The sequence below is a fragment of the Fulvia fulva genome, chromosome 5 (assembly GCF_020509005.1).
Source record: "Fulvia fulva chromosome 5, complete sequence".
Taxonomy (NCBI): Eukaryota; Fungi; Ascomycota; class Dothideomycetes; order Mycosphaerellales; family Mycosphaerellaceae; genus Fulvia; species Fulvia fulva.
This window is the reverse complement of record NC_063016.1, coordinates 2,627,131-2,763,601: the sequence shown is the minus strand read 5'-3', so window position 1 is coordinate 2,763,601 and position 136,471 is coordinate 2,627,131. Positions and strand designations below refer to the sequence as shown.

Here is a 136,471-nt window from a genome sequence, read left to right as displayed (position 1 = left end):
TAGCCGTAGGAGACCCCGAATAGGGACATATATAGAGAGAGGCAATCGAGAACGAACTTATTGCCTTAGTAAGCAATAACACCTAGGAAGCAGTTGTACCGCTAAAGGGTACGAATCTAATTACTTCTAGGTAGGTCTTTAATGTGAAAAGAATAATTAGTAGAGCTATTAAGAAGTTCAAGGTAAGACTAGTTATAAGAGGGTTTCTATAGAAATATAGCGTTGACTTCGAAGAGACCTTTGTACCTACTATTAGACATAATACTCTCCGAGTATTCATAGCAATAGTGTATAAGAGAGATCTCGAGATGTACCTAGTAGATATAAATAATGCTTTTACCTAAAGTAGCCTTCTTAAAGACATCTATATAATCCTACCCCTAGGAGTTAAAGCACCTCTAAACATAGTGTTTAAGGTCCTACGAAGCCTTTATAGGCTTAAGCAAGTAGCTAGAGACTGGAATTAGCTCTATGTTACGAAGCTAGAGAAGATTAGATTTACCTAGTCCTAGGTAGATCTATACCTACTTATCTATATAGATAGAGACCTTATAGTCCTTACCTATATGACATACCTATTAACTATTAGAGGTTTAGTGGTTTAAGGCTAAGCTTAGAAAAGTATTTAAGATTAAAGATCTTAGTAAACCTACGAAGATCCTTAGAATAAGGATTATAAGAGACAGGTCCTAAGGCACTTTAAAGCTTAATCAAAGACACTATGTCTACGCTAACTTAGCCAAGATGAACATAGCTAGAGAGAAGGCTACGCTAACCTACTTACCTATAGAGAGCTACGAGCATTTAGTACCTACGGTACCTATAGATAAGAGGTACAACAAACAGGATTACTAGAGCTATAATAGTACCTAGATATAGCTAATAATAATGACAAGGCTAGACTTAGCATTCCCCCTTAGAAGAATTAGCTTATATATTGCTAATCCCTCGTAGTAGTATATAAAGGCTTTAAAGAAGCTCTCCCGATACCTACGGTCGTACCTAGACCTAGGTCTTATATATAGAAAGGGAGGGGGCAATCTCTAGGGATACTCGGACTCTAACTACGCTATAGACAAAGTGGATAGAGTCTTAATTCTAGGATACGTATAGTTCCTTTATAGATCACCTATGTCCTAGATAAGTAGGAAGTAGAAGTCTATTATAACATTAATAATAGAATCTGAGATTATAGCTATAAACGTAGCCGTAAAGTAGTCACAATTTCTTGCTACTGTCCTTAGGGAAATAGGGTGCCTAGAACTAGTAGGAAAGAGCTCTTTCTAGCCGAGTATAAGGGTAAGCAAGGGCACTATTAACGAGCTAAGGCTAGTCAAGCTTATAGGTGACAACTAAGCCCCTTTAATACTTGTTAAAGATGCCTATATACATAAAAGGTCAAAGTATATTAATGTTGTATATAACTATATTAGACATCTCTAGTAGTAGAAGAAGATTGTAGTAGACTACTGCTATATAAAGGACATAGCTAATAATAGGTTAATAAAGCCCCTTAATAGCTAGTAGTTCTAAAACTTTATAAGGTAGCTCTAGCTTACGTAAAGGGATTGTAGGAGACTATATGGCCTAAGTAGGAGTGTTAAGAACATATAGGCCGTAGGACAAGTATATAGGTATAGGTATGTTATATAACTAGATTACGTGACTATAGTTTACTAGCCTATAGGCTAGTAAACATCCGGATACCTAGTATCTACCTATACTAACACTAGTAATACTGTATATAGATTTACGCTATCCTATTAGGTCCTTCTTCGTCTTTCGTGTAATCCGCCGTCTTCTACTACTACGTAACTCGTACCTATTTAATAAAGGCTAGTATATAAGCAATAGCCAATTTATTACTATAAGAGAAGGGTCTTAAGCCCGCTAGTCTCAATTAGACAGATAGGTTTATTAGGCGGCATCGTGAGCTAAAGGTTCGTATAACACGTAGATACGATCGTTAGCGAGCCCTAATAGAAGATCTAGACGTTATCGAGAAGTAGTTCTTACTTATACGTAATATAAAGAAGAAGTATAGCATCCTTAACTAGGACACCTATAACTTCGACGAGATAGGGTTTATAATAGGTGTCATTACGTCTTAGAGCGTTATTACGGGTTTAGAAAGGCGTAGTAGAAAGAGGAAGGTCGTTTAACAGGGCAATAGAGAGGGAGTAGAGAGATAGCGTATTAGATAGCTCTTATACGAAGCGAGATTAGTAAGCTACGTAAGTCTAACGAGGCCCTTATATAGCGGAAAGTACGAAAGCGTAAGTACATTTAGTCTAGAGGGTCTATAACCTTCGATAAGGCGTCGTAATCGATACCTCTAGAGGATACTATAAGGTAGGAAGTGAGTAGAGAGTCGCTAGATAGTGTTCGGCTAGTACTAAGGCTACGACGCTATAAGCGATATAGCGAGTTAGGGTATAACGTACGTACCTATTAGGTAGACTCGCTAGATAGCGAAGAATCTAAAGAGGAATTGTCCTCCTAGTAACAATTCTATAGGATGTCGTCGTGTTAAGATACCGTCGTAATTAAAGTAGAAGTAGTATAGTTCTTAGTAAAAGTGGCCCGCTCGGTAGTATAGCCCGCTCGGTAGTAAAGCACGTTATACGTATATAAATAAGTAGGCCTACTCGAACTATATAAGAGACTATATATCTAGGGACTATATATCGGCTACGGTTTTGTATAGCAATTATACTATACCCTTTATATCTATACTTCGTACCTATATTCTCGCCTTACTAAAGGCAAAGGCGATACGAGCCTATACCTTACGAGAAAGCGATAAGAAAGCGATACCGAGGAAATATACGACGACGAATTCGCCTATTCTACTACCGAAGGTACCTATCTTCGAGGCTATATCCTACTATTAGGGTAGATAGCTTGAAGTTTTCTTCACCCTATTTCTTTAGCTCTAAACGCCGCGGAGGTGCCTAGCTATATCAGGTAACTCCTAGGTAATAGTAGCCTAGGCTACGGTACTAACGGCGCCTACGGCTCTATAGGCGAAGCTCCCCTAAGACAACTAGTAGCAACTTATAGAGGACGTAAAAAGTATATAAACTAACGATTAGCTCCTATACCGGTCTCTATAGGTAATGATCACTTAGCTACGTACGGCGCTTATACTATCGTATTACCGAGGGTAATAAGAAATGAGGACGACGTCCTAGGCGATTAGTAAGGCCACCCGGAATCAACACCCCTATAGCTAGGCATCGGTCGCGGTATCGGTACGAGGCCCCCGCCTAACGTACGATATAGTCACGATCCGTATTGTAGTAAAGGAAGACTAGGCCGAAGTTACGAAGCTATCGAACAAGGAGCTCGCCTAACGAATTAACTAACTAGGGGTAGTCGTAGTGAACTAATAGTCTAACGGTACTCTATAGATCTATACTAGCTCTACTACTACTAGGAGGCACCTAGAGGCATAGCTATAGTAGGTATCTAAGGTTACGGTATTAGCGAAGGTCTTAACAAAGTAATTTACGATCCTAGTCTACGACATACCTAAAGAGTTCGACCTAACTAACTAAGGTCACCTACGTGCTCTCTAGGAGGACAACCCGGTCACTCTTAACTCTCTAATCTAGAAGTCGACTTGGCTCTATAGGAAATGGCCAGAAGGCAAGAAGGCCTCGGCGCTAATAGTATAGCTATAAGACGCGAAAGCGGCGGATCTAGCGATAGAACAAGGCCTAGTCTAGCAATATAGCCTTAAGATAGTAGAAAAGCACTCCTTATCCTTTCGTGTCCTCTAATGCTTTAAATGCTAACAGTATAGACACTAAACCTACACGTATATAAACAAGTAGGCCTACTCGAACTGTATAGGAGACTATATGTCTAGGGACTATACATCGACTACGAGACGGTACGCGAACTATCCGGGGCACTACCTATCGTATAGTACGGAATACCTATAGCGGAAACTAGCGAAAAACAAGGCAATTACAAATAGAACCGTCGCCCTAAGATTCTACGGCGACCGTAAGGCTAGCCTATACCGGAACTAACTAGCGGCGGTCGGGTATAAGCGCCCTAGGGCCGAGAACGATATAAAGGATACGTAACCTAGGGCGTACGGGAGGCCACGTACTCTGCTAGCTACGGCGAGGGAATCTAACTAGGCCCGGCTCCCCTTTAGTATATAGCCGATAGGCGTAGACTAGGACGTATAGGGTAGTAGGATATAGGACAATATAGAGGAAATGATTATCGATACCGATAACTAGCCTCGACACGCTTAGTATTATCTAGTATAACGTTAACTATAGCAAGGATATAGTCTAGAACCATTTCCTATACGAGGCGGACCCGTACGTCTACTACGTCCTTATAATCTAGGAGCTATAGATTAACCCGTACTATAAGAGACTAACGACCTATAAGTTACTAGGCTATACGATATACCTACGAGGCGACGGTAGACCCCGTACGTGCTTCTATATTAGTAAGGATATACTAGAATCCGACTAGGAGGTAGTATACTACGTAGACAAAGAAGGCGGGGGCGATATTACCTCCCTCTACGTAGGTAGCACCTAGATACACAACCTATATATACAACCGCTAGCCTCGAGGTCTAGCCGCGACCTAGGGGTCTATAGACACCTAGACAGTACGCTTAAGAGACAAGGGTGCCACATCGTAGTAGGAGACTTCAACATATACCACCCTTCCTAGGAAAGCCTTATATAGCCGCACCCTATAGCCGACGAAGTACTCGACTTAATAGCGAGCAACGTAATTGCCCTTAATACCCCGAAGGACCTAGGCACCTAGAAGAGAGGGGGACTCTAAGGCACGATCGACCTCTCCTAGATCTTAGATAGCTACTACTATACGGTAACCTACTATAGGATCGAACATAAACTCGAGGCGTCGTTAGACTATATACTAGTCAGGACCTCTATTACGACATAGATATAACGTACACTAGCGAGAACCCCTAAGCCAAACTAGGGAAAGGCCCACTAGGCTAACATCTAGGCGTACCTTAATAACTCTAAGAGGCTAGTCTAGATCGCGTAGTAGCAATATAATAGTAAAGACGAGATAGACGAAGTAGTCTAGGGGTTAATAGACGAAATAAGAAAAGCGACCTCACTTTACGTTCCGCTTACCTAACTAACGATATAGTCCAAACTATACTAGACGCCGGAGTGCACTACGGTAGTAAGAGAAGTAAGGAGAGCCCGCCGGGTGTGGACGAGCAGCTATAGCGAGGAGGCCTAGAACGTATATATAGAGGTATACTAACAGAAGAAAGCTATAATACGAAGGGAGAAAGTAGTCGGCTAGAGGGCTATAGTAGAAGAAATCGCCGGCAAGCTAGAGAGGATGTAGAAGCTAGCAAAATAGGCCCGATAGGACCCTATATAGGGCCCCTCCTTCTCTATCCTAGCGCTACAATCGCCTAGTAGCCCGGTTAGCGACCTAGAGGCTAAGGCGCGTCTACTAGCTAGCAAGTTCTTCCCGCCCTTAGTCGAGGCTGATCTAAGCGATATAAACAGCTCTACTCCCCTAGCCCCTAGTATCGCGGTCTAATAGGAGGTGTCCGAGGGAGAAGTTACTACTATACTAAGGAAGTTACCGGCGAAGAAAGCCCTAGGGCCGGATAGGATCCCAAACGAGCTACTAAAGAAGTGTAGAGATTAACTAGCCCTAGTAGTTATAGCGATCTTTAACGCCTGCCTACAGACCGGATACTACCCGATAGCTTTTAAACAATCGACGACAGTGGTCCTACGTAAGCCGTAGAAGGAAGACTATACGTAGGTGAAGTCGTACCGCCTAATTGCGCTCCTTAACACTCTTAGGAAGGCGCTTAAGAAGCTAGTTATAACGAGACTCTCCGAGGCGGTAGAGGAACACTCCCTACTCCCGGACACCTAGATAGGTACGCGCCTATAGCGATCGACGCTATCCGCGATAGAACTTATCACCTCTTAGGTAAAGGCTATCTAGTATAAGAATAGGGACAAGGTAGCATCCTTACTTAGTCTAGACATATCGGGAGCCTTCGACTACGTATTATACCCGCGGCTACTCTATATCCTAAGGTCGAAAGGACTCCCTAAGTAGCTTATTAACTTCGTACGGTCCTACCTCTAAAACCGTAGTACGTCGATCCTAGTCGGTTAGTATAAAAGCCTAATTTAAGTAGTCTATACTAGAATCCTATAAGGCTTAACGCTAGTACCTATCCTATTCCTCTTCTTTATAGCGACGCTACTCCTAGCCCTAGAATCCTAGAACACCGCTACGAGCGGCTTCGTAGACGATACGAACATCCTAGCGTAGTCTTCCTCGACTAAGGAGAACTATAGGCTACTAGAAGAGAAGCACAAGATCTATAAAGACTAGGCTAGGAGGTATAGGGCTCGGTTTACCCTAGAAAAGTACAATCTAATACACTTTACGCGCCGGCCACGGTTCTATAATATATATGCTTCTATCTAGATATAGGGGTATACGACTAACCCGGTAAATTAGCTTAGGATCCTCGGACTATAGGTAGACCCGGCGCTACGGTAGAGGAAGTACGTATAGGTAGTATTACGGAAAGCTAAACAGAATATAGTATTATACTAGAGGCTTACTACGTCTATATAGAGGGCGGACTTTCGGTAGTTACGACTTCTATATACGGCTATTATACGGCTAGTCCTTACCTATAGTAGCTAAGTGTAGTCCTTAGGCGAGAGGGCCTATCTATTAAAGGGACTCGTCGCGTCGTTAGCGAAGATCTAAAACTAATGCCTAAGGAAGGTTACCGGGGTATATAAGTCGATACTAATAAGGATACTTAAGTACGAGACCGCTATACCGCCGATCGACCTATATATCTAGGGACTACGGACCTCCTACTTAGGTAAGTCGGCATAGTACCTAGTATAGAAGGTTATCGCTAGTATAGTCGTAAGGGCCCGCGAGTCAGTACTAGCGTATAAGGGCATTCGACCCGGAAACGAGCCGAACTACCGGGTAAGGGACGAATAGCTAGTAATATAATAGGAGGGTAAGAAATTGTTTATAGAGCAACTATAGAAGGAAAGGTAGAACAACTAGGTTATAGGATATAGTAGACGCCCTTAGCTAGCGGGACAACCTAAGGAATTGTTAGCTACGAAATCCGCGGTCAAGTACCCCCCGAAGCTTATCTACTACCGCCTTACGAGGGTATAGAGTAGTATAGTAACCTAACTACGAAGCGAACACATCGGCCTCTAGGGGTACCTATTATAGAGGAAGGTTCTAGAATACACGAACACTAGCTACCCCTACGGCTATTACTCCTAGAATATACGGTACGTACTCCTCGTCTACCCGAGGTAGTCGCTAGGAAGGGGGGAGTAGATAGTAAAGGCGAGGAACCGGACGATTAGGGCACTTCTTAATAACGTTAAGGACCTACGGCGTATTACGAACTAGATACTAGAGAAGGGCTAGCTAGAATAGTACCGGCTAGTAGGAGCAGTATAGGAAGAGAGGACACGGCGTAGCGCGACGAGACTAGCTAGGAGCGGGGGCTGACGGGGTAGTGATATAGACTACGTACGTTCAGAGGGAAAGCTAATCTAGATAAGGAGAAGTCGGGGGCGGGAAGGGTTTTCACCTATTCGGGTTTCCCTTTATATATAATAATAGATATATACCTATATAGGCCGAGTAGGGTCCTAGAATAGGGGAATAACAAATCTATCTATCTATTAGTATCGACTTGTATACCCCGGTGACCTTCCTTAGGCATTAGTTTTAGATCTTCGCTAACGGCGCGACGAGTCCCTTTAATAGGTAAGCCCTCTTACCTAAGGACTATACTTAGCTACTATAGGTAAGGACTAGCCGTATAATAGCCGTATATAGAAGTCGTAACTACCGAAAGTCCGCTCCCTATATAGACGTAGTGAGCCTCTAGTATAATACTATATTCTGTTTAGCTTTCCGTAATATTGCCTATACGTACTTCCTCTACCGTAGCGCCGGGTCTACCTACAGTCCGAGGATCCTAAGCTAATTTGCCGGGTTAGTCGTATACCCTTTATCTAGATAGAAGCTTATATATTATTAAGAATATATAGGCCGTAGGTCAAGTATAAGGGTATAGGTGTGTTATATAACTAGATTACGTAACTAGGATTTACTAGCCTAGAGGCTAGTAAATATCCGGACACCTAGTATCTACCTATACTAATACTAGCGATACTATATATAGATATACGCTATCCTATTAGGTCCTTCTTCGTCTTTTATATAATCTACCGTCTTCTACTACTACGTAACTCGTACCTATTTAATAGGTTATAAGCCCGGGTTAGTAACTCGGTGTTTCACCCTCGATAAAGTCGTATTAGAGGTTTTCCTCTTTAGAATAAAAGGAAGGTAGACTAGAGGCCGCACCCGCCTTATATAGGAAGCTATAGCCGTGCTATAGGTATATATAAGACGTAAAAGAGCCTAGTAAGGCACTGTTAGACTCCGAGTTAGGGAGCCTATACTAATACCTTAGACAAGTAGGCGAGCTTACTAAGAAGAGTCGCTCTCCGGACATCGCGTTCGTATCGACTAACTGTTTATTCTAAGAGAGCCGTAGTGTCTTAGAAACCCCCTCTACTAAGAGAGTTACGCTATAGTGTCTTAGTACTAATACGATCCTTACCGACCGACTTTCCTCCTCTTCCCGGCGGATAGCCATCCTCTCCGCTATTAACCTCGCGTTCGGTTTATCCCATTTCGATCCGATCGCGTACGACCGAATATATCCTTTTACCTAAGGGTAGCTAACCTGTCCCTTAACTTACAAAAAATAGAGAACGAGACTAGGTTTATAAGAAAGAGAGTAGCACCTCTTCTAATAAGAGAGAACCACGAAACATAGTTCAAGCTAATAAGAATATACCTAGTATTAAAGCAGGTTGACTAGGTCCTCGAAGACATTATTACGGACATTCTCGCTATAACCCTAGCGACACCCTCTATATTATCGGAGTTATCCCTTCCTTTAGGTTAAGCGATAAGGAAGGCATCGTATAGACGGCATAATATAACGGCCCTATATAAGATGTATATCTATCTGTCGACAGATAACTAAGAGATGATATACGAGATCCGGTATATAAAGGAGTTATAGGAATAGGCTGAAGCTAAATATAAGAGAAGACTTCTCGCTACTAGAAGAAGTTTGCTTTAGTAATACACCAATTTCGTAATAATAGAGGACTAGTCAATAGATAACGCCTAGTAGGAGCTTAGCTCAATTATAAGGAGGGCTGTTTCAATCTCGCCTTAGTTCTAAGACATCAAGACTAAGGACAGAAAGATCTAGTAACTCTTAGTAGCTCTACTAGACTCATTTAGCTCAATTTGCGATGCAATTAATGCCTAGGTGAATCTCTTACTACAAGACATTCTTACAATTCTTAGGGAGAAGTAAGAATCAATAACTTATTAAGGGATAGCTATGTTCGCTAAGAAGGGTTTCTAGGGCAAGCTTACGTACTATCTCTACGGTAGTGACCATTTTATAAGTAAGTGCCTACACATTTCTGTAGCTTAGTAGGCTATTAGGAACAAGGACAAACTAGCTAGGGTTATCTACCCTACTAAGAGACAACCGTTACCACCTCGTAGGAGGCTATTATTACTAAATCTTCGTAATGTCCTTAAGGTAATAACGGACCTTATAAAGTAGATAAAGGAGAGCCGCAAGCCAAAGGCCTCCTCTAGTAAGCCTATAAGGGCCTATACGACCTAGGAAGACGTATAAGACTCTAAGATACTATTAGAAGATGATCATGTTGATAAGGTTACCTATTCTACTATAGAAGCTAAAGGTAAGTACCCCTCGTCCGAGTAGTTACTTAACTCTTATACTTCATTATATATAACTGACTAAGAATTACTATTTAGGACACTAAAGCCTCTTTAAAAGAGGAAGTAGATCAAGGTTAGGGGTGGCTATCTATAAGCTATATATATAGGAAGTGTAGTAATAGGTAGTCCTTCTAGAAAGCAAATTGTCTTAGAAAATGTCTTGTTTGTTCCTAGCCTTAGAGTTAGTCTTGTTTCGTAGAATCAGTTTAGCTAATAGTTTGCTATCTGACTACCTAGTTTCACCCTGAAATCCTTGTCTAGTAAACCCGTTGTCTAGACTAAACTTCGAGGAGGAGTACCGTTTATCTACTCGATCTCGGAAATTCTTAAGCTATAGTATACTAGTATACTCTCTTAAGAACGTAGTTTTAACACTATCGAAGGCCGATAACGGTAGATCTATACAGAACCTACCCGAGTCATTAACACTATAGCAACCGCTGTCTATATAACTTCTCCCTCCCCTAAAGGACATTAGGGAATACTAGAAGTTTAGAGATCAGGGTACTCTAATAAAAGAAAAAGAAGATGTCGTTCAGTTCGACCTATCCGAATACCTAGCGCTACCTTAGGTTGTAGGCAACAAGAGGTTAAGGGGGGACGGAGATGATAACTCTAAAGAGTATAAGGCTAAACACTATAAGGCTCTTATCGCCTAGATGTTCTATCTAGACCCTATAATAAGCTAGGTAGAGGAGATTCTGAACGACGTAGAAGAACATACATTTGCTACTATTAGGTAGGCCATAGCCTATCAGTAGGAAGTGCTAATCCCAAAGTCCTATAAGGTAGCCGTAGGAGACCCTAAATAGGGATATATATAGAGAGAGGCAATCGAGAACGAACTTATTACCTTAGTAAGCAATAATACCTAGGAAGCAGTTATACCGCTAAAGGGTACGAATCTAATTACTTCTAGGTGGGTCTTTGATATAAAAAGAATAATTAGTAGAGCTATTAAGAAGTTCAAGGCAAGACTAGTTATAAGAGGGTTTTTATAGAAATATAGGGTTGACTTCGAAGAGACCTTTATACCTACTATTAGACATAATACTCTCCGAGTATTTATATCAGTAGTATATAAGAGAGATCTCGAGATGTACCTAGTAGATGTGAATAATGCTTTTACCTAAAGTAGCCTTCTTAAAGACATCTATATAATCCTACCCCTAGGAGTTGAAGCACCTCTAAACATAGTATTTAAGGTCCTACGAAGCCTTTATAGGCTTAAGTAAGCAGCTAGAGACTAGAACGCTAACCTACTTACCTATAGAGAGCTACGAGCATTTAGTGCCTATAGCTCCTATAGATAAGAGGTGTAATAAACAGGATTACTAGAGCTATAATAGTACCTAGATATAGCTAATAACAATGACAAGGCTAGACTTAGTATTCCCCCTTAGAAGAATTAGCTTATATATTGCTAATCCCTCGTAGTAGTATATAAAGGCTTTAAAGAAGCTCTCCCGATACCTACGGTCGTACCTAGACCTAGGTCTTATATATAGAAAGGGAGGGGGCAATCTCTAGGGATAATCGGACTCTAACTACGCTATAGACAAAGTGGATAGAGTCTCAATTCTAGGATACGTATAGTTCCTTTATAGATTACCTATGTCCTAGATAAGTAGGAAGTAGAAGTCTATTATAACATTAACAATAGAAGCTAAGTTTATAGCTATAAACGTAGCCGTAAAGTAGTTACAATTTTTTGCTACTGTCCTTAGGGAAATAGGGTGCCTAGAACTAGTGGGAAAGAGCTCTTTCTAGCCGAGTATAAGGGTAAGCAAGGGCACTATTAACGAGCTAAGGCTAGTCAAGCTTATAGGTAATAACTAAGCCGCTTTAACACTTGTTAAAGATGCCTATATATATAAAAGGTCAAAGCATATTAATGTTATATATAACTATATCAGACATCTCTAGTAGTAGAAGAAGATTGTAGTAAACTACTACTATATAAAGGACATAGCTACTAATAGGTTAATAAAGCCCCTTAATAGCTAGTAGTTCTAGAACTTTATAAGGCAGCTCTAGCTTACGTAAAGGGAATGTAGGAGACTATATGGCCTAAGTAGGAGTGTTAAGAACATATAGGCCGTAGGACAAGTATATAGGTATAGGTATGTTATATAACTAGATTACGTGACTATAGTTTACTAGCCTATAGGCTAGTAAACATCCGGATACCTAGTATCTACCTATACTAACACTAGCGATACTATATATAGATATACGCTATCCTATTAGGTCCTTCTTCGTCTTTTATATAATCCGCCGTCTTCTACTACTACGTAACTTATACCTATTTAATATATATTATAGAACCGTAGCCGGCGCGTAAAGTATATTAGATTGTACTTTTCTAGGGCAAACCGAGCTATATACCTCCTAGCCTAGTCCTTATAGATCTTGTGCTTCTCTTCTAGTAGCCTATAGTTCTCCTTAGTCGAGGACGACTACGCTAGGATATTTATATCGTCTACGAAGCCGCTCGTAGCGGTGCTCTAGGATTCTAGGGCTAGGAGTAGCGTCGCTATTATTACGGTTCACCTCGTAAGACTATACTTAGTACTACGTGACCTAGTACGCTAGCGCGCCCGGTCTCTAGACTCCAACCTCGACGTTTACTTTATTATAGCTTCGCGACTTTCTTACCTTCTCTTCTTCGTAGAACTTATTCGATTCTAAGGTATTAATATGTTTATACCCTATCTTACGCCTTATCCGTATTATTAAGTTCTACCGCCCTTAGATCGCCGAGCCGTACGATTATAGACTACGTATCGCTACTACTACCGCGTACGACTAAGACTCGAATAGCCGTAGGTACTAATACGACTATTAGACTAGACGAATTATCCTTTATCCTAAGACTTAACCTAAACCCTCTTACGAAGGCGTTCCTCCGAGAAGCCCGATAAAAGCGGAATGGCGTACTTAGCGTAGCGTAGTAAGAGGTAGAAGACGAGTCGTAGTAGGATCCGGATTTCGACGATACCGTAGGTATAGAACGACTATATAATATAGCGTAAGAGATATAGAACGAGACTTAGGGTCGCGGAGATACTAAGTAGGCTCGTTAGTAAGAGGAAGAACGTCGGCGCTACAAGTACTAAGAGCTACTACGTAATAAGTATAAACGTCGTTAGTCTAAGAAGGAAACTCGACTCCGTATAGGTAGAGAGGATAAGACCTTATAATAGGGTATACGTACGCGGAAGGAGGAACATCGTAGCTACCGCTATATAATACTAATGAACTTTACCTAGAAGGGCGAAGAGGTAGAATATAGGCTACGGTATAACCCTACCGAGTTCTAGATCGCTATAGCCGAGGAGCTTTCTCGCTCGGTTACTAAGAACCTAGAAGCCTAGCTAGATGTCCTAGACAAACACCGTCTCGCCTACCTCGGTCTTAAGGAGGTACGGGAGGTATTAACTACTTAGAAGAGTCGGCTCTAGGCTAAGTCTAATCGGTATAAGGATAAGTTAGTATCGCTCTAAGTAATACTCGACGAGCTTAGAGACGATAAGGACTTAGTAGCTAGAATTACTTACCTAAAGAAGTTTAGTAAGAAGGCGGCCGCTAAGATTAAGAACTTACGTAGTCGTAATATAGATCTAGCTAGCGAACTCGAAGTAACCTAGACTAAGTTAGCTACTAAGTAGAGCTTAGGTAAGCGTACTACCGCGTTTATTACGGATCTATAAGCCTAGCTAAAGGAGCGCGATAACTATATCGCTTAGCTAAAGCCTAAGGAACCGACACCTCTACTACCTCCTACGAGGTAGAAGTCCGCCCTCGAGAAGCTACTCGACGGCGAGGACTCTAGTATTAAGATAGGTATAACGAAGACTAAGAAGGCTACCTCTACCGTAGCTAGCGATAATAATAACACTACGGTAGTCTTAGTTAATACCGCTATCTAGCGTAGTAACGGCGGTACCCGTAACCTAATTAACTCGAGGAAGATTCCTATATTCTTAGCTAATATACCTAATTATAAGGATGAACTAGGATTTGTAGAGTAGAAGGAGAAAGTAGAGGACTATATAACTATAGAAGAGTTATGTAGCCGATTATCTATAGTATACTTAGTAGTGTTTAATAACTTCGTCGTCGGTAATACTAACGCCCGCCTACGGCTATATAAGAAGAAGGTGACCGGTTAGCGTAAGTTAATAACAGTACTAAACGACTCTTACGGCGAGCACTATAAGCTTAAGAAGTATAAGAAGGCTTATAATAACTACACCTAAGGTAATCGTACATTTAACGTATTTTATACTAAGTTCCTAGAGCACGGGTACTACCTAGAGAAGATAGATAAGGAACTTATCGACGATATCTAGGACAAGCTAAACGACAAGTTAAAGTAGGCACTAGTATATCGCGACGACGATAACGGCAGAGATTATATAGATAGTAAGTAATACGTCTACGGAAAAATGGCGACGACGACGGTAGTAGACGACCGAGAGTAAGGGGGAGACGAGTAGAGGACGCTCTATAAGAAGGCGGAAGAGATAGTAGCGGTAGAAGAAGGGAGGTTTCCGGAGAGAGCACTAAAAGGAGTAATAAGCGAACTACTCGGGGGACTAAAGGCGCTTAAACGACAAATAAGCACTACGATTAATATAGTAATCGAGGCAGTAACACGAAACGTAAGAAATAACCCTTAAAGAGACCCGAGACAGACCTAGGGCCTAACGACCTAGGTAACAATCGCGAGCTAACCTAACCCCCCTTAGAGTATAGTACTACGAGTCTATATTACGGACTAGAAAGAGAAGGAAGAGATAGGAAAGATAACCGGGAGGGAGATAGTCGAGAAGATCGGAGTAAAGGGAATAGTAGGGGCAAGGGTAGATAATAAAGGGGTCAAGCTGTTTATAGCACACGTATAGGACAAGAAGGCCCTCGAAATAAATAAGGAGTAGACACTAAAGATCGGAAGTATAGCAAAAGTCTCCTATTAATAGTACATAGTAATTGCGTATAGGGCCCTACGAACCTTTAATATATAAAGGGATACACTAAATGTCGCGATCCGAGCGTATATATAGGCAACATCCTATTATCAAAACTTGAGGCCACGTACGCTAAGAATTAGGTGACTGATTAGTCACCTATAGCCTCTTTAAGAGCAACACTTATCCATTCTAGATAGACATATGTAATACACAACCTGCTTTTGAAACACCCTATATAAGCCCGTACAATAACTTCCTACACTTCTAACGTGATATACAAAGCTCACCTCACTCACCTCAGCTCACTTCACTTGAAACAGCTAACTTACCCTTACTATAGCAGTAGCAACACCGAGGGCCTAACGTCACTACTATAGGTAGGGGGGTAGTTATAACAGGGTGCACGCGATCACATAGGAATCAGCTCATTCACTCTAGCGCACGAGCTGAGGGGGTGTGTCGCGATCCGAGCGTACATATAGGCAACATCCTATTATCAAAACTTGAGGCCACGTACGCTAAGAATCAGGTGACTGATTAGTCACCTATAGCCTCTTTAAGAGCAACACTTGTCCATTCTAGATAGACATATGCAATACACAACCTGCTTTTGAAACACCCTATATAAGCCCGTATAATAACTTCCTATACTTCTAACGTAATACTAAACCTCTAGAGGCAAAACTAGGTAACAGTACTAGGACTATAGATTATAAAGACAGCGTAGGTTAAGAAGAAGATAGAGGAGGGCAAGAGGGCCTCCTCGCTAATCTTATAGGTTATAATACTAGAGTAAGCGAACAAGGTCTTAGACTAAGGGTTATACTAGGACTTTAAGAGGCTGGATATAGAAATCTATTAGAGCAACTATAGAATCCTTTAATGTTTTAACTATTAACAGTACGGACATATTACCCTAAAGTATAGTAAAGCTACACTAGTCTACTCCTACTATACTAGTGATTACGCGACCTAAGAGTACTAAAAACGGAAGGAGGATATAAGATACGTAGTATATAGGAGAAAACACCCGGTATAGTCAAACTAATACCTAGTTAGACTATTAGCCTAGTAGAGAGCGCGGGAAGTAAGGGTAATAACACTAACTAGGTTCCTAGTAGGTGAATAGAAATAACTAGAAAGAACTACCTACCCGAATAAGAGACCCCGGCTATAAGAGGAGCTATAAATAGTACTAGTAATAGGGAGACTAACGTTCTTATATAAGGCAGCGTAGAGCAATAGACAAATAAGAATCAACTAAATAATAGGGAGCTAATCCTAAAGGGAAGAATAGGAGGAGGGACGGGAAAACTAATAGCAAGACTAATAGTAAGACTAAACGGACCTAGACACAAACATGTCCTAATGCCTTATACTAACAGACTATTAATCATTTAGTATAATGTAAACAGAAGTAAAGACAAGGTCTAAAGGAGCTTTCTACAAGCCTTAGACCCGGAGGAACACTACATTATAGTAATATAGGAACTATAGATCAACCTATACTCTAGGATTCTATTAACTATACGAGACTCGAGATACTACGTAGTAATAAACAGAACCGAGGGAGTCCTACGAACATATATCTATGTTAGTAAGAAGGTACTAGTAGAGGACTAGTAGGCCTAGCCGAGAACCGATAGGGATATTACTATAGTATAGCTTAAAACAACTTAAGGCTAGGTCCTAATCTATAGCGTATACAACCTACCTCTAGAGTCTAGAAGCAGCACATAACTACATACGCTAGGAAGGCTCCCGAAAGTAATAGACCAACAAAACTATAATATCGTAATAGGAGATTTTAACCTCTACTACCTAAAGTAGGGATCGGACTTTACCCTAGTACACTACTTCTTAGTAGGGAGGCTTATTAGTCAGATAGAAACAGCCTAAATAGACTTAATCACGCTAAAGGGAATAGAAACTTAGGCTAGAAACAATAGTTCTAGCACGCTAGACCTATACTTTATGTCCTACGCATTAATACGACGGGTAGAAAGCTATATAGTTAATGACTAACTAGAGTCCTTATTAGACTACTATCTAATCCAAACCGACATCTAACTTATAGTTAAGGAGGAGAGGGAACCTAAGAGGAGGCTCTACTAGAAGTAGGCCGAGTAGACACTAGTATAGTAGCGGCTAGAAGGCGAACTAGAATAGGTAAACATTAACAATATATATATAACGGAGGGGATCGACTAAGTAGTAGAGCAGCTAATAGAAGCTATACAAAGGGTAGCCTAGGCCTATATACCTAAGAAGAGATGGTCGCTATACTAGAAGCTATACTAGACACTAGAGTATATAGCTAAAGTTAAGGAGGTAAGGAGAGCAAGAAGGAGATAGGAGTAACGACGTACCTAAGCAAACTAGGAAGCCTATAATAACGCATATAAAGTAAAGAAGGCGTAGATTAGAAGAGATAAGACGTAGGAGTAGAGGTCAACTATAGGGATGATTATAGAACACCCGGAACAAATCTAGAGACTAGTAGAATAGGCTAGGAAACTAGACGAGGAACGAAACTCCCCGCCCTAGTTTCCCTTAATATAGGACTAAGACGGGGAAACGTAAACCACTCCGATAGGGAAAGCGAAAGCATTCGTAGACCACTTCTTTAGGACTTAGGTAGAGGCAGACCTAAGTAACATCCTAGGAATATACATTCCTCCGCTAAGGGAGGCTAACTAGTAAGTATCTACTATAGAGATCGGAAACATTATTAAGAAACTAAAGGGTAACAAAGCCCTAGGCCTAGATAAGATCCCTAACTATTACCTAAAAGCTAGTAGTAGCCTTATTACTCTAGTGCTTACGCCAATCTTCACCTAGTACATAAAGTAGGGGTATTGCCTAAAGGCCTTTAGGCAATTACTAACTTACGTCCTAAGGAAACCCTAAAAGGAAGACTATACCAAGTTGAAGTCACATAGACTAATTGCGTTACTAAATATACTAGGGAAGCTCCTAGAGAAGGTCGTAGCTATAAGGCTCACCGGGATAGTAGAAGAATATAACCTCCTCCCGGCAATATAAATAGGGGGGAGATAAAAGAGATCTACCCTTATAGTAGTCAAACTGATTATAGAGCAAATTAGACATATCTAGTACTATAGTAATAAGAAGGTAGCCTTACTACTTTTACTAGATATATTAGGGGCTTTCGACAACGTGTCCTATATAAGGCTCCTATACATCCTTAGAATAAAAAGTATCCTAGCCTAGATAGTACACTTTATATAGTTATTCCTTATTAAATAGGTACGAGTTACGTAGTAGTAGAAGACGGCGGATTATACAAAAGACGAAGAAGGACCTAATACGATAGCGTATATTTATATACAGTATCGCCGGTATTAGTATAGGTAGATACTAGGTGTCCGGATGTTTGCTAGCCTATAGGCTAGTAAACTATAGTCACGTAATCTAGTTATATAACATACCTATACCTATATACTTGTCCTACGGCCTATATGTTCTTAACACTCCTACTTAGGCCATATAGTCTCCTACATTCCCTTTACGTAAGCTAGAGCTGCCTTATAAAGTTCTAGAACTACTAGCTATTAAGGGGCTTTATTAACCTATTAGTAGCTATGTCCTTTATATAGTAGTAGTTTACTACAATCTTCTTCTACTACTAGAGATGTCTGATATAGTTATATATAACATTAATATGCTTTGACCTTTTATATATATAGGCATCTTTAACAAGTGTTAAAGCGGCTTAGTTATTACCTATAAGCTTGACTAGCCTTAGCTCGTTAATAGTGCCCTTGCTTACCCTTATACTCGGCTAGAAAGAGCTCTTTCCCACTAGTTCTAGGCACCCTATTTCCCTAAGGACAGTAGCAAAAAATTGTAACTACTTTACGGCTACGTTTATAGCTATAAACTTAGCTTCTATTGTTAATGTTATAATAGACTTCTACTTCCTACTTATCTAGGACATAGGTAATCTATAAAGGAACTATACGTATCCTAGAATTGAGACTCTATCCACTTTGTCTATAGCGTAGTTAGAGTCCGATTATCCCTAGAGATTGCCCCCTCCCTTTCTATATATAAGACCTAGGTCTAGGTACGACCGTAGGTATCGGGAGAGCTTCTTTAAAGCCTTTATATACTACTACGAGGGATTAGCAATATATAAGCTAATTCTTCTAAGGGGGAATACTAAGTCTAGCCTTGTCATTGTTATTAGCTATATCTAGGTACTATTATAGCTCTAGTAATCCTGTTTATTACACCTCTTATCTATAGGAGCTATAGGCACTAAATGCTCGTAGCTCTCTATAGGTAAGTAGGTTAGCGTTCTAGTCTCTAGCTGCTTACTTAAGCCTATAAAGGCTTCGTAGGACCTTAAATACTATGTTTAGAGGTGCTTCAACTCCTAGGGGTAGGATTATATAGATGTCTTTAAGAAGGCTACTTTAGGTAAAAGCATTATTCACATCTACTAGGTACATCTCGAGATCTCTCTTATATACTACTAATATAAATACTCGGAGAGTATTATGTCTAATAGTAGGTATAAAGGTCTCTTCGAAGTCAACCCTATATTTCTATAAAAACCCTCTTATAACTAGTCTTGCCTTGAACTTCTTAATAGCTCTACTAATTATTCTTTTTATATCAAAGACCCACCTAGAAGTAATTAGATTCGTACCCTTTAGCGGTATAACTGCTTCCTAGGTATTATTGCTTACTAAGGTAATAAGTTCGTTCTCGATTGCCTCTCTCTATATATATCCCTATTTAGGGTCTCCTACGGCTACCTTATAGGACTTTGGGATTAGCACTTCCTACTGATAGGCTATGGCCTACCTAATAGTAGCAAATGTATGTTCTTCTACGTCGTTCAGAATCTCCTCTACCTAGCTTATTATAGGGTCTAGATAGAACATCTAGGCGATAAGAGCCTTATAGTGTTTAGCCTTATACTCTTTAGAGTTATCATCTCCGTCCCCCCTTAACCTCTTGTTGCCTACAACCTAAGGTAGCGCTAGGTATTCGGATAGGTCGAACTGAACGACATCTTCTTTTTCTTTTATTAGAGTACCCTGATCTCTAAACTTCTAGTATTCCCTAATGTCCTTTAGGGGAGGGAGAAGTTATATAGACAGCGGTTGCTATAGTGTTAATGACTCGGGTAGGTTCTGTATAGATCTACCGTTATCGGCCTTCGATAGTGTTAAAACTACGTTCTTAAGAGAGTATACTAGTATACTATAGCTTAAGAATTTCCGAGATCGAGTAGATAAACGGTACTCCTCCTCGAAGTTTAGTCTAGACAACGGGTTTACTAGACAAGGATTTCAGGGTGAAACTAGGTAGTCAGATAGCAAACTATTAGCTAAACTGATTCTACGAAACAAGACTAACTCTAAGGCTAGGAACAAACAAGACATTTTCTAAGACAATTTGCTTTCTAGAAGGACTACCTATTACTACACTTCCTATATATATAGCTTATAGATAGCCACCCCTAACCTTGATCTACTTCCTCTTTTAAAGAGGCTTTAGTGTCCTAAATAGTAATTCTTAGTCAGTTATATATAATGAAGTATAAGAGTTAAGTAACTACTCGGACGAGGGGTACTTACCTTTAGCTTCTATAGTAGAATAGGTAACCTTATCAACATGATCATCTTCTAATAGTATCTTAGAGTCTTATACGTCTTCCTAGGTCGTATAGGCCCTTATAGGCTTACTAGAGGAGGCCTTTGGCTTGCGGCTCTCCTTTATCTACTTTATAAGGTCCGTTATTACCTTAAGGACATTACGAAGATTTAGTAATAATAGCCTCCTACGAGGTGGTAACGGTTGTCTCTTAGTAGGGTAGATAACCCTAGCTAGTTTGTCCTTGTTCCTAATAGCCTACTAAGCTACAGAAATGTGTAGGCACTTACTTATAAAATGGTCACTACCGTAGAGATAGTACGTAAGCTTGCCCTAGAAACCCTTCTTAGCGAACATAGCTATCCCTTAATAAGTTATTGATTCTTACTTCTCCCTAAGAATTGTAAGAATGTCTTGTAGTAAGAGATTCACCTAGGCATTAATTGCATCGCAAATTGAGCTAAATGAGTCTAGTAGAGCTACTAAGAGTTACTAGATCTTTCTGTCCTTAGTCTTAATGTCTTAGAACTAAGGCGAGATTGAAACAGCCCTCCTTACAATTGAGCTAAGCTCCTACTAGGCGTTATCTATTGACTAGTCCTCTATTATTACGAAATTGGTGTATTACTAAAGCAAACTTCTTCTAGTAGCGAGAAGTCTTCTCTTATATTTAGCTTCAGCCTATTCCTATAACTCCTTTATATACCGGATCTCGTATATCATCTCTTAGTTATCTGTCGACAGATAGATATACATCTTATATAGGGCCGTTATATTATGCCGTCTATACGATGCCTTCCTTATCGCTTAACCTAAAGGAAGGGATAACTCCGATAATATAGAGGGTGTCGCTAGGGTTATAGCGAGAATGTCCGTAATAATGTCTTCGAGGACCTAGTCAACCTGCTTTAATACTAGGTATATTCTTATTAGCTTGAACTATGTTTCGTGGTTCTCTCTTATTAGAAGAGGTGCTACTCTCTTTCTTATAAACCTAGTCTCGTTCTCTATTTTTTGTAAGTTAAGGGACAGGTTAGCTACCCTTAGGTAAAAGGATATATTCGGTCGTACGCGATCGGATCGAAATGGGATAAACCGAACGCGAGGTTAATAGCGGAGAGGATGGCTATCCGCCGGGAAGAGGAGGAAAGTCGGTCGGTAAGGATCGTATTAGTACTAAGACACTATAGCGTAACTCTCTTAGTAGAGGGGGTTTCTAAGACACTACGGCTCTCTTAGAATAAACAGTTAGTCGATACGAACGCGATGTCCGGAGAGCGACTCTTCTTAGTAAGCTCGCCTACTTGTCTAAGGTATTAGTATAGGCTCCCTAACTCGGAGTCTAACAGTGCCTTACTAGGCTCTTTTACGTCTTATATATACCTATAGCACGGCTATAGCTTCCTATATAAGGCGGGTGCGGCCTCTAGTCTACCTTCCTTTTATTCTAAAGAGGAAAACCTCTAATACGACTTTATCGAGGGTGAAACACCGAGTTACTAACCCGGGCTTATAACCTATTAAATAGGTACGAGTTACGTAGTAGTAGAAGACGGTAGATTATATAAAAGACGAAGAAGGACCTAATAGGATAGCGTATATCTATATATAGTATCGCTAGTATTAGTATAGGTAGATACTAGGTGTCCGGATATTTACTAGCCTCTAGGCTAGTAAATCCTAGTTACGTAATCTAGTTATATAACACACCTATACCCTTATACTTGACCTACGGCCTATATATTCTTAATAATATATAAGCTTCTATCTAGATAAAGGGTATACGACTAACCCGGCAAATTAGCTTAGGATCCTCGGACTGTAGGTAGACCCGGCGCTACGGTAGAGGAAGTACGTATAGGCAATATTACGGAAAGCTAAACAGAATATAGTATTATACTAGAGGCTCACTACGTCTATATAGGGAGCGGACTTTCGGTAGTTACGACTTCTATATACGGCTATTATACGGCTAGTCCTTACCTATAGTAGCTAAGTATAGTCCTTAGGTAAGAGGGCTTACCTATTAAAGGGACTCGTCGCGCCGTTAGCGAAGATCTAAAACTAATGCCTAAGGAAGGTCACCGGGGTATACAAGTCGATACTAATAGATAGATAGATTTGTTATTCCCCTATTCTAGGACCCTACTCGGCCTATATAGGTATATATCTATTATTATATATAAAGGGAAACCCGAATAGGTGAAAACCCTTCCCGCCCCCGACTTCTCCTTATCTAGATTAGCTTTCCCTCTGAACGTACGTAGTCTATATCACTACCCCGTCAGCCCCCGCTCCTAGCTAGTCTCGTCGCGCTACGCCGTGTCCTCTCTTCCTATACTGCTCCTACTAGCCGGTACTATTCTAGCTAGCCCTTCTCTAGTATCTAGTTCGTAATACGCCGTAGGTCCTTAACGTTATTAAGAAGTGCCCTAATCGTCCGGTTCCTCGCCTTTACTATCTACTCCCCCCTTCCTAGCGACTACCTCGGGTAGACGAGGAGTACGTACCGTATATTCTAGGAGTAATAGCCGTAGGGGTAGCTAGTGTTCGTGTATTCTAGAACCTTCCTCTATAATAGGTACCCCTAGAGGCCGATGTGTTCGCTTCGTAGTTAGGTTACTATACTACTCTATACCCTCGTAAGGCGGTAGTAGATAAGCTTCGGGGGGTACTTGACCGCGGATTTCGTAGCTAACAATTCCTTAGGTTGTCCCGCTAGCTAAGGGCGTCTACTATATCCTATAACCTAGTTGTTCTACCTTTCCTTCTATAGTTGCTCTATAAACAATTTCTTACCCTCCTATTATATTACTAGCTATTCGTCCCTTACCCGGTAGTTCGGCTCGTTTCCGGGTCGAATGCCCTTATACGCTAGTACTGACTCGCGGGCCCTTACGACTATACTAGCGATAACCTTCTATACTAGGTACTATGCCGACTTACCTAAATAGGAGGTCCGTAGTCCCTAGATATATAGGTCGATCGGCGGTATAGCGGTCTCGTACTTAAGTATCCTTATTAGTATCGACTTATATACCCCGGTAACCTTCCTTAGGCATTAGTTTTAGATCTTCGCTAACGACGCGACGAGTCCCTTTAATAGATAGGCCCTCTCGCCTAAGGACTACACTTAGCTACTATAGGTAAGGACTAGCCGTATAATAGCCGTATATAGAAGTCGTAACTACCGAAAGTCCGCCCTCTATATAGACGTAGTAAGCCTCTAGTATAATACTATATTCTGTTTAGCTTTCCGTAATACTACCTATACGTACTTCCTCTACCGTAGCGCCGGGTCTACCTATAGTCCGAGGATCCTAAGCTAATTTACCGGGTTAGTCGTATACCCCTATATCTAGATAGAAGCATATATATTATAGAACCGTGGCCGGCGCGTAAAGTGTATTAGATTGTACTTTTCTAGGGTAAACCGAGCCCTATACCTCCTAGCCTAGTCTTTATAGATCTTGTGCTTCTCTTCTAGTAGCCTATAGTTCTCCTTAGTCGAGGAAGACTACGCTAGGATGTTCGTATCGTCTACGAAGCCGCTCGTAGCGGTGTTCTAGGATTCTAGGGCTAGGAGTAGCGTCGCTATAAAGAAGAGGAATAGGATAGGTACTAGCGTTAAGCCTTATAGGATTCTAGTATAGACTACTTAAATTAGGCTTTTATACTAACCGACTAGGATCGACGTACTACGGTTTTAGAGGTAGGACCGTACGAAGTTAATAAGCTACTTAGGGAGTCCTTTCGACCTTAGGATATAGAGTAGCCGCGGGTATAATACGTAGTCGAAGGCTCCCGATATGTCTAGACTAAGTAAGGATGCTACCTTGTCCCTATTCTTATACTAGATAGCCTTTACCTAAGAGGTGATAAGTTCTATCGCGGATAGCGTCGATCGCTATAGGCGCGTACCTATCTAGGTGTCCGGGAGTAGGGAGTGTTCCTCTACCGCCTCGGAGAGTCTCGTTATAACTAGCTTCTTAAGCGCCTTCCTAAGAGTGTTAAGGAGCGCAATTAGGCGGTACGACTTCACCTACGTATAGTCTTCCTTCTACGGCTTACGTAGGACCACTGTCGTCGATTGTTTAAAAGCTATCGGGTAGTATCCGGTCTGTAGGCAGGCGTTAAAGATCGCTACAACTACTAGGGCTAGTTAATCTCTACACTTCTTTAGTAGCTCGTTTGGGATCCTATCCGGCCCTAGGGCTTTCTTCGCCGGTAACTTCCTTAGTATAGTAGTAACTTCTCCCTCGGACACCTCCTATTAGACCGCGATACTAGGGGCTAGGGGAGTAGAGCTGTTTATATCGCTTAGATCAGCCTCGACTAAGGGCGGGAAGAACTTGCTAGCTAGTAGACGCGCCTTAGCCTCTAGGTCGCTAACCGGGCCACTAGGCGATTGTAGCGCTAGGATAGAGAAGGAGGGGCCCTATATAGGGTCCTATCGGGCCCATTTCGCTAGCTTCTACATCCTCTCTAGCTTGCCGGCGATTTCTTCTACTATAGCCCTCTAGCCGACTGCTTTCTCCCTTCGTATTATAGCTTTCTTCTATTAGTATACCTCTATATATACGTTCTAGGCCTCCTCGCTATAGCTACTCGTCTATACCCGGCGGGCTCTCCTTACTTCTCTTACTACCGTAGTACACTCCGGCGTCTAGTATAGTTTAGACTATATCGTTAGTTAGGTAAGCGGAACGTAAAGTAAGGTCGCTTTTCTTATTTCGTCTATTAACCCCTAGACTGCTTCGTCTATCTCGTCTTTACTATTATATTGCTACTACGCGATCTAGACTAGCCTCTTAGAGTTATTAAGGTACGCCTAGATGTTAGCCTAGTAGGCCTTTCCCTAGTTTGACTTAGGGATTCTCGCTAGTGTACGTTATATCTATATCGTAATAGAGGTCCTGACTAGTATATAGTCTAACGACGCCTCGAGTTTATGTTCGATCCTATAGTAGGTTACCGTATAGTAGTAGCTATCTAAGATCTAGGAGAGGTCGATCGTGCCTTAGAGTCCCCCTCTCTTCTAGGTGCCTAGGTCCTTCGGGGTATTAAGGGCAATTACGTTGCTCGCTATTAAGTCGAGTACTTCGTCGGCTATAGGGTACGGCTATATAAGGCTTTCCTAGGAAGGGTAGTGTATGTTAAAGTCTCCTACTACGATGTGGTACCCTTGTCTCTTAAGCGTACTGTCTAGGTGTCTATAGACCCCTAGGTCGCGGCTAGACCTCGAGGCTAGCGGTTATATATATAGGTTGTGTATCTAGGTACTACCTACGTAGAGGGAGGTAATATCGCCCCCGCCTTCTTCGTCTACGTAGTACACTACCTCCTAGTCGGATTCTAGTATGTCCTTGCTAATATAGAAGCACGTACGGGGTCTACCGTCGCCTCGTAGGCATATCGTATAGCCTAGTAACTTATAGGTCCTTAGTCTCTTATAGTACGGGTTAATCTATAGCTCCTAGATTATAAGGACGTAGTAGACGCGCGGGTCCGCCTCGTATAGGAAATGGTTCTAGACTATATCCTTGCTATAGTTAACGTTATACTAGATAATACTAAGCGTGTCGAGGCTAGTTATCGGTATCGATAATCATTTCCTCTATATCGTCCTATATCCTACTACCCTATACGTCCTAGTCTACGCCTATCGGCTATATACTAAAGGGGAGCCGGGCCTAGTTAGATTCCCTCGCCGTAGCTAGCAGAGCACGTGGCCTCCCGTACGCCCTAGGTTACGTATCCTTTATATCGTTCTCGGCCCTAGGGCGCTTATACCCGACCGCCGCTAGTTAGTTCCGGTATAGGCTAGCCTTACGGTCGCCGTAGAATCTTAGGGCGACGGTTCTATTTATAATTGCCTTGTTTTTCGCTAGTTTCCGCTATAGGTATTCCGTACTATACGATAGGTAGTACCCCGGACAGTTCGCGTACCGTCTCGTAGTCGATATATAGTCCCTAGATATATAGTCTCCTATATAGTTCGAGTAGGCCTACTTGTTTATATACGTGTAGGTTTGGTGTCTATACTGTTAGCATTTAAAGCATTAGAGGACACGAAAGGATAAGGAGTGCTTTTCTACTATCTTAAGGCTATATTACTAGACTAGGCCTTGTTCTGTCGCTAGATCCGCCGCTTTCGCGTCTTATAGCTATACTATTAGCGCCGAGGCCTTCTTGCCTTCTGGCCATTTCCTATAGAGCCAAGTCGCCTTCTAGATTAGAGAGTTAAGAGTGACCGGGTTGTCCTCCTAGAGAGCACGTAGGTGACCTTAGTTAGTTAGGTCGAACTCTTTAGGTATGTCGTAGACTAGGATCGTAAATTACTTCGTTAAGACCTTCGCTAATACCGCAACCTTAGATACCTACTATAGCTATACCTCTAGGTGCCTCCTAGTAGTAGTAGAGCTAGTATAGATCTATAGAGTACCGTTAGACTATTAGTTCACTACGACTACCCCTAGTTAGTTAATTCGTTAGGCGAGCTCCTTGTTCGATAGCTTCGCTACTTCGGCCTAGTCTTCCTTTACTATAATACGGATTGTAACTATATCGTACGTTAGGCGGGGGCCTAGTATCGATACCGCGACCGATGCCTAGCTATAGGGGTGTTGATTCCGGGTGGCCTTACTAATCGCCTAGGACGTCGTCCTTATTTCTTATTACCCTCGGTAATACGACAGTACAAGCGCCGTACGTAGCTAAGTGATCATTACCTATAGAGACCGGTAAGGGAGCTAATCGTTAGTTTCTATACTTTTTACGTCCTCTATAAGTTGCTACTAGTTGTCTTAGGGGGGCTTCGCCTATAGGGCCGTAGGCGCCGTTAGTACCGTAGCCTAGGCTACTATTGCCTAGGAGTTGCCTAATGTAGCTAGGCACCTCCGCGGCGTTTAGAGCTAAAGAAACAGGGTGAAGAGAGCTTCAAGCTATCTAGATTAAATAAGGTAGAACTCCCTTAGTCCTAGGGGCAGTGGCCTGCTTTGTATATCGTTAGAATAGCCTTAATAAGAGCTTTCGAATATGTCTTGTTTTGGCGTAGAGATCGATAAAAAAAGCTCCTTCAGTCCTTCTTTTATAGGGTAGTATATATTAAAGTCTCCTACTACGATATAGTAGCCTTGTCTCTTAAGCGTACTGTCTAGGTGTCTATAGACCCTAAGGTCGCGGCTAGACCTCGAGGCTAGCGGTTATATATATATGTTGTGTATCTAAGTGCTACCTACGTAGAGGGAGGTAATATCTCCCCCGCCTTCTTTGTCTACGTAGTATACTACCTCCTATTCGGATTCTAGTATATCCTTACTAATATAGAAGTACGTACGGGGTCTACCGTCGCTTCGTAGGCATATCGTATAGCCTAGTGACTTATAGGTCGTTAGTCTCTTATAGTGCGGGTTAATCTATAGCTCCTAGATTACTAGGACGTAGTTAACGTACGGGTCCGCCTCGTATATAAAATGGTTCTATACTATATCCTTGCTATAGTTAACGTTATACTAGATAATACTAAGCGTATCGAGGCTAGTTATTAGTATCGACAATCATTTCCTCTATAATGTCCTATGTCCTATTACCTAGCGCGATCTAGTCTACGCGTATCGGTAGTATACTAAAGGGGAGCCGGGCCTAGTTAGATTCCCTCGCCGTAGCTAGTAGAGTACGTGGCCTCCCGTACGCCCTAGGTTACGTATCCTTTATATCGTTCTCGGCTCTAGGGCGCTTATACCCGACCGCCGCTAGCTAGTTCCGGTATAGACTAGCCTTACGGTCGCTATAGAACCTTAGGGCGACGGTTCTGTTTATAATTGCCTTGTTTTTCGCTAGTTTCCGCTATAGGCATTCCGCGCTATACGATAGGTAGTACCCCGGACAGTTCGCGTACCGTCTCGTAGCCGATATATAGTCCCTAGATATATAGTCTTATATATAGTTCGAGTAGGCCTACTTGTTTATATACGTAGAGGTTTAGTATCTATACTGTTAGTATTTGAAGCATTAGAGGACACGGAAGGATAAGGAGTGCTTTTCTACTATCTTAAGGCTATATTACTAGATTAGGCCTTGTTCTATTACTAGATCCGCCGCTTTCGCGTCTTATAGCTATACGATTAGCGCCGAGGCCTTCTTACCTTCTAGCCATTTCCTATAGAGCCAAGTCGCCTTCTAGATTAGAGAGTTAAGAGTGACCGGGTTGTCCTCTTAGAGAGTACGTAGGTGACCTTAGTTAGTTAGGTCGAACTCTTTAGGTATGTCGTAGACTAGAATCGTAAATTACTTCGTTAAGACCTTCGCTAATACCGCAACCTTAGATACCTACTATAGCTATACCTCTAGGTGCCTCCTAGTAGTAGTAGAGCTAGTATAGATCTATAGAGTACCGTTAGACTATTAGTTCACTACGACTACCCCTAGTTAGTTAATTCGTTAGGCGAGCTCCTTATTCGATAGCTTCGCTACTTCGGCCTAGTCTTCCTTTACTATAATACGGATTGTAACTATATCGTATGTTAGGGCGAGAGCCTAGCCTATAAGATGTAAGGGTAAAAGCGAGAATATAGGTGCGAAGTGTAGATACAAAAGGGTATAGTATAATTACTACACAAAACGAAAGACGAAGAAAGTAAGAGAGGCCTAGGGAAGGCTAGATATTTATACGCGACCCTCGCGAGTGCGTGTCCCCGCATTAATAGGGCTAACCCGTACGAAGCCGCGCTTAGTAGCTTTGCCCAAAACCTTATTCTAACCTACTCTACGTTCCGAGTCTTCTACGTGCTTCTTCTAGGGTCTAGCGTAGTCGCGGGTGCTCGCGGGAGTACCGTAAGTTATATAGTTACGAGCCGAAGTGAATCTATTAAGGTTTAGTAGAGGGGTGAATTTAGAGGGCTAGGTCCCGTAGTAAATGTTACGGGGTATATAATTCTTAGCGCTTATATACTAAGCTAGACTGTCACTTCTTGACGACTTCTAAGCACTCTAAGGCTCTTCTGTCCCTACCTTCTATATACTCTATAGGGAGACTATAACAGTAGCCCCCCCGAATAAAGCTAAGTTCCTACGAAGCCGTAGTAGTTCTATATATCGAGGATGTTCAGCTTTAGTACTAGGCCTAGGCCTAATGTTATAGTCGATACACTATTAGTAAGCCCCGTCGAAGAGCTTAGATTTGAAGAGCCTACCGATGTTAACTTCTAGGCCGTCTACGCGGGCGTAGTATTCTTTAATTGCTTAACGATTAAAGATGATATATTAGATAGGTTCCTATAAGGTATCCTACTTAGGGCAACCTTACTATTCGACTTTATACTTGATCGGCGGTAGTCCTTTAACGTCGTTAGGCTCTACGCGGATTCCCCGGATCTTACGGACGGTATAGTCGTTAGAAGGTAGGTTAATAGGCTCGTCGACTTCTACTTTATCGGGAGGACCTAGTATGTCTTAGTTTTGGTTCGGGAATAGGTCCTTAGCCGACGGCCGAAGGCGTACGGGATAGAAGACGTCGTAGATCTTTATGTTCGTAGGAAGAGCTAGACGGTAGGCGTATAAACTAATACGCTCGGTAATCTCAAAAGGACCTAGGTTCTTCTAGTTTAGCTTCTTAGAGGGGCGGTCCGTCTTGATGTTCTTAGAGTTAAGGTAGACTATATCGCCTACTTAGTAGTCGGGAGCTAGCTAGCGACGACGATTAGCTTGATCCTCGTAGATTGCTTATACGTACACTATCTCGTCGTGAACTTCTTTATAGATCTATAAGTATATAGTAGCGAACTCGTCTACTGCTTACTCGTTTACGTCTTCGGTAGGCGGGAGAGGTTCTTCTAGTTCTATACCTATACGAGGGTAGTAACCTCTCGTAGTATAGAAGGGAGAGTAGCTAGTAGTCTCCGAGTCCTAGTTACGAGTAGCGAACTCTACCGTAGGGATATACTAAGGCCAATCCTTCTAGTAGTAGTCGACGAAGTAACGAAGGACCTACTCGAGGATAGCGTTCGTAATTTCGGTCTAGCCGTCGGTCTATAGCTAAAAACTAGTCGAGAGGTTATACTTAATACCTAGGATAGCACATAGACGCTTCTAGAAGTACGAGATGAACTAGGTGCCTCTATTAGAGGTGATGCTATCCGGGAGGCCTTAAAAGCGCTAGACGAATTCGTAGAACAAGCGAGTAGTCTCCTTTACGGTTATACTCTAGTACGGGATTATATACCGGTCCTTAGAGTGACGGTCTACGATCACTAGAAGGGCCTTTGCTTTTACGCCGCTAAAGGTCTTACCGTAAGGAAGATCGGTAATAAAGTCTATAGTAATATACTTCTACGGACGATTAGGAGCCGGGAGAGGGTATAAGAGACCGTAGGGACGGTAGCGGTTAGCTTTAGCTCTTTGGCAAGTAGCGTAGTTTAGTACGTAGCGGCGGACGTCCTTCTAGGAATGCGGCCACTAGTAATACCTAGCGAGGAGCTTATAGGTCTTAGCTACGCCTAGGTAACCCCTAGAGGCGGAGTCGTAGATAATTTGAAGAATCTCAGCTCGGATATTAGAGCCTTCGGGCTACGGTACGTAAAGCTTCTTACGAAAGTAGACGACACCTTCCTAGAGCTCGTACTCGGATAGCGAGAAGCCCGGGAATGTCCTCGCGCTAGATTTAAGGGCCTGAACTAACTCTTAGGCGTCTATGTCGGCATCGTACGCTGTTCGTACTCGTACTATAATGCCTTCGGGCTGCTCCTTATTATCAAACCCCTTAAAGTCTAATTCGGATAAGCCGTCGGTCGTTACTAAGCCCTCTTCATCGTCGTTTAAGTCCTTAGCGTCCGAGGCGTATTCTTTAGGCTCGGATTCATCGTCACTCTCGTTAAGGTAGGTAGGAGCGAGCACGAGAGTAGTAAAGGAAGCGGCGAGCGTAGGCTAGCCGTTCGATAGGTACTCTCGAAGCTCGGAAGAGAGGTTATGCCCTTTAATAACTTGTTGCTCTACGATTTGCCGGCCCCCTCTTCGATTAACTAGAGAGTCACTAGGGCGGCGGGTAAGGGCGTCGGCTATCGAGTTAGCCTTACCGGGCGTATACGAGATCATAAAGTTGAACCGGGAGAGGAACTCGCTCTAGCGGGCCTAGCGACGATTAAGTAGCTTACTCTTTATAAAGTAGACGAGGTTCTTATAGTCGGAGCTTACTTAGACGGGCATAGTAGAGCCTTCGAGCTCGGGGCGCTACTCTTCGAAAGCTTTAACGATAGCGAGAAGCTCCTTGTCGTAGATCTCGTAGTTATACTCCGTAGCGGTCATCTTCTTAGAGAGGAAGGCGATAGGTAACTAGGGGTATTTAGGCGAGCGGCGTTATAGTAGGACACCGCCTACTACGCCGTCGGATGTGTCGGTCTCTATACGGGTCTCTAGTTCGAAATCGAAGTGCTATAGAAGCGGGTTCTTAACAAACTTCGCTTTAAGCAAGTCAAAAGCCTCCTAGTATTTGTCGGTCTAGGCGAACTTCTTACCCTTACGCGTGAGCTTCGTTAAAGGGCGTACTACGCCCGAAAATGCGTAGATAAAGCGGCGGTAGAAGTTAGTAAAGCCTAGGAAACCCTAGACCTCTTTAACGTTCGTAGGAGCATCCTATTCGACGATAGCGTCGATCTTCTCTTAGTCTATCTTAATGCCGTCTACGGTAATAATTAAACTAAGGAACTTGACTTCGGTCTTCTTAAACTCGTACTTGTCGATATCGAGCTATAAGCCGGCGTCTACGAGCTTCTAAAGGACCTTATAGACGTACTCGCGGTGCTCCTCCTTAGTCTCGCTATAGACTAGGATATCGTCGATGTAGGTAGTGTAGAACTGATCGAGGAACTCCTAAAGGATGTCGTTAATAAAGTTCTAGAAGGTACTAGGCCCGTTACAAACGCCGAAGGGCATAACGAGCGACTCGAATAGCCCGTAGCGAGTACGGAAGGCTATAAGATACTCGTGTCCTTCTACTATTCGTAACTTGTTAAACGTAGCGATGACATCGAGCTTAGTGAAGTACTTGGCCTTAGAGAGGCGCTCGAGCGTCTCCTAAATCAACGGTATTAGGTAGCGGTTCTTCTTTATAATAGCGTTTAAGCCTCGGTAGTCTACGTAGAAGCGTAGACTACCGCTAGGCTTCTTAACGAACATGACGGGACTACTAGCGCTAGAACGGCTCGCTCGAATGAACCCCTTCTTTAGGTTCTCTTCGAGGTATCTCTTAAGGACGATAAGCTCTTCTCGGGACATAGAATATAGCGGTCCGAACGGTGTCTCTATACCTTCTTCTAGCTTAATCTTATAGTCGTAAGGGCGATAAGGAGGCAGCTCGTCTACGGCTTTAGCATCGAATACGTAGAGGATGTAGTATGCCTAAGGAGGGACCTTCGTAGTAGGGTCGGTAGGTATACGCTTCTTATCGAGCTTCTCGAGGGCGATGTCGATATCGCGGAGAGAGGCGGCGAAGACTTAAGCTTTGGGCTACTTAGTAGTAGTAGTAAAGGTAGCGGCGTTCACCTAGAAGATCTTAGTATACTTAGGACCGCGCTAAGGCGGCGGAGAAGGCGGAGGTACCGGAGGAACTTCTAGAGGGAAGCTAATAGTAAGGGAAGTCTAGTCGATAATAGGTCGGTATCGTCTAAACTAGAGGAGGCCGAGGATAAACTTCTGATACGGTAGGGACGTAAGGGAGCTAGTGATCGACATACGCTTGCCTCCGAGGGTGATTAACGTATATATAATATAAGTAATCTTACTAGTAGTAGTCTCCGTCCCGTTAAAGAGTTCAAGGGTGCGAGGGTACTTTAGTTCCTAGGGTTCGAGGTTAAGAGAGGTCGCGAGTTTATAGTCTATAAAAGACTCGCCTAGTACGCTAGTGTCTATAAGAGTGAGATTGGAAGAAGAGAGTTTCTTTAAGCCGATATTTACATTCGTAACGAACGGTTTATAAGCGTAGTCCTTGCCCGTCTCGTCGTATAGGTCTAGCTATACTATATTGATCCTTAACTTCTTTCCTCTCTTTACTTTCGGTAAACGTTATTCTTAGTCTTCATCGCGTCGATAAGGAAGACCTAGGCTGTTTCCTACTTAGCGGGAGCAGTAGGAGTAGGCTCGATAGCGCCGATAGCGCCGCGAACCGGGTTACGGGCGTTACGGGTAGCGAGCTATAGACAGTTAGCTACGATATAGCCTAGACCGCCGTAGTAGGTATAGAGTCCGGCCTAGCGACGGCGAAGCTTCTCTTCGGGAGTAAGCTTACCGTTAACGAGGCCCTAGACTCGAGGGACGGCGGCACTAGCGCTAAGATCTATAGCGTCACCTATAGAGACGGGAGGGAGAGCCGTAGGAGCGGCGGCGCCTAGTAGAGCAGCGAAGTGGCTTCCGGGACTACGAGGCTAACGACCTTAAGAACGGGAAGCGAGGAGAGAGGCGGTGTGTTTTATATTAGAGTCGAGGCGCTAGTAGGTCTCGACGAGCTTACGGAAGCTTATAGCACCGACGTCCTTGTCCTCGAGGGCTCGAAGAAGCTCTACTAACAAACTACGGCGGAGAGTACTCTTCTTAGTCTCTTCGTTATAGCCGGTGAACCCGATGTCGCGGTTAAAGGCCGCGAGGTACTCGGCGAAGCTCTTGTTCTTCTAGAGGAGGTTATAGATAGCGTTCTAGGCGGTGGCTCTACGGTCTAGATCACTAAAGGCAGTACGGAGGTCCTATATTAAGGTAAGGACGTCCGGGCAGCCGATAGTCTACGTAGCGTTATCGATGTAGTGTTATACCTAAGCCGCGGCGTCTCCCCGAAGGAGGGAGAAGACGTACGTAACTTTGTCCTTCTCTTACGGAAAGTGGTCGGTATTAGCTAACAGCTTAATAGTAAGCTATGTCTCAAATGCCTCAAACTTACTCTTATTGCCGTCGAACTCGTCTAGGTCGTTAACCTTCTTAGAGAAGTACTAGCGGCGGTTATCGTCGGCGTACGGGGCGAGGTTCTAGAAGGTGTTTATAATACCTTAAAGGTATATTACTTAGTTGTTTACTTGCTCGACCTACTAGGCGGTCTCGCGGAAAGAGGAGACGGTACGGTTAATAAGAGCGTAGGCGGTGTCGGGGTTAGCGTTTACCTAGGCACCGAAGGTAGCGGCGTTCGAGAAGGGGATGTTAGTCTACTTACTAAAGTAGAATAGAGTGTCTTAGTTGTCGAGGTTAACACCTCTATCGGTAGCGTAGTCACCTATAAGGATGACTCGAGTAGTTAACGGTTTGTTAGTCTTTCGTAATGTTAGGGCGAGAGCCTGGCCTATAAGATATAAGGGTAAAAGCGAGAATGTAGGTGCGAAGTACAGATATAAAAGGGTATAGTATAATTGCTACATAAAACGAAAGACGAAGAAAGCAAGAGAGGCCTAGGGAAGGCCAGATATTTATACGCGACCCTCGCGAGTACGTGTCCCCGTATTAATAGGGCTAACCCGTGCGAAGCCGCGCTTAGTAGCTTTGCTTAAAACCTTATTCTAACCTACCCTACGTTCCGAGTCTTCCACGTGCTTCTTCTAGGGTCTAGCGTAGTCGCGGGTGCTCGCGGGAGTACCGTGAGTCATATAGTTACGAGCCGAAGTGAATCTATTAAGGTTTGGTAGAGGGGTGAATTTGGAGGGCTAGGTCCCGTAGTGAATGTTACGGGGCATATAATTCTTAGCGCTTATACACTAAGCTGGACTGTCACTTCTTGACGACTTCTAAGCACTCTAAAGCTCTTCTGTCCCTACCTTCTGTACACTCTGTAGGGAGACTATGACATCGTACGTTAGGCGGGGGCCTAGTATCGAAGCCGCGACCGATACCTAGCTATAGGGGTGTTAACTCCGGGTGGCCTTATTAATCGCCTAAGACGTCGTCCTTATTTCTTGTTGCCCTCGGTGATACGATAGGACTAGCGCCGTGCGTAGCTAAGTGATCATTACCTATAGAGACCGGTATAGGAGCTGATCGTTAGTCTCTATACTTTTTGCGTCCTCTATAAGTTGCTACTAGTTATCTTAGGGGAGCTTCGCCTATAGAGCCGTAGGCGCCGTTAGTGCCGTAGCCTAGGCTACTATTGCCTAGGAGTTGCCTAATGTAGCTAGGCACCTCCGCGGCGTTTAGGGCTATAGAGCTGAAGAAATAGGGTGAAGAGAACTTCAAGCTATCTAGCTTAAATAAGGTAGAACTCCCTTAATTCTAGGGGTAGTAGCCTACGTTATAGGTCGTTAGAATGGCCTCGATAAGGGCTTTCGATTGTGTCGTGTTTAGCGATAGCTAATCCGGGTTTATCCTCTAGTCGTGTTAATATAAAATAGCTAGGTCAGTCGATACGAATAAGGATACTTAAGTACGAGACCGCTATACCGCCGATCGACCTATATATCTAGGGACTACGGACCTCCTACTTAGGCAAGTCGGCATAGTACCTAGTATAGAAGGTCATCGCTAGTGCAGTCGTAAGGGCCCGCGAATTAGTACTAGCGTATAAGGGCATTCGACCCGGAAACGAGCCGAACTACCGGGTAAGGGACGAACAGCTAGCAACACAATAGGAGGGTAAGAAATCGTTTGTAGAGCAACTATAGAAAGAGAGGTAGAACAACTAGGTTGTAGGGCATAGTGGACGCCCTTAGCCAGCGGGACAACCTAAGGAATGGTCAGCCACAAAATCCGCGGTCAAGTACCCCCCGAAGCTTATCTACTACCGCCTTACGAGGGCACAGAGTAGTATAGCAACCTAACTACGAAGCGAACACATCGGCCTCTAGGGGTACCTATTATGGAGGAAGGTTCCAGAATACACGAATACTAGCTGCCCCTACGGCTATCACTCCTAGAATATACGGCACGCACTCCTCGTCTGTCCGAGGTGGTCGCTAGGAAGGGGGGAGTGGATGGTAAAGGCGAGGAACCGGACGATTAGGGCACTTCTTAACAACGTTGAGGACCTACGGCGCATTACGAACGGGATACTAGAGAAGGGCTGGCTAGAACAGTACCGCCTAGTAGGAGCAGTGCAGGAAGAGAGGACACGGCGCAGCGCGACGAGACCGGCTGGGAGCGGGGGCTAACGGGGTAGTGACATGGACTACGCACGTTCAGAGGGAAAGCTAATCTAGACAAGGAGAAGTCGGGGGCGGGAAGGGTTTTCACCTATTCGGGTTTCCCTTTGTACATAACAATAGACATATACCTGCATAGGCCGAAAAGGGTCCTAGAACAGGGGAATGACAAATCTATCTATCTATATATCGATCGAAGAAGCTCCATACAGTAAGCAATCCAGGAGTCAACGAAGTCCCTCACTATGTTGATCATTTGCTGTGAAACGAGATTTCTTTCTCACAATGGACCATCACTGGGGTTGAGACGACTATGCACCACTACTTGTGGAAGAACCAGAACTGTCAACGAAGACTCATGGTCTGAGGCGTATGGATAGAAGAGCTGGCCGCTGCGCTCGAGAAGTAATGTCAATTGTCATCTGCCGAAGGCCTTCGAGTAGCTGAGTCCCTCAGCTGTTGTCGACGTGAGGAGCGCGCTTCGATGCTACCGTAGCGAACGAAACACACTTGTAACATCGTACAGACGGCGAATTCTGTGATCATAACCCTCGGTCCACTCATCAGCACAGCTTGCACAATCAACCCACCTCTGAAACGGCAATGTGTCAAAGTGCATCTCGACCAGGATTTCAGCATCCTTGCTTGAAGTCTTCTCTGCGGATGTGACCAGTCACGATGCGCGACCTTATTCTCCGATGTCAGCCGCCAGATGCCTGATCCTCTGCAATTTGTGGATCTGCGCTAAGGTCAAGTTCAAAATCTCAGCATCGGCCTTGGAACAATGGATACTCTTGTTCTTGAAAGTGCCTAGATCGCAGGGTGCGGAAGCCTCGAGTCGTCGTAGTGGCCGCCCAAGTTTGTCACTGACCAACACCTCGAGCACCTTCCAGTAAGATTGTCTGCGACGGCCGCGAGATGATTCTTCGACTTCGTGACTTGGCCTCATGCTCGAGATGTTGTAAGAGATGTAACTTGGGCCGTCTCTTACCCCGTCTGTCCAGGAAGTGAGAGGCCCATGGAGACATTCGAGTCCTACGGCATGAAGCCATTTCGTAGCGTGCGTGTCCCGGGCAAGCAGCCACCAATGCAGGACTACCGAACGATGCGTTAGCGGATCTTGTGAGACATACAGCCGTCTATACATGGCCAGCACGAACATCAACGCCGGATGTTCTTTGCCAGGGGTACATACCTCCATATGCTCGATGGCATGAGCTCACTTGTCGGCATTGCCCGCCACGGCGTACTGTTTTGGCAGAGCCTGGCGAACCCGGTGATAGCCATGTTTTGTGATTGATCCTCTCTGCCAGTCAGCATGAGCACATCTGGACACTTAGCAGCCGGCTCATGGCGAGCGTCGCCTGTGGGACAAAACAGGAAGTCGCCGCTCCTGGTATGACCGGGGACCATAATCACCATCTCAGAATCCTCATCGCCAAGCGATGCGCAATGCAGTATCAATGGCGGGAAGATCCATGCGTGCGAAGCATAGCCCCAGCTAGAGGTGTCCATGTGAAATCGTTCATAGGGTTCAATGCATCACCGGTCTCGGTGTCAATGCGGTACGTCTGCCACATTTTGGGGGACAGTCTCTTTGGCTTTTGGCTCTCGGAGCTCGGGCAATGGCGAGTAACTTCCACGAAGTTTGTAGTGAACGCCTCGTCCTCACTGAATGCTTGAGCCAAGATGTGGATACTCTCTCGCTGCACACTGGGCGGCCGCTTCGCGGTAGTCCAACCGTCATCTGCTGTGACCCAAAACTCCGAGCAGAAAGCTTCGTACCGTTTCAAGAGTGAGGATAATGGTAGATCATAATCCACGGGAATTTCCTCTCGATCTGCGACATCTGCAAGCGGGAGGAGGCCATAGATCTTGTCCCTCATGTCAGTGCAATGCCGCCGACCATATGTTACCACCAAATAGACGAGATCGCGTTTTTTCGTAACGTGCCATGTCTTGCCAGAGAAGAGACATCTTGTGAAGATCGCGAGGTATGAGTGCCCACTGACAGCTTTCAGGTCATACACTTTCATAGAGCAGAGCAGGTCATCGCCTTTCGTAGCTGAAGAGATGCTGATGAGGCGTATTTGTTGGGATGCGCCACGCAAGGCTGGGTGAACGTACGGTCCAGAAGGAGGTGGTTGAGATACGGGAGGTTCGGAGACTGTGTTATCGATGCCATTAGTCTCGTAGGCCATTTTAAAAAAAGCCTGTCTGGCGGACTACCACATGCTCAATGCGTCCATTAGAAAAGAGGCATGAGTACTGGGCCGAGAGCCTGTCAGGACAGAGCAGCGTCGCTTGCGCTCACGATTTGAGTGGACGTGTTGACGACGTAGCACAGAGAGAGCGTCGCTAGCCCTTTGCTTCACCTTCATCTTGTGGGACTGCTCATCCTTGTGTTGTAGGCGCGTCGAAAAGGAGGTTCGCGTGTCCTCCTTCGAAGAGCTGTGGACATGATTTTGATGTCATGTCGCCGGACATTTCAGGATGACAAAACCGATTGCTGAGATGTACTGAAAACCGGATATGAAGGTAGGTTGTAGCAACGACATGCGACAAGGAAGGAACGAACCCTTACCAAGACGCGCTCTTGACGCGTGCGGAAAGTGGTGGGACGACGGTGTCCATATCACCGTCCATCTCTACAAGTCATAATTCGACCATGCTCACCCGTAGTATAGCATATTCACGATGTCCGCAGAACCGCCCACCTTCATCAGCACCACCACAGTCTACTCCCTCCTCTCCACGGTCGCAATCCTGCTTACCGCCTACCTCGCATCCCTCACGCTCCTCCCGCGCTCCACCTCCACCAAGATCCGTCTCCTCTTCATCTGGCATGCCTTCGACGCCCTGATCCACTTCCTGCTCGAAGGCTCCTATCTCTACAACTGCTTCTTCAGCTACACCACAACCCTCACCGACCTCGCCAACCTCGACTCCATCCCAGCATCTCCCTACCTTCCCCCGAGCATCTACTTCCTCGGCCACCACGATCGAATTTACGGCTCCGAATATGGTAATAACCCTTTCGCAAAGTTGTGGATGGAGTATGCAAAAGCAGACGCACGGTGGAGTGGGAGTGATTTGACCATTATATCGTTGGAACTGTTGACCGTGTTTATTGCCGGGCCAATGGCAGTCTATATCTGCGACTGTCTGAGGAAGGGAAAGCCTGAGGTGTGGTTCTGGATGATTGTGCTAGCTACTGGAGAGCTGTACGGTGGCTTCATGACTTTCGCTCCCGAATGGTTGTCTGGTTCGCCGAACCTCGATACCTCCAATTGGATGTATCTGTGGCTGTATTTGGTCTTCTTCAATGCTGCGCTGTGGGTCGCGATCCCGGTGTGGATATTGTACGAGGCATTCGGGAAGATCTCTGGAGCACTGAGGTTGCAGGAACGACAGCGACAGATTGAGGTTGGGAAGAAGGCGAGGTAGAGTCGGGCCTCTCATGGATTGGCTGGGAAGTAGTAAGAAGTGCCAGCAGCCTGGCGTTGGACGAGATACCCGCCCGAGAGCAGTCTGTGAGGACGGCGTGTTGTTGGTCAAGATTTCCATTGTGAGCAAACCACCAACTTCTGCTGTAGCAATACTCTTGCGTTAAGGCCGTGATGTGCCTGTCGCGTTTGACGTTTAGTGCTGTTGATACCTGGGTGTGCTGAAAGTGTATGGAACAAATGCAGTAGAAACATATTCTCCCTCCATCAGCCGAGACACTTCTGCCTAGCATACAGAGCCTCGACACGCCAGAGGGGTATTTCGTTAGCGCAGTTCTGGTGGACAATTCTGATTGCTGCCAATCGACGCGCTACTTTAGGAGCAACTAGGTACGGCTATGCTAATGAAGTAACCTTCCGACCTGTCAAGACGCTGTACCTCAAGAAAGCAGAGAGTCCCGGCTGCCCAGCAGCAAAATCGCATCAGACGCCTCCAACACCTGGTCGCGCCAGACGCACTGACATTAACCACACCACCCTCCTTACTTCGGCGGCAAAGCATGCGGATATCGATCCTTATCCTTCCCATCCTCCCTAATAACCTCCTGACTAACCGGCAAAGGCACACCCGCAACTGCCTTCTTAAGCTCAGTGCGCTGCTCCTTCAAATTAAACACTGCATTCTCCAACCCTTCAAAGTGATGTTCCATCTTCCCCATCGCCTGTCCCGGCTTGACATGATCTTTCCTCAACCCTTCGACAGTCCCCTCAAATCGATCCAGCTTCTTCGAGTACGCTCTCACATCCTTCTCAAACAGGAGCCAGTCGCCCAACAGGAGGTTACGGGCTTTGAGTTGGGCGTCGTATTGACCTGGTGGAGCGGTGGAGTTGCGTTCGAAGAGAGCGTCGCGTTTGGGGGGAGCTTCGGCTGGTGCGGGCGTGGTTTCGGCGCGGGTGGTGAAGGAGGTGGCTTTCTCTATGCGTCGATTAGCAAACGGGGGGCCGGGATGGCGTGGGTTGGGGTGACTTGCCTCGAAGACGAGCACATTCTCCATTCAGCTCCCCAGCCTCCGAATTCAAGCTATCAATCTTCGCCTGCAACTTCTGCTCATTACTAACATGCGGTTTCTTCCTCAACTTCGAGATTTTCGCCCGGACCTTCTCGCTCATGCTGGTCTTGCCAGAGGAGGACTCTCCCTTCATCGTGCTGCCGTTGTCAAGTACTGTTGCCTTCGTGGAGCCGGGAAGGATCGTGCTGGTCGGGGTGATGTTTGATGGCCACTCCATCATGTTAGACTTGGTCTGAGGAGCTACATATCCTAAATCCTGCTATCCGTGAATGCAGCATGTCACTTGTACTTGTCCACGATGCGGTGCCACATGATGGCCAAGGCAATTGACAAATTAGCAGTTGTGCACCTTGAGTCCATTCTTGTCTCGAGGGTAGCAGTGCCATGAGGGTCAAGCATGTCAAGAGGTGAATAGAGGACGCCATGATGCCTGCAGGCAGTAGCATGCACCACGTATTCGACGTAGCGTGAGACAGGCTGTCCCATCAACCAGATTCCTTCCGAATCGCGTACACCAAAGACGCTGTTGGTACACGCATTGTGTAGTGTTAAGGTCTTCATGTTCATTCAATGTAGACATAATTACGTAGCGTACCTATTAAGACTTTTCCCCCTTGCATCGACACCAGTCGTCTTCCTTCGCCTGGTCCATAATGTGCGGTCGCTGTCTTTTCTCTGTACCCTGTCCTTGACATTTCGCTCCGCCACTGTATTTCTGAACATGTAAGAATGAGTGTAGATGAATCATGTGCGATGAAGGTGCGCACAGTCTGACATACTGTGCCTTCGATAAGAAGAAAACGCCGGCACGTGTGAGACGACCTCCCGTCGTACTCTCCGCGGGTATTTCTGAAAATCACCAAAAGAACGCCCTGCAGGTTCGTCCTGCCGCTAAATGCCATGTACGTGCGTGTCGTCGTTATGTACGATGAAATGGTTGCGTGTGCCAGGCTACTACACCCGACTCATGCGCGATTCGAAGCTCGCTCGTGGGTCCGGGTTCATAACTCCCAGAGGCCGGGAATAGTCTTGGGTGTCCTGCATGGAGACACGACTGCCGTTTGCCTCTTGGTTGGCGAAGAGGACACTTGGATTGAGTCGTTGGTCGTACACCATGGGCTTGCTATGCCTTGTGCTGTCGCCGGAGTGGCTGCTATCCAGAGGGCTGACCGGGCTGACGCCGTCATTGCCGGCGAACAGCATTGAATGTCGGACACTGTTCTGGCTTGTAGGATGCACATCGTCGTGCTCGCCCATGCTATGACGAGTGTTGTTTCTGGTCAGAAGTCCGGCCTTGCTAAGAACACTGACGTTGCGTGTCATTCTCTTCTTCGATCCAGTAGCGCTACCGCCTTGCCGCTCGTCATCGGCGTTGTGTTTTCGGCGCCACAAGAGGAATGCAATAATGGCCACCAATGCCACTCCCACCAAAACTCCTATCACAATGCCTGCTATGGCGCCAGCTCCCAGTCCATCTTGACGCTGCAGGGGCACTTGGTCGTGCGACCCACTGGCCACAACAGGTGTCGAGGTGACAGTCTGTGTCACAACAGCGCCAGAGATTGTTGTCATTACGACACTGGTCACCGGCGTTGCCGACTCCTCGGTGTTTGGTGGCACTGTCGTCGATGTTTCACGCGTTGATGTCACAGGCGCTCGGGTCGATGTTGTGCCCGATGTAGATGTCTGTATCAGTTGTGTCAGCAAGTGTCAACGCTGTACCAGTCGCAGTCAAGGTTAGATGCAGATCAGTCGCACAGAGGACACAGCATAGGCTATGCATGATGAAGGTGTGACCTCTGACAGGTCTCTCGATAGAGGAGATGACAGGACTCGGACTCGGACTTTGGGTCACAGTCGGGTCGACTGGAGTACTCACAACAAAAGTCGTCGCTGGTTCTTCAGTCGAAGATGGTGCGGCCGAAGACTGCATGGTCGTAGACTGTTTCATCGTAGACGTCAATAAAGAGATGTTGAGCGGGCGAAAAGACTCGCGGACACGCTCGAAGAAGGAAACAGTAAAGCAACGAGACGTCAAGGTGAAGTCTGATGGAATGAGCAGATCTGAGCTGTCTCCGCCAATGCTGTTGGTCTTGGACTGGATGCTGTTGGTTCGTGGGTGTCGTGTAGGGACAACTTACTTGCTGTGTATTACTCGCGCCTGATGCTCCAGCGGTGCCAGAAGGCGCGATGTCCAGCGCAATGTAGCCGTAGAGTCCTGAGTTGGCGTCACCGCATTTTTCGGCCGGGTATCCAGGGCAGTCTTGATTACAGCTTCCAGTCGACTCTTGATCGGCGGGTATGTAGTTCGAGCAGAAGCAGCTTTGATACGAGACGATGGCAAAAGCGTACTGCGATCTGCAGTTGTCCGAGCAGAGGCCATTTGACATGTATATATCGGTACCTGCAGCAAGGAGGTCAGTAAGTCGGCCGGGGTTCGCGTGTCGCGTTATAGCAAGGACGTACCTTGGCTGTTGCCCGAGCCAGTATTTTGCGACGAGCAGTACTTCTGAGCTGCGTTGGCACCCGTCGCCAGCAGTGCCACTGCCATCCACGCCCTGTAAGGAAGCATGTTGTGATGTTTCATTGTCGCCGTAGCCAACGCAGAAGCCGTGACGTGCAGAGGTCGCCGCGGCAGCGCGTAAGAATATGAGGACGGCGAGTCGCCTTGCTATATCCTTCTGGCGGAGCTCATGCGCCGTGGTGTGGTGGTGAAGGAAGTGCGGTGGCTGTTCGATGCCTCGAATGGCTTGGCGAACAAGGAAGCGAAGCGGAGGAAACGCCGGTGTCGAAGTCGAGGTCGAAGAGTCGCGGGCTCGACGGGGCGTGTGGCGGGTACTCGGACCGCAGCAGCAGTGTGTTGTCGATGGTTCTGCTGTGTATAGAGGATAGAAGACGGAGGGTCGATGATGGTATTACAGGCGGACGTCGGCTATCCGGCAGGTGTGGTGTGCTTGTCCAGCAAGACTTTGTTGACGGATTAGGGAGGCCCAGGTGCTTGTCGCTGGGCACTCTTGACTGCAGATGTGGTGGTGAAGGCGTGCAAGTGCACTCGATCGCACGAAGGGAAAACAGGCGGAAGCGGAAGTAGCGAGTGTGTGTGTATCGTGTGGTGAGAGTGAGTGTCGGGAGAGGTGGTGTCGGAGTGGTGGTGGTGAGAAGGGCAGCAGCGGCAGCAGCCTGCAGGAGACTTGAAGTTGCAGGCTTGCAAGCCGGACTTCCTTGGCCTTCCGCGCTGTAAGCCTGTAAATCCTAATAACAGACCAGCTTAAGCGAAAACCTTGACCACGAAAGCGCGTATCGGTGCCGCACAAAGTCTACACACTGCACTGCACAGCGTTCGCCAACCACCTGGCAGTCCGCACAAGACGGTCCTGCAAATGAGCTGCGTGCTGTCGTCTATCGTCGAACCGTTTCAGATGTCGACCGGTAGTTCTAGCTTTTGCCGACGGCAGCGTTGGTACAGTACATGTACATGTAGTGAAGTCGAGGCTGTACTGATGATGATGATGATGATGATGATGATGTTGATGACTGTGTCGCACCGGCAGTGCTCGGCCGTGGTGGAGGAGAAATCTCTCACATCCCGCGTACGAGTCGACTTAATCAGTCGATATGACGTGCCGACCCAGTCTACCCAGTCTCCCTCCTCCGTCGTACTCGTCCACCTCGCTCACACCTTTTGGTGCTGCAAGCCTCCGGAAAGATTGAGCGCGCACAAGACTCCAACTGCTGCGCACGCTACTGCACAAGCACGCTCGAGCAATGCGAGCTAGATTGTGCCGCTACACAGCAAATCCGCGTCCTGTCAGGCGTCGGCAGACTGGCCTGGCACGCCTGGAGAACAGCTGTGAGAGCTTGCTGCTTCAATCCGCCCTGCAGCTGCTGCTGTGAGGTGTTGCCGCGGGCCCGGGGCTTGCTCGATGTGGTAGCACCAAAGAGCTTGTGATGGCTGAGATGGTGTGGTGGGTGGGAAGAGCACCTCGTATCGTCCAGGTAGTCGATGCACCGCCAGGGTTGCTGTCGTAAATGGTATTGCTAGCAGCTGGGCAGCTTCATGATCAACACCGTGCTTCAGCAATCAACACTCGGAGGTGGGCCCTGGCTGCGTGAGCCTACACACGACGTTCACATAAGCCCGGTTGCTTGAAACGTTGAAATGCACCTTCAAACACCAAATCATCGCTACCTCGGACCCATTCTGCCGCCGCGGCCTGGAGCGAGAGCAAACTACAGTATCCATCTGCATGAGTGCATGAGACATCTTGCTCTCTTGCTCTCTCTTGCTCCTTCGCGAGGCACACTCTGCACTACCACCACCTCACCCAACATGCACGAGACCCAGCTTCACGAGACACGCTCCAGGAAGCCTTCCCCCACGGAAATTGACTCGCAATCACACGTGTCGTGCACGATGCTTCATCAACCCATGTTGCTCGTACGCATTGAGCTTCTCGTGTCCAAAGGTTAGTTCTATCTCTGGCATGCATTACGTGGACGTAAGCTGCAGCTTACAAGTTACCGGCATCTCAACACTCTACGCTCTCCAGTGGGCTAGACCGATGCCACACTTTGCAAGAAGAACATCAGGCCAATGCATCGGACAATACTCTTAAGGTACACGACCAGAGAAGAACTGAAGACGGCAGTCGCATCTCTCGAGTGGCGTCTGGAGTAGCTGCGCACATGCAAGGATACATGTATCTTTGATAATGTACGCCGTTTCAGCTGAGCGCCGCTGACAACATATCGCCGTCGTAGCGGTATGTCATTTCAAGGAACACGTTCGCCAGTCACACCTATTTTGGCGACTGCATCCACATTCGTCAACCAATTCCAGGTTCGAGCTCACCATATCACTTCGGAGGTATCTTCCGGAGGCGGCGCGGAGATGAAGTCGCTCGCCTATAGCATCGCAAGGGGCATGCGCACCTGTCCTTGTACAGCCGGAAGAAGCAGCTTTCCATCGGAGTTTCACCCAGTAGCACAAGCAAGGCGCTGGACCTAGGCATCATTGTCTCGGTGGTTCACGCGCTGCATTGCACGCGGAGGTTGTTGAGATGCACGTTGCCCGTGTGGTCCGGCATCGACAACAACTCGAATGCTTCGGCATTATCCCGCAGCGCTGGGCGCTTTGCGAATTCCGATCGAGACGATCGTGCTTGGAGATGCTGGTTGTGCTACACGGAGCGCTCCAGCGATGACTCGTTGTGACCATTTCCGAAAAGGTAAGTTCCGGCATCTCGATGGCTGGGTCTGACCGTCTGAGTCGGAGAAGGGTCTAAGTAAGTCCGAACGACGATGATTACTTGACTGATGCATAGGCCGGTCCTTCATCCTTGTATTCTTCTGCTGAAGCTCTGTCGGCAGGGCACTGCGAGCTCACATTTAGGATGTGATGGCGGCATTCTCCTACGCCAGCCCGGACACCTACACAACCCCCAAGGCCTGGTGACACAGTATGCCGCCGTCGCTATATGAGTCGACTTCGCTTCTAGAGAGCTGATAGCAGGACGTACATCTGAGGATTCGACAAACCGCAACGCGCTGTACACTCGACTGCATCTATCGGACCTCGCTACTTAGCTACACGCCCGCGTGTTGAAGCACCGACCTGCGCCTCGACAGGCAGTCGAAGCGCTCGGCGGCAATCAACTTGATCACTCTCGTCGTCCGCGTCGCTGTCTGTGTTCTCCAGAGCGGTGACGGGAGAGGTGAGGTGCAGTTATGGGTATGCAAGCCACCACGCCGGGCTGGTAGCTTCCCTGGTCAGTGGGTGGTGTGCCAAGATCCACTCGAAGCTAGCAGTCAGCAAACACAGAGAGGTCTCCGCCGCCGTATACACTCTCCGTCCAAATCTGTGGGCGCTCTGGCGTATGCTGGATACCGCATTCTATTCGCCCTCCTCCATGGCATAGTCGACCACCTTCGTCACCGATGTCTCCTGTACTTGAGCTGGTGCTTCTACTGGCTCTCGTCCCTCTTCTGTGCCATCTTCGTTAACACGTTCAACAGCCAATGCTGCTGCTGTTATGCTGCCATCTGTCTGGTCGTTCTTGACGTGCACTGTTCTCTCATGGTTTGCTTTCCAGTGCACCAAGCACTCACTACAGAACCGCCTTGTCTTCGCCTTCACCTTTTCTTTGCTGTCCATATTGCTATCGACATTGCCGTAACGCTTAACGGGCACCGTGGACACCTTTGTCCATTTATGGCTGACTGGATCATAGTCATCGGGATCGCCGACGCACGTACCCTTGGCGTGGTTCTTGCATATTGCCCTGGGGTCAGGTTTGTAGTAGCAAAATTTAGGAGCTGGTGATGCGGTAGTGCTTGCGGGGGATGATGTGACCGGAGGATGTACTTCGTGCGTGATAGTGGAGAGGCTAGCTGGTGCAATGTCGCCAGATGGCGCGACTTCATCTAGCTCTGATCGCTCTTCGGCTTGTGAAGTGAGCTCACCGGGCAGTGCGATCTGCAAACCACTCTCGAGCAACTTGATCATCCCATCGAGTACAGACAAGAGTCCAATTTATCTCGGTTCACCCTCGTTTGCATCGCCTTCCACCATCTTCCACATCAGCTCCTGTCCGAGCTTTTCGCGAAGGCTTATGCTGACGTCGATTCCAGGAATCTGGCTCTGCAGACATCTCTGCGTTGAGCATGCGGAGGACGGCGACATGAACTTTCTCGACTGCATTGATCTGCTGGTGTGCTATGGGCGGAGCGTCGACCATTTCAACATCATCTTGAGCAGCCTATGAGCTTGCGACTGGACAGGCTAAGGCCATGTCGCTAGCGTATGCACTGTGTTGGGCTTCGAGTCATGTCTGTCGACTCTTTGCGGATCAGTAAATGTAGCAAGAAAGCTGGGAAGCCTCTTAGATGACAACGCGCTGCTGGGGTTCTGCTTGATGAGAGCATTCACCGATAGCACGTGAACCAAGGATCACGGTAAGCTATTCAGTTGTGCACTACCAAGTGCTACATGTCTTCCCAGCACAGCATCGCGTATAGTGTCCACAGTGGCAGGCACCATTCTTCATTCCGCTATACACAAGTTCTTCCACAGCAATCCAGGTTTGTCCATTGTTCGCTATCCCAGCAAATCCACCCGCAGCCCACCCCTCAGCAACTTGACCAACTCATCAAGAACACACAACAACGCAATCTCCCTCGGCTCTCCTTCGCCAGGGTCTCCACCCATGATCTCCAACATCAAATCCTGCCTAGGCTTCTCCTGCAAGCGTGTACTGACAGACATCCAATCGTCCGGCTCTCCATCCATTTCCCGCTCGAGGAGATGGCGGAGCTCGATTTCAGAGTCTATCAGACCGGAGGTACTCGAGCCACTGTCGCTGCTGGGCGGGAGAGCGTCGACATCTGTCATTTCGACGTCGACATCGGCTATTCGCTGCATCGCGGCGTGGGCTGCTTCTGCTTTGCGGCGCTCTATCAATGCGCGATGGCGGCGGCGCGAGAAACCTGGTCGGACCATTTGTCTTGGAGACTTGGTTGATGTAGTGCGCGTGAAGGAGATGGGGTGGGAGAGTCTTAGACGCGTTGTGGCTTGTGAGCAATCACTTGTTTTCACTTTGCGTTTGCATTCACTCGTTGGTCCCGTTCACTTCGTCGCTTGCTCGCCACTTCGACTGAGACATGCTGTACTTCGGCCTCTTGACTGCACCAATGTCTCTCATACCCCAAGCATTCTGTTTCCACCCACTGTAGCTGCTCCATTCATGTGCCCCTGCGGTGCACGACACGGAGGGAGAGTAGACAATCCGTTCTGATCGTGTAGCACACACCTCGGCTTCGACCAGCACTGCGCCTTCGTGTGCACGTTCTTCCAGTATGGGGTACCATCGGCAAGCACGACCTTGTTCCACTGTGATGTCTTCCGTCGGCCTCCACCATTCGCCTGCCTCAGGGGCTTCTCTCCTTCCGTGGCCTCCTCACTAGCATCCTTGTCCGGCGCGAGATATGTGCGGCCTCGTCTGCTGCGATACAGCTTCATCTTTGGAGATGGATCGGATGGAGGGCGACTCTTCTCACTGGCTTGATACTTCTGCGGCTCAGTTTCCTTCTTGTAGTCACCGTCCGCCCTGATCGAAGCGAGTGAATCCCCAGCGGCCCTCAGCTTCGCTTGGAGTTCATCGCCAGAACAGTAACCATTAGTGCCTCCGTGAAGATGACATCTCGGTGAGACCAAGCACCCGTGTCCATCCTTCTTCCAGTATCGTGTTCCATCAGCAGCATTACGACCCGCCCAGAGACCACGCTGCTGGAACGGTCTTGAAAGCCCGGGCAAATGATTCTCAGCTTCGTCTGCCGTGATGGGTAGTGCAACACCGCCCTCCTCCCTCCCCTGCTCTTCAAACATCTTGATCAGCCCATCGAGTGTGTCAAGCAGCGCGATGTCCTCACTCTGGGCCTCCCCTGAGTTACTTTGCACAGTCTCCCGCATCAGACCCTGCTCCAGTTTGCCTTTCAGCCGGAGACAGACTTCTAGCCAGCTTGCGGATAGCATGTCCATCTCTTCCTCGAGCAGACGATGCAGACGTGCGGCGGCATCACCAGCTTTTGTGTTAGCGAACCCGGCAGAAGGTCCGTCTTGCATCTCGATGCCTCTGTTTTGGGTGCTAGAGTCGCTTGTTGAAGAGTCGAGATGCATAAAAGTAGCACGTGCAGCTGCTTATCGCGATGTTTGTCTCGTGAAGTCGATGAGGGAGGGATCTAGTAGTTAATGTTCTTGAAATGTCTGCGATTCTCGTGAGCGGAGCATCGCAGATTGTGGTGGAGGAGCAAAGTATGATCTTGGTCGGTCTTACAACCGAGCGCTGAGAACATTCTTGCCATTCACTCGGCATTCTGCTGGCGACTAGCTTTTTCTGGTCTAATCATTCACTTAGCAAGCTCATACTTTCATTACGCTGATACTATGCACGATTCTTCTGCTCATTTCTCATCGTGGATCGTCCTGAGTGACATTCTTTTCATGGCCATCGGAGGGCTCACACCTCGATACCCGTCTTGGCTTGCTCCTGCTTAGCATTCTCATCGAATGGTGAGAGGTTGCCCTTCGCCGGTCCCATCACACAAACGCCGTCCTTTGAGAATCTCGATCCGTGAACAGGGCAATCCCAGCTCTTCTCAGTGCGGTTCCAGCACACGACTCCCTTCAAATGAGGACAGAGAGCGCTGAGCTTGTGCACGTTACCCTCGTCGTCTTTGTATACAGCAGTCGGTGTCTTCGTAGTCGGGTTGAGGACGCCGCCCTCGCCGTTGGGCAAGTCTGCGATGTCCTCGATGTCGGACTGGAAAAAGCGTTTGTACTGTGCATTGATCTGGAGATCGTGGGAGAGCATTTGCTTGCCGCTCTTGAGGATGGACGCGACACGATTGGGTCTGTAGAGTTTCGACCATGGGTGAGCTTGGCCAGAGATCTCGGTGGCAATGATGTCGGCACCGAGGACGAAGTGAGTAAGTCCATTTCCCGAGTCACCAGTCATGATCCAAGTGTGCTTGGTTCCAGGATCGCGACCGATGAAGGCCATGAAGTCGACTGGCTCGAAGACCTGGCCGGACCAAGCATAATCTACGGAGCCTGCTTTGGTGAAGCGTTCGCGAGTCCACGTCTCGAGCTCCTTGAAGCGTCCAAGTGGTTCCTCCTGTAAGACGTTAGCATAGTCTCGACAAACTCGACGGAGATGGCCTTACCTAGCCAACCTTGTGATCGCAACCACCCACTACCAAGTAATCATGCTCGGCATCACAGTGTGTCAAACGCACATACTTGTATTCCTCTGCCTCGTCGTAGAACAGGGCATCTTCAACATAGCCCTTGGGTACTTTAATGGCGATGCAGTAGGTGCGGTCGTACTCTATCTCGGCTACGGTCGATAGCTTGTGCAGTGGGATACATGTTGCTTAAACAGCGTCCTGAGCCTTGACTGTGTAGCCATCGATTGTCTTGAGCTCGACCGTCTTGTGTCCAATTGGTCCAATTTCGATACCTTTCTCGGAGAAGTCCATGACGCGAGTATGGGTGAAGCAGTGGAAGTTTGGCTGCTCCTTGAGCCACTTCAGGACACCGTTGAGGTATTTGGTGGGGTGGAATGTAGCTTGATCTCTGAAGATAGCAGCACCACGCTGGTCAGGCTCACCATCCCAGCCGCGGAGCTTGAAGTCTGCATCGTATTCGACCTTCAGCCCAAGTTCCTGTGCCTTGGAAACCTCCTCCTCGAGCTCCTTGTTCTCCTCTGCGTGCTCCTTTGGCTGCTTGACACGGTCGTACTGGGAAAACTCGTAGCCTGGTAGCAGGCGATACTCGCAGTCAATGCCCAGCTTCTTCGCAACGTCTCCAACTCGGTTGATGGCCCACTGGTGGCTATCGGCAGCAATCTGGGCACCCTCCTGGCCGTGCTTGCCAGCAATGAGCGTGTAGCCGTCGTCAAGAGCGCTAGCCAGGTGGCCTGAAGTACGGCCAGTCTCGCCGCTCAGAATCTCGCGTGCCTCGAGTAGGACAACGTTGAAACCGCGGGTGACGAGTTCGTAAGAGGTCTGGATCCCAGCAATACCAGCTCCCACGACGCAGACATCGGTCTCAACATCGCGTTCAAGCTTGGAAAAGTGTGGGCGGGCGCTGTACGGCTCTGTGTGGACCCAGACTGGCTCTGTTGCTCCGGACGTGGCGTTGAAGTAGTCTGCTGCTGGTTGTGGTGGGTTCTCAGAAACGGTGGCCATGTTCGCTACGCGTTGAGTGGTTGGGTATGCGCGGCGTGGGCGTGATGCCTGGGATGGTGTTGCTGGTGTGGTTGATACAGTCCTGGCGGCAACGAGAACTGGAGCTCGGACACGACTCGGAGACGTGTTGGTGAGGCTTGTGGCTGCTGTGAATAGGGAGCGGCTTCTGCAAGCAGTCTGCAACGAGTACATTCTTGACCTGAGGGTCAATGTGAAGTGCTGTTGCGAAGAGAGATTAGGAGAAGAGGTGGCCGACGTGCGTGGTCTGGTTGGCGGTTGCTGGGCCGCTGCTGACCTCGTTTGCTATCGTGACGACAGAACGCGATCACTTGGGTGTTACATGTACAATGCAGCCGGTGACAGGCATTCGACGTAATTATGAGCGCGCAATGCCTTGGACAACATAAACGCGAAGCGACCAGCAGCGCTCCAGAACGAACGCCATGGATACAGCGCATCACACAGAAGAGGAGACCTGACGGTCTTGCATACAGCTAGGAGGTATACGATAGCAGCGTCTTCATCGATGGCAAAAGAGGTGTCGTGAAGTTGATGCACACGTCGACAGAGGGGCATATATGCAATCGGACCATTCTCCGGGCCAATGACTGCCTGCGTGTTGGTCACATGCACGCATTCTGAGAGGTAATACACGACAGGTTCATCTCTGTTGACAAGCCACCCCCGGTCCATTTGTGCCTTGCACACGGCGACGGGGCATTTCGATGGTGTGGGTGGCTACTGTGGCGGCGACATTCCCAATTGTGAAAGCACTCCGTTGTCCGTTCAAGTCACATGCAGCTAGAAGCATTGCTATTCGTCATTCCTTCCTCGACACTTCCTCGACGACTCTAGCGACAGCTGTGCTGTACTCGGCGGGTCGATTGCCCTCTAGCCACATGCCTCGCTCCTCGACCGCCGAACGTATGCCAAGCGATCGCCGCAAGGATTCGAGACGCACTCTGGAAGTCGGTTGTGTAGCTTGAAACGTCAGTATCGAAGCCTCCTATATGGTGTGGAGAACGCTGCCATTGGAGGAACAATGTCCGGTAGAAGAGACATAACGCTTTCGGCCATCGTGACAAGGCTTGCTGCGTGCATCTGACCGCCCTGTCAAGCAAGGGGACCATCAATTCGAGACCGCGGCTCGCAGCCAACGTCACAGAGAGAGACTCGTTCATCTCGCCTCTGAATACAATGGCGAGGCCAAGTCGGGCGGCTCACATGTCAAGGCGAGTATAAGCTTCTTCGCTTCTGCTACTTTCCTTCTCGGCCAGACACAAGCCTCTTTATCCCTTCTTTTCCATCAAGCGTGCCCCTCTTTTCACGCCTCACTTACTTTCAAAATGAAGACTACACTTCTCACCTTAGCCGCCGCAGCTGGCTCTGCGATGGCTGGCACCGTGTCCCTTGCCGGCGTCAACATAGCAGGATTGGAATTCGGCACAAGCACAGACGGAAGCTGCACAACAACAAGTGAGTCACGCACGGCGCGCGCGCAAACCCTCAGCCACGTGCTAACACGAACAAGGCGCGACCGACCCAGGCGACGATGGCATTGCACAGATGCAGCACTTCGCGAACGACGACGGCCTCAACACCTTCCGCCTGCCAGTCAGCTGGCAGTACCTCCTCAACAACAACCTCGGAGGCACTCTCGACGCAACCAACTTTGCGGCATACGACAAGCTTGTGCAGGGGTGCCTGAAGACCACAGCGAAGATGTGCATCATCGACTTGCACAACTACGCACGCTGGAATGGACAGATTGTTGGTCAGGGAGGTCCCAGCAACACCGAGTTCGCCTCGGTGTGGTCACAGATCGCCACGAAGTACAAGCACAACCCCAAGGTGGCTTTCGGCCTTATGAACGAGCCAGTACGTCGTAGCTTTGTGCTGACACATTTGACTACTTGCATGTATAAAGGGCGCGTTAGCTAATGCTTCACAGCACGACGTCGACATCACCAAGTGGGCAGAGACGGTTCAAGCCGGTGTGACCGCTATCCGCAAAGCCGGAGCCTACCATCCCACCCACAAGATCCTTCTGCCAGGCAACGAATGGACCCACGTTGCCGGCTTCATCGACAATGGCTCCGCAGCAGCGCTCGCCAACATCACCAACGTCGACGGCACCAAGCACAACCTCATCTTCGACGTGCACACCTACCTCGACTCAGACGGCAGTGGCACGCACACATCCTGCACCACCAACAACGCCGATGCATTCAAGACTCTGGGCGAGTGGCTTCGCACTAACAACAGGAAGGCCATTCTCACCGAGACTGGTGGTGGTGCTACTGACAGCTCCTGCTTGACGATGCTGTGTGAGCAGTTCGACACGATGAACAGCTATTCTGACGTTTATTTAGGATGGGTCACATGGGCGGCCGGAAAGTTCGAGACTAGCTATGTGCTTTCCGAGACTCCAACGCTGAGCGGCAGCACTTGGACTGATCAGGAGCTGGTCAAGAAGTGCATCGTGGGGAAGTTCAAGAACTAGGTGCAGCTTCTTCATGCGACTGGTCTGGCGCCGAGCGCTTCGTCGGACTAGTGGATATGCGCTCGGACGTCGCATGGTCGATAGCGAATGCGCGAATCGAGGATGGGGCGCTTCTCGTGGATACAGCTTCATCCACTAGACGAAGTGCAGGACATCCAAGTGGCCCCCGAGCGACCGCTATCTCATACACATTAAAAAGCATTCTGCTAAGCCGCTTCTACTGATTCTTCACGCCCATTCTTAGTAGACTTCAGGCTCACTGAACGTGATAGTCGCCTGATCCATCTTCAACCCCAAGTTATACCTTCCAAGCCCCGGCCAGAAATTATCAAAGTACTCATCACCCACAGCATTCTTCCCATCAGCACCAGCATCGCTTCCATCCTGGTCAAGATCAAAAGTCCCGAAGCTCGAGAAATCGCTATATTGCCCCGGCACGGTCGCCTTCCAGCGGTCGGTCCCTGTCAGAATACCACAGGAGTCATTACCTGCTGGAAGTGGTGGCTGCAGCAACGTAGCGTTGATGCCAACGAGCTTGTAGATGTCGGTAGTCACTGGGAGGTTGATGGCGTCTAGCAGACCGGAACGGAACTTGAACTGGAACCAGGGCTTTTCTGCTGGGGCGGACTCGCTTGCGTCGCCGGTGGTGTCGAAGGGGTAGATCTTGACACCTACTGTACCGTCGTCGGCTTCCGTCCAGTCGAATTGTGCCAGGTGTTTGGGGATATTCCAATCTACGAAGGTATCAGCTCTGCACATCTTCTATCGGGATCTTATGTGAGATAGATGGACGCACTCTTCCTTCCATTCCACGCTGTGTACTTCTGAGAAACATAGATTCTGGACACTCTCACACGCATCTGCTTCTCGGTGTCCCCATCCTCAGTTGGAACCTCATTATTGAAGAAGCCTGGAACCAAGAGCAATTCATCATACGGCCCGACTGGACTCTCCGTGTAGCGGATGACCTGGATCATCCCGACGAGTCCAGCATAGTCGCCTTGAATAGCTTCCGGATAATGTCGTTCGAACGGCGGGAACGCCTTAACTGGCAGGTCACCTGTAAGGGTACCTTCCAATGGCACCAGCAGGATGGAGTAGACTGTTCCCTTCAATTCCCATGGCGCCTCGACGCGCTCAATAGGTTGCGGCGAGTCGTTCGTGCAGGTACCACACGATTGCGCTGTTGCGATGCTGGCGCAGATAGCCGCGAGGGCGGTCCATTGCTTGAGCCGTGCCAAAATCATGAAGCGCAATTCCTTGAAGCGCAATTCAGAGGATAAAGGTCAGCAAGTCGCGAGCGAATGTAATGAGGTCTGCATATGGTAGGTAATCGATACCGAGGTGTTCCTAACATAACTTCGGCGCTTCAGGTGCGGTATATATACACCGCTGTGTAGCCGAAGAATTATGCCAACAAAGGCTGTGGACGGAAGCTCGTCGCCGCCGAGCGCGTCGTCGCCTACCTTCGTCCAAATACTATTGCTTAAACCACCCGGCGTGCTGAAGATGTATAAATTGTAGCGACCTACGTGAAGCGCTCGCGGGCGCCTTGTCTCCGTGATCCAGATAATCCGACTGCAAAGATCAGGTGTCAGTTGTTACAAAGATCCGGTCGGCAATGGACTTTGTTAATGGCCCTTGGTGCCGTGCCAGAAGATGACAGAATACGAAGCAGTCATGGCAGTTAAAAAGCACGCGGTTGAGCCATCTTGCCGTGCCTACTTGTTAATCGCTACCTCGATGATGTCCTCCCTCAAGCCTGGCCAATTCTTCCTCTTCACCATCCACAGCCCCAAAGCTATCAGCAGTACAAAGAACAGCACCGGTGATGCATAATTGAAATTGGCCCCCGTGATCGACATTGTTGTCGGGAAGGGCAGCCATATTATGATGTAAGCTGTATAGACCAGCGCGAAAATGTTGACTGGCAACCCAAATCTGCCCATGCTCCAAGGTCCGCGTTCCGGGGGCGTTGACGATAGCCGTCTAAGCAACATCATGAGGATGGCAATGAAGTAGCTCAGATACATTGCCACGGTCGAGAGTGACACGAAGACTTGAAGTGCCAAAGAGCTGCCAAAATTGATGAAAGTGAGCAGAATGACGGATCCCACCGAAAAGAGGACCGCGCGCGCTGGCACCCGCTTCTGGGAATCGACCTGGGAAGTGTGTCAGTAGAACTCAACCAGTAGCACAGCTCTATCTCGACCTACGTATGCAAGTACTTTCGGGAAGCCGCCATCTCGAGCCCAACTCCAGGTCAAACGAGACATTGACGCAACGTTCACGATGCCAACACACATGCTGATTAGGACCAGGAGGGAGCCCATGGCCGCGGCCGCCCTCGTCGACCCTGACGCGTTTAGCAATACCGCTAGCATGGGCTGAGGGTACTGCAAGGCGTCGCTCGGGTCGCCCATGCAGTACAAAATGACGATGATCCAAAGCCACGCCATGAGTCCGTTCAGCAGATTTGTAAAGAACATGACCTTTGGGACGGTGCTTGCAGGTCGTTGAACTTCCTCGCTCAGGTGGACAGCAGCATCAAAGCCTGCACGGAAGTGTAAGGTTAATGTCATCGTCTCGAATTAGAAGGGAGAAAACTCACCTACGAACGCCCACACCGACGTTTGCAAGCCCAGATTCCAGCTGATGAAGCTGTTCTGCCAGCCAGACGTTGTCCTAGAATCAACTCGACTAAGGAAGACAAAGTCGACGGTATGCTTGGGCGAAAGCACTAGCAAAGTGATGCTGAATGTGATGAATAGAACAATGTGAAGGAAGCCAGCCGCAGATTCTATCCACGGAACCCATCTGCCGAACTTGAACAGGTTGAAAGAGACCCAGATCGCGATCATGGCCCAGACCATCAATGTCGTGTGCCACAGCTTGGAGCTATAGTCGGGGTAATTCAGCTGCACAATTGAAGTAATCCAAGATGCCGTGCTGTTAGCGATGCCAACCGTCATGGAGATCCAGCCCGCCCATGTAAGCCAGGCTTGAATCCATGTCGCGAAGCGCCGCATGCTTCGAGGCGCCAGTGCGTATGTCCAGTGGTACATCGCACCAGCTATGGGCTGAACACTGGCCATCTCTGCCATACTTGCAGCTTGGCTCATCGCGCCGCACCATACCAGCAGGAAGCCCCATACCAGGGTTTGAGGACCGCCGTTGTAGAAGACAGTATACAAGTTGCCTGCGATCGACTCCCACGAGCTCATGAATGCGATTGAGAGCAAGAAGAACTGGACCGAGTTGAAGACGCGCTGATACAGAGGCCGTTAGAGTGTGCTTGGTGATCAACGAAGCGATGTCATACCTGGACTCTTGTTTGCGCAATCACATCGCTCGAAGCCTCCTGTGATGCGCTGCTGTCTGCGTCTCCCTGAGTAGTATAGTTTGCATGCTTCTCGTTCTCCGAAGCCGCCATGATGCTGATGCTGCTACTGATGTCGGTGGGGATCGGGTCAGATCAGGCCCATGAAGCAAACGGTCGAGAAGTAAAGTCCAGCTAGATACAAGATAGCCATCTCCAGCCATTGATCTGCACTGCAAGCCAAGGAACCTACATTTCTACTATAGTGTCGCACGAAAGCCGTGAGCTTGACGACGTATGATCTTGCGTGTTTTGATCCTGCGCTTGCGGAGGTCCTGCAGCACCCTCGCATCTTCACCCTGACGGAGGCAAGAGCAATGCACTGGTGCCTCCTGCGATACGTCGTGCAACGTGGGAAGAAACGTCGAACACAGTCCCGTGATGAAAACCCCCCAGCTGGCAGCACGGAGGCATCATGTAACGAATTGTGTGCGCGTAGACGAAGCAAAGGACGAGAACGTCAAGTTCTGAAGTCGACTGCCAGGGCGAATGGAAGGCAACCTCAGCCGAAAGCAAGTCGGGACTCGGCAGCCCTTTCCGGCCCCAGAGCCTCCACTTCACGCGTCAGAATTTCGCCCGACGACACCACGCCCTCACAGTACCCATGGTGTCGTATCTGCCATGATACATCGCTGCATTCAGGCAGCAAGTAAAGAGTCAGAGGAAGATGGCCTGTCCGCCACAACGAGGAAGACGAGGCTATTGGGACATTGGGACACAAGATTCCCGCGGCCATGAATGCCAAGAGTCAGCGAAGTGACAATGGAGCACGGATGGACACCATTGATGCTGCAGAATACCTGGCCGGCTGATGCTACAGACAGGAGCCGATCTCGGTCGCGCAGATGTCAATGAGCAAGTGAATGAGAACAATAGGCAAAGCTCACGCGGTAGGTGCTTGAGGTGGAATCACTATCATAGGTGATCTTTCCACCTTTTCTCTTCGTGGAGTCCGCTTTCTGCACTGCAGCTCTCGTAACCATCATCAGCCTCTACAGATCATCGTAGAGAACCTGAGCAAACGACGGAGGACGCGAAGGGTGGTGCCAGGAAGCGCATAACAAGCGCCATGACCGTACAGCAGCTCAGCGCAGGCGGCGCCACGGACAAGACTGCTGTGTCGGATGACAACGACACCACAGCCAGAGCGCACCCTTTTGGCGCGATCGGACAAGAGATGAAGGCGGCATCCCGCGCTTCAACAGCATCAACGTCTTCTTCCGACGAGCGAGATGGAGGGTCAGTATCGGGCATTGCCATCGTGGTTACAGCATAGCTAACGATATCAGTGTCCTGGTGACTACGCCTGTAGATAAGCGTGAGCGTGCTGGCAGTCTCCGAGAGCTTGTCCAGCAGTCGACGCCGATGGAAACGGTCATTTTTGGAGGACCTCGTGGAAGGCTGTACACTACTCCTGGTGATCAACAGCAGCATTGTCCTACCACATACAATGGAGACAGGACCGAACTGGCTCTACGCTCGCCAGCATGGACATTGGTCCCAGCTAGGAACTCAGCCATATACACCTTTGACCCATCCCCACCACAGATTGTCAACCCATTTGCGCCGGAGCCTCTGTATGTACCTGTGGCATCAGCGACAGCTCGAATGCCGCAAGATCTCAGCTTTGAGCGCTTCAGTGCCCACAGCAACAACAACACCTATGCTCGACCAGACCACAATGTTCCTCCGCGGCCAGTGTACATCCCGCCGCAAGCACCGACCATGCAACAAAACCTGTCCCCTGAGCGCAATGTCATGGGCTACCGAGAACTTATTCGCGGCATCACTTCAGACGTTGAGAAGATATGCTGCGAATACGTCCTGATCAACGTCAGTACTACCACGGCTGGACCGCAAGCTGACCGAGCTTTCCTTGACTTGGTGATCGCACATATGGGCTCCCGCGAAGCCGCTGCGTACATACTCAAGCGGTCAGACTTGCATGTCGCTCTGGTTACCGGCCTGGTCTGGCGTCAGGTCTCCACCTACATCCTTAGCGTGCCTGTCCTAGACAAAGCGCCGTCGTGGTCTGCGCCAGCGTTCCGCGATGCGTGGATAGATGAGACAATTGCCCATACCTACGATGCAGACAATTTGGCCCTCCGCCAGATGCTCGTCGAGCGACGTGCAAGCTTCGTTCCAGACATACAGCGCGCACCAGAGTACCAAGCATTTGTCAAGACCTTCGCCACACAGGTCGCGAATGATGTGATCAGAGATCTTATGCCGGTCTGGCGCATAGGCTTCACCTATAAGATCACTCAAGTTCTGGTAGAAAAAATCACCACAAGGCTGGTGCGCCTCATCTCCCGCATGCGAGCTGAGGCGAAGGTATTCCATTTTGACTTTTATGGCTCTGGCATGCAGTTCACCAGTGCTACCATGTCCAAACGCAATCCCGATCTGCTTCTGCAGCATGGCAATGATGGTACCTATGCAGTTACCTGCGGCATAGCACCTACTGTCTTCGAGATCGAGCTCAGCCGCAATCAACTCATCACAACGCCAATCTTCCTTGCGGAAGTTCTGGTACACGACCAATCGAAGGATATTGACGAAGCATTGGCAGAGGTCAAGCTGTACGGTCCTATGCCTGTACCACCGCCTGTTGGAGGTCGGCGTCGTTCGCGGAGGAAGACAGGCGCTGCACCACCATTCCAGAATCGGCGAGATTCCACTACAATGTAGGGTCCAGCCTGAGGCTCATCCTGCCGTCTCCAAGATCAGAACGATCGAACACCAGACATTTCATCCGCGCATCGCTTTTTGCCACGACGATCATTCTACGGCAGGCTCCGTATTTCTGTTTGAAAATGCAGCTTACTTTACGGCTTTACCTACCGCACCCTCGTTTGACATTCGCGACGGACCGCTTGGAAGATGAAATGCTTTGTAGCGCAAGTTATGTAGCTCGTGTACTCATCCCGTACTCCGATGGTCCGAATCCTCTGTAAGACTCGGAACCTGATGTGTGCACGTTCTGCCTGCAGATGTATGCGAGGTTATCGTCGCCTCCTGGGAAGCATGCACGCCTTAGCAGTGACGGGCACAGAGGACCTCGTTTGTGCAGTGCAACAAGAGACTCGCCAAGAACTCGCGAGTGACCTCGGGGTACAAGTTCGCGACGACCGGGCATGTCCGAGCGTTCTCCTTGCAGTGAAATGAGAGCCTCTAGCGTATCATGAGCTCGATGCGTAGGACAGTCGCCTAATGTATGTCACCCTTAGCCATCGGACCCGCCAGTAAAGAGCATTTTGAGCATGTACGTCCCCGAGAAATCTCGCCCAAGATAGCCATAGTACCATAGATCCTGCGCTGGCGATGCGGCTTCCAATTGGCTCACGGCGTGCTTTTGCTAGGAGCAAAGCTACAGTTGGCGACATCGTGGCGGCTGCATAGCATCGTGTACTGAGAAGAGGTGCGCGAGAGCCGCATCACGAACTGCTAGATTCAGCATTTCCTCCATTGGGATATTGAGCAAATTCGGTGTCCGCACGCTGCCGCAGTGATGCGCTTGCACGAAGTCTGATCGCAGTAGTGAAGTTCAGAATGCTCGATCGATCTGTATCTTCGAGCGTTTGCGACAGCGACTCAGTAGGTGCCCGACGACGAGAAGGTAGAGCAAAGTGTTGGTACGTCTCCTGAGGTCTCCTGGGAACGACATGGCGACCGAACTTCTGCGTGACTCGGCGAGAGCGTAGTGGCAGCCATTTCGCAAGTCAGCAGCAAGTCAAGGCGTAAAGTAGGAGGTGCCTATGTAGGTAGACAGCAGAAACAGAAGTCGCGATCGATCGCTCTGACCCCACACACCCAGAACCCTGTCATGGCGGTCTAAACAGGTCTAGCGCTTGCAGCCACGCGACACGTCTGGCCGTGGCAATCGAGCCCGAGGGCCTGCACGGCTCGATCTGAACAGCACTGCAACCTGCACCACCACCCAACACCACCCCGATTCTGAACGTTACTTGTCGATGACCGGGGATTGTGCCTCTGTCTAGCAGCTCCGGTGAATGTACAGCATATATGCTTGTGGGGCGTGTGTACGCGTGGTGCAGCTCCGCGCGTGCCCGAACAAGATGTGTCCTCCTACCTGTTGATGATACGGTACGTGCTCTCGGGGAGGCGTATAGGTCAGTTGGCAGACCAAGCATCTTCTGCCTGCTTGTTCTCTCGCATCGACGACTCTGCCATACTACACTGTTCAGACTTCTTCACGCTCGCTGATCGGTATGACCACTGACTCTCGGCCAAAACAAACCTCTGGGACCCTTCAGTCTAACCTACACTCTGCCCGGTAGCAAGCTTTCAGGTTTCAGTCAGTCGCATACTCTCCATATCGGGCAGGAAGGTGTAACTCGAAATACGTCGTCTGGACTTTTGAGCTCTGTTGTTGCTTCAATATCAAATTTCACAAGCTCAGAACACAGAACGAGACTTCTCTCCATCAACCAAGTGGGCGGAACTCCCAACCTCAAAGTAGCATAAGAGGGGACTGCTATACGCCGGACTCATCTCTTGAGCGTCACTCTACTTCGGACTATCACTCCTGGGACCTGGAATATTCACGAGGATACATAACACCATGCAAGACTCTCCGGCGGCTGTCTGCAGCTGTGGCGACCAGACGCCCGATATTTTGGACCACTCCACTTCTTGCTCGAAAAGTCGCCAAAGACGATCTCGAGGCAAGACACCTGTTCAATCCGCCGAGAATATGACGCCTCCGCCCAGTCAGCCAGGCTCTCCTCAACATACCTCTCCAAGGATCACTACAGTATCCGACGTTCGAAAATCACGAAGACCATCTGAAGTTATACAGGTCATTCAACAAGCCTTCGCCAACGGGGACAGCGAAGATGACGAGCCTGGATCCTCGACATTGCTCCCGCAATCATGCTATCGCACACCCGCTCGCACTGCATCTGACTCCAGCTCTCCTGGGCGAAAATCATCAGCCTCCTCAGTACCGCCATCTGGTCGCATGCCGACCATGCCAAGAGGATCTGATGAAAGCGTCCGAACCTCGGGATCCGCGACTCCAGAGATTCGACCTTTCTCTCCGGGGTATTCACCCATGGCTGCAGGATTCGCAAGGCTAAGTCTGGATGGTAACAGACCCTCCGAGCAGACGAGAGCAAGGAGCACGAGACCAAGCTTCGCTCTTGAGGCGAAGATGTTTAGCGGACCAGCCTGAGCGAGATGACCACAACGGATGCATCTAAACACGACCGACATCTGGTACAGTAGATCCTACACACATCATACTGTGTGGCGATTCTGAGAGATCTTCACGGGCCACCTGATGTGTGATAGGTCCATCGTCACCGCACGACGCCTTTTAGCGAATGTAACGCCTGTTCAATACAGCTTACGGCCGCCCTTTTCACTGGCTCCAGAAAGCCGATGCAAGAACCTGCAGCTGGGCATGATACGCGAGATGTCGGCTGACCCTTTTACCTGGCTCGAACGTAGACCGATCAACGAGGTCCTAGAAAGTCGGTCACACCCTCTAAGATCGGGGAGAGCGATGGCGGGAGCACGCCGGGGAATTCGAACCACCAGGTTTAAGAGGCGCTCCGCCGCCACCGCGTAGCACGTAATCAGTCACAAATGCACATGGGGAGAGATGCATGTCGAGGAGAGAGCTCGCGTGAGAGTGGATGGAAGCAGTGAAAGCGGCACGGAGCCCTGGCCGCCTGTAACACGCTAGGGTGGTCTGGATTCACACGGAGTTCCGCACAGCATGATGGCAGAGCCAGTCAGTGCCGTCTGGGGCCCTGGGGCGGTAGGCCCATGCAATTCAGACATGACCTTCTTCATAGTCTTTGTTCTAGACTTGTTGACTTCAAGTAGTGTGCAAGGAATCTGTGCCAATCGTTGACCTCTTCGTCTAACCATCGGCCTGCGAGAGTGCCTTCCTGAATTGGCTGCGGTTGTGCATCAAAGCTCGTATGTAGTGAAGGGTAGCTACTGAATCGATACCAAACGTACACATGAACCCTGTGTCGTCTTATCAGCGCCCGTGGAGGTCATGCTCAGAGGACAGCCTTGTACGATTCAGCTCTCGGTTGTGTCTTTGGTCGTGTTCAAGCGTTCGGGCATGTTTTTGATGCTTTCGGACTTCGGTCCGCTTGAGCCGAACACGCCAAAATTTCATCCTCGCGATCAAGTTGTTGAAGATGCTACCTATACAGAACACTTTCATAATAACAACTCACTCAACAGTACCGCAATGGCCAAGAGAAAGCTAAATGCCCAGGATATCCCCGAACCCGTCGACGGGGAAGATAATTCGAAAGCAACGTCCACGAAAGCGACCAAGGCAACCTTCGCGACGCTGAACCTCGACTCTCGACTGCTCCAAGCAGTGAACAAATCCAAGTTCTCAGCTCCCACACCCGTACAGATCAAGGCGATACCTCTTGCGATTGAAGGCAAGGACATACTTGCACGTGCAAAAACAGGCTCTGGCAAGACGCTCGCATACCTCCTCCCAACACTTCACAACATCTTGCAGCGAAAAGCAGCAAACAAGCGCTCGAAGACAACATCAGCTTTGATCCTCGTTCCGACCAAAGAACTTGCGACACAAGTAGCGACTACCGTCAAGGACTTCACTTCTTTCTGCGCCGGCGACATTCGTTGCGAAAACATCACCAGGAAGGAAGATGCTGCAGTTACCAAGGCGAGACTGGCAGAGAAGCCGGACATCGTCGTCGCCACACCAGCAAGAGCCGTGCAGTGGTCGAATGATGAGACACTGAATCTGGATGAGGTCAAGCATTTGATCATCGACGAGGCAGATCTCGTGCTGAGCTATGGCTACGAGGATGACCTCAAGAGCATTGCCACTTCTCTCCCGGCCGGCGTGCAGAAGATGATGGTGTCTGCGACCATGCGCACAGAAGTGGATACCCTATCGAGTCTGTTCTTCGGCAAGGAAGAGGGAGCTGGACCGGAGGTTCTGGATTTATCGAGTGAAGAGGCTGCTGAGAAACCGACACTGGCACAGTACACTGTTCGGACTGCCGAGGACGAGAAGTTCCTGCTCATCTATGCTATCTTCAAGCTGCAGCTCATCAAGGGCAAGGTCATCATCTTTGTTGCAGACATCGACCGTTGCTACCGCATCAAGCTGTTTCTGGAGCAGTTTGGCATCAGGAGTTGTGTGTTGAATTCGGAGTTACCTGTTAACAGCAGATTACATGTGGTGGAAGAGTTCAATCGCGGTGTCTACGATATCATCATTGCTGCGGATGAAGGAGGGGTGGTGGGCATCGAGGAGGCTAAGAATGCCCACAGGAAGAGACGAAGGCTAGAAAAGGAAGAGAAGAAGGAAGAGGAAGAAGAAGAAATCTGGGAGGGTATGGCAGACGATGTCGAGGCGGGAGCAGAGGACGGTGAAGAGGATACTGCTGCACCTGCTGTACAACGACCCGCGAAGAAGGAACGCAAACCTCGCAATGACCGCGAGTATGGTGTCTCGCGTGGTATCGACTTCCGCTACGTGACCTGCGTGCTCAACTTCGACCTACCCACAACCTCGAAATCTTACACGCACCGCATTGGCCGCACAGCTCGCGCGGGACAGTCCGGCATGGCACTAACCTTCTACGTTCCCCAGGAACACTACAGAAAGCACAAACCAACCAGCATACCCCAATGCGAGAAAGACGAGAAAGTGCTCGAGAAGATCAAGCAAAAGCAAGCCGACAAAGGCAGCGAAATCAAAGAATGGGGTCTAGACTGGGCAAAGCTCGAAGGCTTCCGATATCGACTAGCAGACGCTCTCCGCTCCGTCACTCGCATCGCGGTCCGAGAAGCCAGAACCAAAGAACTGCGAAATGAGCTCATCAAGTCTGAAAAGCTGAAGCGTCACTTCGAGGAGAATCCGGAGGACTTGAGGCATTTGAGACATGATACCGAGAGCCATGCGGTGAGGCAGCAGCCGCATCTGAAGCATGTGCCTGATTATCTCCTACCGAGTGGTGGAAAAGCGGCGGTGAGTAAGGATGTGGGGTTTGTTTGGATGAGGAAGGAGAGGGAGAATCGGATAAGGAAGGCGAGGGCGGTGAATAAGGGGAGGGGGAAGGGCAGGCTCGCCAAGGGCAAGGGGTTGGATCCGTTGAAGAGTCTTAATGCTAAAGGACGGGGCAAGAAATAGGCCTCGTCACAATCATGAAGACGTTCTCGAGAGACGATCGTCGTCCAAATCCGGTTGGTACATCCAATCCATCTCCACAACACCTACCGACTTTACGCATAAAACGTCTTCCCATCCTCGATCCTGCTCCCATCCTCCAGTTACCCACCAACACTCATCCTCACCTTCAACAAATTTTCCCTAACAATCTCCTCCCTCAACCCCACAAACTCCTCAAGATCCCACATACAACTGACAAACCTCCCCCTCAACCACTCCCGCCTCTCAGCCGTCAACCACACCAACCCATCAGCCGCCAACTCCGCCGAACTCACCAACATAAAGCGCAATTTCTCCCCCAACCCCGCTGCCAGCTCTGTCCTGATCGCATCCGGATGCACCATATAGCACAGCAATCCCTCATCCCTACCACCTGGCTCCTTCGCAGGACACATCGGGGGAGAATTGACATTGACCATATCCACCAACCGAAACTCCGTGAGCTTGGTAATCTGATATGCGGAGTTCTCTGCGAAGGTTGTGAGGCCCCAGGCGGAGCCGACCATGATGATGGTCTTGAGCGACGAGGCGAGCACCAGAGGCGTGAAAGCGCGTGTGACGTGGAACGTGCCGAGGACGTTCACATGGAACGTATGCCACCATTCAACAACGTCGACCTCAACCATAGGAACGCCAGCATCGATGGTACCGGCGTTATTGATTAGAATATCAACCCCGCCACCGAAGACATCTTTGACCCGCTCCGCAGCTTCGGTGACTTGCTCATTCTTCGTAACATCTATCTTCACCTTCAAGATTCGCGGAGTAGGGCGCTCGGCTCTCTTCGCGGCGACGAGGACCCTTTCTTCCACAAGGTCCAAATCCGAGCGGGCGGATAGGCCTATATTCGTGATGCCAGCTTTGGCGTAGGAGATGGCATATGCTGCGCCGAGGCCTTTGGAGGCGCCGGTGATGAAGACGGAGCGGCCGGTGAGGTTGTGTTGGGAAGGGGAGATGAAGGGGTATGTCTCTGTCCGCTGAGTTGGGGTGAAGTCCATACCGATGGTGTTGCGTGTCGCTCGGGGATCGTGGCCCATGGCAGCCATGGCGGCGAGAACCTCGGTGGGGGTGGAGATGGTTAGGAGGTTTGTCATGGTGGTGGGTGGAGGGGTGGGGCCGCGGTTGGTTGTGGGGGCTATGGAGGGTCTGGGACGGGACTCCAATGGTGGATGAAGGGAAGGAAGATCTAAACACACAGAGAATGTCTGACGAAGTCATCTTACATCGTTGAATGGGTTGTTCGGTCGGAGTGAGCGTTAGTGCCGCTCGGCGAGAACGACTTCCTCACGGTTTCAGTCCACTTTCGCTTGTGGATATTCCCAGAAACGGTCAGCTCATCCCGGCCGTTGGAGGCACCCACCCCAGAAATGATTACTGACCGAGTCTGATCTTCCATACGGCCATGGTAGTCGGCAAGGCCGCCCGCAAATACATCTGGCGACATCAAGCCGGGACGTGATGCACTGTCTGACCGCCTCAGTGGTCACTCTTGATAGATAATCGCAGTCCGCGATATGAGTATCGCTCTCATCTATTTCTTGGGTAGTTCTGGCTGTGCTGCCACAAGCTATCTATCTGTGTCTTTCTGAGGACATATGAAAGGGGTATCATAGTTGTTCATGCTAGCGCAGTATGCTGCGCGATGTCCCACTCCGGGGTGTATGCTAGATCGCTAAGTGAGATCGGTAATAAGAAAATCGCTTTGTCCAACGCCGATGAGTATGCTGGTAGGTACGGATATCGGGTCCCGTGCATCGAAGAATTGCTGTAGCCGCTCTTGAGGCATCAATCAGCCAGGGCAATGGCATTGAAAGGGTTCAGATATGGTGAAGACTCTTATTCGTTTGCTGTCGACAGGGCCGGCCGTTTGTATCCGTTCCGTTTTACATCGCTACTCCGGGAAGATGTCTGAAGGGTTGAGCATCGATGATAGCGACATCGGTGTTCTTGGTGAAGATTCATGAGACCTCTTTCCTACCCCTTGGGCTACCTGGTGAGTGACGACGCTTCCTGGGCCAGCATGCTGTCGGGTGCCGTTGCGCATCGCCGCCCACTGCTGCTCCTTAAGTGATTGCGACAGAGGGTCAGTCATTCCCCGTGTCAACAAGAATGGGACTGTTTCCTGCTCCACCTTCTGCCGTTTGACTGGGCTGCCAAAGCTGTGCTCCGACCCGCTTGAAGGACTCTTCCGCTTGTGAGCCGATGTGTGCTCACCAGGAGACGCCGAATCGACACGATCAGAGTCGGCAGTCGTGCTGTGCGTACTGGACGACGGAGATGTCTTTCTCAGTTCATCCAGGCAAGTCTCGCAGCGCGTGTTCAGAGCCCATCGAAGTGTCCATCGCAGAACCCAGCAATATCCATATTGATCTGTCACGAGATCGTAGATAGCTTTCGATTGAGAGGATGCCGCATCGTATATGCCGCGCATGGCGTCGTACAAGACTTGATCAGGTACTACCATATCCTCAGATATGTCAGCTGCGGCGAGGCTTGGCGCAACGACAGAGTTGCTGTGGAGGACTATGGTTCGGCCAACAACAGCCTCTCGCTACACGGTGTCAGCTTGTCCTTCCTATATGCACTTGAGGAAGACCTCACCAGCATTTGGCGGAATATGCGCCTGTGAGCACGACGCTTCTCGTTAAGGCCGAGCTTTGCAAAGAAGCACTCTCTTGATTCCCATGGCTCAGCCGACATGCCCGTCGGACCTTCTAGATCCAGGAAGTCAGCGCTCGAGAGGGTATTGCAAAGTCGAAGGTCCATTTGACTGCGTTGATCGCTGCGGGCGCTGTCCTTCTACCCATGACTAGGCCAGGGAGTCACTTAGTCCAGACAATTGACGAGTGCGCAGTGGTAGCACAGGACCACCTGTGAGTAGATGAGGGTATCAGCGCCAGCGATATACGAAGAGAAGCGCAACTGTGAAGTCGTCATGTCAGCGTGCTAGCCTTGCCAAGAGTAGGTGTAATGCCTGTCCTACTTCGGCTGAAGCCAGTAGCGCAACAACATTTTCGAGGGCAAGACGAATGAGATGTGCAGTGGCAAGGATAGCCGTGTCGGTCCCCATGCACCCGCGGACAACCCAGTGATATTGGACACCTCAATAAAACCACGCTTTCCAACACGCGTATCTTCCATTCAACACGCGTTATCTCATCAATATGGTTGCTTCCATCTATCGTGAAGAAGAGGAGCTCATCAGTGAGGCCGTGCAGTGGTACTGCGACGCGTCAAATCCAGGTCCTGTCAAGCAGGTAGCCGCCAACTGGTGTGTCGATTACCATCGCTTCAGAAGACGACTTCTCGGTCACAACTCACGCAGCACACGGCCGCGTACGCACACGGTGTTGACAGACGATCAAGAAGCTGTTCTTGCAACCTACTTGAGGAGGTGTGACAAGATAGGCGTATCCGCGCGACTCCGGATGGTCCAGATCAGCGCAAATTCGATCCTCAAGCGATACCATACTGGACCTAGTTCTTGCATGACTTCGAGGCCTTCAGAAGGCAAGCAATGAAGCCAACAACCATCATAAGCGGCTTCGAGAAGTGTGGTATCTACCCCTTCAATCCGGAGCCAATATTGGCTCGTGCAAGGCAAGACCTAGCTGCTCTTCGATCGAATAAACGAGTCTCAACACCGGAGCCGATTGTCAACGATAAGCAGCTTCCAACAACAGCGAGGACCTTCGGTCGATACACTGCTGCGCTTATAGCTGATCCATTGATAGATGAGTCTATTAAGCAGCGACTGGAGCCACTCTTCCGTGGAGCCCAGATTGCTATCGTTGAGGGCGCCGAAGCAGTAGCTGAATTGAACACCACGGTCGGCCAGAACGCTCGCAATGCTCGCAACACTCAGAAGAGACAACACCTTCAGCGTGGAGGTGTCATGAAGGCTATCAACGCAAGAGCTGCTATACAAGAACGTGAAGAGAACACAGTAAAGCAGCTTGAAGCCCAGCTAGCACGTGCAAGAACAGGTGAATTGAGACACCGGATAAGCAAGATTATGAGCTATATCAAGGGGACATACAACAGACCTGCTTATCCAGTGGAGAGACGGAAGATTATGCCAATATGGCTTGCCTGTATGGACGATATAGCCAATAGATAGTTGAATACACCTCATTGATATCGTTGAGGTGTCCAATATCACTGGGTTGTCCAACACCCGATTCGCGGGTGCATGGGGACCGACACGGCTACTGGAAGAAACCACGGCGACAAGGCCAATGATTCATCCTTGGGTAGTCGCTACTGGCCGTACCGCATCATGATCTCGATTCGGAAGGCGTTGGCACCGTTGGCAACTCATGGCGGTCCCCCATGTATTGATCTGAACCAGGTTGACGCGGGAAGTCGTCCACGATCGGAACCTGCATGTCACCCAGACATCCGCGGATGGCGACTACGGGGCATTTCTTGTCAACTCGGTCGAGATTATTGGGGTTGCCGTCTTCCCCAGGCTCAAGCTATGCTCTTCCCGTGTCGGCTATCGTCGTGGTGGTTGCAGCCATGACGCGGAGATAGCTCCGGAATCGCAGTGAGACTGACGAAATCGTCGACTCCTCAACACCGAATCAGAGCCGAGAACGGTCTCGCGTCTGGCAGCGACGTTGGGCCTCGCTAGGCAGTAAGGCCACCCTTCCGACACAGCCTGAGCAAGCGCTTCGGATTCATGTTATTATGTTGCCCTGGGCGTGACCGCCTTTGGGGTCCTTCTTGATGGCCTGCGCTCGGTACCGGGGCAGGAACGTCTCTGTCGTCTCAGAGTCATGTACATACATGTATTCGCTGCATGAGATGACGCAGCAATGTATGGTGCCCGTGATGATGGCAGGTACCTTGGAACTATCAGACGGAGAAGGACGGAGAATGCCCTGACGTCGGATGCTGAAAGTCCAAAACGTTTCAGGAGAAGCTTCGTGTTGGCCACGTGGACGCAATGGCTCCTGCTGTCAACTTTCACTCCTCGCAGCTAGAATATCAACATCGACGTCTTCCATCGGCGACTTATCACATCGCCTTCACTCATCACAGCGAAGTTACTTTCCAGCAGAGCCAGGCCGATATGGACCCATCCAATCGAGAGGATCGCAGACTGCCGTAGACGCCCAAGCCAATGGCCGACGGCACGTATCCCAAGCCCCGCTGGAGATTACTATGCCGCTGCTCGACGTGAGTATAGGTGATGGAGTTTCGAAGCGACTCATATCGGCTTCTTCCTTGCTGGAGAGGCTCTCGACAGACATCGAGGGGGCGCGTTCTGACCCTCATAGATGAGCTCAGACCACGAGGGCATGGCGAGCTATATCTGCTTGTTGGAGGAACGCGTATCCGTGGAAGCAACATACATGTACGCCGACGCGCTGTACCTTCGACCGCATGAATTGGATCTCGCCACGTAGCTACCGGCCAGCGTGTTCAAGCAAAGACCTTTGCCACAATGCTAAGTCGAAGCGCTCGGCGGCAGTCAACTTTGTCACCAGCCATCGGAGGAGGCGTCGGCACTTCATATCGCTAAGTCCTACGTTCGATCAATCTTTCGCGCGACAAGGAGTGAGTGAAAGTATGATCCAGCTCGCCTATCTGGCTGGCCGCTTCCTCTCGCTTATACATCCGTTATCTCCGCCAACGAACAACCACCTATCGTCCTTATCGAGTTCCTCACGCAAAAGCTACATCAGGAGGAACCAACTTATCATAGACCATGCTGAACAGATTGCCCCATCAAGCATTGGTATCGCAAGATGTGGCTATATGCCCTTGCCAGCAACAGCTGCGCGATATTCCGTCTTCTGGCATACGCTTCTTCGTCCTTGCACCTCCTGGCAGGCTAAGATGGCAGAAAACGATGCTATGAAAGTGCTGCCTGCTGGAGCAGGCTATGCTATTGTCATCGGCATTGGTGGGGTATTCGCTGCCATCATGCGAGCGATCACTTGCCTACAGAATCGCTATGTCAGTATTACAGTCCTCTACACAGACACATTCGCTAAACAAGAGTAGACAGGCTTCTCGTCGAAGCAGGCTGAAGAGTTCAACACTGCCTCAAGATCGGTGAAGCCAGGTCTCATTGCTTCTGGTATAGTTTCCTGTGAGCTTTAGCAACCCTATCAGCAAGAGATTGCGACTAACAACCCCAACAGCGTGCACATGGTCGGCAACGCTTCTAACCAGCTCGACTTTCGCATATTCGTACGGAGTCTGTGGTCCAATGTGGTACGGCGCTATGGGCACCTTGCAGATCCTACTCTTTGCCCTAATTGCCATAAAGATCAAGGCCAACGCACCAGGAGCGCACACCTTTCCGGAGATCCTTCTGGCGAAGCACGGAAAGGTCGCTCACCTAACGTACCTGTTCTTTGGACTCTGCACCAATATGCTGGTAGGAGCATGCTTGGTACTCGGCGGCTCACAGGTGGTCTCCGCTCTCACTGGCATGAATGTCTATTCATCGTGCTTCCTCATACCGTTGGTGGTCGCTGCTTGTGTGGTTGCTGGTGGGCTGAGGTCCACATTCATCGCTGATTACATCCACACTGCAGTCCTGTTTGTGGCAATCTTCGTCTTTAGTTTCTGCTTATATGCAACGAGTGACCTGGTTGGCTCGCCAAGCAGACTTTACGATCTGCTCCTCGACGCATCCGAGAACATGCCCATTGCGAAGAACGCTGGCAACGGGTCGTACCTGGCGTTCCGATCAGTTGATGGCTTGGTGTTCGCGATCGATCTCTTCGCGGCTGGGTTCTCGACAGTATGGCTCGATCAGGCATATTGGCAAAGAGCAATCGCCTCCCGGCCTGAAAGCAGTGTCAAGGCATATCTTCTTGGCGGCGTCGCCTGGTACGGTATCCCGTTCGGCTTCGCTACAGCCATGGGTCTCGGCTGCGCAGCTTTGACTAGGAATCCAAGATTTCCCACATACCCAGACGCACTGTCTGCAGCCCAGAACAACGCCGGACTGTCCTCCGCCGGCCACAGCGATCACTCTGCTTGGACCTGGTGGCGTGGTACTGATGTTGATACTGCTCTTCATGGCAGTGACATCAAGTACATCCGCCGAACTGATCGCAGTCAGTTCGCTACTTACCTTCGACGTGTACAAGACGTACGTCGAACCGGATGCACCATCTTCCAAGCTGGTCAAGATATCGCATTACGGTATCATGACATATGCGCTGGTCCTTGCAGCTTTCTGCTGCATCCTGAATGCGGTCGGGATCAACCTCACCTGGCTTCTGACAGTGCTCGCCATCATTGTTGGCGGTGGTGCTGTACCTGTAGGACTCGTGCTCATCTGGAAACGCACATCAACCGCTGCGGCTATCGCCTCGCCATGGATTGGTCTGGCTTGCGGTCTGATAGCTTGGTTCATCACTGCCTGGAAAAGATCGGGCGAGATATCGATCACGAGCACGGGAGACACCACCAATGCTGTGGCCGGAAATATCACGAGCTTCGGCGTTGGTTGGGTGACCTATGTCATCCTGACCTTACTGTCTCCAGCAAAGTACACCAGCACCGATGCTCGACATATCGAGCGTAGCAACAAGATCCAAGGTATCATGAACCCAACATCGTTCCCTGCGACACTAAGTGGGAGTGCCACGACTCAGATCAGCGAGGTGGCATCCGAGAAGAAGCAATTACCGGGACCTGCTGCGGCGGAAGAGCCAGCTACCCTAGCCCTTACCGGCAATGACCTCGTTGACTTTCTCGAAACATCACACATCGAGCCAATGGATCCTGAAGCTGTCAAAAGCAGCGAGCGCATTGCTATTGGTGCGAATGTGATCTTCATCTCGATAGCTGTGATCCTGGTTCCTTTTATGCTATTCGGGACTGGCTATGTGTACAGTCGTGCCTTCTTTGAAGGATGGGTAAGCTAACAGAGTTGTCGAAAAATGGTAAGACGCGCGCTGACAATGTATAGGTCGTTGTCAGCTTCCTCTGGGTTTGGGTCTCGATGATCATATGCGTGATATACCCCGTCTTCGAAAGCACTGGAGCTCTGAAGGGGGTGTCTCTGGGACTATGGCGGGATTGCATGGCCCTATTTGGAACGAAGAGATCACCAGCAGCACAAAGTGCTGGAGATGCATGAGTCATTCGAAGAGCCGCTGCCTAAGTTGATTGCCACCGGCGCTTCGCCTACTTTCGTAGTAAAGGCTTCTGCTTCGCCTGCCGGCATGCTGGAGCGATGCGTAGAGCATAGCAATCGTCTGGGGCGCAAAAGCGAGTTCCGGACCTTCTCACTCATGCTTTCCGCACATTAGCTTCACGCCAGCTTCACTCTGACCTTGGACTCTCATCACATGGTGAGCAAAGGTGTTCCGGCTCGATACAGTGTGTTACCAACACAGCATGATCTTAAGGAGACGACGTAGCCTGCGTCACGACCCCAACTCACCTCTGATTAGAACATGCGCCCTGCCGCTAGATTAGTTGTCACAACGGATTCACTATTGCCCGGCTGATTCGCGGTGGTTCAGAGGAAAGCTCGAGCACTGCAAACGCTGGTGGAAGCCAATCAGACTTTTCCAGAGATGCATGCCCGCAATTTCGTCTCACTGAACAACAGTTGTTCTACCAGCAGATATGGCGGACAGTGACAACGAGGAGGGGGTCATGCCTATCGACTGGCTCATCGACAATATGACCGCCGGCAAGGAAGCCCAACAGTCAGCACCATCGCTATCCGTTACTACTGATGACACCACCACCATCACCAATTTCCGGCCCATCAAAGGTAAGTGGCGTTATACATCTGGGCCGTCAATATATTTGCTCAGACATGACTGACAATAGTCTCTTGGGCAGGCCGTACTACCTTCGAGACTCTTCCAGGAGAGCTCCGCAATCGCATCTACGACCTTTCTGGGTGCCTTCGCTACTGGGAAATCCGAGACACTCCGCTCAGAACGACAGCCCGAGGCGATAGTCAGCCCCGGACATGCCCTCCTATGTTCAGCCGTTCTGGTATGTTCCGCCGCCGTGTTGTGAAGCACGTCTGTCTGGACGGCTGTGCGAGGCTCGAGCATCGTGACAACTGCCGCGCCGCCTACCTCATCGTCAATGGCAAAGAGATACGAGAAGTCAGATGCTGTAAGCAACATTGATACCTCCCGATGAGTACTAAGCTGACGGACACGCAGTCACCGACTGGCGCGGGATGCGCCATACACCGTGCCATGAAGCTACAATAGCTCAGCCGGCACTCACTACAGTCAGCAAGCTGTGCCGCCAAGAAACACTCTCCATCTTCTACGGCGATCACCCAATCGTGGCCAAGCTCAACGGAGATGGCAACCGTCTTCTCGAGTGGCTCGACACGATCGGTGCTGTCAGTGCTGGTCATATCCGCAGACTGTACTTGATCTACAGCCGAAAGGAAGAGAGCCACTACATCGACAAAGAGCTCCGCCGAGAGTTGCGAATGCGAGGCCTGAGCGCAGGTGAACAGGATGGAGTCCTCCGGCTAGTGCGTGTCTCATTTCCATACAAGTGCGATGAGGCTTCCATCCTCAAGCTGCTCGATGGCGTGCAGGCTCGGGAGCGGAAGGGTCAGAAGTCGATCGTGGAGTTGGAGGCGTAAAACTTCCGCTATGAAGGACCGCTTATGCGGATCTTGGTCAAGCTGCGAGCATCTAAGCATCAAACTGCGCTGCTAGTCCTAGATGTGTATAGTCCTTGGCAAAGGCACTTTGGGCACGGGCGTCACCTTGGAAATCATCAGAGATGTCGTCCAGCGACGGAATGTCATGTGCGCTCAGACGTAGATTTGCTTCACGTCACCTCTCGCCACCTCGATTCTTGCTCTCCTCAATGAGCTCAAAGCCACAGCCCGCCCTTCAGAACTTGAGTTGCGATGTATATGTGCATACTACATCATCGTGTCGCCCAGCACACACTTGGCCACAAGACCAACGGCACAGGTAACATACATTCACAAGATCTTCAATCGATACTGTGGAGACGAAAATGTTTGAAAATTCTTGGTATCATTATCGTGATATGGCAACATGCCCAATGTATACAGTGAAAGGTCTCAATGATCCACACCACTGTACATCGTCGTCATCATCTAACCCAAGATACCACCGAGCAGGCCGCCGCTCTGGTTCGACTGACCCTCTGCCTTGTAGCTCGCACCAGGGAACTGCTTGAAGAACGCGGAGTTGAAGGTAGTGAGCTGCGCGCATCCAAGGTTATCGCTGATAGGACCCAACTGCTGCGCCAACCAGCCGGCAACAGATCCAACGGCACCAAGCGCAGGGTCAAGCGCATCAGGCACAGCCTGCTGCGAAGCCTGCAAGAAAAAGCATGCACCGTTGTTGCCCTCCGCGAGGTTGGCAAGGTTGAAAAGACCACCAGTGAGGTCAGTGAGTTCGACACCAGCATAGCTGTCGACCTTGCCAGTGTTACCGCCAAATCCGACGATACCGGGGTACATGGCATTGTTGACGAGGACGTCTGCAACAACCTCTGGAAGGTTGTAGGCGTTGGCAGTAGGACGCTTGTACCAGTTCTCTGGGATGCGCTCTTGTCCACGATTGTGGACGAAGCTACCGGGCTCGCCGGTGACGGCAAAGTATTGCTTGAGAACATCGCGGTTAAGGACGCCACCTGGGTTCTCGGCGGAGCGGTTCGACATAAAGTTCTGGTCAGTGTTAGCGAGTGGATCAACACGGTCATGGGAGAGTGGACTTGCAATGACGAAGTCGTGGGCAGCTGGTGAGACCAGACCGGCGAATGGAGCCTGGAAGAAGTATGGGTTGTTGGCCTTGGACCATCGGGTGACGTAGTCGGACTGCGCAGCAACCATGTCCAGTGTGTACTCCTCACCGAGAGCGTAGAGGTGCTCCCATGAGCGCATCTGGAAGACGCCAACGTTGCCGTTGTTGAGGTAGGCATCACCGCGAACGATGGATGCATCGGACTCGTACTGGTTGTGGGTACCAGCGATACCGGTGGGTGTTCCGGTCAGAAGGGGGATTGCTGACTTGTATGCTCCTCCAATTGACCAGGTGCCTGCAACTGGGTCGCCAGAGATGGCGATGGAAAGTACGGCCAGGAAGATGGCGAGGTCTGGCGACATGCCAAAAGCCTTGAAAAGACCAGTGGTAGTCTGCGAGGTAGTGAGAAGACCATTGCGAGGGATGAAGTTGTGGTTGGCAGCTGCGTTGACTATTTGGCGACGTTAGTTGAGAAAAAGCAATGCGCTGTGGGCCGATAGTCTTACGGCCGGGACATTGTCCTCGAATATCACCTGGGCCTGGAGATTGAAATTCATTGCCGCTCCCTTGCCTCACGTCCACAAACTGATCTTGTGCATTGAACCCCGCTGGTGGCTGAGAGGTGTTTGGGCGACCTGACAGGAAGGTCGGTTGCCGTGGACCAGGCTCGACGCGCTTCTCGAGGTTGGCGCTTGCGTCCATGGCCCATGGGTAAGCAGCTGCCATAGGCAGAGCTGAGAGGAGAACATTGCGTGTCTGAACCATTGTCGCGGGTGAAGGTATGGAGGATGGATGTCGATCTGGAACAGATGGAGGTCGGATCACAACCAGGGGCAGAGACTGCAGTTATATCTATGCCAGTCCTAAGGTATTTGTCTCGCGAGCAATGTACACTACAGCTGTGCCGTTGTCGATCCACACGAGGGAACCAATACAGCCGCACGCAACTGTCATCGGACCGCCACCGAGTGCCCAGCGCTATGGCAAATGGTGCATAGCGGATAGCTTGTTCTCACTCCTCTCAGGATTTGACCTGTGAAGTAGCAGGCAGAGAGCCATGGCAGCAGACCAGAGGCGCAAGATGTCCGGGAAAAGTTCAATCGGGCAGCTCAGGGTGCCGATCGCAAAGGCATGGCAGCGGGTCCAACGTGAAGTCTCAGAAGGTGCGTTTCTTTCCTGATGGCGCATGATCGACAGCGGAGAAAAGTAGCTAGCGATTCGGCAAATTGATGAGTGCGTGCAACGGTTTCCTCATACAACCACATGTGATGTATATGGCGGCACCTGCCACAAACGTCGGGAAGTGTCTAAAGCAGCGTCGGTAGACTGCTAGATGCCTTCTCGGACACTCTTTAGCTTCAATGACAGGACTGTTGGTCGAGTGGCGAAGGGGAGTCTAGACTGCCTACCGCGGAGGAACTGCCAGGGTCCACGGTTGCCGACGCCTTCAACCAGACTCTAAACATATGCTTAATATGAAGAAAGGCGCAATTCCTGCTTAGCCTGTGGGCGTCCAGCAAATTTTGATCAGTCTACATACACAGGGCGTACCGGGTTTGCCGCAAGAAGGCGTTCGCGCATAGGTCAGCGGCTTGAGATGCCGATTAGCCGTGCTTGTTGCGCCTGTCGCCAAGAGAAGTGTGACATGTGAGGTCGGCTTGCCAAGGTAATGTGCGTTCGCCCTGAGGGTTGATCGACATCGACATCGACAGCTTGGTGTAGCGTGCACGCTAGCACACTCTGCGGGGAAATCTGGAGAATAGTGGAAAGTGAATGAACGTCGAGCCGCGTCTGTGGCTTGGTACATGAGTTGACGTATTCCTAAATCGTCAGCCTGCCTACAGCTTGTTGGTGTTCATCACACACATGCAGACCTGGCGGTACTGTACTGTACCTTTATTACTTACCTGCCACATGCACACTGACGTCCTGTTGGAAATCCCTGCCCGAGCAAGTCACCTTGTGGTGCGAAGCATGTGTGTGTATCGCAGCAGGTACGCCTAGATGAGTCACTTGCATAGGACGATGTTCTTCATTGGCATCACGTCACTCCACTGTTGGCGATACTCACCCGTTGCCGCCTTACTCGTCGTCGAATTCATCGTCATCGTCGATGAAATCCTCACCTTCATCTTCCTCATCTTCTGAAGCTTGAGCCTCCTCATCGGAATCGTCGACTCCAGCAGCTGCGTCGCTGGTCTCGCTCTGGGTGTCAGCGGCAGCTGAGGATGTGGTCGCCATGATTGGGTTCTCGTTCGGCGCATTGCATGCTGTCACTGTTTGTGCTGTAGCTGGAGCACCCATTTGTGTCACGACTCAAGCGACCTCAAGTGGTGGCTGAAGAGATTGACGTGCAGGCCATTCTTCGGGGACGCCACGCTCAGCGTGTGATGGAGACTGTGGAGTGATGTTGGTAGCAGGAGCCTTTTGTGGCAGTTCAAGAATGTGGCGAGAGAAGTAAGCACAGCAGCGGCAGACGGCAGTACCTTGCGAAGGAGAAGGCTTGTATGAGGCAGCACTCTCCACGCAAGCAGCATGGCAAGTTAGTCTATCGGAAGACATGGCTTGGTCATGTGATGGAAATTGTACAACGACAACGACATGTATCGAGGCGCTCGTGCGGCGATAAGGGTGAGAGCTCGGCGTTCTGCTGCTGGTCATTCTCGTGCGACAGAGGTCAAGCAGGGGAGGTTTGATGATAGCGGCGACATCGAGGCCGAAGATAGATGCAAACGACCTCGGGAGTCTCGATGCGGTGTAGACTGTAGAATTCGCTTGCTGTGATGTGAAGTTGTCTTCGCTTCACAAACACACCCTGTCATCCGTCTTGCCGCTTCGCCAAGGCCGGAGCGAATGTTTCACAGCATGTCGGAATCTCCATTGATCTCCTTCTTGCTCCACTTCCAAGGTTCGTATGCAGGAACAATCTGTGAGGGCACGCTCGGCCACGCGACTTTCATCTGTACAAAGAGCGTACTTGGTCACAGATTAATGGACGAAAAGCTATACGATCGTGCTCGTGACCTCAAACACGTCCGTCACTCCTTCACGATGCCACGGGCGAACAATGGCGAGAATGTCAACTCGTAGCATGTTTTGCTAACCTCCCCGACACTCTGGCACGCTCTTGCGGCGAGATATTCTGAGCAGGTATGACAAGCTAGTGATGGTGGATGGAGCATGAATGCAGGTTGGTCGGCACGCAACAGACACTACTTGTAGCCTGCTTCTTCCAGCGCTCATCACACTCACATCTGCTCTCTCTTCATCACTTCCTAGCCAACACCTCGCCTCCATCACCGCCACCATGCTGCTGAAGACCCTGCCAGTCACCTTGCTTGTGGCCTCGGCCTTTGCACTACCCAATGTCAAGCGCGACGAGTCCATTTCGATCGACAGTACCGGCACCTGCTTCACCAAGTACCGGCACGTACTGTCTACGTCTGCTGAGTTGCCAACCCGCACCAAGACCATCTCGCAGACTGTCAGCTCCACCATCACGGCCTGCGGAGGTCAGTCGACCATCACAACCACCATAACGCCACACGCCGTGACCGCGACTGCCGAAGGCAACTACCTCAAGCCCAGGCAAGCGGCCTGCTCCACCACCACCACAGTGTAAGTCCCGCCAGGCTCTTGTCCTCATCACGGCACTGACCGTATCACCAGCACGGCCGGCGTCACCACAGCTTACACAGCATCATACAATGGCACCTTGGCGAAGCGCACAGCCAGCCCGCTGGACCTGAAACTCTCACCCGCCAGCTACAAGAGCTTCAAGCCAGACATGTTCCGCATCTTCGGCCAGCAAGCAAGGTTGGCCAACGTGCAGCAGGAAGCCGTCAAAGTCGCCTGCCTCGAACAAATCACCACCTATGTCTTCACCACCACGACTGTCCTCGAAGAGCCCGCCACCGAGACTATCACGGCAGATACACCTACGTTCTACGTCACACCGGTGAGGAAGTTTGTGGATCCAACAGCACCCTTCCCTTCCTTGGTGACGGGTACAGCACCTGCGGCCGTCGACTCCCCAGGCAACGGGGTTTGCACACAAACAGTGGCATCAAGTACCACCACACAGCATCTCAAGTGCGCACCCACGAACCTCATCTCCGAAGTCAATGGCTACGGTATCGGCCAGACCGGCGGTAACTCTGCCAACACGAGAGGTCTTGCTCCTGGAAGTGATCCTTCGGCATGCTGCCAGCTTTGCGTGGATACTGAGGGATGCGCCGCTTCGGAGGATGACCCAGACGCGGGCAACTGTTTCTTGTGGTACACTGAGCCAGCCTGCGGTCTGGGCTTCCAATACTCAGACGGCGGACAAAGGTTGGAGCCTGGAACTGGCTTCATCGTGCAGACTGGCTGCGGGACAATGGAGGCTGTGAAGCAATTTTGAGTGGACGTTGCAGGGCGATGAAACACGACTTGTACATCATTAACACTGCTGCAAGCACAGCGGTGAAGAATACGAATGGGCCTCAAGCAAGGTCAACAAAATAAGAAGATTTGATGCCATCTCCCTTCCTAAGGGTCCAATGCAATGCCATGCCAAGGCTTCGTCATCTCGGATCAAAACAGGGAGCTGCAGCTTCAGCTCCATATCCTGGTTATGATCCCTGCGAAGTGATGCAACGCTGGCAACTCGACAGGAACTCCTGCTCGACACTGTGCAACTCGACAACGGATCCTGTGATGCGCGTGGCCACATTGTTGTCTTCAGCCGCTTTACTTTCTGTTCCCTCTCGCACACTACACCAGGTTTGTGATCTCTCACCTATTTGTCCCTTGTTTCGAAAGAGTGCACGACTTACTACAAGCATTGACACCATATTGTACTCCCTTCGGTATCGATAACCACCATCAAGGTCGACGCTATGGCGGAGCTTCAGACAATCCCGGCACGCCATGGTGTAGCTACTTTCGTGCCGGCCGGGCAGGTCATCAAGATCGTCAACACCTCAGGTACCCAGGTCATTGATACCTGGGCATTCGCGCTGCCGAAGCCCGATGGCACCAAGGATGAGCAGGAAGCCAAAGCAAAGGAAGAGGAGAAGTCCAAGGACCAAGCCAGCTTGAAGGCAGCATCGAAGAAAGGGAGCAAAAACTTACCCAGCCAGGAAGAGGCGGAGAAAGCCACTACTGGAGCCCAAGCTGCGAATAATGACGAGTCGAACGAAACGCCAAAGAAGAGCACATGGAGCAGCTATGTGCCTTCGCTTGGATTGGGTAAGAAGAAAGATGACAGCAAAGATCAGGCTCAAGAGAAGGACGGTGGCAACAAGGACGAGACTGAGCAGCAGAAGAACTCCAAGACTTGGGGATCGTACTTTTCTGCTGGTAAGGGCTTTAGCTCGTACATCCCCAAGCAGGCGACCGATACGGTGTCACAATTTGCTTCTACCGTGAGCAGCCTCCCGTCGATAGTTAAGATTTCACTGACAAGATGCATAGCACCAACGCGACACGTCCAAATCATATCTGGATCAGCTTCAAGACTTTTCGAAGACACCCGTCGGCGCAGCTGGTATGAAAGGTAATAACTGAAGCACATGAACGCTGTGCACTGACAGCTACTTACAGGCATGGCAGTGATGACTGGCTCTGGCTACGCGGGCTCGCTCTACGCAGGCTACCAGGCTTGGAACATGCGAGCTGGCGCAGCACCCAACGTGGAATTCATGAGCATGGCGCACACCCGGACTGCGACTTTGCACTTGCGGCCCAAAGTCAACGATACACTAGTCACAAACATTCGCGAATCTATCCTGACTGTCGTCGAGGACACGAGCCCGGGCGTGCACGATACCTTGGTCCCTGCCTGCGACCCGTACCGTTACCAGGCCTTGGGCGTGCCGAAGTGGGAAGAACACGGATCGTGCGCGGAGAATCTTGTCCTGGCGCTGAAAGAGCTGAACGAGCGTGCTGGACTGAAGGGTGCGAAGGCTGTGGGTGCGGATGTTACTATTAATCAATGCCCTGCGCCTCTGAACCTGTTCATGAACATTCCGTGGGATGATGAGGGCGATATTGGCTTTCATCCTCCAAAGTCGAAGAAGGGCGATTACGTTCGCTTCAAGGCGGAGAGAGATGTCGTGGTGGTCATGAGTGCTTGCCCCAATGATGTGAATGGTATCAATGGCAAGGAAATAACTGATGCGAGCTTCGTGGTGGAGGATGCAGAGGACACCACAGCGGCTCTCAAGCGTACTGCACCGAAGAAAAAAGCTGCCCCAGTCCGCAAAGCGCCTGCGAAGAAAACACCAGTCGCCACGAATGGTTCTAACGAGGAAGCCACGCCAGCCGTGAGAAAACCCACCCCGCAGAAGAAAGCCACGCCCTCAACGAGCGGCGCACCCACAACGGCAACAAATGGCACGAAGCCGGCACAGAAGACAGCACAGCCTGTAAAGAAGCCAGCCACGCCTGCTGGCAAGCCCTTGGGCAAGACTACCGGTCCGCCTCCTAGCAAGCCCCCTCCAGCAGCGAAGAAGTCTGTCCCGCAGTCGACGGCTACGAGTACGACGAATGGTGAGCCTGCGCCGGTTAGGAAGAAGCCGAAGAAGTTGGCGAGGCCGACACAGGCTGCGGGTTAGGTGGGTGAGGGGGTAAGGGGGGAGGGAATGTATAGCGACAGAGTTATTGAACTGACAGAGGGAGGGGGTGTTGAGGAGTTTCGGAGCTGCGGTTGTTGTTGTTATATCTATGCTTCTGTTGGAGTAGGGTGCTGAATGGAGACATGGTGATGCTGCTCAAGCCCTGCATCATGTTCTGCTAGGCTGCCTATTTCGTGGCTGATCTACGGGGAGAACAACACAGATCATCCGCGTCGTGAATTCATTTCTCCGAGGCGAGTTCGTCAGTCAGCTGCAAGAGATGTTTCACGTCAATACACTGCGAAGCGAAGTCTCAAATCTCTCATCCCCCAAGACAACCCCAACCCACCTCCAACCCACCCAACCTCCTTCACAAAGCACCCCCCCAAGAATGTGGAAGCTCCCCTTCATCAGCCTCTCCGCATCCTACACCAAAGCAGCACTAACCTACAAAGGCACCGACTGGTCCTCCCTCCTAGTCGAAGAAGCCTCCGGCACAACCTACAAGAACACCAACAATGCCGTCCAACCCTTCGAAACGATCCTCCAAACCAGCGGCGTCAACACAGTCCGCCAAAGACTCTGGAACGACCCAGCAGACGAGACCTACATCCTGACCTACAACCTCGAATTATCACAACGAGCCCAGGCCGCGGGTCTGAATGTATACCTGGACTTCCATTTCAGCGATACCTGGGCGGACCCGGCGCATCAGAGCACGCCTTCTGCCTGGCAGGATTATGGGATCGATGATTTGGCGTATGCAGTGTATAACTACACCTTAGCCACCATGAACGCGTTCCAAACCGCCGGCATCCCCCTCAGCCTCGTCTCAATCGGGAACGAAATCAGCGCGGGTCTCCTCTGGCCATTAGGAGACATGAGTACCTCGGATGGACCTTACAATGTAGCTCGACTGCTCCACTCTGCTTCGGCAGGGATAAAAGACTCTGATTTCACGACGCAACCGAAGATTCTAATCCATGTTGACGACGGATGGGATTACGATAAGCAAGAATGGTGGTACGACACTATCCTCGCCCAAGGACCATTGACGGATCAAGACTACGATGTTCAGGCAGTGTCGTATTATTCTTTCTACAACTCTGCCGCTACGCTTGCGGCGCTGGAGGCGAGTCTGACGCAGTTAAGGGGGGAGTATGGGAAGGACGTGATGGTGGTTGAGACGGATTGGCCTACGAGCTTTCCGAACCCCAGTGAGGCGTTTCCCAGCGATGTTGAGGAGATTCCATTCTCGGCTGCTGGGCAGAGCGAGTGGTTGGAGAAGGTTGCTGATGTTGTGGAGGATGCTGGGGGGAGTGGGTTGTTTTATTGGGAGCCGGCTTGGTTGGGGAATGCTGGGTTGGGGAGTAGTTGTGAGGATTTGTTGATGTTTGATTGGGAGGGGAGGGCGTTGAGTAGTGTGAGTACGTTTGGGTCCCTGTGATGCCTATGAAGTACGTAGAACGTAGTAACCCACGCGAGACGCTGGACCAGGTCCTTCGACACTTTGTGTGTGTTGCACCCGGCTTCACACCGGCACACACTGGCGTGAAAGCAAAAAGAAAAAAACATACAACACAAGGGATTCCCACGTAGTCACCTACCGTAGTACTAGTCTTGCGGTCCAATGCTTAGATATGGAAGAGCGGACGGGGTTCCTCGCTTTCATTGGCCTATGGTCGTATGTGACGGTGGCAAGGTCTGTTTAACAAATATCGATACAACATGGCCGCGGTTGGTCGATCGTGTGCTCTCGCCAACAGCCAGGTGGATCCGCACAGTAAGACGCACGCACTGTACTCGTGACGAGGAAGGTATTCTTGCGTCGGCAAAAGCTCTCGTACTGGAGCCGTTACCAAGGGCCAGGCAGGGCTCTACTTCATATCATCATCTACTCATGACCTCTGCTCATATGGCAGTACCCCTCTCAAAGCTCTCCCTAATATCCGCCGTATACTTATTATAGAACCTCGCCAGCTTCATGTTGAACTGCTTGTTCTTCTCATTGATGTACGTAACATCCTGTCCGTCCTCATCAGGCCGTCCCCGCTCCCTCCTCTTCTTCAGTCGCATCTCCTCCGCTTTCTTGATATCGTCCACTAGCCGATCCACCGCATCTTTCGTGGGCTTGTTATTCGTGAACGTCGAGCTATCGCCAGTGCTGTAGAAGCTGCCATCTTTGTCTACGGCGATCAACTCCCCGTCTGCAGTCTCAACGACTTCCAGCCCACCGCTCTGCACCGCCCGATCAATCGCGTCCCGTTTGTCTTTTTCATACGCCTGCATTCTCTCGTCGAAGCCGCCTTTTTGCATTTGGCCCAACTGACGCTCGTAGACTTTGCCAGCTTCTTGGTTGTAATCCTGAAAGGCATTCTTGTCGCGATTCGCTTTCTTCTGGGCCACTTTCTCGTCCCAGCGCTCGCTCTCTTCGATTGTCCAGTCCCAGGCTCGCTTGCGTTCGAAGTCGGCGCCGCTTTCTCCTACTTCTGCTTTGAGCAGTTTGAGCTGTGCGATGTCCCTTTTGCGGTTGAGGGATGTTAATTGTGAGGGGTCGACGGAGGAGCGGTGGACTTCGTTTTTGGTTTCTGCAAGATTTGATTTGCGGCTGGCGGCGTTGCGGGCGCGGAGAGCGGCGAATCTGGCGGCGCGGTCATTTGCGGGTGGTGTTGGTGCTGCGTCTTCTTCCGTGGGTGCTGGTTCTGCCTCTGACTGTTCTGCCGGCGTCTCTTGCGCTTCCTGAGCAACCGGTGGTCCTCCCGCTGTTGGCGCTTCGGCTGCTGCTACTTGCTCGCTTTCTGCAAATCGTCGCTTGGCCGGGTCTTCGCTCTCGTCGAGGCTGGGCGAGCCTTTGCGCTTGCGTGTTGCCGGCATTCTGGTCGCGGAGTTCTGATCAGCCGGTGCAATGGCAGCCTTGGCTCAGGGATGTGGATGTGCGACGCCAGAGAAATCGTGTAAGTGTCGGTCGCGAGTCACGAGCCGCGAATGTCTTGAGGCAAGAGCTTGAAGTTGAACAAGTGATGGAAGTAGCGAACAGCGAACATTTCTTGAGGGAAGGCAATCCTCGGGTTGATGAGTCAGCCGGCAATCCGCCACGGAAGTACACACATGTCAAGAGCATCAGAGGATGCCGAGCGAGAAAACTTGGAGGTCAACATTTAGAATATTTGGGATCAGATATGCATTTCATCTACACACTATCGCGATGCGACCACACCTCTACGCCCTGCTTACCTTCTACATGGACCCTGTAGCCGGAGTTCTGATGAGAGCCGGAATTGGTGGCCTGAGATTGACCAACGGGATGGTGGGCGAGTCCGTGCTGTTAGACTGGAGGTCCTGAGACTCAAGATCGAACTCAGACGGATTCTTGAGCTTTTTCGCGAAGACGAAGCCATTTTGCTCGAATATGGGTGTGCCACTCTCTTCGGCGGCCTTGATCTGACGCTTCTCGACGGCCTCTCGCCAACGCCAAAGGACGATTGCGAGGCCAATGACGACGATGGCAAGTGTGGCTGCGATCACAGCGACTTTGATGATAGTGCCTTTGCTGTCAGCTCCACATGTGGCACCCATGATGGAGAGGGTGCTGGATGGGGAAGTAGAACCTGCTACTTACCGTGATTGAGGTGAGGATCTCTGGTACCTTACTTTCTTTTTGCTGAAAGTGAAGAGACCGATTGCGTAGAGCTGTGTGAGATAATCTTTCATCATAGTACGGGCCAACGATATATACATTCCTCGAACAATGGGCACAGGTCAATGTGCCAAACAAAGAGCCTTGTGACGACCACGGATCACAAAGGACATTTGCAAGCCCGCGAAGGGTACAATGCAATTCTTTCTCAAGTAGGCTTACCCAGGTGCACCTTCCTCTGCTGGACAGGAGCCTTGGTGCAGGTGGAATGGTGCCAGGCGCACTTTCCTGTTCTCAGCAACCACCGCAAGATCCTTGTCAGTCGCAATGCGTAGCGCGATCCTGAGCTCTTGCTTCCTCGCACCGCTCGGTTTCATCAAGAGAGACAACGTTGACTATTACAGACATCTCTGCACCAGCACAAATCGTGAAGCCGGACCTCAAGAGCAGAAGGTGGGTTCAAACCCCATCGACTTAAACCCCGGCTGACGTGAACAGCACGATGGACCAAGACTCGCTACTTCTCTCCCTTCCGAATGAGCTGCGGTTATGCATCTGGGAACTTGTTCTCATATCAGACGAGACCATCATCTTCAGTGCAAACTGCGATCGAACACAACCGGCCCTGCTACAGACCTGTCGCCTGGTCCGTTCCGAAGCTAAGACGATCTACTATGCTCAGAACCGCTTCCACTTCACTATTTGTGGCTGGGACCACATAAAGATGCTCAGCTTCACAACCATGCAGCTGAAAGTCTGCAAGGATCTACTTCCCGCCTGGGAGTACGATGAGCGCGCCGATGACTTTCGTCTTATTGCAAGGCCCACATGGTCGGTCTGCGAATGCCCAGAGAACGCACACAATCGAAAGGTCAACACTCGCAATCTCAAGACTTGGCTATGGGGGGCCCACAAGCTCGTATCTGTGAATGCCAATTGACCAGTGCTGAATGTGTTGCGCTCCAAGTACAACGGTAGTGTGGGAACCGCGGAGAATCTGGCGTTCGCGGCCCACGCACTCATGCTGGCGAATGTCGACAGGCCGTGGACTGAGGAGGTGGATCCTATGGTAGGTGGGGCAATATCGACCTGAGACGTCGAAGAGTCGACGCAGTCTGACATGGGTCTCTCGATACACCATATCTTGGACTCGCGTTGCTGCTCCTGGCTAACACCATTCGATTTGTAGGTCAACGCACTCGTTGCCGTGATCGAGGAGCAAAACCTCCAGATGACTCTTCGTGGTTACCAAAATTACCTGGCCATGGTCGCAATGGCGTCTAGTGTTATGGGTTCCATCGTCAGTATGAGCAAGGCTTGGTCGTTCGGATGGTGGGTGTTGTGGAAGCTGGTAGCATTACGGGCCGCATGAAAGGTCACAAAGGTCAAAGTGTTGAAGGTACGACAACGAAGGTGGAAGCTACGGCAATACGACAGACATCGACGCTAGCAATCTGACAGACTTGCTTCGAGGTACGATCGCCGGTTGAGGATAGTGCACATGCTGACTCTTGGCAAGGCGCAGTCCCCTCTTGAATCTGCATCGCCACGTTTGCAACCCACACGACAGCTCCGGATCCAGTTCATACCACGTTAAACGAGGCTCAGGAATCCCCTGAGCCCTCCCACTTCATCACCGGACTCTCCACTACCTCCTCATCCGCGTTACCACACAACCGTGCCCCGACTCAGCCATCCTGCCCCTTGCTTCTGTCGCCTCGATCAAACAAGAACCCAGGATATCCATTCAAGAGGTCATTGTCACTGAAATGTTTCGCACTACCCGTTAGAATATCCGATCGCGGAGCACTGGTCTAGCAAGCAGGTATCGTGCCCTGACGCAGAAACAAAGAAGTGGCCAGAACGTGCTGTTAATACCTAGCGATGCACAAAGGCACATTGTCGACCCGATCCCCTTTGTCTTCCAAGGCGTGAGGGGGGCCTTCATGTTAGTCGCGTATCAGTCCTCCCTGATGCTCGTTCAAGACTTTCTCCAACTTGCGTCGACATTCTCACTGCTGCTGGACAGCATCGTTTCCTATCGTTCCAAGCTCTGTCCCCAAACAAGAACATGGACTCTTCACAGAAAACTCCTGGAGGCATTATACCCGGTCTCCTTCGATGCTACTCGCTCTCTTGCAAAAATAACGCCATGTCCTTTTACACATGCTACGCTCCCGGATGTCCTCGACGTCAGCAAAGCCACGCAAGACTCACTAACCCCTGTACCGGCTACTGTTGCTCCAAGTTCCTCAACTACCACGACGAGCCTCTCACCCAAGGTGACACCAGCAATGTCGTACCCCTCAACAACCCTATCCACCCCCTTTTCCACAAGAGTAAGTTCCACCGCGATATTGACTACACCCTCCTAGAAACTCCCCTCCGTCTAGCCTCACTACTCCTCGAATCGCCTGGTGCGCTCGAGTACATCAACACCATAGCCGGCGGCGAGCTCTACGAACGACGCGAGCGTAAGGAGCTCGGCGCTTTCAAGCGCTTCTGGCACAAAACCACATGGGGCCATGTCGATGCTGAAGGCGGCAGCGGCGGCAAAATTAGCTGGAGCCCGATTCGGAAGGCTTCAAAAGCTCAACACGTCAACGGCAATGCCCTTTTCCAAGGTGTCGCGAAAGATGTCCTCCAGCGCCTCAGTCGCGCCGTCACGGAGTTCAGGCTCAGCGACCCAACAACGAGGGGATACAACACAAAGGGAGAAACCTCCGCATCCTGCGAGCCAGATTACAGACCCATGACTGCTCGCACTGTCACTGCATTCCCTCGCGGCGGAACCACTACCATAATAATTTCCCGCGACAAGTATACATCCCTCCTCAACCTCCGCAAACGCCTCCGCCGCGGGAACTTCCTCTCCCCATCCTCCCACCGCCACGCCCTCCGCCTCGCGCAATTCCTCATCGCCAACGCCATCGTGCACGAAATCGGGCACTCCCTCTGCACCCTCTGCTGCGGCTGGAGACCGCAACTCTTCCACAACGAGCACCCCATCGGCGAAGCCGGCTTCGACTTGGAGTACTCCATCTACGATGGGGTGATGGGCGCCATGATTGCGAAGTTCTGGACGCGATGTGAGAGTTATCGGCAGAGGGATGAGGAGTGTGATGTTGATATGTCGGTAGCTCAGGGTTTGGTGCTGCAGGAGTGGCCTAGTTGGATGATGGCCGGGTTGTATCGGTACACGGGTTGTAGCCTTTCGGTGCTGGATGAGTGCTGGGAGCCGTTTAACCAGATTGATTATCGAATCCCAAGCCGGTGGCTGGAAAGATTATTTGATCAAGTTTTCTGGGATGTGACGGTCCCGCGGGTCGGGAAGAAGGCTCTTCATCCGCCGAAAGTTGCTGCTTGGGTGTTTGCACTGGCTAAGGATAAAAATGGGGCGCCGATCAAGATGGCTTGTGATGTGCAGCATATGGTGAGGCCGGGGTTTATGGCTGATGAACATCGTAGAGTGCTGGCTGAGGCGATGAATATTCGTATTCCGGCTGTGCGGGATGATGTAGTGCTGGCGGGACCTTCGAATAGGATTGATGGGCGTGTCGTGGCGAGCGGTGTGGAACTGCGGACGTGCTGTGGTGCTGGGTGTCGGTAAGTGGGTAGTTTCTTAGCGTTTCTGTTGGCATGGTGTTTTTCCCAAGCACTTCTGGCAGGGAATGGTCGGTGAATCTTGATGAGATAGAGCGTTGGCGGTGACTGTACCGTGACTGGCTGGATGTAGGTATGAGGACGATGAACGAAATTCTTGCCAAACATGAAGTTTGATCGGCGCTCATGAGTAACGATAATTCGCAAACGATAAGAAGGAATGTCTGCCACGATCTCATGCAAGCCATCCATGCTTAAACATGCCGCCCTCCCACCACAAGACGCTCCCACACCTTATCCGGATCATACCTCGCCCTAACAGGCTCCATCCTCGCCTTCGCCTCCTCGCTCCTGCTATCACAAGGATTCTGATGCCTCCCAGCATAGTTTGGATAGACAAACTCATGCCTCGCCGCAATGGTGCCTAGCTGGAACGTCCACAAAGTTATAAGGTCTACCAGACTCTCCTCGAAGTAGTCGTCTTCTCCCTCGCCAAACCACCATAGCTCTGCACGAATGACGAGTAGAGGCCCATCCCTTTCGTCCAGCTCGAAGGCGTTCGAGTTCTTTCCATGCGAGATGTGGGAGGCGGTGAGTGGCTGGAACAAGATCTTGAACACGCTTCTGACGTCCATCTCCGTGTTGCTGACCCAATCTTTCGCTATGTCAAAGAGACTGGACATGATGTCGGCGCTCATCTGGCACGTGAGTGTGCACTGGCAGTGCCTGGAATTCTTGAGGTCAGCTTTGTTCGACGCTTGCCAGATCGGGTAGTGCGACTTACCGCAATCCTTGGGGAGCCTCATTATCGTTAGCGATAGCTGCCACACTCGCTTTGGTATCACGAGATGCCGCTGTTGCCGGAGGTATGGTTGTAAATGCGTCCAGCTCTGCAAAGGCAATCATGCCTCGAGTGTCACTGAGATGTGTAATGACCATCCATTCATGCAAGCCCTGCGTCCATGTCGCGGTCACATAACCCTGTGCATGCGGCGCTCTAGTGATGTCTGTGATCTTTTGCAACGCTCCGAATACTGCAGGCGCGGCCTCGACGTCATAGCAGAAGGTGTCAAAGTGTATGCGCGCCGCCGGCTTGAGACCGAACTTGACCTTTGTGATGATGCCGAGAGAACCACATGATCCTTTGATGGCTCGGAAAAGCTCACGGTGGCTCCCTGCTCGATGCAACCAGTATACGTCCTGCTGGAGTCACAATCTCTGCCTCTTGAATCTGGTCACAGGTCCAGCCAAGCTCATTCGCGAACCAGCTGAAGCCTCCGCTGAGGATATGTGCTCCCACAGACGTCGTTGCTGACCTGCTGCCTGGTACGAGCCAGCCGTAGCGTTCAAGCGCTGGGTATACAGCACCGTACAAAGCACCAACACCTAGCCAGACTGCTCCGATGGAGAGATAGGGCGTGATGTCGTTGATGTTCTCCAGGCAGATAGATGCTGTGGTGCGGCCGATGCTTTCGTGCTCGTTCGAAGGGCCGTTGGCGGTGGTGACCTGGAAGCACACCTCGAGCTCGTTGAGCAGTTGAATCGTTGCCGCAACTTGGTGCGAGTTGCGAGGAAAGATGCAGCAGGCGGAGGCGTTGGCGCCATTGCTTAAGCTAAGCACGGCGCACTGCAGATTCTGCGAAAGGCGACCAGACTCCGCCGCCATGAAAACGAAGAAGCATCTTCAGGACGTGGCTCCGCGGCAGTCTTGAAGCAATACTTGGCTGGAATTTCCTCAGATCTCGCCGCTACGTTCACGATGCAGAGCAAAGCAAAAGGTGGTCTCGATCGCGGAAAAGTGCACCAACGATCACGGACGTGCATGTGTCTTGTCGCCACTCGTCTGTTGCGAGCGTGACCCTTAGCAGGCCGAGGAATCAGAGGCCAACGCGAGCAAAGGATTTGAAAGTGCTGCAGACGTGAGTGGCTCGCCTGGATGGGCCATGCCTTTGCACTGCCCACCAAGATGACAGTGTCGAATGGCGACCGGAGTTTGCTACGCTGCAACAATGCAGGCCTTGCCATGCTCGAGGAGGTCGGAGAGTGACGTATGCCTCATGAGTGCACCTCATCGGCGTGCAGGTCTTCCGGTCCAGCCAAATGCAGTGAGGTGCATGCGACCAGCACCACCCTACGTCACCAACGTCCGTCCACAGTATTTGAATGGTGTAGATGTCAGTATCGATGTAGACGGCTTTGACGTGACCTTTGCTGGGCAATTCCCCAATCAGTTTCGCAAGTTCTGATGCGTACTTCGGAGTCTCCAGGGATATTATACATGTACGCACTTCACCTCATTCCTATATACGTCAGCGCGCAACACCCCTTCATTGCACGATCGGCTTTCTGCCCGATCATCGCAGTGTGAGCACGATTGAAGCACGGTCACTTCTTCCTCCGATGGACTTGCCATCCATACATGTACTATTCCTGTATTGCATCATGGCGCTGCATCGGAAGCATTGTTGCTCAAGTAAGATCGCACGCTTCATCAATCCGCCACCAAGGCTGGCACATTGAGGCCAGCTCCTTGCGCTCCTCTTCCACCCGCATCGCCTTGCAGTACAGACCAGAACACAACATTGTGACCGCTGCACCCACGGACCAAGAAAACTCTCCTCAAGCGCCCTTGGCGTCGATGGCCCAGTTCAACCTCCTGCGCAGCTCCTCCACCTTCACCATGTCGTGCGTTTCGTACGCTGTCGCGAAGAGGTCCAGCAGTGCCTGAAGCTTCGGCGCCAGCTGGCGAAGAGTCTGGTGCGCTCCGGATTCGTATGTCGGCATGCGTGGCAGAGGTCCATAACTGATCGAGTTCTGGAGTTGCATGCTTTGAGGCTCGTCATGCTGGCCGAACACGCGACTTGCATGCTGCTGGTCGTAGCTTGCACTCGAAGCTGCGCCAACATTCTGCCTGGAGACGGATCGAGGTTGCTGGGGAACATTCGTAATCATGTTGCGTCCTTGTTGGCCGGGCGTGAAAGATGGACATGTCTGAGCCATGTCAGGCTCATGGCGAGGCTCATGGCGAGATGTGGTGGTCCCACCGCCGTTCGCTGGGTTAGGCTCGAGGGTATCGCCTTCTCTGAGTTGCGCATCACCTTCTTGCATCAGTCTTTGCCAGCTCGTGGCGGTAGGTGGAGTCATCGAGGGCGAGATATCTATGTGTCTATCGTTGGAACAGACCTGCTAGTCAAACACGAACAACACGAAGGTGGGCTTAAGTATTGCAAGTTCCATTGACAATTGCGAGCATGTGCACATTCACAGCCCGCCGCAGGCTTTGTGCGTTCACATGCAAACGATCTAGAACTTGCTTCTTGACTCGATACTGACACTCACGCAGCACGCAGTATCTTATCGATCAACCACTCATCGTCCCCCGCACAAACCCCAACGACCATGGAAGACATCACGCTACACATTCGGCGCGACATATGCAAGCAGCGCCGCGACGAGGACTGTCATGCTCACCATCCTCACATCGAAGCCTGCACAGCCTCCCTCCGGCTCGCGCAAAACGACACCTCGATCGGTCACATCTACCTCAACATACTGCATCAAGCCGCCTTGGTACGCATTGGACCCATCCGAATGTGGGACGAATGCCAGATCTATGATGAAAGACATCTCGGAGCAAAGCTAGACAAAGTCGAGAACTACCTTGCCAACGAGAGCTTTCCACCAGATCGAGACTTGCAAATCAGGCAAGCTACATGCATACTCTTCATCGATGAGGTTATCTTGCATCCCACCATGCGTGGTCAAGGGCGCGGACTCGCGGCAGTGAAGAAGGTGATGGATGCGTTGGAGCTTCCAGACGATACTGTGGTTTTGCTTCAAGCAGGACCTGTGGGTGATACTGGCGACGGGCGACTGGACGCCGGGGAGCGGATCGCAAGACACTGGAAGAAGCTTGGGTTCCAGGAATGGAGTGAGACTGATGAATCGTGGCTTTGCTTGTTGCTGCGAGAGCCTGAGGGTCGTGTACAGGGAGGCTGATAATCTTGATTAGTTCCGAAAACTCAATGTATCGGAACTTAATCCGACCTTGTGATACGTACCTTACCGATCAATCAGCAGACGGCACAGCAGTGTCCTCGCCTTGGTACGCGAAATCTCAGTACCTCCCAGTGACGTTCCGACGTGTCCAGACGCTGTCACACTGTATCCAGGCTACGGCCTCAAACGGTGAGCGCCTGAGAAGGAGGTGGACTGCTACCTACGCCGCATCAACTCGGCACGTCAGAATTCATGCCATACCATCACCATCACCATGGAGCACCCAGCTATCGAAGATCCCGGTGGGCGTGGCGCTGTCCTGTTTGCCTCTGTAGAGAAGTCGAAGCGGCAGGCAGTAGTCGGTGCATGTGAGAGATGCCGGTCGAAGAAGATCAAGGTGCCGAGCAGATCCGCCCTTCTTGAAGAAAGCGTGCTGATACATCAAGGATAGTGTGATGGCCAAAGACCATGCTCAACATGCACGAAGAAGAACGTCCGGTGCATCTTCACCGTCGAGGCGAATGAGTCCCATCAAGAAGCACGCAAGCGCAAGTTTGGAGAGGTCTCACAGGCACACAATGAGGCCCAGGACGTGCTCTCCGCCATCGCGAACAGCGATGAAAAGACGGCTCTTGAATTGTTCAACGGCATTCGTAGAGGCCAGTCAGTTGCAGCCATCTTGCGCGACAGTCGGAAAGGGAGCGAAAGTCGGGCTCAGGATCTCGACCACCAACAACGGAGGAAACTGTTCATCATGGCCCTCGTACACTCTACAGCTCCTTTACGAGACGTCATCGCGTTGGGAACCGCAGTTTTGAACGGCAGTATACAACTTTCGCTGCCAACACCGGACGCATACGCACCGGTCAGGGACACAATAGTCTACTTGGAAAGCATAGGTCAACTATTGCAAGTCGCTGATCCGGATATCACGACGTTGCCACTTATTGGAACGTACGAAAACAACTCCCTCCATCACGTCATAGAAGACGGTATCGACCATGGCCCCGTAGTTTGGGTCTCTGCCACCCCTTGGCTCAACTTCAACATCAGTGATATCGCAGCATCCCATCTGATATCCATCTTCCTCCACATCAACAACCCTTTCTGGAGATACGTGAAGCAGGACCTATTCGTCAAGGCGATGCGTTCTGGTGATCGTAACTCGAAGTACTGTTCTCCATTGCTAGTCAATTCGATTCTCGCGCTGGCATCAGTATGGAATCTTTCACGAACACGAGGCTCTACTGACATACCGTAGCAATCATCGGAGATTGACGAGTCTTTCTCTGTGCCTGGAGATTTACTATCGCGGGGGGATCATTTCCATAAGGAGGCGCTTCGGCTACGGGCCCTGGAAGAGGGACATGCTTCTTTGACCAATATTCAGGCGCTCATGATATTGAGCATGGAGTGAGCTGGCCCCTTTTGTCGCGTCATGTATCTGCACATGGATTCTGCAGGGGTCCGTCTGCGCAGCTACGCGCGAGGCAAAGTGTCGCGAGTGGCTCCAGTCAACCGCAACCTCATCAGAGCGCAATGGCATTACGCGTGGGACCAACAGGTTATGCTCAGATCCGCACTGACAGGAAACGACAAGCTAGGTAACCAGTGCATCGGCCTGGCATATACGCTGCAGAGGATGCTTCCAATGCCTGAGCTCGAAGAAAGATCTGGGACCGAGGCCAGGAATTACTGCAGAGCTCGCCGAGTAGCGGCCGGTAAGTGTACCACGTAAGATACACTGGGACTATAGCAGGCTGACCACAAGAGTTGCAGGGACTATTGAAGTCTTGGAAGGGTATGTCAGCTTGTGAAGATATTGTCGAACGCATGCCGGACTGACTGGGATGCCTAGATTATACGCCGCTGGTATTCAATACAGCACTCGCACGCAGCCTATCGAAATGGTTGAAGTGGACACCATTCTCCCTTCAACTACTACGCTCTTCTGGGAGGCTTATCCCTTGCGAAAAGAAGCAATTCCACTAAAGATCAACCTCCTGCTATCAGCTCGCAACGCCCTGGGCGGCATTCTGGGCGACACTGTTCAAATCTTGCTATTCAACAGAAGCCAACATTCAATGTCCACTTTGCTACAAACAACGCGCACCGTGATACAACGACTAGACGACTGGGGAAACGAGCTACCGAAAGAGCTTCGACGAGTCCCTGAAATGCCTATCGCTTCGTTTGACCTGCAGTGGGTGAATCTTGTCTATAACGCAGCGGGCTATCGTTTTGACTGAGAGGCAGCATCCCGCACACACTGACGCGCATGTACCTCTACACGTTCGCAGACGCATCACTGGCGCCCGCACAAGGTCCTTGTGAAGTCGCAATGCGAAACTCATGTATAGCAGACAAAGTTCGATGGGCGTGTTAGTAAGTATCACCCCTGAGCATGTACCTTCACTATTTGATCCCAGACATACTGATATCATTGCCATCGCAAAGCGCCGCTGATCTGAGCCGACAATTTCGCGAGCTATACGGTCTCAAGATCACCCCAAACGTAGCAATCCCCATGCTCGTCAACTCTGCCTACACACTCCTCCAAGAACTACAACTCCAATAATCCACCGAACTCCCTCAAGAACCCTTAAACACCCCAGCAGCAACAACCACCATCGCAGAATGCCACACGGCCCTTGAAGACATCATCCGCGCGCTTCTAGCAGGCGGGCTTCAGGCCATGATGCCGCGATTCCTGCTTCGCACAATCTATCGAGCTGCGCAAACGATGAAGGTCGAGCTACCTCAGAGCGCCACCAGACTCATCGTCGCCGCGGCTGAGGCGGGATGGGCCAAGACTGATTTGCTTCGTATCAAGTCCATGTTTGCGCAGCCTGTTGGCGAGAACTTCGAGCAAAAAAGTGGGAGCGTGGAAGACTTGCTTCGCGAGTGGGAAGAGTTGAAGGTTTCGGATGATGGAGGGGGACAAGGTAGTTCTACTGCACGTCGAGAATGAAAATGTCTGCCGTGACGATGAGAACACCTTCCTCGTCACGAATGCAGCGCCTGCATATTATTCTTACTGTACGGCCCGTGACCTGGCTTTTGGCGAGACTACACGGCGACTGACCAACGCCGTGCTCCCGGCTTCACATCGGCACAGCCACAAGCAAAAAGCAAAAAACATACAACACAAGGGATTCCCACGTAGTCACCTACCGTAGTACTAGTCTTGCGGTCCAATGCTTAGATATGGAAGAGCGGACGGGGTTCCTCGCTTTCATTGGCCTATGGTCGTATGTGATAGATGAGGAAGATTGGATGGCTATAGTATCTCAAATTTATTTTCCAGCCTGGCGTATCTTGACGTGTTCACTTCAAATGGTCGTCCCCGAGCATGATTTGACGGTACCTACAAATCATGTGAAGTGTCATAGCATCGCTGTTGGATATTATGGCGCAATACCAAATGCTTGCGACACTGTAAAGGCAACGGGAATTCTTCCTCTATCTAAGCACCTAAGAAGCCCAACAATCCCAAGTTCTAGCCATCCCATCAACTCTTCCTCTAAGCCCACATAGCCTTGAACTTCATGTTGAACTCGGCATGCAATTTCTGGAACGCCTTCATCACATCTTTCAATCCCTGACCACCTTCACCGTCCCACGCGTTCAGTTCCGCAGCAGCTGCCTCAGCCTCGGCACTCAGCTGCTTGCGTGTGGCAGCATCAGCCATGGCATCCTCTTCCTCTGCAAGATCCTCCCAGCTGTCCGCGTTCTTAGCCTTCTTCTTGGTAGTGGTAGCCTCAACCTTGGTGCGATCCGGCATGACAATTCCAGAGTCTGCAGCGCTTGGGCCAGATGCAACGCTCCCGCCTTCGACGGCAGCGACCTTGTCGTCTTCTTCCTCTTCGTGAGCGTCGAGGCGACCCATGACGTCGAGCATGTCCATGTCGCCCTCGCCTTCGGTCAGTTTCATGAAGTTCATGAGAGACGTGATAATTGTGGCCAGGACGAGGGAGAAGTCGTTGAGCAAGAACCAGATGTCTGCACGACGGACTCCATTGGCGCGCTCGATGGTCATGACATCGCCGTGCTTGAAGAAGTCCAGCAAGTATGCATTGAGTGGCACCTCCATCTCCTGAGGGTAGACATCCATGTGGGGAATGACGGCTTCTTCCAGGAAGACACCATCTCTTGAGGTGGCGCACAGATCATGGATAGATCCAAACTTGTCATCGGATCCCGAAAGTGCCACGAAGGACGACCGGACGTTTGTAGGTGGAAGGTGGTCGATGTTCGCGGGCAGCTTATCAGTCTCGGCACCAACCTTGACCTGAGAAAGTGGCAGCGTGCGGTCGTGGTCGTGAAGGTGCTGGTCAACAAACGTCTCGACATAAGCTTTGTACACAGCCAGTGTCTGCTTGTTGTGATCAATGAGAATGTCAGAAGCTTGCTTTGGCATCGGTGGCAAGAACACAATGGACGACGACGGCTTTACAACCTTCTCGCGATATTCGGCGTCCGCTTGCTTGCACTCGATGCGGCTGAACAAGTGGGACATGACCAACATCAGTGTCTCGAGAGTTGGCTTCTCTTCTGTGTGGATCTTTGCGCATAGCTCGTGGAAGTAGCCTTCCTTCAGCAAAGCATGGAACGCAAAGGATGAGTTCTCCGTGAAATAAAGGTGGCTCACGAGACCTGCAAAGTTCAGTGGTGCACCGTCTGATCCCAGAAGCTGTTGTCGACGCAAGTACTCGATCGAGAAACGCAAGTGATGCATGACCTCATCTTTGAACGAAGCACCGCCCAAGTACAGCCTCGGCTGCGAAAGCAGAGCGTTGATTGCGCTGACAGCGTACTTGGCATTGTTCGACTCATGTAGCAAAGTGAACAACCGCAGTACCAGTGTAGTCGTGATGGGGAAATGACCGTTCAAGTCCGGCAAACGCGAGCTGATCAGTCTGCAAACCTTCTGTCTCGAGACGCCTTGGAATACCACGTTACCCAAGAGGTCAAACCCACGACGTCCAGCTCGACCGGCGCACTGGCGGTAGTTCAGCGCCGTGAGAAAGACGGAGTCGCCTGAAAAGACAACGGTCTTACAAGGCATGTTGATACCCAACGCAAGCGTGCCTGTCGCGACAATAACACGCAGGAAGCGCTTGCGGAAGAGGATCTCGACAACCTGCCGGTACTTGCGGTTCATACCGGCGTGATGGACACCGACTCCACGAGCCAATGCATCAATGAGCCACTGTTGCAGATCGCGGCGTCGCAGCTGGCGGATGTATCCTTCCAGCTCCGATGCTTGTAAAGCAGTGTGGTCGGCAAAGTGGTAGCCGTCTTGTGGAGCTTCCGGGTCGAATGACTCCCACTTTGAATCTTCACTTCCAGCAGCGTCCTTTTGTAGGTCGAGCTTGGACGCCTTCTCGTCTTCGCCATCATCATCGCCCTTGCCTTTCTTAGCCTTAGTACCGGCCTTTGGCGCCTTTGAAGCAGCCTTCAGCTTGAGCTTCTTCCACTCTTCCCAGCGCTCCAGGGTCTTCTCCCACTTGGGACCAGTCTTTCGCTGAGTCGCCTCGGCTTGTGCCAATTGCTCAACCACTATTCTGCAGATCTTCTCACATTGGTGGCGATCGTAGTTGAATAGAATGGCAGGCAATGCGTCTTGCTCGTTTAGACGGCAGAGCATGGGTAGCGTTGTCTGTACGAGGTCTTCTGGGTTGATCTCACCTTCTGATGCTGGGATGCTCTGTGCCGGCTGTGCAGGGTACACTTCTTCTCGGTTCTCGTCACGGAAGCTCTGCTCCAGAGTGTGCAAGAGCTTGTCGTAGGGCGATGATGGGTCGCTGAGCCAAGTCTTCAACAGAGTCTTAAGGTCCTTCTCCCACTTCAAGATATCAACCTTGCGCGAGACTTCTGGCAGCGCTTTAGCCGGATCTAAGCTCCCAGGAACAACGTAATCGTCGGTCTGGACCTTGATCATGGCTTGCCAAAGCAGAAGGCAGTCTCTGGGCTCGAGGGCGAGATCCTCTGGGATACCGCGCGATTTGTCCACTAAGCCGGCAACAGGGTGGATGAAGTTGAATCCAGTGAGACCTTCGAGTCCGAGAGATCCGAAAGCAGACTTCTCTGGGATACCTTGGAAGGCGAAGTGTTTGGGTGGCTGATAGTAGTACTTTCGAAGGTCAGAGTAACGGTATGGATGTTGCACAGTCACGAGCTCTTTGCCGATCGCCTGTTGCGTGGTGGCGAGCCAGTCGCTGAACTCGCCTGGATTGCCAACGGTCGCTGATAGTGCAATGATTGGGCATGGCGCCATCAGAAGCAGTTGTTCCCAAACCACACCATCTTCGGCCTGACCGATAGAGTGAATCTCGTCGAAGATGATTCGCTTGACTCTGCTGGCCCAAGAGTTGGCGTTTGACGGGGCGAGCAGCATGATCTGGAGTACGTGTGGTACAGTGACCAGCACTTGGCAGCCAGTGGGGTTGTTGATGCGGTAATCGCGAGTATGAATTGCCCAAACAGACTTGCCGCCATATTTGAACTTCTTCGAGTATCGAGCTTGCACTTCGGCAGCGATCTGGTTGACCAGAGCCTTAGTTGGCGCGACGTATACCAGAACGCCGTCATCGTCTGCTTCCAGCACTTTGCGCATGGCATAGAAGGAGATGAAAGTTTTACCGGCACTGGTAGGAGCAACCACGAATGTGCTCTGATCGGCATCTATGCTGTCGAGTACTTTTCGTTGCCAACCATCGGGTTGGAACTCAACGCGCGAATCTGGCTTTGAGTCGAAGCTGCGTTCAAGGTAAGGACCGCATTCTAGCAGCTGGAAGTCCTTCGATGGCAGTTTCACTGATAGGGAGTCCACTTTCGTGGGCAACGCAAAAGTGAAGGCCAGCTTCTTGTCGCTTCCACCTTCTGTGACTGTCGGAACAGGCGGTAGTGCTAGAGTCTTCGTGGTAGCCTCGAGGCACTTAGCAATCGTCTTCGTCAGAGGGCTTCGTTGGGCGATGCTGCGTGCGTGGGACCATATCAACGCCGCGACCTGGATACGCTGCTTTTGTTGACTCTGCCGGCAGGCCTCGATCCAGTACAGCAAGAGAGAATTGATCAAGTACAACTCAACTTCGGCGCCGACAACCTCTCTCCATGCAGGCTGGAGGTTAATGAGGTATACTCGAGCCTTTCTGTAACGAGTTCGGGGATCAGTCTCTGCTTGGAAACCTTTGCAGACAAGTTGCCACGAGCTGAAGATCTTGTCGCCAGCACTCTCATCCTTCTTGGCTTTGTCTGCCGCAATGCGGTTCATCATGGCTTCCTTGGCGGCATTCTTTGCGGCATTCTTGCCACCACCACCACCCTTCTTCTGAGCGGGTTTACCCTTGTTCTGTGTGGATGTGCCACTGTCAGACACATCGGAGTCAGCAGGCGACTCAGTGCCAGCCTTACTCTTAGTGGGCCTGGGTGCCCCAACAATGATGGTCTCGGGTTCCAAGCTCTTTCCAACAGCATTGGTCAAGGACGCAGCATACGTCCTCATTTCTGCCATGAACCATTGGTTACGTCGGGCCTCACGACTTGCTTGTCTCGCATCCTGTGGTGTTTCGGGAGCCTTGACTTTGATCGGTCGCTTGGCGTTGTGCCAATGCGTGACTTCTTGGAAGATCTTCCGTGAGGCGAGAGAGCGCTCACTCTCTGCTGCAGCATCCACTTCGATGTGTACAGACTCGAGATGCTTGTCAAACACCTTGTTAGAGAATGGGAGGACTGCGACGTCGTCGTGACTCGGACTGGCAGTTTCGACTTTTGGGTCAGGTAATGACTTCGCCTCTGGTACAGAAGGCAGGTCAAGGCTGGCAGTCTCCATCACACTTGCCATAGCACTAAGAAGGTTGTCAAAGGTCGTCTTGACTTCTGCAGTGACTTCCGGTTGCGATTGTGCGACTTTCAGGAATAGCCGGCCATCTATAGCGTCCATGATATCCCTCGTTGTCTGCCACTGCACCATGGTAGTCTGCCAAGAAGTAGTGTTGAGGATGCTCTCAGCTGTGGAGGCCACCATTGTGAGTACTTCCTGGGCTTGCTTCGCGCCCGACACTGCATCCACTCTTCTGGCAGAAAGTGGTGCATGTTGTAACAGAGCTTGATGCAGTAGTAGAGCTGCAGCGGCTTGCGGTGGGAAGGCATCTTCACCGCCGAGTAGTTTGCTGATGGTGATGACAAGTAAGGTGGACCTCTCCGTGAGTATTGACTTGTGCTTGCTCAGCTTCTCGAGCTCTGTAGACACATCCAAGGTAGGACGCTCAGAGGACTTCAGAGCATCACGAATAGGCGCTTGCTCGACTGAAGACCTACGGCGAGCCTCGAGCACCATCGTCATCACCTTGGTGTCCCTCCATTCTAGTCCGTTCACCAGGCCGACGTTGAAGCCTCGGACAATGAAGGAGATGATCATCTGTCGCAATGCCACGCGCTGTACTGTGGACTTACGGCTGTCATCGCCAATGTGTTTGGCTTTGCGATCGGCAGATTGAGCGCCGTCATGGGCCATGATGAAGTATGGTGCAGACCGCTGCAGATAGTCCCCAAATTCTGGCGCATCCCATGACTTGAAGGCCGCGACTTCAATGGAGGGATGAGTCTTGACATTCGTCAAATGGCGAACGATGACCGAGCGTGCGAAGAAGTACCTCGATGCGTTCTTCTGGTCAACGTTGGATGGGAGACACAGCTCCCTGTTGCTGTCAAAGAATATGATGTTGAAATGGCACTTGCGTTGTGCCAAATCGTGGAGGAAATGCTCAACATTGTAGACAGCGTGAAGGAGCTGAAGGCCGTAGTCGAAGTCGAGCTTGTCATCCTCAAAGCATCTCAGGAGCATAGAGTCTCCCTCGATGAGAAAGAGTTCGTCGCCAGCATAGTCGCCCACAAGGTCTACGCGCCTCGACAACAGGTGGCGGTAAGCGGTGAGGATCTTTGATTCCTCCGCCTTGACATTCTCATCTTCGAATACGAGATCCTGGTCGTCTTCGTCGTCCGAGTCTATGCGGTCTTTCTCATCGGGCACGGTCGTGCTCGTGTGTCCACCGTTTACGGCTTGCTGATATTGGTTCCCGCCATGCTGAGCGGGAGCAGTGGTGCTCATTTAGTCGCGGGTGTTGCCTTCTCTGCGTCTTTCTTCGAGACACAAATGGTGTGAGATTACTTTCGGGGTCTAGTAAACAGGTGTACAGGCGCAAGAGATGTGCAGATTCGGGTGTCGTTTGTGATTGTGATGAAGAGGTTTGCTCTCGAGAAACGTCATACTAAAATTCTTAAGGCCAATTTCAGGCAACAACGTGACCAGCCCCACTTTCCGTCCCTTGCTCATCAGATCAGACGGTTCTTCTTTGCATGCACTTCATTCCATTCACATGCTCTGTTTCCAACGATGCTGTGTAGGTGATATATGACCATTCTGAGTTCTGACCATACCTGGCTGCATCGCTGGACTTGTCACGGCACAGACTCATAGACGGAGAAGACGTCAGGCTATCGACCCTGATTTACTGCTATGTTTACTGGCTGTATGTTGTAGGGTGCCGCCGCAGCTGTCGTTGGGTATCATACGATCATAGACTACCGACATCATCTTTTCATGAACAGCGCTCCACCGAGCACTTGCAACCCCACCAACAATACGAGCAGCTTTGTCCACCCCAGCACTGCTTTTTGGATGGCATCGGCTTCCACAATAAGTATCGTTCCACATTCTCCAGCTTGCGTGGTCGGCAGCCCAGGTCCTACAGCGACAAGTGTCGAGCAATACCCACCATACCCGACGACGGTCGTCGCAGCAGGTGCAACATATCCACCTCCTCCATAAACAGTCGTTGCAGGAGGCTGCCATGTTGTCGTTGGCGCCCAGTATTGGGTCGTAGTCTGTACGTATCCTCCTCCAGCTCCTGCAATGCCGTTGCATGTCTTCCCGTTTGGACAGCACGCGACCACAGAGTTCGACCACGAGCAAATGTTGTCAGAAGGACAGCAGCTGGAAGATCGTTAGCATTTTCGACATGATAGAGTCTGACAGTATGCAACTTACTAGTTCGGCTGCTGTATGTTTGTACAACTGACTGGATGGTCCGATGGACATTGTGCCTGCACGGCAGTACTGCCCGTCCCACTTCCGCCATTGTTCTGCGTATTCGAAACGCTACTTCCGTCCCCATAGATCGCTAGCGCCCCGGTGAACTGGTAGTTCTGGCGTTCTTCAAGTACTGTATCTCCATCGCGTTCTATAATGTCGTACGCCTGTGCTGCAGCCAATGATGCGAGGAGAGCCCATGCGAGGATAATGTATAAGCTCAACGTTGAGCTCCAGTGCACAGCGCTGCTGTGGTGCGACATTGCGATCGTTGCTGGATTGGTGGCTGGGGAGGCTGGAAGGCCGGGGATGGGCGCAGGCGTGTGACTATTGATGTAAACGAAGGTAGAGATGTCGCAAACTGCACACAGACCCGTAGAGGGTGCAATCAGCTCAGACAAACAATCTCAAGTCGTACGAGACGGGAGGATAAGGAAGAAGGATGTTCTCCAAATGGGAGGGCTCTTCGGACATGATGAGGCGCATAGCAAGTTTTCGGTTGCGGACTTGGATGCATGACATGCCGAATGCTCCGCGCAGTGTCAAGGTCAACCTTGTGACGCGTCCATGCATTGGGCGGTCTGGCCGAGGCGGTGGGCGCAGTCAGGCATTGACAAGGTCTTGATCGTGATGATGGACGCGCCGCAACTACGGCTTGGAAGTGATGCTGAACTGGACGTTCGTAGGCAAAGCTGTGCTGCGAGGCACGTGCCAAATGACCGCGATGAGCTCTGCAAGACTGCAACCTTGAAGGCCGGGCATGGATGGGAAGAAGGTTCGCGGCTGAGAGATAGGCTTTTACGATAAGAAGCTATCCCTGTCAATTCATGCGCGTTATTGTGCCCCGCCGGGGCGGACCAGCCATCTGGTTGATCAACCATTCCATCGTGACGACCTCAGCCTTCAGTGTGCTGCCAGCTCTTCACTTCTCCCAAAGCAGTCGCTTGAAGTGCCTGACGGGGCCGTCAATGTGCGCCTTTCTCAACTGTCCCATCCGCTTCTTCTTGGCATACTCATCTGCCTTGCGCTGGAAGATGCTTCCATCAAACACTCTTCTAACATCCTCTTTCCTCAGAATGCCATCCTCTGGCCACAGCAGAAGATACACAGCAAGCCACTCGAGGATCGTAGCAGTCTGACCGAAGAAGTCCAGCACCATCCTCTGTCCCTTGTGCATCCGCAGAAGATCTCCCACATCCAAACCTCCTTTGTTTCCGCGATTGTACTTGGCGAACATGTCCTCCAAGTTCTGCGAGCGAAATCGTCCCTCGTTGTCGTATGACATGGAGTCGCTACCGTGCTTGTCTTTGTGGATGTTGGTGATCCAGATGCGGAAGAAGGGGTCGGGGATCCAGGACAGTGAGGTGGGATAGCTGAGATTGAAGTTGATGATGAAGGTAGCCAATGCTGCGAGGAAGATGTGCCAGCCCCACTTGCGGCACGCGTTGTAGGTGTCCGAGGGCCATATTACACCATCGCCATCTTGATCGAAGTATGCACAGTGCTGCTGCAGTACGCTCTGCTTCTGATGCTTCTCGGCCCAGTGAGCCTCCGTGGTGCCGTGGGGAGCTTCCTGTGAGGCGGCGATGTTGGCTCTGGCCGTGCCTGCGTCTCGAAGTTGTGAGTCGTTCGAAGGTAAGTACGGCACTCTCTCGGTGGTCACTGGGACGGTCTCCAGCATGACAGCGAACTGCTCGTCCGGCGAGTAGACCTCTCGAGTCTTGAAGCGTGCCGCCTGCGTATTGCCATTGGAGACATGCTCGCCGTGAATCTTATCTGGCAAGCCTTCCATTGCTGTCGAAATGGCCCTATCGACCTCTGAGATGGTCTTGTTCAGCGGCATCTTGGTCGCGGGCATGGGTCCGTTGCGCGGACGATAGGCGCCCCAAGTCTTGTGAGCGAACATTCGTGTTGCAGGACATGTTTGCGGCGCCTATCAGCTCTTGTACATTACCTCGCCAGTGTCACAGCACAGTGATGGCGCTTTTGCGTCATCTTCATGTGTGTCCGCGCTCATGTGGTGCAAATTGAATGTACTACAGCTTTCGTAAGTACAGGGACAGTGCGTGTCCCTCTAATATGCTCATCGAGGCTTGCATTGATACTGTCGTCTCTACAGGTGACATGTGTCTTGTTGCTGATGAGGTCGATGTGTCTTATTATGTCCCTACCGGTAACACCTAGGTCGTACAGTCTCATCCTTGTCGAGGATCAAGCTTTCAACAGGGCCACCGTGCCTGTATCCCTCAGCTCGTCATTCTCTATCCTCTCTTTCTCATATCCTGCAACAGCAACTTCCACCAATGCCGCGGCCAGCTCGTCCACAGGAATGTATATCTCTCCCATCGCAAAGCTCAGCAGCGGCTCCCCGTTGGTGACCATCGAAGGCCTCGGAACGTACGAGCGCCAGCTATGCGGGTGCCTCTCTTGGATGGCAATGAATTTGTTTTCGACTTCACCCTGAACCCTGGGTTAGCAAATCGCTTTCGAGGCACTGGACACTCCGTACCCGTAACTTTCTGAGACCTCGTAGAAACAGCAAACTCTTGGTCTGATCTCCCTCCGCTAGGTGTCCACTCAGGTAAACGAATTTGAAGACTTGACCAGGCTTCAGCATCGGAAGAAGGGATGACTCCAATGCATTTACAGCCGCCATCGTCATGTCCAAATGCACCTCTTTGCCAGAAGTTGCCTTGCCGAAACACCAGAGGCATGCTTCCGCGCCATGTAGCTGCTGGAAGGTGCTCTCGTCATAATGGAGGAAGTCCTTCAAGATGATGGTCTGGAGCTTCGCGTCTTGAAGTGGTAGTTCTCGGCGGGACAGAGCGACGATCGATGTTATCCTGGTATCTGCTACGAGCCGCTTCAGGACTGCGCTATCAATGTAGCCAGTACCTCCGGTAAGTATGAGCTTCATGTTGACCTGGTGCTACAAGGTGCTAAAGAGTCGGAGTTGGTTTCTTCGAGACGACGTCGCAGTATGAAGCTGCTGAATCTGTTACATCGATAGCGCGAAGACGATATCGGCTTATACCACAATCTTCACAAGAATCAATGGCAAGTGACTGTTTTCGCATGATACACAGTAGCTTCGACATCGTCACGTCGGCAGACCCCTCGGGCAGAAGAAGCAGTCGGCGGAGGCATTTTATACTCGGGTTCGCATCCCAAGGAAGCCGTTCTGCCGAGAGGCTGGCAGGATGAGCTCTCAATGGCAACAACGTTCTGTCTTTTCCTGCATCCGGGCGATACAGTGGTCGTCTTGTCACGCTTGAACAGGTGAGAGACGTCTGAGCACATGAACTGACGGTCTCCTCTTTTCAATGAATAAAACTTGCGTATAGCGCTGCAGGAAGATCTGGCCTCATCATTGCCTCGCATTTGAGCATCATCATCATTTCAGTGCCCAGTCCTCAGAAGTTGCTACACCATGATTGACAACATGGAGAAGACGGAGCCCCACGTATTGATACCTTGGCGCGATGGTTGCACAATCCTTTACCTTCCTACCTTTGCCTGAATGCTCAACAAAATGCTTGGCGGGAATGACATACTGATGTAACCTCGTGCAAGTATGGGCAAGACGCATTGGTCGACAGTCTTGCACGACTTTATCGTTGGAGCAATGTGATGCGATCCCAAGCTCTGTGTCTTTCCAAGACGTAGTCAGCGTGATGTAGCTGGTCGTGGAACTACCTTCTGCGAGTCTCAAATGATCTGAGCAGGCACAAAAGATACTAACTGTTCCATATATGTTCCGACACAGATTGAAGATACCCGAACTATAAAAAGATGTGGGCTCGGTCTTGCTTAACCGCGCTATTCTTCCTTTCCTCATCCGTGCTAGCAGCACCTAGCCAGACAACCGTCGAGCGGCAGACGGGCACTTTGAGTCAAGATCCTGCAGGTCAGGCTCTCACCTTTGAGTACACGACATCCCATCCTTTCGATACCTACTGGATAGGTCTCTACCATGCTTCAGGAGGAGGACCTGCCAACGAGGAATATGTGGCGCCATCACTAGTCTGGAGCTATGCACCAGGAACGCCTGGCACTGTAACCCTCTCGGACGATGCCCTTGAGCCCGGCGACTATCAAGCATTCTTCCTCGCTCAGGACAGGTACGAATGGCTGGCTGAACCCGTCAACGTCACCATTGAGGCTCCTGCTGCAGATATTGACTTCCCCGTAGAGTCGGCGACTCTACACAATGCACGACAGGGCGACAAGTACACCGCGAACATCGCGGGCCTCGTCCTCGGCCAAAGCCAGGACACTGTGATCTTTACAAAAGTCTCTGGCGAAGACGGGATCAACGTTAGCCAGGACGGACTTATCACAGGCACGCCCAGTTCCACCTCCCAAGTACCCGCCGAGCTCACCATTAGCGCCACAGCAAGCAATGGCTCCAACAATACAATCCGCCTAACGATCCCCGTCCGACTGAAACCCCAACGCCTGGTCAGTGACCTCAAAGTCATGAGCTACAACCTCTGGCACGGCGGCGCGCAAGTCAACAACTAACACGAAAAGCAACTTCGCTTCCTTCTGGATTCCGGCGCATACGTGGTCGCACAGCAGGAGGCCTCGCCAGACCATGCAAAACGTCTAGGCCAAGCGTTAGGCTGGCATCACTACCAGAGCAGTGGCAGTGTAGGCGTCATCAGTCGCTATCCCATCATCGAGAAATACGGTCAGATCTCAGCATCCGGGGGCGTGAGGATTGACTTGAACGGTGGTCGTGATGACGACCCTGTCGAGATAAATGTATGGAGTGCGCACTTGGGCTATACGCCATACGGACCTTACAATTTCTGTTTTGATAACATGACGAAGGAGGAGGTCCTTGCTCGTGAAGCGGAGTCAGGACGGATACCACAGATCACTGCTATCCTGGACGGCATCCAGAGCCAACTGCAGGAGGCAGATAGAGTACCCGTCATCCTCGCCGGCGACTTCAACGCTCCGTCCCATCTCGAATGGGTGCCTTCGCTACAGGAGAAGAATTGCGACAACGATAGTCTCGACTGGCCGACTTCCATCTTGCCTACTGAGCATGGTCTAATCGATTCGTTCCGAGTCGCACATCCAGATCCTGCGAGGGAGCAGGCTACGACTTGGTCGCCGGTCTTCCCGAAACACAACGGCGCTACTGGGAGAGACGAGCCTCAAGATAGGATCGACTTTGTGTATCATACTGAGGACAGGCTGAGAGTAATTGGGTCGGAACACCTAATCGTCGGCGATCCAGCGCCTAGTCCTGGGCACAAGGAGAATGAGTGGACTTCAGACCATGCTGCTGTGCTGACGCATTATGAGCTGCTGTAATGGTTAGGTCGTAGCATTGTTTGACGTCGGTACAACTACACAACCTTGTCTGTTCCAGTGAGCTCCGCCGTCTCGCTTGACCACTTGACTCCCGTCAGACTGTCCATACAGTCTGTTTTCATGACCGATCGGACTCCACCTTCAACCCTGTTTCTACATGGTACCCATACATATCAGACGGGCCTGAGCGACACCGATCGGACTCAATGGAGGCGTTTTCAAATAACGACATGCTGTCTACTGCTGCTGTGGTGTATCTACTAACTGCTAACTGCATCTGCGAAGGAGCGACTGAATACAACCGGAACACCTCATCCACACTCAATATCCAGTGTGCCTACCCCATCGCTCGATTACACGCTCACACTGCGACCTCATCGACGCGGTTGTCTTCTTAATCTCGGCGGCAGTGATGTTCTCCCAGCAATCTAGTATCTGGCGTCTGTACTCCTCTTCAGTCGATGGATGCGGATAATCGCGATACAGCCGGTACTTCATAATAGCCCACACGTTCTCAATTGGATTGAGGGTCTATTCGACGATATTGTCACCGCCAGGGACAATGGGATTTCGTTATGCATGACCATCGGCTGTGAAGCTCTTCAAGGCCACACGACCGCGTTCGGCACTTCCCACATGTCGATCTGCCGCACGCACAAACGTGCGAAGTCTGGTACCGATCATGACCAATGTTTTGCGACATAGCGCTAGACGAGTAGGTTACTGTGCTTGCCATGTAGACGTGCCCACCCCTCCCGACCTGTGTTTGCTTAGGAACGCCTCTAGCCTGCGTAACATGTAGCACGACAGCGTTGGATAGGGTACGAGCTGCCTACCGGCGACAATAAGGTTGTCTTTAGAAGGATATTTCGTCTTAATCGTACTAGGACTGCATATCTTAAGAGGACCAGTCGCATTGCTGTTCAACTCACCGCGTTGGCCTTCAATGTTGTAGTTATATAGATAGATATTTCATTTGCCCGATGTAGTGCCTCTCGGCCTATGCGGGTCTGGAGCTATGGAATACCTAGGGTAGGAAACCTGCATATGCAAGTGAAAACCTCCCTCCTCTACCTCTGGTTTGTTGCTGTGAGTGATCTGCTTTCTCCTTCCACCAGGGTGCACTAGTGTCTGGGGCTGAGCCTCCTAGACTACCTTGCCTGCTACCCTGAGCTTTCACCTCTTCCTCCTCCTCCTCCCCCCCTCCTCTTACTGCTGCTGCTGCTTCCCTCCCTTCGATCCACCTCTCTGTCTCTTCAGCAAGGGAGAATTGAGCTAAAAACTTTTCTGATATAACCCATTTGACCATTCTCTGCAGGTCTTCCTGACTGTTAACAAGGGCCTTGTATCGTCTGTCCCTTGCTTTTGCTCTCCAGATCTCTCTTCCCCTTGACCAGTCTGGGCAGACAAGCAGCATGTGCTCAGGGTTTTGGGAAGGGTAGCCACAGGGGCATGCCTTTGTGTTGTATCCTGGGACTCGTCTTTGATGTAGATATGCTCTAAGCCCAATGTGCTCAGAGCGAATTTGGATTGCTAGGCTTGCCTCAGCCCTCTTGAGGTTGGTGTAGAGGGTGTAGTTGTATCTGCCAAACTGTTGGAGAGCTGCTGGTGTTCCTGGTCTCTGTGGTTTGATTCTCCACTGTTTCTCCCAGAGAAGTCCTGCGATCTGTTCAGACAGTGTCTGCTTCTTCTTGTCTTGTTTGTCCCTCTGTCTGCCTGTTCTCTGTTGAGCCTCCTGTGCTTCAAGCTGGGCTTGGAGAGTGTAGGCTTCTTCTAGGTCTGCCTTCTTCTGGGGGGTTCTTGCTGGTCTTGCTGGTGCAGAGGGGTCCCTTTGGAGTCTAATCTTTGCGGCTGCTGCGTCAATAGCACTCTGGACTGGGTAGTCTGATGTCTTAAGAGCATACTGTCCTCTCATCCCAAGAAGATAGTGTTGGATTGGTGGTTTTCCAGACTCCATCTCAAGGGTTGTTGTTGGGGTGGACTTGTATGCTCCTATCACCCTTTTGAGGCATTGGCTTTGGACTCTGTTTAGGGGGGCTTCTATCCTCTGTGGGATCTTCTTGTCTGCTGTCCAGATCTGGGCTCCATATAACATAGCTGGCTTGACAATGACTTTGTACATAATCCTGGCTTTCTCGAAGGTAGCTCCCCAGGTGGATGCAGTCAGTCTCTCAATGGATTGTCTGTTCTGGTTTGCCCTTGCCTATGCCTTCTTGACTTGGGGTCCCCAGCTGAGCTTTGGATCAAGCCAGACTCCAAGTACTCTCAATTCTTGTTAGGGGTGCGTCTCATGGCCCTGGATGTTGATAGATGCCTGCATGTTGTGTCTTGTCCTAGCCTTGCTGAAGTGGATGAGCTGATACTTGTCTAGTGCGAATTTCACTATATGTCTCTTTGCCCACTGCTCACATGTTTGATGCCTATCTTCTAGGATTCTGCAGTTCTCTTCTGTTGATTCAGACCAAGCTAGGATGTTGGTGTCGTCTACGAAGCCTGAGGCAGATGAGTTAGGAGTTGTCAGGAGTGGGATCAAGCCTTCTATGAACAGGAGGAAGAGGATTGGGGCCAGTGTTGCAAGTCGGAGCACATTGACATTGCCTATAACGCTATTAGGAAACCTTGGTAGAGGAGGCTTATTGCTGTTGAGTACACTCCAACCTCTGAGATGGTTATAGACGGGTTTATAAAACCAAAGACTAGTCCACACTTCTAGAGGTTTGTAAGCTAGCTTAACCTGTCATAAAAGGGTCCAAGTACTATTAACAGGAAGTGAGCAGACTGTAACCTCCTATACGAGATGAGTAGGAGTGTTAAGATGTAGTATCTCAAAGGGAGTTAACAATCAGGAAGTGATCTAGTAGCCTAAGGCATCTACGATGACTCAGCTTGTAGGGAGATACCTTCTCTCCCCTTTAGCTTAGATAGACATCTAACACAATCAACACATTGGTTCCTAATATATTGCTATATACTCGTGCTATTAATCAGTTAAAGATTGATCTCTTACTCCACTCCGCTACTATCAATCCGTACCTGTTCAACAATTCTTATATTTATACCTTATAGAGAGATTCCTTCGTAAATCGCTACTTCGCTACTAAGGTCGCCTCCTAGCTCTATATATCTTAGTAGTACCCCTATATACCCCCGCTATATAATTAACTACTAAAGGTTAACGAGATTCGACGCGTAAATTCTAGGGTCTAAAGGGGCCCTTAGCTCGTTAATACTACTCTGAGGTATAGTTCCGTACGCTTACTACGCTTTTAATTATAGCTCTAATATAGCGAGTGTAGCCTTATCCTTATAAGGGCTTTGATAACGTATAGGACTAAGAGATAGAGGGCGACTCGGATAATAGGGTTGTTTAGAGGATAATCGAGGTAGTAGTAAGCTCTTTAGAGGGCTTAATAGGTCTCGAGTAATACTAAAGCTTCGTAGAGCCGGCGGTATAGTAGAATATTAAAATAATACCTAGGATTTCGATAATATTACTATACTAAGGCTTTATTCTAGGTCTATATAGCGAGTATTCGCTAGAATGACGCTCTTGCTATAAGCTAAGGTAAGAGCGCGTCGGCGCAGCGAATTCCGCCGATGGTGCAGGTAAAAGGGCTAGCGTTCTAGAAGCCCATGTCCACCAAAGCTTGCATTTCCTCCTTGGAACCTACGAAGGAGTGCACCAGACCACCTCGAGGCAAGTTAGGCAAGTTAGGCAAGTAAGGTCGGATGATGTCGATAAAGTCCTCGCATGCTGCTCGGAAGTGCAGGAACAGCGGAAGATCGAGCTTCTCTGTCACAAAAATATTCAACTGAGCTTTGAATGTGCGGATCTGCATCTCCTTCGACGCGTGTGTAAGACGGTCGTAGTCAAGTCCCAGTTCACCAAAAGCAGATACAAAGCCAGGACTCTCCGCCGACAAATCTCGGATTCTAGCCACATCTTGTGTGAAGCTGCTCGCCATGCAGCTAATATGACCCTTATCGAATCGGCTGTAACTTACTGCAGGACGATTCACAGCACCATCCATTGGACTTCATGACTGGACACGCGATCGACTGCCCTGCGAGCCACTATGACCAAAAACCACCGTCCTCACTGCACAAGCACACACATGCTAGAAAATGCGTTCATGATGTGACATACACCATCGCCTCTCCCTCGACGCCCCACATGGTTGCGAGCCGGCGCAGTATTACCACTACCACCGGTCAGGATTTGCTGTGGAAAGAGCGCATCCTACAATGGAACACGCATAATGTGAGCAACACGGAGCTAACTTCGCGGCTCCAGCATTGGGCGTGTGATGTGAGGTGAGAAGAGGGCACATTGTTGGCTTTTCTGCCATCGGAGCTGCTACAACAACAGCTTGCATAGTTGGCATGCACACTGAACAGTCTCGTGCGCTGCAAGTAAGCCTTACTCATTCGTCTTGTCCACCACTGCTCGATCATGAGTGAGAGAGGTCCATAGCCGACAAGTCGACATGATCCTTCGCTTCTGCAGCATGAAGGGCTGACCGCTTACGTGGACCATCTTGAACGTAGATAATGAAAACAGACACTGCATCACTCCCCGGCACTGCAATAACGACATTAGCACACCAAACAGGCTGACTCGGCATCTTGCACGGTCCGAGCAAGCTCTTTTGGAGCTCTCCACTTTTACAGAGCCGACTGACCTCACCTCCCGACAAATACGTCCCGATTACTTATAGACTCCTAGGAAGCACACTGATAGGCAGCTCGAAGCAAGACAAACCCCGACTGCTCTTTGCCCCACCACAATGGCCCACCAAGCCTCTGCTGGACAATTGGCGCAAGTACCACTCGGCTTCCATCCTAGACCTCATTATGGAAGGGACCAGCTGCAAAAGTACTTCGAGCGAATTCGACTCCCACAGCAACATTGTGCAACCCCCATACTGGATGACCCACAGCTGGCAGGCACGAAGGGACATGGCTTACCTCTTCTGGCCGCGCTCCATCGCTATCATCTGGCCAACATCCGCTTCGAGAACCTTGAACTCCATTATTCTGCACACCGAAAGATATCGCTAAATATGGATGATCTCTTTGACAAGTTCGCGGTGCGTGGTGGGAAGTACGGACGCGGAGGACATTGTATGGAGAACAACGGCCTGTTTGGCACCGTCCTCCGAAGCCTGGGCTACGAAGTCAGAAACTGCGCTGGGCGAGTGAGCAGATCGTGGAGTCCCGATGCAGAGACACGAACGCAGCAGTGCGAGACTTACGACAACTGGAATCATGTGCTAAATCTTGTCAAAGTCGATGGCCAATGGTGGGTCGTCGATGTCGGCATGGGATCCATGGGCCCAGCTGTCATCTATCCTCTCGAAGACGGATTCGAGTCTATCGCTGTACCACCGAGGAGGATCCGTCTCCAGAAGCGAAGTATTCCAGAGACATATGCCCACAATAAAGATCAAGCACCAAAGCTATGGTGCTATGACCAGTGTCTTGCGCCGGACAAACCTGGGAAAGACAGCTGGATTCCAACCTACTGCTTCACCGAGACAGAGTTCCTACCACAAGACTATGAGATGATGTCCTGGTACACGTCGACGAACCCAAAAAGCTTCTTTACGTACAGTATCCTCTGCACCAAACTCCTGCTGAGCGAGGACGAGTCACATATCATCGGTGACGTTACCTTGTTCAACGACGGGTATAGGAAGACTGTCGCTGGTCAAAGAGATACTCCTGTCCAGCTGAAGACAGAGCAAGAGCGGCTGGATGCGATGAAAGAGGTGTTTGGGCTTGAGTTCACGGAGGAGGAGAAGAATGGCATATCAGCAGAGAAACGACTGGCTTAGTATGCGATGCGAATCTGTGTATGGACCTCATTCACTTTCAAGGAGGTCGAGGTAAGTGAATACTGTCTTGCCTGTAAAAACAAAATGGACCTGACAAAGAGCGTCGCTTTCTTATAAGTTGCACTTCGACCTCTCCATTCTCAACCTTCGTGGACTGCTACTCTTTCTCCGAATACGCCAATACAATAGCCTTGTCAACGAATCCTGCAGACATGGCTCGAAACACATTGACAAGCGGCACGAGCAACCGCGAGACTGCTTCACGACGAGCAGCAGGGCGGTACCTGGATCTCGCCCGTGGCCGAGAAGTCAGCGATTACGAGCGGATACACTTTCTCATGACACCCGGCGAGGAGGACGAGGGAGATAGGCCCTCTCCCCCTCCGGTCACCCGACAATCTCGAGTTCAGGTGATAGATCTCTGCGGAGGCTCGGATGAAGAAGACGATGAGAGAGAGGATGAGAAATTACCAGACAAGCAGACTGTGTTTGATGGTAGCGTGCAGGCGAGAGAACAGTCGTTGCGATCGAACAAAGACGTGGTTGTGCAGCAAGCACCTCCACCAACATTGCCTGTAAGCAAGACAAGACTTCCAGCACACTTCTACGATGGCGGCAGATCTCTCAGTCAGAAGACCAGTGGGAGCCTCTCAACACAGCACGCACAATCAGCACGGCCGTTGCAGGGAGATAGACCTACCACCGTCACCACTGGCAAGCGTCGTGATGAAGAGGACCTCGACCACGGTGATCATCATTTCCAGCCTGCTCTACGAGACCCACGCTCACTCGGAGGACACGGTAAAGGCATGCCCAGAATTGCATACACAACGACCAACAGTCGCCCGACGCAGCCGCATGTCGCATCGGCAGCGAAAGTCACAGTAGCTGGTCACGCGGCGCAGGATGCGCAACCGCCGCAGCCTTCGCGAAAGCTTTGGGGTGGGCAGGGTCGTAAAAAGCGCACGAATGTGCTGGGGCCTCCTTCCACAACAGCGGACACTCGAGGCATAGCCAGACCTTCAGGCACGACTTCCATCAGTAGCCCAAGAACTGAGCACAGCGCGCCGCGAGCTACACCAGCCAGTACATCATCCATTGTCTTGGCACATGGAACGCGACCGTGCCGACGGCCGGGAGAAAGGGTCGTGACTGACAGAAGTGGCCGCCCGTTCGCAGCCATGCGAGCACGCGTAGCTCCTGTACAGGCTATGGCTGATAATGCTCGAAGCGCAACAAGTGCTGCAAGTGCATATAATGGCAACCGGCCAGCAGCGGGAACGCGGGCGGGGGCAGTCAGCAGAGCAGCGACTGTCCCGACGCAGCAAGCGCAACCATCCCAGCTATCGCGAGCACTTCCGGCTGAGCAAGAGTCCAGACCTGCCAAGAAGCGGAAGTACTTTGCGGATCTGACTGGCGAGGACGCAGGTCAAGAGGTCGTCTACAAAGAGATCAGTGAGGACGAAAGCCGTAGATTCTGCGGCTTGCCGGTCAAGGACAAGGCGTACGTGAATCTTGTGTGATCACCTGATGGATGGCACTCGGCCGTAGTGTCGAAGTTGACTCCAGCGACAAGCGGGAGACCTGTGAGATATTCTGCAGGACGGACCCGGTACAGTTTCTAGGTTGCATACGCGCCTCAGCACGTGCTCAGATAATTCTCTAGTCATGCCCCTCAGATTGACATGTCGAGCTTATTGGGCGCTCATATAGACGGCCGAGTAAGACCACCATGATGGCTATCGATCTCCACCGGCAGGATCGCTGCAAGTTGCAAAACGCATCAACTTATGGTGATCCTCCAGACTGGTAACCGCATTAAGGTCCTGCGATAGAGTTCGTGGCGTCGTGTCTCTATCCAGGGGAGCAAGAAGCTTGTTCGGCACCATGACTGTGTTGCTCAGGCGGTCGTAACGTAATAGAGCAGCGACCGCGTTCACGCATGCCGCAGTGTGTGCGGCGGTAGGGTGAAGGAAGATGGCGAAGGTAGAACTAGAGGTGAAGGCGCAGATTTGATGTCGGTCTTCTATGACGTAAGCGATGGCTGGCCCATGCGTCTCGTTGAGCATTGCAGCTTGCGATGCATCGCGGCCGCAACCAGGAACTTGTCACGAACTGTATGCCCAGCATCATCCATCGATCAGCCTGGTCACTCTGCGCTCGCCGTCAGCGGGCTGGGCCCCCAGCATCAAGCTTGCGGCCTCAATCCCAACGCCGTGCCTCAGATTCATCGCCGCCTTCGCGTCCGGGTGGCAAGGAAGAGGATGGGCCTCAACGACCGGCGGTTAAGCCTGTGCCAGGTGCAATGTCGAGGCGTCTGCAAGAGATGAGCGATGACAGTCTCGAGACCGGTGGCGTCAGTGCGCGCAAGGCTGTGGAAGAGGCGGGTTTCAGTGAGGATCTGAAGCGAGAGCTTGAGAAGAAAATTGCAGACTCGACCTTCAGAAGCGATAATGCGAGCGCGTTTGCTCAGGCCAATATCCCTGCAAGCGCTGGCAGAGGTACGCGGGACATCGCTGCAGCAAAGCACTGGACTGGGAGCGAGAGCGTTGGAGACGCCTCATTGCGCATGCTGGACGACTCCCACAAGCGTATACGGTCTCCTGCCAAGGTACCGACTCTACGTGGACCACCTGCAAAGGTAGACACTGGTCGTTCTAGGAGTAAGGCTGGCGCAGGTGTTCGTCTCGTCAATGCTCGAGACAGGTCGTCTGTCTATTCGTACGCGAACGAACAGGAAGGTCTCAGCGAAGAGGAGCGTGATAAGTTTCGGAAAGAGATGAAACAGCGTTTTCAGCCTGGCGCTCACCATGTACCTGTTTCCGTTCAGGGACTCAACTCTCTTGCCAACCAGAGGATTGAAGATGCCATTGCTCGTGGCCAGTTCAAGAATCTGCCTAATCAAGGCAAGCCAATGGAACGAGATTACAATGCTGACAGCCCTTTCATCAATATCACCGAGTACTTCATGAACAAGATCATCAAGAAGCAAGGTAAATATACAGCTTTAACTTTGTACTACATAGTTATGTTACTAATTCATTAATGCTCAGAGATCACTCCTCCATGGATAGAGAAGCAGCAAGAAGTCATCTCGACTTGTAATGCGTTTCGACGACGACTGCGGTCAGATTGGAAAAGACATGTATCCCGGGTCATCGCAAGCAAAGGCGGAAGCCTGGAGAGTCAGATGCGTCTCGCGGAGCAATATGCGTTTGCGGAAAGCATGCACAATCCTTCCAAGCAGCAGGTTGGAAAGCTGAATGCCATTGATGGACAAAGCCACATGCCTCAGATCACTATCGCCGGAACTCTTAACACCGCGCCCGCCGACGATGCTACTACCATGCATGAAGAGATCAAAATTATGGAGCAGACCTTCAACGATGACGGGACACTGAAGCCAGTCGAGCAGCAGGTGAAAGTATCCTCTGAGCAGCAGCTGCTTACGCAACAACCTCCACCTGAGTTGCCCCGGCGCGTAATTGTGGCGCCATTCCGCGATGCACAGTGGGAGGAGACCGAAAAGTCATATCAGACTCTTGCGATCAAGCAGTTGAATGACCTCACCCGCTCCTACAACCTGATGGCGCCAAATCTCGCAAAGAAGCCTTACTTTGCGCTAGAGCGAGAGCTACAGACCTGCTTCGCGGACGTCGCTCCGCAGGTGGCTGCAGCTATTCGCGAGCGAGCCTTAGCACCCAAGGTGAAGGGTGTTGAAGTAGTAGGTCACAAGCCTGGATCAGTGCTTGAGAAGTTCTCGGTGGATAAGGCAAGCCATGTTTACGATGAGAGAAAACCGCAGTATGGCTTCAAGCAATTCTGGCGAGACTTGTTTGGGCCAAGGTCATGATGTTTCTAGATGAAATGGACACAGTCGATTGTTCCTGTCATGCACGTTTATATTGCGGTTCCTCCGGAGACTCTATCCGCGCTAAACGCAGGAGGCCTGCTGCCTTCCCGTTGATGTTGAGCCGCGTCAAGGCTGCAGGCAAACCAAGATCTCAGCTCGAATCTGTTCAAATCGATCGTGTGGTGACTGTTTAGCGCTTCATTAAGCGCAGCGACGGAGTGAAGCTCTATTACTAGCCCTAAGAATTTCTTGGCGCTCTAGGATTAGTTGACTTTGAAGTTTTGATGGCACGTGACCTACCGAGCTGTGCCTGTTGGCGAACTCGTAGTCAACATTACATACGTACTGTTCGTAGACTTCGGGTAATTGTACGTACAACAAGCGTACGTGTAGCGTGTATCTCATGCCTGCCGAAAGGACTAGTCTGTAGAGCTTTACACCGCTGCGCTTACTCTTAGAGGTTCACAAGAGGTTCACAACCGCCAACAGCACATTTTACATATACATGTAGAGGAACTGCTCATGTGACGATGAACTGCTTGTGGGCCACATTTCCGGAAAAGGGTGAAATGATGTGAGCTTCGAGCCGGGATGATGCCTGAGGAGATGATTGTTATACCAGTCAAACGCAGTACAGGCCATTTACAACGCCACCAACACCTTGCTGTGTACGCTATCAGCGCATTGATACATTAAATGGAATAATTGTTGCAGGCACTCGTCCTGCGTGTCCTGCCTCGCGGAGGTGTGTCGGGCCCGGCGTCCGCTATTAGTGCGCGAGCTGTATTACCCCACAAAATGAACTTCAAAGCACCTCCCCTGCTTGTTGCCAACTCTTGCCTGCACAACAACACAAGCTGAGGCTCCCTTGACAATAGCTCGTAAGCTTTTCAGAAGCTCGACCATGAGCTTGACCGCCTGATTATTGACACCTCCAGGGTGCATGCGTGCCATGGTTGTTGCCGTTGTCGCCCTTCTCGCCGTGGTGCTTCGGGCGCCATTCCAGTGGCCGCAGGATGGACACTTCACCTCAATCAATCCATCGAGCGGCAGGATCGGTGAGTGGCGCCAATCGACAGGAGCCGGTGCGTCCAAGAGTCAGGGCTTCCTGAACTACCAAGCGGATCTGCAAGACTCGCCGTGCCTGCGGCAGTGATCGTGCATGAGTGTCGATCGGAGACCTCGACTCGCGGGTCGACAACTAAATGGAAGCGTACTGGCTGGTTATCTTCCTGATGAAAGGGCCCAAGCGTTGCGCACAGGATCCCAGTAATAGCTCTGTCGGTTGGCGTTAGCTCCGGGTCGACCGCTCGATGAATCTGCATGGAATGTTAGAAGCTAGCCGGCAGACTCCGCATCAGTGCATCAACCTACAGTGCGAAGATGATGGATGGTGTCCGTCACTGGAGGATGTCATGGGTCGGTGACCACTATGGGAACCTGAACTTCGTTCCGGACTGGGCGAGATGACTCGACGGTTTCGATTGCGACTGTCTCGGTATCGAAAGACGTGCCAGAGCATCCAGCGAATGACCCAGTTCTCCTCTTCGACTCGATCGGTGTCGCGCCCAAGGTCGTACACGACTCTGGTTTCCGGTCGTGCAAGTCGATATATCCGCAGGATCTCTCGATGCGTTACGGTCTCGCTGATTTGCGCGTTGCTGTATGGAGGCTCGACGCTTGCGTTTCCCCGTAACGAAGGCACGAGGACATCCTGGCTTTCGGTCATCCGTCGTCGGCCTTCGACTGCTTCTTCCTGGGACTTGTGAGTTTGGGTTGGGAGAGTTCGAGATTGCATTGGGCAAGTACCTTCATCATCGCATACACTCTGCGATGGAATTCATTTCCTTCGTCGAGGCCTAGTCTTTCGAAGAACCGGGCTTTGGACTCGCTTTGAGCCAAGGCTGGCCGAGGAGGAACCATCGGAAGTGTGTGATCAGGCTGCCTGTGTAGACTTTGTGTGCGGCGCGACAGAGATCGTTTGCAATTCGTCGATGTAGCAGCAGAATAGTTGGTGCGGCGATGTGGGAAGAGAGCCTCAAGAGATAACAAAAGAGCACAGCAGGGAGATTGACGAAGCCCAATTTTTCATGAAATTGGAAGCTTGGAGGTAAGTGGCCGTATTTAGCTCGGCGAACAATACTGCCAGCATTCCACCCCAGCAAAGTGGGTGGAACAGAAGTCATGCGGGTATAGAGCCTATGCATAGCCTGCAGCGGTTACGGCAGACATGCCTCTGTGAGTTACACTGACGCATGGCTGCACCCTCTGCACGCCTGCATGCAACGTAAACTCAAAATGCTTCTAGGCACGAATAAACGTTGACCAGGCCTGATGTGGCCAGCGCGAGGCAGCATCACATCATTCACATGCGCACACCAGCGAGCCGAACCTTCGCACCTGCTATTAACCTTCTGGCCAGGCGGTCAATCGTTGTGATTAGCATCCGGTGCCTGCATGACACAGCATCCTTGGGCGCGGTTCACCGGCTACTGAGCGAAACGCAGCATTGCCATAGGCTATAGCAGTTGCCTTTATTACTACACCTGAATAGTAACGCCAAATGACGGTAACTGCTACCCAGTCAGTTCTCAAGGCGACAACCACGTCGCTCACACCCTGTCCTTTGCTATGCTGCTGAAGCTGCCCTGTCTTGTCCAATGTTAGCCTAGTGGTTGCAACAGCAGTAGCACAGGTCGGTAAGTTTATCACACCCCACGAGCAATGGACGGGCAACAGCTGTGGCTTCGACCAGGCCAAGGTCGCCTTCACGGCCATGATTCGTCGCATAGTGGAGCCAGATCTAGGATCACGCGGCCATTAGCAATGAACAAGGAAGGAGAGAGGTGCACACAGCGGCGTTGAAGCACACACCAATTTGACGATCAATGGGCCGTCCTTTTGGGCATTCCTTTTTAGCCTCCAGCCTTCATGCAGGCGAGACGAGACCTCATGCTCGGCTACAATGAGCCGCGACAACCAGTGCGAAGGCAACCAAGTTTAAGCGGATTCCGTGCACTGCCGCAAATGACACCATGGCGGGCGTTCGTGAATCTGCGAGCTGGGATGACAGGAGCCATCAATGGCTGAACTCAAATGGCAGTGCGAGCAATGCCGGCGTCGCAGCTCAGAGCTTCGCGTGCTTTGCTGATTGCTCACTCACGATTGCAACTTACAAGGTCTCTTCGCACAGGGCCCGGGATGCTTGCTCACTTCAGTCTTCGCTGTGCGTTGTCTGGGGTTCGAGAGCATCACGAAACGCTAAATGGTGGGGTCCTGCCTGTCAGCCGTGACAACCAGAGTCCTGGGCGCAAATCCTCTGAGCGATCATTCTATTCCACGTGCGAGGCACCGCCCTCGTAGTGACACAGCAGGAAGGCGCCCGTACGCTCTTCCCAACTCTTCCAATCTTAGCGAAAGATGGCGTCTCAGCGGGGACATCACCGCAGCGCACTCCGAAGAAGCGGAGCACCGATATTGCCTTGGCCAGGACATTGGATATGCAAGTTTGCCTTTGTCGGTGGACAGCAGGCATGGGCGAGCGCAAGCATAGTGCCGATGCGGTGGGCAGACCGGATGTTGAGCTTTCGGTGCGTGTCGGAATAGCAAAGTGTGGAAGTGTTTTCTGCTAGTCACTGTGGAAACGCTCGTCGCTGGTTGTGAGTCATGCTGATGCAGTGACCCCTGGGGATGTCAGATGGCTTGCAAGGCATCGATCGCGTGCTGACTTGCACATTCTGGTAATAATGTCCTCGAGGTTGGCATGCCTCTTTTCAGGGTACGAAAGATGAAGTGAAGTATGCCATACCCAGGGGGTCTGAGAAGAACTACCACATTCCCGGACAGTTTTCGTACACCTCCACTGGGCAGGAAACACCCTCACCTCGTTGCAGCACACCAGCTGTTCAAGCCCAGCAATTCGGCTTTGGAGCGGCCTGCACGGTATCCCGGATGTGCTGACAGGATATCAATGTACATGTACCTGAGGTTCCTGCCAGAAACCTGATACCGTGTGCTGCGTTGCACTGACGGACCTCGCCGAGCCGCATGCATGATGCAGACGATCTTCGCTGCTAGAACTACCCATGGAATGGTGTTGAGGTACAGTCGCTACCGATCGCCCGGAATGCCGATACTGCGCTATGCAATATTGCGCGCCATAGCGGAAGACCCTTCCGGAAGTAAGCCCGTCCTACGCTCCCTAAAGTAGATACGCTATAGAATATAGGAATCTAGTACTTAGTATCGTGTTTTATTGTTATATCGTCGTGTCGTTACTATAACGTTATTATTACTAATTCTAGGTATTATTTACGCTATAGGCTATCGTAAGCTATCTAAATAGTAGTAATCTAAGATTAAGCGCCTATTCGATACTACTTCTTATTCTAATCAGGCTATTTCCGAGATCTTAAATATTATAAGATATAATAATAATAGTAACTTTATAATACCTATCTAGCTCCTAAATAGTCTATAAGGCTAGGGGCTATTAAGTAAGGGAGAGGGGAAAACCGTCGTACCGAGTAAAACCCTCTTCGGGGGTTAGTAAGTTCTCTCTATTACTTATCGGTCTATCCGTTATACTAGAAGCGGTAAGCTCTTAAGCGATTAGCCGCCCTAGAGTACTAATCTACCTAGTGCCTAAGAGAAAGTATTAGTAGCTAACCGACTTACCTACCGTTAGCCGGTCGCCCGTTAGGTAGAGCTTAAGTCGCTAAACCGCTAACTCGTTAGTCGCTCTAGGTTAGTCCTCCCTTTATAGCTACTATCGCGGTCGGGGTTACCGCGGGCTATAGTCTACTCTCTTACGGGGTCGTTAGTACTATTGTCGGCGCCCTACTAAATTAGTAGGCCGGACGCCCTCGTAGACTTCCTAGAGTTCTTCTTCCTAGGCTACCTCTCCCGCCCTTACTACTATCTTATCCGCTATTTAGAACTATTAGAGTAGGCTAGTCCGTATTACTATCCTCGCCGCCGCTCGTATCCCGTTCGCTATATTTATTATATACTAGAAGTTCGTTACCCCGGTTTCGAGGCGTATTACCTACCGGGCTTCTACGAGGCGCGGGTAGAATAGTACGATATATTTTAGCGTTTAGACGCGTCCGTACTTATATAGATTACTATTAATACCTAGTACCTTACGGCGATATAGGTAGTCCTTAAAGCCGATATATTCTAAGCGGAGTAGTATCGCGACTATAGTCTACGGGCGGGTAAGGGCTCGAAAGAGTATTACTCGATTTCGGCTAATAGGTCCTATCTTTACTACTACCTCGTCCTCCTTTCGATACGTTCGTCGCCGTAGTAGTCGCCCGTTTAGGTACCTTTTGCCTTCTTCCTAGCGCTCGTTCTAGATCCCCTATATATATCCGCGGACCGCGTCTACCGTAGCTTTCCGATTCTTATATCTCTATCTCGCTCCTATTACGGGTATACTACTAGCTAGGGCCTATACCTAGAACTTTATTCTAGGGGTCTATTACGCTTCGGGCCGCTACTATAGCTATAGCTCTAGTCGTACCCTCCCTCTACGCGTAAGTACCCCCTAAAGCTTATCTACTACCGCCTTACGAGGGTATAGAGTAGTATAGTAACCTAACTACGAAGCGAATATATCGGCCTCTAGAGGTACCTATTATAGAGGAAGGCTCTAGAATATACGAATACTAGCTACCCCTACTATTAAATAGGTACGAGTTACGTAGTAGTAGAAGACGGCGGATTATATAAAAGACGAAGAAGGACCTAATAGGATAGCGTATATCTATATATAGTATCGCTAGTATTAGTATAGATAGATACTAGGTGTCCGGATGTTTACTAGCCTATAGGCTAGTAAACCCTAGTCACGTGATCTAGTTATATAACATACCTATACCTATATACTTGACCTACGGCCTATATATTCTTAATACCTACGGCTATTACTCCTAGAATATATAGTACGTACTCCTTATCTATCCGAGGTAGTCGCTAGGAAGGGGGGAGTAGATAGTAAAGGCGAGGAATCGGACGATTAGGACACTTCTTAATAACGTTAAGGACCTACGGCGTACTACGAACTAGATACTAGAGAAGGGCTAGCTAGAATAGTACCGCCTAGTAGGAGTAGTATAGACGACTAACTACCCTAGTAAGTAAGGGCGCGCCTAGTAACCTTAGGATAGCTTACGCGTAGGTATATATACTTACTAGTCCGCGGGCCGTAAAATATATATAGTAATCCTAAAAGATAATAAATCTAATATTCTTAGATTCCCGTATTTTCGCCTTATAGAGAGATTCTTCGTAAATCCTACCTTTCTACTAAGGTCGCCTCCTAACTATATATATCTTAGTAGTACCTCTTTATACCCCTACTACGTAATTAACCGTTAAAGATTAATAAGATTCGACGCGTAAATTTCAGGGTCTAAAGGGGTACTCGACTCGTTAATATATCCTCTATTACGAATATAGGTTAGTAGGTATATTATACGGTACTAAGACTAACTTAGTATATACTAAGCTAGTCGAGATAATAGTACAGCAATACTACCGAGATACTATACGAATAGTAGGAGCGACTTAGAGGACCTAAAGTCGCTTAGCTAGTTAGTACGAGACTATCGGAGGAACTACCGTCGTAGGATAAGACATAGGTAAAACCGATAAGGCGTAGTGAAACAGAACTAGGACTAGAGTAAGATCCCTCTATATAGGTATAAGAGACGTAGTCTCTATACCGATAGTAGAGACACCTTTAGTACTAAATACTATTCTACTATATACCTTCGTATACTATATTAGTCCTTCCTCCCTCTATATTACGTGTTCTAACTTCCGTATATATATATAATATACCTACTTAATAGGTTATAAGCCCGAGTTTGCTTAATAGGACATCGATATACTAAGGAAGTACGACGTAGGGTATTATACCCTATACTCGGAATCCGTATAGTAACGTACTAATAGACTCGGGGAGTCTACTATACGGAACGCTACTAATAGACTCGGGGAGTCTAAGCTTTATCTAACTACCGTAGTTAAGTAGAGCTTGCTATATATCTAAGGCTACCTTCGTTATAGAAGACTTAACGAGTTACGAGGACCCCCGGAAGGTCGGCCCTACCCTTACTCGTAAGAACTAGAAGCGCTAGTTCGTTATACTACGAGACTATCTCGAAAGCCGGGAGGTATTCTATGTCATCGACGACTCGTTAGCTAATCTCCTAGAATCCGTTACGCCTAAGATTACTTCGAAGGCGAACGGTATAGCTAGATATACTATCTTAGTATATTTATCCGAGGAGGATAACTTAGAAATCTTAGATATACGAGATACGAAAGAGATCTAGAAACTTCTATAGAAGAAGTATAGTAAGGTCTATAAGGTATACGTAGTAGCGCTTATAAAATAGCTAGTACCGTTTAAGCTACTAGACGATTAGATAATTAGATAAGGGTAGACATATCTAGGTAACCTATCTATATAGATTACCGAAACGGATAGTAAAGAGACCTACTATAAGGACCCTATCCGGAGGTTTAAGTATCTACTAAGTAGCCTCCCGGACGTCTACGCTAGTACTAGGGACACTATCCTAGCCTAGCTAAACCTAGGCTAGGAATCCGCTATAACCTTACTTAAATCCTACGAATTACGGATCTAAGAGAGTAAGGGCGAGACCGCTCTATACTCCTAGAGGCAAGGGGTAAAGAGCGGCTACTTTATCTACGGTAGTGACTACCTAGTTATATTATGCCCGGAACTAGATTCCGTAAAGGAGTTTTTATTAAAAAGAAGAATACCTAGAAGTAACCGGAGAAGAAGTCCTACGAAGCGCTAGTCCGGGATCTAGAGAAAGCCTAAAACGCCCTTAAGAAGTCTAGGAAACAGTAGAAGGATAGGAGAAGCTAATCCGATAATAAGATAAAGGTAAAGGCGGTACGAGCCTATACCTTACGAGAAAGCGATACCGAGGAAATATACGATGACGAAGTCGCCTATTCTACTACCGAAGTAAAAGGTAAGTTTCCCGCCTCCGAATAGTTACTAGACTCCTATACCTCCTTATATACAACTGACAATAAGTCTCTATTCAGATCGCTTAGGAAACTAGCGAGAAGGAAAGTAATTAAAGTCGGTAGGGGGTACCTAGATATATTCTATAAAGGAATAGTAATTATAGGAGGCCTAACGGGGAAACAAATTACGCTAGAGAAAGTCTTGTTCGTTCCTAATCTCGGAGTTAATCTAGTTTTATAGAGGCAGTTTAGTAAGCAATTCGATATAGAACCTCTAAATTTTATACTTAAGTATAAGAGCGGAAAGCCTATCGTACGAACAGTACTACGAGGGGAGGTACCGGTAGTATCTTCGATATCCGACTCCCTAAACTAGGTAGATAATAGACTACCGGAGGTACTATACGAGGAAGCTCTAGCCGCGGTAACTACCGAGGATTAGTAGGAGCTTTAGTATAGAAGATTCGTATACCTAGGTAAAGGATTACTCCGGAACGTCTATAGGGTAAGTAATAAGAAGGACCCGATTCCTATCCCGGTAAGACGGTTTATAATCGTATTAATACAAAGTAGCTAGGTACGTAGGAAAGAGGAGCGCGAGGTGCGCCGAGGTTATATATAGCCGAGGCGCGCTAGTGACGCGCGGTCACGTGATATATATGCCAGCTGACTATTTACTAGGCCTAGGACCGTGACACTACCCCCCCTTTAAAATCGCGCTTAGTCCCTTAAGCTTGTATTATCGCTACTACGAAAGTAGTGTTATCCTCTATATCGTTATTTCTATTACTTCTATTATATATTCTATCTACTATTATGTCGTCGTTACTACCTCGGTCGGTATTATCGTATCCTCTAGGGTAGCTAACCTAGCCTATATAAGTCGTAATTTCGTACTTACCGTAGCGATTTACGAACCCCGCGAAAGAGTTCGTTATAGCTTCTATTACTTATATTAAGGAAGAGCTATAGTACCTATTACTAACTAATATTAGCGGTATAGCTATAGTTACTAAGTTAAGGGAAGATTACTATTCGCGTTAACGCTTATCTTATACTTACGTACTATCGGTCATCTTTCTTAAAGTAGCCGCCTACGGGTCTTTACTTATACTAGTCTTAGGCTCGTAGCTCTTAACCGGTAGTAGAGCTATAGGCACCTACGTGATTAGTATACGTAGCCCTCCTATAGTTACTAGGGTTAGATATAGCTATTAACGAAGCGTTTATAGTATCGCTTATTATGCTGTCTTCGGGTATATCCTCGTTCGGAATCCACCCTAGTAGTAGTATAAAGCCGGCTAGCCTGTCCTTCGTAGGATAGTTATAGTAGAAGTCCGCGATAGAGGCGGCGGTAGTATCTATTAACTCCTTAGCGGGCTCCTAAGTAGGCTTACTATAACTAACCTATTATAGTAGATACTCGTATCGTCTCTCCTTCCTTCTACTACGTAGCGCTAGTCCCGGCGGTAGTGTGCTCTTTATATCTAGTATCGTATCTAGTAACTAATACGTACTTATATCGCTATTGTCGTCTTCTACCTCTATAAGTACTAGTGGTAGTTACACTTAGCCTAGTATCGGTTTGTATACCGGTATTAGTAGGTTAGCGTAGAAGCCGTTATATAAGTTGCTTAGCGATCGCGGTAAATCTAGGCGATACGTATCGTATAGTAGTACTTTAGTAATCGTATAAGGTCCGGTATAGCGGTAGTTAAGTTTCTTTAACGGGCGCTTAGTACGCTAGTTACGAGTACTAAGGTGTACTATATTACCTGCTTCGTATCGTAGTACGATCGTACGGTGTTTATTTACGTACTCGGCTTACGACGCTTATACTATCTCTATCGAGTCTCTTAGTTTATAGCGAAGCTCTGTTATACGCTATACGAAGGTATTTACTAATTCCGCGTCTAGGCGTTGTTTATATAGGAGTAGCTATATAGGCAGGTTGAGCTCTATATCCGCGTATCTCGGATTCTTATTAATATTAGCTATAAAGGGGCTTATACTAGTCGTTTTAGAGACATAGTCATTAGCTATAAATTCTACGAGCGGTAACTAGTCCGGCTAGTCATCTTATATATAGCTAATAAATACGCGTAGATATTGCTCTATTATCTTATTCGTATTCTCGCTCTATCTATCGGTCTTAGGATAATACCCGGTAGAGATCTTACGCCTAATCTATAGTAGTTTATAAAGTCGTCCCTAAAAGGCTAGAATCTATTAAGGTCCGCGGTCCGATATAATCGTCTTTAGTAATCCGTAGCGTAAGAAGATGTGCTTAATATAGACTTAGGCGATATATTTAGCTATTATTTCGAGAACTAGAATATAGTAGCGCTCCTTACCTAGTCTATTAGTTACCGTAAGCGCATTCTCGTACTATTGACCGTCGGCCGTACACTTTGCTCTAGGCAAGTCGATAACGAAGTCTATAGCGACATTATCCTAAGTATCGAAGGGGATAGGTAGTAGGGCCAAAAGTCCGTACTATAGTTCGTTAATACTACGGCTATTATAATATATCCGGTAGGCGCGTACAAAAGATCTAATAAAACGGGTCATCCTTAGCTATATATAATATTATAATACGAGCCTACTCGTAGTAGTCTTACCTAGGTGTCCGGCTACCGGTACATTATAAAAGGCTTTGATTATACGTATATAGATAGTGTTCTCCTTATCCTCTATAGGTAGAACGAAGAGGCTATACCCGCTATATCGGTTCTTAATATATATTATACCGTCGACTAGTATTACGTACTTATCGTCTATCTTGTTCTTTCGGAGTAGTTTTACTAGTTCTCCTACCGCGAGTTAGGTAGTAGCTTCGACTACGTCATCTTGTTTGTATAGCTTACTAATGTCTACTACTAGGGCTTCGTCTATAACTACTCCTTCTACTTCGGATACGGATAGTCTTAGGATCTAGCTTACGCTAACCGATAGGAAGTGTTCTAGTTTTAGTAGCACCCTATCCTATTAAGCATAACGCGGATCTGACTTGTTATATAAGATAGCGTCTTAGGAACGTCGAGTAAGGCTATCTAGCTTCGCTCCTTATACTCCTAGTCGGTATACGATCTTAAAGAAGAACTATAACAAGGACTCGTCCTACCTAGCTTAGCGTCTATTTAGCTACTTAGATATTATAAAGTATTCTAAGTTCTTGTGGTCGCTATAGACGAGTATAGGGTGGCCGCTTAGGTCGGTAAAGTTCTCGAAGTCTAGTTTATCGATATCGCCGGCTATTAGCTCTAGCTTCTATTCCTTAAACGCCTTAACGATTACGAGTAACTCCTTATCGTAGATATCGTAGTTATACTCCTACGGGCTCATCTTTTTCGATAGGTATACGATAGGGTAGAGGATATTGTCCTCGTTATATTACGATAGGACTACTACGGTTATAAAGTCGCTTACGTTAGTCTCTAAGACGGTACGTCTCCCGGGAATAAATATCGCTAGTACTGTTCCCTTAGCGTCGGTAAATACTTACTTTAGTCCTTCGAACGCATTCTAATATTCGTTTGTCTAGTACTAGGGGTTGTCCTTCTTAGTTAGCTTTACTATAGGTAGAACTATCTTGCTATAGTCCTTAATAAAGCGTCGATAGAAGCCTAAGAATCTATTAAACGTAAGGATATCCTTTACGTTAGTAGGAGTCCCCTATTTACGTATCGCTTATACCTTAGCTAGGTCTATTAATACGCTATCCTTACCGATAATTAATCCGAGGTACTTAGTAGACTAAGTATAGAACTCGTGTTTAGAGATATCGAGCTAAAGGCCTACCTTACCGTACTTACGGAGCATCTTCTTTATATACTCAATATGTTCTTCGAGCGTATTGCTAAAGATTAGGATGTCGTCGAGGTACGCGGACGTAAAGTCGTCGAGGAACTCTCTTAGGGTATCGTTAATATACGATTGAAATGTCCCGGGTATATTATATAGTCTAAACGGTATTACGAAGTACTCGAACTGGCTATACCGTATCGTAAACGCCGTAAGCCATTCCGACCCTTCCGCTATACGTATACGGTTAAAGGCGGCGATAATATCTAGCTTAGTAAAGTACTTCTTCCCTATAATACGGTTAAGTATGTCCTATATTAGGGGTATAGGATACCTAGATTTTATCGTACGTTCGTTTACCTATCTATAGTCGATATAAACTCTAAGTCCTCCGCTAGGTTTCTTAACGATAAGTATAGGTAAAGATACGTCTACCCTTCCTTCGTATCTACGGATACCCTTCTAGGCTAATTATTCTTAGACCTAATAAGCTATTACCTCGTCCTCTTAGTTTAATATACGGTAAGGTCGGCTAAAGGGCGGAGTCGCGCTAGGCTTTAGTTTGAACTTATAGTCGATACCTAGCCTATACGGTAGGAGCTCCTTCGTATCTTGCTTAGAAAAGACGTATACGAACTCGTAATAGATAGGTAGGAGGTGATCCTTCGGATCGATTGTCTCCTCCTTTTTCTTTATAAACTTATTAATATTAGACTATACGTACATCTTATAAGCGGATAGTATCGGGCTAGTACGCTACGCTACTAGTACGAACGCCGCTACTCGAGTATCTAGTCGTTCGATAGTCTTGTTATCGGATAGTATCCTATAGCTAGTATCGGGCCTATATACTACTACCTTACGTATATTCCGAGTACTTATAGTATAAGCTATTAAAGGGTCCGTTACGCGGAGATCCCCTCGTTACTATTGTTCGTTCTTATCGAAAATGAATATTATATATACTTTAGCTCCCTTTTACCTAGCTATCCTATCGATAGCCGCTTCGCTAACTTCCTAGATATCGATGTCCGGTAGTATCGGTACGGGCGGCGTCTCGGTCGATATCTCGGGCTTAGGTCGTTGCTTTATAATTACGTCGGAAGTTATAGTCTAGACTAGATCTCCTTTATCGTCTTCTTTAAAGGTAGCTTAATATAGTAATCGGGTCTTTAGAGCTACTTCGAAGCTTTGCTTAGTAATTATAGGCTCCTACTTATCGTTAATACTCTATACCTAGACTAGCTTACCGCTCTATAGGCAATGTTCCCTATAGTACTCCGAGTCGAGGGTCATTATACTAGAGGTAAAGTGGATGCCTAGCTAATGTTTATCGTACTAAGGTCTACCTAGTACTATATCGTATTCTAGATAAGTAACCTAGAACGTTCTCGTTTCTCTATAGCTATTACTAAGCGTGAATTCTATAGTTATACGGTGTTCGATCATTTCCGTAGCTATAGACCTATTAGCTAATCCGAGTACTAATAGGTTATTAAGCTTAGTTAAGGGTAGGTTATGTTTACGCGTATAAGAAGAGTTAATATAATCTAAGTTAGTACCGTTATTAAGGAAAGTCAATACATATTGCCTATTAGCTACGCCCGGTATTACTAGGTATAAGCTAATAACTAGGTTATATTCTATTTCTACTATCCTAAGAATATATAATAATAGCTTAAGTCCTTCTAGTAGAGGCTCTACTAGTAGTGCTTCTCTTAATTCTTCGTATAACTGTTCTTATTTATGTCTACTTACTTCTACGCTTAAGTAGTAGACTACGTATTTCCCGCCGGTAATTCGACGACGTTAGTACCGCTAGCGTTAGTACCTAGACGTACCGGCATTTCGTACTCGAAGAGCTCGTAGGTACGCTACTATAAGCGGTAACCGGGCTTATAGGACTTCTTATAGAGGCTCTCGCGTATATAGCGAGTATTCTCGGCTTCGTCTAAGGTCTTACCAAGACTACTCTTAAAGGGCTTAGGACGGGTCGACTAGGCCTTACGAGGTAGCTTACCGGGAGCTACGCCTACTAGCTTATCGTCCTTGTCCTTACCGTCCTTCTTATTATTCTTAGGCTTCTTATTACGGGGGTAGAGGCTGTCTAAGATCTTGAAGTCTTTATCGGCTTAATAAAGGTTATCGATTATATCGCTAAGAGAGGTTAGCCGATACGTTAGATACTTATTAAGGTAGCGGACTGTTAGCTTACGTTATAGGTAGTCTATCGCGTCTTTACCCTTTAGGCCTAGGATGTTTACGTTCTAGCGCTACTTCGGGTAGAAGGACTAGAAGGTGTCCTTACCGTCTATCTTTAGAGAGTATATACGCTTACGGGCTCGGCCGATAGGGTTACGGTCACTATAGCGATTAGCGAGCTCTTAAATTAGGTCGTTAATACCCTTATATAACTTCTTATTACTCGTAAGGACGCTAGAGATAGTAGGAATCTTAGGTCCGACTAACTCCTACGCGTCGCTAGGAGAAGTAAGGAGGTTATAGACGAACTTTAATACTACCTTCTTATTACGGAAGACCGTATAGTCGACGATAGTCTCTAACTCTAAGAGGAACTTCTTAAGGGAGGGTCCTAATAGCTTACTATCGATAGTACCGATAAACTTCTCGGGCTTATTAATACCGCGCTAAGTCTTAAAGGGCTGGCTAAGTTCGGTATAGTACTTAACTAGAGACTCGAAGTCGTATACCTACTTCTTCTTCTTAGAAGAGCGGCGATAAGTACGGGCATCGCTATCCGACTCCGAGTCTTCCTCTAACTCTAAACCTTCGGATAACGGGTCCGAGTCGTTATTATCTATCTTACGAGAGTGTTTCTTACCCTTCTTAGTTACTCGTCTACCTTCCACGTTATTATCCTTACCTCTTAAAGAGTCACGACCGTTCTATAGTACGCGGCGTTATAACATTACGCGAGATAGCGACGAGCGTACCCTAGACCTACTACGATCCTCGAGTTACTTCTTAAGCTCGTCGACCTAGTTTTACTAGGATTGATTTAGCTCCTAGATATCGTTCTAGTAGGTTTAAGCCTCTATCTTATATATGTCGAGGTCTAATTCAAGTGCCCTAATCTTAGAGTCGTTATCGTTAAGCTATTATAGGGCTTCCTTAGCTTACTTCTTTAGAGACTTGTTTTGTACTACGAGTACGGCGCTAGAGGAGGGTTTAGGTTAAGCCTTTAGGTTATCGAGTTCCTACTAGACCGTAATAAGCTACTACTTAGCCTAATTTATCTCTACTCGTACTATACCTAAGTCCTTCTAATATATATTACGGTACTTAGTAGCTTCCTCCTTCTTAGTCTTATATATATCGCGGTCCTTAACTAATACGTTATACTCGTTACGTATCTACTATTCGTAGCTCTTCTATTTTCCGAGTTCCTACCCTGCCTTACCTATTTATTCGTAAAGGATAGTAGCTATCTATATTACATTTCTATACTCTTACTCGGCGCGGCGTAGGATAAAGTAAATAGCCGCTACTATCTCGGGATCTTATATTAGCCTAACGAGCTAGTTAGCGTCGAGTTAGAGGAAGTTATTAACTAGGATACGGAGGGTTTTCGCGACTTGTTATATTTCTTCTCCTTCGCCTTCCTCGGTCGCGCCGTCGTTATCGTAGTCGACTACCGCTATAGCTATACCGTTAACTTCTTAAATCTCGTCGTTAGTAAGGAGGTCGTATAAGTTAAACTTAGTAGGTAGGTAGGTAACTAGGCGCTATAAGTTCTCGAGTCTCTACTAGATAGCGTCGTCGGTAGCCTACTACTATTCTTAAGTTTTTCCTTATATAAGTGCGCGCGTATTATAGGGTCCGAACGAGATAGTTATTGTTCTACGAAGCTACGAAAGAGGAGCGCGAGACGCGGCAAAGTTATAAAGTAAAGCTAAGCCGCGCTAACCCGATACGGAAGGTCTACGGTTTAGCCGGGCCGACGTAGCTATAGTAGGGGGTCGTAGGCTACCCGTAATACCTTAAGTCTATATATTAAATATAGACTCGCGCCGTACTACTAGGCGTATAGCTAGTAGCGAGCCTCGCTATCCTTAGAGTCGTACTATATTAGGTACTACTTAGCCTAAGGTAGTCTCTTATATTACGTCGTACTCTTCTATCGTACGCCGCGATTTCTTATCGCGGTTATTAATAATCTACGCTCTTATAGATCCTATCGTAGCTCTTTTACGGATATAGAGACCTAGCTAAGTAAGACGGTTTATAATCGTATTAATATAAAGTAGCTAGGTACGTAGGAAAGAGGAGCGCGAGGTACGCCGAGGTTATATATAGCCGAGGCGCGCTAGTAACGCGCGGTCACGTGACCTATATACTAGCTGACTATTTACTAGGCCTAGGGCCGTAACACCCGGACGAGTATAACTATAAGGTATACTCTATCGCGAATATACGGAAGTTTAAAGGTGCTATCGTAGAACGAAAGAACGAAAGACTTATACTTATATCTATCGATATCTACGGACCCTTCGAAAATACGACATCTAGGCTAGGTTTTAAATACTAGCTAGAGATCGTAGATAACTTCTTAAGAAAGAAGTAGGTAATCCCGCTTAAGAATAAATCCGACGTACCGGAAGTACTATAATAATAGCGGCTAACTATAGAGAAAGTATCTAAATACTACGTAAGAGTAGTACGGAGTAATAATATACCTAAGCTACTAATAGTTCTAAAAGAATAGGAGGAAGAATCGGGTATTTAATACGATATAATAGATACTAATAACTCTATACAAAACGGGGTAGTAGAAAGGTTAATCTAGGTATTAGAGAACGCGATCCGCGTAATACTCGAGGAATCGGGATACCGGTAGAATTCTAGCCTAAAGCGCTAGAGGTATAGGCGGTTATACGTAACCTACTACCGAACGGACCGTTACTTAACGGTATCTAACTTTCGCCGGAAGAAGCATTTACTAGCAAAGTACCGACGGTAGATTACCTTAGAGTATA

General features: G+C 49.6%; 40 protein-coding genes across 40 annotated transcripts; 19 read left to right on the top strand and 21 right to left on the bottom strand.

Annotated features, from left to right (window-relative positions):
- Positions 1 to 38,070: 38,070 nt before the first annotated feature.
- CLAFUR5_05982 (uncharacterized protein) lies at positions 38,071 to 38,811 on the bottom strand (the record flags this gene model as incomplete). The annotated part of the gene is made up of 1 exon (XM_047905130.1): positions 38,071 to 38,811. One exon carries the CDS (start codon positions 38,809 to 38,811, stop codon positions 38,071 to 38,073), a length of 741 nt encoding a protein of 246 aa, XP_047761922.1.
- A 496-nt stretch (positions 38,812 to 39,307) lies between these two features.
- On the top strand, positions 39,308 to 40,057 carry CLAFUR5_05981 (Emopamil-binding protein-like; the record flags this gene model as incomplete). Its single annotated transcript, XM_047905129.1, has 1 exon — positions 39,308 to 40,057. One exon carries the CDS (start codon positions 39,308 to 39,310, stop codon positions 40,055 to 40,057), a length of 750 nt encoding a protein of 249 aa, XP_047761747.1.
- Positions 40,058 to 40,598: 541 nt separating this feature from the next.
- Positions 40,599 to 41,343, bottom strand: CLAFUR5_05980 (uncharacterized protein; the record flags this gene model as incomplete). The annotated part of the gene is made up of 2 exons (XM_047905128.1): positions 40,599 to 41,032; positions 41,088 to 41,343. 2 exons carry the CDS (start codon positions 41,341 to 41,343, stop codon positions 40,599 to 40,601), a joined length of 690 nt encoding a protein of 229 aa, XP_047761746.1.
- Positions 41,344 to 42,080: 737 nt separating this feature from the next.
- On the bottom strand, positions 42,081 to 43,713 carry CLAFUR5_05979 (Cell wall integrity and stress response component 4; the record flags this gene model as incomplete). Its single annotated transcript, XM_047905127.1, has 4 exons — positions 42,081 to 42,812; positions 43,006 to 43,068; positions 43,268 to 43,530; positions 43,593 to 43,713. The coding sequence occupies 4 exons, from the start codon at positions 43,711 to 43,713 to the stop codon at positions 42,081 to 42,083; spliced, it is 1,179 nt and encodes a 392-aa protein (XP_047761583.1).
- A 3,306-nt stretch (positions 43,714 to 47,019) lies between these two features.
- On the bottom strand, positions 47,020 to 49,746 carry CLAFUR5_05978 (uncharacterized protein; the record flags this gene model as incomplete). Its single annotated transcript, XM_047905126.1, has 3 exons — positions 47,020 to 47,570; positions 48,252 to 48,611; positions 48,990 to 49,746. 3 exons carry the CDS (start codon positions 49,744 to 49,746, stop codon positions 47,020 to 47,022), a joined length of 1,668 nt encoding a protein of 555 aa, XP_047761584.1.
- A 394-nt stretch (positions 49,747 to 50,140) lies between these two features.
- CLAFUR5_05977 (Putative Rieske 2Fe-2S iron-sulfur protein) lies at positions 50,141 to 51,872 on the bottom strand (the record flags this gene model as incomplete). The annotated part of the gene is made up of 3 exons (XM_047905125.1): positions 50,141 to 50,797; positions 50,856 to 51,014; positions 51,063 to 51,872. The coding sequence occupies 3 exons, from the start codon at positions 51,870 to 51,872 to the stop codon at positions 50,141 to 50,143; spliced, it is 1,626 nt and encodes a 541-aa protein (XP_047761591.1).
- A 1,346-nt stretch (positions 51,873 to 53,218) lies between these two features.
- On the top strand, positions 53,219 to 54,375 carry CLAFUR5_05976 (Endoglucanase EG-II; the record flags this gene model as incomplete). Its single annotated transcript, XM_047905124.1, has 3 exons — positions 53,219 to 53,348; positions 53,404 to 53,750; positions 53,824 to 54,375. The coding sequence occupies 3 exons, from the start codon at positions 53,219 to 53,221 to the stop codon at positions 54,373 to 54,375; spliced, it is 1,029 nt and encodes a 342-aa protein (XP_047761592.1).
- A 240-nt stretch (positions 54,376 to 54,615) lies between these two features.
- On the bottom strand, positions 54,616 to 57,808 carry CLAFUR5_05975 (Choline transport protein; the record flags this gene model as incomplete). The annotated part of the gene is made up of 6 exons (XM_047905123.1): positions 54,616 to 55,109; positions 55,172 to 55,634; positions 56,115 to 56,537; positions 56,592 to 56,929; positions 56,987 to 57,644; positions 57,698 to 57,808. The coding sequence occupies 6 exons, from the start codon at positions 57,806 to 57,808 to the stop codon at positions 54,616 to 54,618; spliced, it is 2,487 nt and encodes an 828-aa protein (XP_047761589.1).
- Positions 57,809 to 58,823: 1,015 nt separating this feature from the next.
- On the top strand, positions 58,824 to 60,445 carry CLAFUR5_05974 (uncharacterized protein; the record flags this gene model as incomplete). Its single annotated transcript, XM_047905122.1, has 2 exons — positions 58,824 to 58,993; positions 59,044 to 60,445. The coding sequence occupies 2 exons, from the start codon at positions 58,824 to 58,826 to the stop codon at positions 60,443 to 60,445; spliced, it is 1,572 nt and encodes a 523-aa protein (XP_047761590.1).
- Positions 60,446 to 62,653: 2,208 nt separating this feature from the next.
- Positions 62,654 to 62,833, bottom strand: CLAFUR5_05973 (uncharacterized protein; the record flags this gene model as incomplete). Its single annotated transcript, XM_047905121.1, has 1 exon — positions 62,654 to 62,833. One exon carries the CDS (start codon positions 62,831 to 62,833, stop codon positions 62,654 to 62,656), a length of 180 nt encoding a protein of 59 aa, XP_047761587.1.
- A 1,156-nt stretch (positions 62,834 to 63,989) lies between these two features.
- CLAFUR5_05972 (ATP-dependent RNA helicase dbp9) lies at positions 63,990 to 65,921 on the top strand (the record flags this gene model as incomplete). Its single annotated transcript, XM_047905120.1, has 1 exon — positions 63,990 to 65,921. One exon carries the CDS (start codon positions 63,990 to 63,992, stop codon positions 65,919 to 65,921), a length of 1,932 nt encoding a protein of 643 aa, XP_047761588.1.
- Positions 65,922 to 66,061: 140 nt separating this feature from the next.
- On the bottom strand, positions 66,062 to 67,054 carry CLAFUR5_05971 (Short chain dehydrogenase citE; the record flags this gene model as incomplete). The annotated part of the gene is made up of 1 exon (XM_047905119.1): positions 66,062 to 67,054. One exon carries the CDS (start codon positions 67,052 to 67,054, stop codon positions 66,062 to 66,064), a length of 993 nt encoding a protein of 330 aa, XP_047761585.1.
- A 797-nt stretch (positions 67,055 to 67,851) lies between these two features.
- Positions 67,852 to 68,726, bottom strand: CLAFUR5_05970 (uncharacterized protein; the record flags this gene model as incomplete). The annotated part of the gene is made up of 2 exons (XM_047905118.1): positions 67,852 to 68,511; positions 68,562 to 68,726. 2 exons carry the CDS (start codon positions 68,724 to 68,726, stop codon positions 67,852 to 67,854), a joined length of 825 nt encoding a protein of 274 aa, XP_047761586.1.
- Positions 68,727 to 71,351: 2,625 nt separating this feature from the next.
- On the top strand, positions 71,352 to 74,073 carry CLAFUR5_05969 (Urea active transporter; the record flags this gene model as incomplete). The annotated part of the gene is made up of 5 exons (XM_047905117.1): positions 71,352 to 71,927; positions 71,976 to 72,063; positions 72,116 to 73,019; positions 73,048 to 73,849; positions 73,903 to 74,073. The coding sequence occupies 5 exons, from the start codon at positions 71,352 to 71,354 to the stop codon at positions 74,071 to 74,073; spliced, it is 2,541 nt and encodes an 846-aa protein (XP_047762275.1).
- Positions 74,074 to 74,567: 494 nt separating this feature from the next.
- Positions 74,568 to 75,564, top strand: CLAFUR5_05968 (uncharacterized protein; the record flags this gene model as incomplete). The annotated part of the gene is made up of 3 exons (XM_047905116.1): positions 74,568 to 74,718; positions 74,778 to 75,074; positions 75,125 to 75,564. The coding sequence occupies 3 exons, from the start codon at positions 74,568 to 74,570 to the stop codon at positions 75,562 to 75,564; spliced, it is 888 nt and encodes a 295-aa protein (XP_047762274.1).
- A 489-nt stretch (positions 75,565 to 76,053) lies between these two features.
- Positions 76,054 to 77,470, bottom strand: CLAFUR5_05967 (Dothistromin biosynthesis peroxidase dotB; the record flags this gene model as incomplete). The annotated part of the gene is made up of 3 exons (XM_047905115.1): positions 76,054 to 76,629; positions 76,681 to 77,156; positions 77,212 to 77,470. 3 exons carry the CDS (start codon positions 77,468 to 77,470, stop codon positions 76,054 to 76,056), a joined length of 1,311 nt encoding a protein of 436 aa, XP_047762281.1.
- Positions 77,471 to 77,683: 213 nt separating this feature from the next.
- CLAFUR5_05966 (uncharacterized protein) lies at positions 77,684 to 78,946 on the bottom strand (the record flags this gene model as incomplete). The annotated part of the gene is made up of 2 exons (XM_047905114.1): positions 77,684 to 77,738; positions 78,792 to 78,946. The coding sequence occupies 2 exons, from the start codon at positions 78,944 to 78,946 to the stop codon at positions 77,684 to 77,686; spliced, it is 210 nt and encodes a 69-aa protein (XP_047762280.1).
- A 943-nt stretch (positions 78,947 to 79,889) lies between these two features.
- CLAFUR5_05965 (uncharacterized protein) lies at positions 79,890 to 81,107 on the top strand (the record flags this gene model as incomplete). Its single annotated transcript, XM_047905113.1, has 2 exons — positions 79,890 to 80,323; positions 80,375 to 81,107. 2 exons carry the CDS (start codon positions 79,890 to 79,892, stop codon positions 81,105 to 81,107), a joined length of 1,167 nt encoding a protein of 388 aa, XP_047762283.1.
- Positions 81,108 to 81,585: 478 nt separating this feature from the next.
- Positions 81,586 to 83,304, top strand: CLAFUR5_05964 (uncharacterized protein; the record flags this gene model as incomplete). The annotated part of the gene is made up of 3 exons (XM_047905112.1): positions 81,586 to 82,113; positions 82,163 to 82,244; positions 82,292 to 83,304. 3 exons carry the CDS (start codon positions 81,586 to 81,588, stop codon positions 83,302 to 83,304), a joined length of 1,623 nt encoding a protein of 540 aa, XP_047762282.1.
- A 391-nt stretch (positions 83,305 to 83,695) lies between these two features.
- CLAFUR5_05963 (Arabinogalactan endo-beta-1,4-galactanase A) lies at positions 83,696 to 84,751 on the top strand (the record flags this gene model as incomplete). Its single annotated transcript, XM_047905111.1, has 1 exon — positions 83,696 to 84,751. The coding sequence occupies one exon, from the start codon at positions 83,696 to 83,698 to the stop codon at positions 84,749 to 84,751; it is 1,056 nt and encodes a 351-aa protein (XP_047762277.1).
- A 464-nt stretch (positions 84,752 to 85,215) lies between these two features.
- CLAFUR5_05962 (Pre-mRNA-splicing factor syf2) lies at positions 85,216 to 86,178 on the bottom strand (the record flags this gene model as incomplete). The annotated part of the gene is made up of 1 exon (XM_047905110.1): positions 85,216 to 86,178. The coding sequence occupies one exon, from the start codon at positions 86,176 to 86,178 to the stop codon at positions 85,216 to 85,218; it is 963 nt and encodes a 320-aa protein (XP_047762276.1).
- Positions 86,179 to 86,541: 363 nt separating this feature from the next.
- Positions 86,542 to 87,018, bottom strand: CLAFUR5_05961 (uncharacterized protein; the record flags this gene model as incomplete). Its single annotated transcript, XM_047905109.1, has 2 exons — positions 86,542 to 86,893; positions 86,924 to 87,018. The coding sequence occupies 2 exons, from the start codon at positions 87,016 to 87,018 to the stop codon at positions 86,542 to 86,544; spliced, it is 447 nt and encodes a 148-aa protein (XP_047762279.1).
- A 944-nt stretch (positions 87,019 to 87,962) lies between these two features.
- On the top strand, positions 87,963 to 88,313 carry CLAFUR5_05960 (uncharacterized protein; the record flags this gene model as incomplete). Its single annotated transcript, XM_047905108.1, has 2 exons — positions 87,963 to 88,010; positions 88,131 to 88,313. 2 exons carry the CDS (start codon positions 87,963 to 87,965, stop codon positions 88,311 to 88,313), a joined length of 231 nt encoding a protein of 76 aa, XP_047762278.1.
- Positions 88,314 to 89,093: 780 nt separating this feature from the next.
- CLAFUR5_05959 (uncharacterized protein) lies at positions 89,094 to 90,551 on the top strand (the record flags this gene model as incomplete). Its single annotated transcript, XM_047905107.1, has 1 exon — positions 89,094 to 90,551. The coding sequence occupies one exon, from the start codon at positions 89,094 to 89,096 to the stop codon at positions 90,549 to 90,551; it is 1,458 nt and encodes a 485-aa protein (XP_047762159.1).
- A 247-nt stretch (positions 90,552 to 90,798) lies between these two features.
- Positions 90,799 to 92,210, bottom strand: CLAFUR5_05958 (FAD-dependent monooxygenase sdcF; the record flags this gene model as incomplete). The annotated part of the gene is made up of 3 exons (XM_047905106.1): positions 90,799 to 91,270; positions 91,329 to 91,719; positions 91,742 to 92,210. 3 exons carry the CDS (start codon positions 92,208 to 92,210, stop codon positions 90,799 to 90,801), a joined length of 1,332 nt encoding a protein of 443 aa, XP_047762160.1.
- A 953-nt stretch (positions 92,211 to 93,163) lies between these two features.
- CLAFUR5_05957 (uncharacterized protein) lies at positions 93,164 to 93,688 on the bottom strand (the record flags this gene model as incomplete). The annotated part of the gene is made up of 1 exon (XM_047905105.1): positions 93,164 to 93,688. The coding sequence occupies one exon, from the start codon at positions 93,686 to 93,688 to the stop codon at positions 93,164 to 93,166; it is 525 nt and encodes a 174-aa protein (XP_047761650.1).
- A 255-nt stretch (positions 93,689 to 93,943) lies between these two features.
- Positions 93,944 to 94,543, top strand: CLAFUR5_05956 (uncharacterized protein; the record flags this gene model as incomplete). Its single annotated transcript, XM_047905104.1, has 1 exon — positions 93,944 to 94,543. The coding sequence occupies one exon, from the start codon at positions 93,944 to 93,946 to the stop codon at positions 94,541 to 94,543; it is 600 nt and encodes a 199-aa protein (XP_047762155.1).
- Positions 94,544 to 94,817: 274 nt separating this feature from the next.
- CLAFUR5_05955 (Nitrogen assimilation transcription factor nit-4) lies at positions 94,818 to 95,960 on the top strand (the record flags this gene model as incomplete). Its single annotated transcript, XM_047905103.1, has 3 exons — positions 94,818 to 94,940; positions 94,995 to 95,759; positions 95,805 to 95,960. 3 exons carry the CDS (start codon positions 94,818 to 94,820, stop codon positions 95,958 to 95,960), a joined length of 1,044 nt encoding a protein of 347 aa, XP_047761651.1.
- A 21-nt stretch (positions 95,961 to 95,981) lies between these two features.
- CLAFUR5_05954 (uncharacterized protein) lies at positions 95,982 to 96,792 on the top strand (the record flags this gene model as incomplete). Its single annotated transcript, XM_047905102.1, has 3 exons — positions 95,982 to 96,264; positions 96,323 to 96,344; positions 96,402 to 96,792. 3 exons carry the CDS (start codon positions 95,982 to 95,984, stop codon positions 96,790 to 96,792), a joined length of 696 nt encoding a protein of 231 aa, XP_047761652.1.
- A 1,274-nt stretch (positions 96,793 to 98,066) lies between these two features.
- CLAFUR5_05953 (uncharacterized protein) lies at positions 98,067 to 103,655 on the bottom strand (the record flags this gene model as incomplete). Its single annotated transcript, XM_047905101.1, has 1 exon — positions 98,067 to 103,655. The coding sequence occupies one exon, from the start codon at positions 103,653 to 103,655 to the stop codon at positions 98,067 to 98,069; it is 5,589 nt and encodes a 1,862-aa protein (XP_047762156.1).
- Positions 103,656 to 104,137: 482 nt separating this feature from the next.
- Positions 104,138 to 104,899, bottom strand: CLAFUR5_05952 (uncharacterized protein; the record flags this gene model as incomplete). The annotated part of the gene is made up of 2 exons (XM_047905100.1): positions 104,138 to 104,540; positions 104,595 to 104,899. 2 exons carry the CDS (start codon positions 104,897 to 104,899, stop codon positions 104,138 to 104,140), a joined length of 708 nt encoding a protein of 235 aa, XP_047762157.1.
- Positions 104,900 to 105,558: 659 nt separating this feature from the next.
- On the bottom strand, positions 105,559 to 106,479 carry CLAFUR5_05951 (Peroxygenase; the record flags this gene model as incomplete). Its single annotated transcript, XM_047905099.1, has 1 exon — positions 105,559 to 106,479. One exon carries the CDS (start codon positions 106,477 to 106,479, stop codon positions 105,559 to 105,561), a length of 921 nt encoding a protein of 306 aa, XP_047761653.1.
- A 368-nt stretch (positions 106,480 to 106,847) lies between these two features.
- Positions 106,848 to 107,553, bottom strand: CLAFUR5_05950 (uncharacterized protein; the record flags this gene model as incomplete). The annotated part of the gene is made up of 2 exons (XM_047905098.1): positions 106,848 to 107,096; positions 107,146 to 107,553. 2 exons carry the CDS (start codon positions 107,551 to 107,553, stop codon positions 106,848 to 106,850), a joined length of 657 nt encoding a protein of 218 aa, XP_047762158.1.
- Positions 107,554 to 108,428: 875 nt separating this feature from the next.
- CLAFUR5_05949 (uncharacterized protein) lies at positions 108,429 to 109,964 on the top strand (the record flags this gene model as incomplete). Its single annotated transcript, XM_047905097.1, has 2 exons — positions 108,429 to 109,148; positions 109,170 to 109,964. 2 exons carry the CDS (start codon positions 108,429 to 108,431, stop codon positions 109,962 to 109,964), a joined length of 1,515 nt encoding a protein of 504 aa, XP_047762768.1.
- Positions 109,965 to 113,587: 3,623 nt separating this feature from the next.
- Positions 113,588 to 114,140, bottom strand: CLAFUR5_05948 (Deoxyribonuclease Tat-D; the record flags this gene model as incomplete). The annotated part of the gene is made up of 2 exons (XM_047905096.1): positions 113,588 to 113,957; positions 114,112 to 114,140. 2 exons carry the CDS (start codon positions 114,138 to 114,140, stop codon positions 113,588 to 113,590), a joined length of 399 nt encoding a protein of 132 aa, XP_047762736.1.
- A 611-nt stretch (positions 114,141 to 114,751) lies between these two features.
- Positions 114,752 to 115,801, top strand: CLAFUR5_05947 (Arylamine N-acetyltransferase; the record flags this gene model as incomplete). Its single annotated transcript, XM_047905095.1, has 1 exon — positions 114,752 to 115,801. One exon carries the CDS (start codon positions 114,752 to 114,754, stop codon positions 115,799 to 115,801), a length of 1,050 nt encoding a protein of 349 aa, XP_047761545.1.
- Positions 115,802 to 116,013: 212 nt separating this feature from the next.
- Positions 116,014 to 117,324, top strand: CLAFUR5_05946 (uncharacterized protein; the record flags this gene model as incomplete). Its single annotated transcript, XM_047905094.1, has 1 exon — positions 116,014 to 117,324. One exon carries the CDS (start codon positions 116,014 to 116,016, stop codon positions 117,322 to 117,324), a length of 1,311 nt encoding a protein of 436 aa, XP_047762326.1.
- Positions 117,325 to 117,881: 557 nt separating this feature from the next.
- Positions 117,882 to 119,654, top strand: CLAFUR5_05945 (uncharacterized protein; the record flags this gene model as incomplete). Its single annotated transcript, XM_047905093.1, has 2 exons — positions 117,882 to 118,794; positions 118,855 to 119,654. 2 exons carry the CDS (start codon positions 117,882 to 117,884, stop codon positions 119,652 to 119,654), a joined length of 1,713 nt encoding a protein of 570 aa, XP_047762325.1.
- A 943-nt stretch (positions 119,655 to 120,597) lies between these two features.
- Positions 120,598 to 120,810, top strand: CLAFUR5_20046 (uncharacterized protein; the record flags this gene model as incomplete). The annotated part of the gene is made up of 1 exon (XM_059462897.1): positions 120,598 to 120,810. One exon carries the CDS (start codon positions 120,598 to 120,600, stop codon positions 120,808 to 120,810), a length of 213 nt encoding a protein of 70 aa, XP_059319007.1.
- Positions 120,811 to 120,878: 68 nt separating this feature from the next.
- On the bottom strand, positions 120,879 to 121,577 carry CLAFUR5_05944 (uncharacterized protein; the record flags this gene model as incomplete). The annotated part of the gene is made up of 3 exons (XM_047905092.1): positions 120,879 to 120,973; positions 121,029 to 121,410; positions 121,464 to 121,577. The coding sequence occupies 3 exons, from the start codon at positions 121,575 to 121,577 to the stop codon at positions 120,879 to 120,881; spliced, it is 591 nt and encodes a 196-aa protein (XP_047762324.1).
- Positions 121,578 to 136,471: the final 14,894 nt, after the last annotated feature.